The sequence below is a fragment of the Sinohyriopsis cumingii genome, chromosome 1, assembly GCF_028554795.1.
Source record: "Sinohyriopsis cumingii isolate HCF-2022 chromosome 1, ASM2855479v2, whole genome shotgun sequence".
In the NCBI taxonomy this organism is placed as follows: Eukaryota; Metazoa; Mollusca; class Bivalvia; order Unionida; family Unionidae; genus Sinohyriopsis; species Sinohyriopsis cumingii.
The window spans coordinates 122,891,156-123,015,694 of record NC_142961.1 but is presented as its reverse complement, the minus strand read 5'-3'; the positions used below and the strand labels follow the sequence as shown (position 1 = coordinate 123,015,694).

The 124,539-nt window shown below is 35.7% G+C and overlaps 3 protein-coding genes across 4 annotated transcripts; 2 read left to right on the top strand and 1 right to left on the bottom strand.

The window, feature by feature from the left end:
• Positions 1–21,646: 21,646 nt before the first annotated feature.
• Positions 21,647–65,809, top strand: LOC149807788 (histone H2A deubiquitinase MYSM1-like). The gene is made up of 16 exons (XM_089970612.1): positions 21,647–21,722; positions 26,515–26,608; positions 27,322–27,401; positions 28,862–29,072; positions 31,573–31,671; positions 32,192–33,185; positions 39,253–39,436; positions 40,308–40,438; positions 41,115–41,218; positions 43,256–43,333; positions 44,852–44,965; positions 46,743–46,929; positions 51,781–51,908; positions 58,454–58,586; positions 59,768–59,934; positions 64,764–65,809. Exons 1-16 carry the CDS (start codon positions 21,676–21,678, stop codon positions 64,896–64,898), a joined length of 2,886 nt encoding a protein of 961 aa, XP_089826738.1. The 5' UTR covers positions 21,647–21,675; the 3' UTR covers positions 64,899–65,809.
• A 12,587-nt stretch (positions 65,810–78,396) lies between these two features.
• LOC149807787 (serine/threonine-protein kinase mos-like) lies at positions 78,397–79,887 on the bottom strand. Its single transcript, XM_089945410.1, has one exon. It carries the CDS (start codon positions 79,885–79,887, stop codon positions 78,742–78,744), a length of 1,146 nt encoding a protein of 381 aa, XP_089801536.1. The 3' UTR covers positions 78,397–78,741.
• Positions 79,888–87,181: 7,294 nt separating this feature from the next.
• Positions 87,182–109,831, top strand: LOC149807786 (uncharacterized). Of its 2 annotated transcripts, none has more exons than XM_089970598.1 (6): positions 87,182–87,589; positions 89,988–90,257; positions 93,420–93,723; positions 94,897–94,976; positions 105,873–106,070; positions 108,777–109,831. In XM_089970598.1, exons 2-6 carry the CDS (start codon positions 90,128–90,130, stop codon positions 108,836–108,838), a joined length of 774 nt encoding a protein of 257 aa, XP_089826724.1. In that variant the 5' UTR covers positions 87,182–87,589; positions 89,988–90,127; the 3' UTR covers positions 108,839–109,831. The 2 variants fall into 2 exon arrangements, with proteins under 2 accessions (XP_089826724.1, XP_089826717.1); XM_089970591.1 differs by lacking the exon at positions 87,182–87,589 and adding an exon at positions 88,273–88,333.
• The last annotated feature ends 14,708 nt before the right edge of the window (positions 109,832–124,539 follow it).

Below are 124,539 nucleotides of genomic sequence, written 5' to 3'. Positions count from 1 at the left end.
ACTTACATGTAAGGAACAAAAAAGTACATAACTTAAACTTAATTGTTCAATGCAATTGAACTTCGAGCGCAATAAATGGTGTCAACTTGTTGAATAGTGTCTAGGATTGAGTACTTAGATTTCTCGTTTGCCAGAACACAAGATATGTATTATTGGGATACACTTTTAAGTAAAATATATTCTTCTCTGAAAGTCCACTTTCATTAAATATGCAAAAAAGATGATGGTTGGTATATATGTTTTATACAGCACTAACTAGAATAGTGTGGGTCTAGTCCTTTATTTAATAGTGTATGTTGTGCAGCAGTATTAAGCATGCATGCATACATCCTTACATGGAGAAGACATAAAATGTGTTTGGAACAAATCTGATTAACTGTTGTAGCTTACTTGTTCCTTGAGTCAGTGTTTAGAGAACCTTTTTATTTTCATCAATGTGAATGAATATCAGTTTTCATTGTTCATAATAATCTAGAGTCGAGCTCTTTGGATAAATGTTTCTGTGTATTTTATGCTAAAAGAAAATAACAACTTGGCAAACAGATACAAATGCCGTGAAGAAAGTTTAAATTTTTAAACAAAATGAAACAGTTAAAATGTAGTCTATACTGCACGTACCCATTTTAAATACAAAGCTGATCCAACAAATTCTTCCTGTTCTGGAGACATTCTGGTGTTCTGCATTTTTCAACATGTGTCAAAGCCAGGTTTTTTTAATCTGTGTCAAAATGCTAAAGATACAGTTGTTTCTGACAATCGCTGACAGTCCTTCTCATTCCTAATTTTATCAACACCAGGTCCAGTATCTTCATTTTCTGACTCTGACTCGGATTCTTCCATCTCCCCTGCCTCTAGCTCTATACCTAATGCTACTTCTTCGTAAGTCGTCTCGTCAACTGCATCATAAACCTCATCTGGTCTGGAATATGCCGATTGACAAATGTAATTATCTTTGGTAAAAAGAACATTCAACCATCATATTTTATATTAACCATATGTCCTTGGATGCCTGAATGTGATATAATATACATGGAACTTTATAAACCAGTTAACAAGACAGGAAAACTACACATTTTTTCTTTTTTCTTTTTTCTATCTTACTCTCACTAACAGCATGGCAATTAAAAAGGGCTGTAAAAAAACGTTATGATGCATCGTGTCACGTTTTCATTGAACTGTATTTTTCACCCATACAAAACTATGGTCACTTTCTGATACGCTGAAAACAATATACTTTGATGATGCAAATCCAGTAGTTATTTTTACTTTCTAACCATTACCAGTATCAAATTAGAAATGGGGGTTGTTCCAGGTCTGAAAGTAAAAAGGATGAAGTGAGTGTTAAAACAAAGTGGTTTATGATACCACCATTCAACAAACTTGAATTGGATGGCTCATTTACAATTAATTTAATTATTCAGAATTAACTTTACAGCTTTTACTAAAGAGAATAATTGTTTCACTTCTATTATAGTTACTTACAGGACCACTGTTATATTAAAACTGGGTTCATACTCTGGATCACTGTCATTACCATCTGCATCCGTTACCTGTGTCACATCAATTGTCAAGCTGTAAGATATATATATATATATATATATATATATATATATATATATATATATATATATATATATATATATATATATATATATTGGAAATGTACTATTAAAATTATGTTTTAATCTTACAACTATCTTAGTAAAATCCATCGATTGGATAATTTGCCTTTATACAAGGTTTTAATATGTGTGAGACACTTACCAACCTAGATAATTCTCCCTATTTTCATCAGAAAATATCTTCCAAGAGCTAACAAACATAGGAGACTATTTATGAAATAACTTACTACATGTAAGACTTACTTGAGGGGGTCAACAAAAGAGTCCGTTGTTTGTTTGCTACAGTTCTGCCTGTTCTGGTGATTCTTCTTTTGGTAAGTTCGCATTTCCTGAAGCAAATATATCACAGGATTAGATTTTTCCACTTGTAGAGGATAAACTTTTTATTTTGCCACCACAAGGTACCCAGTATTTTATTCCACTTTGAGCTAGTTTGGTACATATCATGCATGTCTCAATAATTATCTTAAGTCACATGAAACATGTTGTGTAGTGTATGTGACACAATTCAGACATGCGGGTCCCAATAATTAGCTGAAGTCACACCAAATATTTAGTTACTATACACCAGTGGTTCCCATACTTTTTTCAGGGCACCAGCTCCTTGGTTGTCCTCAGTGACACCCACCTTACCCCGTAAAAAGCATTATTGAGCATTAGCGCCATCTCAGTTATCCCACCACCAACCCATACTGCCCACTTTGGGAACCACTGCTATATACGATATAACATACTTGGAAAAATACATTTCAAATTAAATTTCACTGGCGAAATATGAATCTCTCTCTCTCTCTCTCTCACACACACACACACACACAAACATCCAAATGATTTAATATCACTGTGATAAAGACTAATTACTTCCAAAATTTTAGATGGAAAAATAATTCGCCACTGAAATAAAAATGTATAGTCTTTGACGTCCAGCTTAAGTAATATTTAGCTGATGACTTGCTCACTTTCAAGTATATCTGTTGAGGGCTAGGTGGTGTTTTTTTCAGTTGTTTGTCGAGGGTTTTCCTTTCGTACTTTTATAGAACTTTTAATGCTTTATTGGCTCTATGATTCTAAGGAAATCCAAGCTTAGTGCTCTTCCCAAGGAGACACCAGGGCAGCTGACACAGTCTCACCAGGGGTGGGGTGAGGTATTAAATCTGTATTCCAACTCAACATACAATACACACAATGCAGTCACCGAGTGAAATATTGATCAGGCGATCATATATATATATTTGGAATCTTACTAAGCAAATCAAGTCCTTACTCCTTGTACAAATATAGTGATAATAGAACAGTGTGCTTACAAATATACATTAGGAACAAGATATTGACAATTGGAGAACACTTACACATACATATTGACCTACCTGTTCAACAACAACTTCGCCATTCCAGTGTTTGATGCCAGTCCTAACTTCTCCATCAATAAGAATTTTTGTATCAAAAATTTTAGTTTCAATTTGTGATGGGGTATTTATTTTTCCGTAGTGTTATCTATAGGGTTGTTCGTCCGAGTCTGGTTTTAATTCACCTTGCTTGCTAGAGGAACCCTAAGTCTAAGTGTTTGCTATGTGTGTTAGTGCTATATTGTATGTATGCTTTAGTTTCTGTATGTTTGACACAGCAGTATAAATCAAGTTGTTTTTCCTTCCCAGTTGTCTTATTTAAATTATTTGGATTTATAATCCATTATAATATATTTTATATTATTTATCCGTTTTCAGTTTAGAATTTTGACGATCGGAACGGTGTACTATATTAGGTTATGAAAAAAGGTATATTGTTTTATTCGAGTGATAATCTGTATCGTTCCTCGCAATAGGTTCTATAAATAGGTATAGGTAGGCTGTGCTCGATTCAAGGTCCACGCTTCTTTATTCTCGTTGTATTTCTCCTGAATCGAATTAGGCCTCCTTTATTTTTTTAAACTATTTCTTTGGAAAATTTCAAAATTGTTTATATCCCTACAAAATTTTAGGTTAGTCAACCATACAGTACGGCAGCTATATGATTGGAGAAAAGGAGTAAGAATCAGTGGGGTTTGTACTATGTATTATCCTCTGTATGTATTTGTGTTTGTGTTTGGTCTGTTTATGTTCTGTATGGAGTATTTTTTCCAGGATTCTTTCATCGGTCTGTCCACTTCGCGTAGCGCCCTGTGGCGTAGCCGCATGATGTCATCGCCTTGTACTTTCCCCATATAAATTCCATATGGACTCTCTATAGTTCCTTATTTCAGATAAGAGTATTTTTAGAATTTTTCAAAGTATGACGTCATAGGAGTCTTTAGAATTTTCAAATGGTAATTAAAAGTTAGAGTAAGTTTGGGTTCCTATGTAAAATATGTCATTAATTAGGAATTTTTTAATTAAATTTAAAAAAATTTTTTTTTAAATTACAAAATATTTAAACTTTCTCCAGATATTTAAAATTGTGCAATTTAAATTGCATGTAATTTATATTAGATTGAGGTTCCTATTCAATTATTTAAATTTACAACTGAAAAACAAATTTGAGGTTTTAGAGCTTGTGGTTGGTTCCTACGATTTGGCGGGGCTCATGTCTGGGTCGGGGGATGAGTTGGAGGCTCTGTTCTGTGCACTGACAGTATCAAACCCCTAGTGGGTAGCCAACCAAAGCACTTTCTGACATCCCCCTCCCCATACCGACAAACTGGTCCCCAAAACGAATCCTTGATAAGTTCCCTTTGGTTTTCTCTGATAGTTTTTCGACGTTTCTTCTCGGAAAGCGACAAGCGCGGGCGACCTTTACGTTTTTAACTCTTTCGTGCGTCCGCTATTTTTGTTTATAGTAGATATTTAAATTACAACCACCTGACTAATAACCCGCCCACTTGACGAAGATGACGTATACGTTTTTGTGGTCACCTGAGGTTTCCGTAACAGTTCGTGACCTACAAGTTTCAATTCACGCAGGCCCCACAAAAATTCATTTTCTCTCCTTTATTTATCAATTATCTAATTCAATCTTCACAAACTCCAGGTTTTTGTGAATTATTTCAGTTTATAAGTCGACACATTTTATTAATTTCATGATCTGTAACATTCACAAAATTACACACACTCTGCACTATTGTGCCTTTAATTTCACATCAGATAAATGAACGGATCTTGTTAAATATTAACGCTGATGAAAAAGATATAAAATATAAAATGTTATTCCTGTATAGGACATACTAAAATTAAAAAAGGTTACTTTTTTATGTAAAAAGAAATGTGCTGACATGACGGGTAGCCATTGCCTAAGATGTAAAGTATGAAATTGCCGAATAAACATAACTGTGACAGAAATTACATTTCATTTGACATTAGATCATTGAATGGGTCTTCACAAGTATTAACGCTGTTGAGAATGATATAAAATGTTATTCCTGTATACAATTTATTTAATTGTTACTTTTATGTTAGTAAGGGATAGCATCATCTTTTTTATATTTCCATGTTGCTCTTTGATAAAATCCATTATGATTTATGGTTATATTGGAAATTTAATCTAGCACACTTGTTCATTCCGTATCACCTGTTTTTTTTTTTTTTTTGGGGGGGGGGGTTTGAAGGTCATGGTCATCTGACTAAATGGGTCTGACTAAAATTGAACAAGAATGTTGTAAATAAACCAAATGTGCTGAAACCACCGATAGCCCTTGCCTAAGATGTAAAGAATGAAGTTTCTGAATAAACGTAAATGTGACAGTAGTCGATATGTTCGCGTGTTTCTGTACAAGTTATGTATTATAAGCCTATCTGAAGCGGTCAAGGAAAGGAAAGTACGCGCTACTTAAATTGGAATGCATTCTTGATGGAATAAGTTGATTTGAAGAAATAAATGACGAAATTGAAATTATATATATATATATATATATATATATATATATATATATATATATAACAGGATCTAAAAGATACACGAGCCTCTTATGAAACCTGAATCAGTAAAATAAAATTATAAAATAGAGACAAACAGACATACATATAGTATATTGTTATGAAGTATATACAATATATCAATTTTTTTAAAATAAAAATTCTACTATTTTATAAATTGCATTGGTATTAAGGCCATTAGGATTCAAAGTATCTAACTTATGAATCCAGTAAGTTTATTGCATGAGTCTATTCATGTCACCATGCACAATATCGGCATAAAAGAAAAATCGAGTAGAGATTATTAGTGTTAAAGTGTGTTGAAATATTAGAGGAAAACTGAGGATCTCTATAAACTTTTTATATGAAACCGATGATTATTCATTCTCTTAGAAACATGTTTAAGTGTTTGTCCAACATATTGCATGATACATTTTTACAGGTTATTAAATAAATCACATCAGTTGATATGCAGTTAGTGTTATCACGTAGAGAAAATACCTCTTTTGTATTAGCGCTACTGAAAGAAGTACTTTCTCTTATTTTTGCACATTGAGAGGAACGGTGTCTGTTACATTTAGATGACGAAGACTGTCTTTTTTATTTTCTGTCTGTTTAGTTCTAATTAGAAAATCTTGCAAATTCTTGTGTTTTTTATATGCGGGAATTGGTTTATTTTTGTAAAGTGATTTTACGCTGGTTTTATTTGATAAATTTAGGAGACCTTAATATTTATTAATTATACGACCTATATTAGGTAATGAAGGGTCATATTGTATTATGAAAGGAATTATATTTTTCTCTAGTTTACATTCTGCTGTGTTTAAAGCCTACGGAAACCCATTAGTGTTGAGTAAGATTACGGGCTTTGTTCAGCGCAGAATCAATTATATCTGTAGGATAATTTCTATTTTGGAAATATGTTTGTAATTTATTCAAAGAATATTGTAATTGACAATCATCTGAAATAATGCGTCGGTATCTTTTGGCCTGGCTATATGGTATACCGTTTTTACATGACAGGGGATGACATGAAGAATATTCCACATATTGGTGGATATGTTTCCTCGATATGAATATTTGTAGAGATAGTGTTATCAATATTTTTATTACATTTTCATCTAAAAATGAAGCATGCGTACTAGATGAAGTATAAGGAAATTTAATCGTCGGGAGAAAATGATTTAGGCGCTCAATAAATTTTTTCATTTCTTCACTTGAATGGTTCCATATCATAAATATCTAAAAATCTGAACCAAACAAATGGATTAAACTTTTCGTTTGAAGAAAATCTTTTTCTAATTTACCCATGAAAAGGGAAGTGTATGAAGGAGCCATAGGACTATCCATTACCGTACCCATTATTTGGATGTAATTCGTATTATTACATTGAAAATAATTATTTTCCAAGACAAGTTTTATTATTTTACAAATATCTTCACTAGACAGTGTGCTATTATTAGGATTTTTATCAAGAAAATATGTACACGCAACAATACCATCTGCATGCGGAATGTTGGTATATAGTGATGTTACATCTAATGATACCAGGATTGAGTTATCAGATAGCTGTGGAATAGACTTCAACTTTTTAATGAAATCAGTAGTATCTTTAATATATGAGGGAAGTGATTTCATTAAAGGTTGTAAAACACTGTCAATAAATTTGGACAGGTTTTCAGTATATAAATTACAACCTGATATATTGGGTCATCCTGGATAATTTAAAGGTAAATTGTGGTCAGGATTTTTATGTGTTTTGGGTAATATGTAGAATTGAGGTGTACGTATGATAAGAGGGAAAGTATCAAGTTCCTCATATAAGAAATTATTATTTTTAGCGATCTCATTTATGCATGTTGAATTTTTTATTTCATTTTTTTGACGGGTCTTCGTTAATATGTTTGTAGTATTTTTCATCATCTAATTGACGTTCAACTTCTTAAACATAATCTTCTTGATTCATAATAATAATAGTCTTTGATTTATCAGCCTTTTTAATTACTATACTGTTGTCATTTATTAGATTATATAAAGACTTAATTTCGTCCTTAGAAATATCACTATGATATTGCTTTTGATGATACATCAGTTAATATCTCTTTTGTGATCGCGTCAATATAAAAATCTAAACATGAATCACGTCCACTAGGTGGTGTTAAAGATTATTTAACTGTGTTAAAATAACCCATTATTCAGAATGAAAAGAATTCGATTTACTATCTGAATTGTTGTATGATTTATCATAAAAAAGTCTTTTAATTTTAGGCGTTAAGGTTAGAAGTATATGTTGATAAAATTTCATTTAATTGTCACAGCGTTTCAAACATTTTCAGTCGACATAAAGTTTGAAAGGAAAATAACGTTAGTATTAAGGAATTTAAGTACTTTTATGTCCGAAATTTGTTTCTTATAATGTTAACAATGAGTGTAAATGTAGACTGTAGCATAGAAAATAAAGAATTAACCTAGTGAAGGCAAATGCCAGAGCTGAAGTATAAAATGATAATTGAAATGAGTAGTGGTCGTTCTTTTGATCTGATTATTTGAGTGAACGGGACTCTAAAAAGGCACCTGATTGGTCAGTTACGTTATGTTCCCACTTTGTTTTGATTGGATGGACTCACCTCGCACATGTTTATGTATAACCAACCAGTCTTAAAACTCCCGTTTTTAATGCATTTAGTTATGAGTGTTCACTCTGTAAGGGACTGTTTGTAAGTTTTCGCGAGGCTGCAATTTTCCCAGCATGTGTTTGTCACCCATAATTCTTTTAAGAAGTAAATGTGTCTAAGTTTATAGCGGAAATTCACTGATATTTTGATGGTCTTCACTTTGCAAGAAGGAAATATATTTTTTAGTGTTACAAATTTACAGCTCAAACCTGCCATAAAAGCCTACACAAAACATGCTAGTAGTTTGCTGCATGACTTACATGTGATTATAGTTGTTACTCTTAACTCGCAAAAAAGTGACATGAATGCTGATCAATCCTGATGAGAATTTTGGGTATCTGATGGGAAAGTCATATACTACTATGTTAAATACTGTCCAGGCATTTATCTGAGCTTTTATTTCTGTAGAAAGCAAACCATCCACTTATTTCAATAGTGGCGTAAATCGAACGACTACATGGTGATGTGCTGTTCGTTGTATTGCATTTACTATTTGTTTGCGGCCACACCTAACAATAATGTAGCTTCTCTTCAAGAAATGCAACTTCCCCTTACACCCCTCTCACAAGCTAGCGTCTCTACACATTATTATCATTGAAATAACGTGTAACGCTTTCAAAGAAATATTATTTCAAAATAAGGGTTCAGTTACACAGTAATGATTTTCACGATTTAAAATTATACCGTTATAATACATAAAATCTGAATAAAACTTAAGTTTCCATTAAGGCTGTTCTGCAGGCAGACAGCTTTCAACGTCAGTCACAGGGCAAGCTGAACGAGTTCACAAAAGGGATAGTTTACAATGACGTGCAGGCAAATATGCACTCAGTGGGGCACATTGTATCGGCACACAATTTGCACAGAAGTGACTCCTATTGTTTCGGGCTAAGATCGGAGACTCTCGCCACCAAAGACGCAAGAAGTTATACGAACCATATATTACAAAGTACTGAAGGACCTGCTTGTTTTTATATTGGATGAGCTAAACTACCACAAAAATGAAATATCATCGACTTCATTGCTCAATTTTGACTGATATGATCAGAAATAGGAAAGACACCGCAATTTCACAGAATATGACATTTAATTTGTTGTTGATATTGTTGTCTTCTTTCAATAACAGACCATAACCTATTTTGCACCTGTTTCTACTGTGTTAATTGGGAAGGTAGCAAGGTTTAACCGCAAAGCAATTAACGTAACTCACTAAGGGCGACCGCAGAAATTTCTCCGAGGTGGGATGGGAAGGGCAAACATTCAGTGGCCAGCTATTACGTTTACGGATGTAGGCCAAAAAATGTTTAGAGGTACAATCCGGGGAAAAGGCGGGGAGAGGAAGTGCTTCCCTTCCCTCTTGATCCAATTCCAACATCACTACTGCTTGAGTGCTTAGATCCAGTATTGCCTTCACTAACTGATGTTATTAATACCTCTACTTCATCCGGGGAATTCCCATCATTTTTAAAATTGCCATTGTAAAGCCTCTGCTGAAGAAACCAACACTAGACGATAACGATTTAAAGACCTGCCGCCCAGTTTCTAATCTCCCATTCATATCAATAATCTTAGAAAAGGTTGTTTTATTCCAGTTTGTATCTCATCTAATTCAAACGGTCTTTTTAGCAATGTACAATCTGCATATCACCCTTGCCACAGCACTGAAACTGCTCTTCCAAAAGTAGTTAACGACATTCTCTCTGCGTTGGATAGCAGAATGATTACCGTCCTCACCCTCCTTGATTTGTTTGCATCATTTGACACAATAGACCATGATATATTACTTCACCGTCTCCAGCATGTATTTGGCATTCATGATACAGCCTTACTGTGGTTCAAGTCCTACTTGGTCAACAGGACACAAATTGTATCTGCAAATGGAATACACTCCAGCCCAGTTGATCTATGTTGTGGTGTTCCACAGGACCTGTTCTCTTCATTCTATACACTCAGTCGCTTTCAAGTGTCATAGATCATCATCCAGTGTCTCACCAATTGTACGCTGATGACACCCAAATATACAAATCTAGCCACTCAACTGAAGTTTATACTACTATCCAAGGTGTAGAGAGGTGCATTTCTGATGTGAAATCATGGTTGACATGTAACAATCTGCATATGAATGATGATAAAACTGAGGCCATTCTGATCACAAAACAAAGACTTTCTCATTCACATCCTTTACCTCAAACAATAAATATCAGCAACACCAACATTAAATTCACACAATCAGTACGAAACCTAGATGTTACTCTGGACAGTACTCTCACATTGCACCAACATGTCATGAACATATGCAAGGCTGCATATCTTGAGATGAGACGCATCAGCTCCATTCGCAAATATCTTTCAGTTGATGCCACTAAAACACTTGTGTGTTCATTAGTACTTTCAAGACTGGACTATTGTAACTCAGTTATGTCTGGTTCATCTCAATATCTACTCCAGAAACTTCAAAACGTTCAAAACACAGCTGCTCGGATCATACTTAGAGTACCACGATCAGAGCACACCTACCCACTGCTCTGTACCCTACACTGGCTATCCATTCGATCCAGAATCAAACACAAAATTTGTTCTCTGTGCTACGTTTCACTGGCGGACTCTAGTCCAACATACCTATCCGACGTCACCTATGTGTACACACCAGCAAGATACCTACGCTCCTCTTCTGACAATCGTATGCTCATTATTCCATGTATGAAAACAAAGTAATATGGACAGCGTTCTTTTACATACCAGGGACCAGTAACGTGGAATGAATTGCCCACTGAACTTAGACACAAAGACACAGTGATCCAATTCATGAGTGCTCTCAAAACTCACTTATTTCGACTGCAAGAACAAACTTAAAGACCTAATAATGTTTCCTACCTTAAATATTCACAGCATGTTATTTTATGTTTTCTAATTTCATGGTGTTTGTTTTTAGAGCAGCTTAGGGGGGTAGAGTTTATTAGTGGCCCCCATGCTTTACAAATGAGAATAGTTACTATATCAGTTATACCCATCACCTTCCTAAATATAATTTTTTTGAAGAATTTATCTGTTACAGTAAGGTGACGGTGTAATACTATTATACTTACAGCTGCAATCAAAGAAAGAAAATACTAAGGTCCAGACTGCAACCCACTTCGCCCGGCGCTAAGGGGTACTTGCACCAACCCCAAACTGATTCCTTACTTCAAATCGAATTTAAAAATGCACAGTTAAAATAAAATATGAAAGACTGAGTATTCACGGGTCATATAACAAGGGATCAATACCTTTGAAAACAATTTTTAATAAACAACAATCACCACCATCCACCCCAAAGTAATAAATATTGCAAAGTAGAAGCATTTGTTCTTCACATCTTTTAAGTTTAGCAAACACAAAAAGAGAATGCGTATAAAGGTAAATCAATATACGAACAATATTCAAACAATAATTTCTTCTTGCAAATATCTCTTCTTAAGAGCATGTGCATTCTTATTGCACATCTTGTTAGCTACAGTATATGTAGGATGCATAATGTAGAGTGCCTGCACCAGTAGCCGCAATGAAGCAATTACAGCACGATCACGTTTTTTTATACAGCATTTTTGTTAGTTACAGGGAACAAATATGTGTTACATTACGTAATAATGTATCTTGTGACAGTTCAAAATGTACTACACAGATACATGAATAAGTGAAGATCGGACGGTAATCGATTCCTTTCAGAAGCAGCTCACATATATATATATATATATATATATATATATATATATATATATATATATATATATATATATAGACAAACAGAAACATCCTGGTTAGTCTCTACACTAATGCAATAAACTCTCACATAGAAATTTTAGTTTCGACAAGAAAAGATATAACTGTGTGCAAAAGAGACGCAGAACAACAGTTTGGTTTGTTTTGGACTAAGCTTGCTTTCATGCTTTTTGTCTAGACTTATTTTTAGCAACGAGACCGAAATGTTTTGCCAAGATACACAAATAAGGCAGCCAGTCCGGTCTGGCCTGAAAACAGAACCCTGTCCTCCAACGAGGGGTTAATCACGCTAACCACCGTGTGGGAATTTTTGCGGTGACAACTGAATTGCTGAGACACGAAGTCAGCTTTTAAAACCCAGACTGAAATATGTTGTTAACGTGTTGATTCGTACTGTTTTCCTCACAGGAACCTTTTGCGTATGTGTACAATAATCCATCCAGATCACACTGGCTCGGGTTGAAGGCCCAGTAAGGAGTTATATATCCAACAAACTGATAGGGTCATAAGCATATTAATAGATATACATATTCATATTCATGAATAAATACTAAGGAAACTTAATTCCAGTAAGTGTTCTATTCACTGCAATGAGTAGCGGAAATAAGTATCCTACAAAGGTTAATGGTAAACACGTACAAAATATTCACAGAAAATGACGATAAAATAAATGTAAAAGAATGTGTTTAAATTAAATAAACAAATACATTTATAATAAAAAGTTATATATATATATATATATATATATATATATATATATATATATATATATATATATATATATATATATATATATATATATATGGGGCTGGGCTAATTTTCCCATTGTAATACATACAAGGATAAGGTGTGGTTTACATTCCCTTTTCCTAATAATATTTTTTTCAAATACGCCTACCAGTAATATTTAGACAGTAGTAAATATTAGCATCCACATTTCCAATGAAATCACTGCTGAATGCATTAAACGTTGTATTGTGATATCTTATCTCGGCACTTTCAAATAAGCAAGGTTTTGTGGATCAATCCGTCCGTTTGCCAGTACGTACGAGATTTCCATGGTATGTGTTTAAGCGTGTAATGTCTTTATACTCCTTCTCCATCGGGGCGCCGGGGGGGGGGGGGGGGCGGGGCGAGTGGTCTAAAGTGCTACACCTTTACAGATCACTGATATTTCACCAATGAGTGTAGATTTTGTCAACAATTTGGGGTTATGAATGATTTGATAAAAAAATTTAAAAACTCTTGAGATGGTTCTCTAACTTGTCTGGAAATAGAAATACACGATTAAGTACCAATATATCAACATGCCAGTCTTAGGCCACTGTGTCACGCAATGGGTCTTTCCCTACCCATAAAGAACTTGGACCAGGAGTTATAGCACAGAAACTTGTGATATCCCCTCCAATAACCCCATAATTCACTTGCTGAGCATAAAGATACAAATGTATACATGCAACTGACATTGGTCCCTGTGTCAGTCCTTACACCTAAAATACTTAAACCTTGTGTCATAACTTGGAGACTATGTTACACCCACAGCATGCATTTACTGCACATGATCAGACAACTACACATAACCCAATCGACATTTTTCCCTTTGACAGTCTTTACCATCAGGTACCTTCCAAAGAGGCAGAGACTTCTGAGTGTAGGTCATATCATGGAATCCCGGGGTTACACTTTTTGCATACAATTAATTGTGCGTGGGCAGGCAGGGTCGTATTATATGGAGTCGGATAACAGCGGTTCAACGTTTATGAAAACTGAGTACCATCCATTATAGGTAGCTATATAAAATACAACAGGTCAGGACGTTCCTTGGCATGTAGATTAAATTTCGGAAGTATCGACCCTAAATATAGCCAGTTTCTATCTTTGTTTTAATTAGAGCATATCTGTATATTTACCTAATTTCATATCAATCATTAGTAGAGATTCGGTGGAATCCTTAATTAGCAACATATGTGGCTTGAGAGACACTAAGAATGTCGATCAAGAAAGGTAATGAGGTTTCTGATGAAATTAAGGCAATTCTTTCAGACAGTGCTATTAATACGGTTGCGAATAGGAAAATAGACAAATATATATAAAATAAAGTACATAGATCTTTACTGCTCTTCGTAGCAAAATAAATTTTTTTCTACAAGAAAACAATCTACTATCAGAGGTACAGACAGGTTTTCGAAAGAATGCTTCGCAACTGATAATAGTTTGTTTGTTTGCTTTGGTTTGTTTTGGTCTCTTGCTTTTTTTCTCTCTTTCTTACTTATATTCCTTTATGGAACTTTTAAATCGAAGACGTAAAACGTTATTTTGTACTTTTTGGATTTTTCTCATTCTCTCGAGAGTACGGAGAGTTGGCTTATGGAAAACATTGATTAACACTGGGATTGCGAAAAATTAGACAACGACGGATGGGTTCATTAATACTTTCTAAAAAATGTGCGATTTGTTTTGTTTTTTAAATCCACCCCAACATATACGGTTTTTTTGGTGAGCTTGGTAGAACTCCTATACATTTACAAATAACAAGGAGAATGGTTTGGCTATGGAGTAAATCTCATTAATCGTAAACAAACGAATCTCTCTTATATCCTGTATCTGAGTCTATTGCAGGATTATAATAATGGCCTTTGCTGAAAGAAATTAACAGAGTGAATTCATAACATCTTATCGGAAACTAGGTTTCATTTTATTTTGATTAATACAAATGTTCCCAACACATTCTATTAGATAAAATCTGTAAGGAAAGAAATCATGATCAATTTATTCAGACATGGGAATCATCCATTACTTACTCGACAAAGCTGACACATGTAGAACTTTTAAAACAGAACTAAAATTAGAACACTATTTGTTAAAAGATTTTTAAAATATCACGGAAATATAATACAATTTCCAGCATGCGATCATTGTTTACTTATAGAGTAGGGAAGATGGGAAAATTGGCCTAGACAAAAGATATTGTACAAGCGTTGCATGCAAAACAGTCTGGGTGATACATTTCAAACTCTTCTTGAATGTATCTATTTTAAAGAAATAAGAAAACAAATACTACCTAGTCACTTCTATATTAGACCAAATGTATAAAAGTTTTAAGAATTATTGAGTTCAGAAAAGGTGGAATTTGCTTTAAAAGAAAACTTTATAAAATGGTTGATATTATTTTATCACAATTTCGATAAATTCTAATAATCTTTAATCGATGTGTTTGCTGTTCTTTCTAAATTTCTTTCAAGAAGATGAAAGTAAAATAGGCTCATCGTTGTGAAGCAAAGAGTTTACTGAAGATTAATTTGTGTTCCATTGATCGTAATTTCTATCCTGAATTTCCAATTATGTCAACAACCACTTATTTAAGTTTGAACTTCTTCGTTTTCCAAGGACGTCCTGACTGTGCTCTCTCTCTCTCTCTCTCTCTCTCTCTCTCTCTCTCAATTACAATTTGAGAAAGAGGAGAGAAGGAGAGACAGGAAAGAGAAAAAGAAAAACAGATGCAAATGCAGTTAGAAAATACGAAATTTCGAGATGGCCAAGCGAGCATTGGACTCAATTATTGCAATGTGTAATCACTGGTAAAGCTAGTGATATTTACCGTTCACTGTCAGTTCAACACACTGGTGCCTATGATATGGTTCAGGGATGCATCTTAAGGGGTTATGAGTTAGTCCCTGAAGCTTATCGGCAAAAATTCAGAAACTATGGAAAAGAAGCTGGACAAACTCATGTCGAATTTGGTAGAGAAAAAGAGCAGTTATTTGATAGATGGTGCTTAGCCAAGAAAGTTGAACAAGATTATGAAAGTCTCAAACATCTTGTATTACTTGAAGATTTCAAGAACTGTGTCCATAGTGACATTAAGTCTTATCTTGACGAGCATCAGATTGAAACCTTGGAAAATGCTGCTTGTGCCGTTGACGAGTATGCTTTAGCTCATAAAAACCCTTTTGTAAATAAGACTTCTAGTCAACAGTCTTTTGGCAGAAATGTATTTCAGCTTCACACAAGCCCTTCTAAAACTCAAACTGGCACAACTTCTAAACATAAGCTTCTTATAAGCTTGATTCAAGATCCGTGTCTCTTCCTACGTGTACCTATCACAAGAAAAAATGACACGTTATTTTTGATTGCTACAAATTGAAAAATAGGCATCAGAATCAAGACAGACCTATTCCAAATGCTCTTATTTCTAAGAGGTCAAGGTCACGGTCATGTATTGAAAGCAATACATTTGTTGGGTCTAATAAACCACACTCTGAATTTATTATGGAGAAATATGAACCGTTCATAACGAAGGGTTCTATATCACTCTTGGGTGATTCGGCCAACCCTATCCCTCTTAAATTTTAAGGGACACAGGAGCTTCCCAGAGTCTTTTATTGTCAGGTACTTTGCCTTCTTCTAATGAGAGTGTTCTTATTCAGGGAGCGTTTTCTAATGAGAGTGTTCTTATTCAGGGAGTAGAGCGCGACTCTGTTAATGTTCCTCTCCACTGTGTAAATTTGTCATCAGGCTTAGTCTCAGGACTTGCGAGAGTCGGCATAGTGTCTGTTTTACCCGTTGAGGGCAATCATTTATTACTAGGCAACGACCTAGCTGGAAACAAGGTTGTGGTTAATCCACTTGTAACTGACAATCCTCGCTTGGATCAGAAAGTCGATCCAATTGAAAAAGAAATCCCTGATTTATTCCCAGTTTGTGCAGTTACCAGAGCTATGGCAAAGAAAGCTATTAAGAATGATGTTGATCAGGAAAGTATTCCTTTAGCTGACACATGTAGTGGTCACGCTTTTGATGAGGTCACTTTTACTCCTTGTTTGGATCAATCATAAGGTATTGATCACAGTGATCCTCTTTTAAAGACTCATTCTCTTTATTCTAATCAGGGTGATAACGAACAATCACTTGTCCTCAAACAGGAAAAAGATCCTGAGATCTCCTGTTTGTTTCAAAGGGCCATTAGTGAAACTGAAGCTAATGAAGTTCCTGTCTGACACATGTAGTGGTCACGCTTTTGATGAGGTCACTTTTACTCCTTGTTTGGATCAATCAGAAGGTATTGATCACAGTGATCCTCTTTTAAAGACTCATTCTCTTTATTCTAATCAGGGTGATAACGAACAATCACTTGTCCTCAAACAGGAAAAAGATCCTGAGATCTCCTGTTTGTTTCAAAGGGCCATTAGTGAAACTGAAGCCAATGAAGTTCCTGTCTGTTATTTCATTAAAAATGGAATTCTTATGAGAAAATGGAGACCTCCCGAGGTACATGCTGATGACGAATGGTCAGTGAACTATCAAATTGTAATTTCAAAATCTTACAGATAGGAATTGTTTTGTCTGGCCCATGAAACTCCATTGGCTGGTCATTTAGGGATTAATAAAACTTATCACACGATCTTGACTCACTCTTTATGGCCAAAATTCAAAAGTGATGTTGGTAAATACTGTAGATCTTGTCATACTTGTCAAATGGTAGGAAAACCCAATCAGAAAATACCTAAGGCTCATCTATAATCTATTCCTGCCTTTGACGAACCATTTAGTAGAATTATGGTAGACTGTGTTGGTCCCTTACCTACGACCAAGTCAGGTAACCAATACCTGTTGACCATTCTGTATGCGTCAACAAGTTTTCCAGAGGCAATTCCTTTGAAGAATATTAAAACTTTGATAAAGTGTTTTGCTCAATTTGGCTTTCTCAAATCTGTCCAATCAGGTCAAGTGTCAAATTTTAGGTCTGGAACTTTCCAGCCTATTATGCTTGAATTTGGCATTCAGCAATTCAAGTCAAAAATGAAATTACTATTTGACAGAACTTCAATGGAGAGAACTTCTGAGTTTGGTAATAATGGAGTTCTGTCTCTTTTGCTCATTCCTCAAAATTTTCTTCAGATTAGATATTACGTCCCTTACAAGGTTAAGAAGAAAATGAATTAGTTAAATTAAAGGATTAGTGCTCCTGGGATTTAAATAAATTATAGGAGTACCAGTATACTGAAAAAAGATAGCCAGCTTAAACATGCAATTAATTTAGTTGTACCTGTCTCACTCAGTGAAGATTTAAGTGAAGGAATATCATCGAATTCTACTGATATTAGAGTGACAAATCTTCGGAATTCAGAAATTATGAAAGATCTGGACCAGAAACTTTTACATTTGCAAGAGAAAGAAAGAAATGAACTTAAACAGTTATTATTTGAATATGAGTACTTATTTCCAGATTTCTTACAAGAACGAACAAAATTTTCCATGACTTTGAAATTGTAAGTTCCAAACCTGTGAAACAACCCCCGTACAGGATGAACCCTCTCAAACAGGAATACTTGAAAGAAGGAATTCAATATTTGCTGGAGAATGATTTTATGGATCCCAGTAAAAGTGACTGGAGTTCACCGTGCATACTTGTTCCAAAACCAGATAACACTTTCCGTGTGTGTACTGGTTATAGGAAGGTGAACAGTGTGTAAAAACAGATTCAGAACCATTACCAAGAATCGATGACTGTATTGATAAGATCGGGAATGCCAAGTAGTCAGCAAATTTGACCTTCCAAAGGATTTTGGAAAATTCCACTAACGGAAAGAGCAAAGGAAATTTCGGCATTCGAGACTCCAGATGGACTTTACCAACATAAAGTAATACCGTTTGGGATGAAAAGTTCGCCAAGTACATTTCAACGTCTTATGAATATGATTACCTCTGGTCGAGACAATTGTAATTGTGATGCTTACAGCGATGATGTATTCATCTACAACAACACCTGGAAAGAACATTTAACAACAACTCGGAAATTCTTTGACAGACTCACAGATGCATGTTTGACAATTAATTTATTGAAAAGTGGGTTTTGCCGTGCTAGTGTAACTTTTCTAGGACATATCGTTGGACATGGATAAGGTAAACCTATAGATGCTATGGTCAAGGCTACCTCTGAATTATCTCGTGCCTGTTAATAAAAAGCAGCGGATGCGACTATTAGGTATGGCCGGATACTATCGAAAATTTTGTTCCAATTTTTCTATAATTGCTGAACCCCTGACAAATTTACTGAGTAAGAAAAAACAAGTTCTTTTGACTGAAAAATGTCAGGAGGCTTTTGACAATTTTAAAGCCTTACTTAAAAGCGCGTCAGTTCTTTGAGCTCCAATTTTCAGCCAATCATTTAAATTGTCTGTTGATGCAAGTGATGTTGGGTTGGATCAGTTTTGATTCAAGAAGATGAAAATGGTATTGATCATCCAGTGTGCTATTTTTCTAAGAAATTAAATAAGCATCAAAGAAATGATTCAACAGTCGGGAAGGAATGTTTGGCTTTGATATTGGCATTACAATATTTTGAAGTTTACCTTAGTTCAGTTCCTTCTTTGATTATTTTGTTTAGTGACCACAACCCTCTTACTTTCATCAGCAAGATGAAAAATAAAAATCAGTGAGTACTAAGGTAGAGTTTGTTGTTACAGGAATACGACCTTGACATAAGGCACATCAAAGGAAAAGATAATGTAATAGCAGAAGCACTTTCCCGTGTATAACAATGTATTATTTCATGTACACTGTGTGTAATTTATATGAGTTCTTTTTAACTTCATGTATAATTAGTCTGTGGTACAAGGAAAGCTTTATCATAAAACTCTTTCTTTTTCGGGGGTTGGGGGGTTGGGTTTAATGTATATTTGAATTAATTTAAATCTGATTTAATTGTTTGTAAGTTGTAAAATCTTTCTATTTTCTAATTTCATTATATGTCAAAATAATGTAGTTCTGTTTACTAGGAACTCGTACTTTTTCCAGAAAATAGTTTGACCATGACTGTTCATTTCTCTAAACACATAAGGCTGACCTGGTTCCCATCCTTAATTCAAATTTAGTAACAGTCATGTCAACAATGTTTTGTATAATTTATTTTTATTGTGGGAATAATAAGGTTAAGATCGAGACTGTGCTGGATACGCGACCCTCGACTTGTAAATAGATTTTGGTGAAGTAAACAGCTTTTATTCTCGGAGTGAAATGACTGGTTCATATCAAAGGGGCTACGTAATTTGTTTTATATGTAAACATGATCACGTGACCCTTATCCGGACATCTGTTTTGCGTAAAATTCAAGCTTTAAGCCATCGTTTTAGAGAATATAATCTCAGTTTGAGCTTAGAACACTTGTGGTCAAGTCTTGTTCTTCTGCTGTAACCAGTTTTCGAGTTATATGTTAAATTTTCTCTAGATTATTTGGATTTTAAAAGATTAATTTGTTTCTCTGGAAATATTTGTGTGCTCATACAGAATTCTTGAACAAAGACATTTCTTAAAACTTTATTTCTTGTGTTTCTACAAGGAACTGTAGACAATAACATTGAACAGGATACAACATACGTCATCGTCTTCTATCTTGGATTCTTCGTCGGGGCTAGAACTTGAATTCATTAGAACATTTTATTATCAGGACTTCTAAAATTTTATTCGTGGATTATTCTATGATTATTTTTGGATTTGATTCTTGAAACCGTAAGTTCTTATTATTTTCATTTTTACAGCATTTTTCCGGGAAATAAATTATTTGTTAAATTCTTTCAAAGCTTATTATTTTCACTCTTTCTTGTGTTACTGTTTATTCTAGCCTAAACACTTAACATAAGACTAAAAGACACATAATGTCAGCACTAAATAACCTACCTGTGGCGCTGTGCTGTGAACACCGAACAATAAAAATCCAAAACTAACCGAACTAGCTTAATACTGTCCCCAGATATTGTAATTATTTCTCAAATGTTTTTATACCGACGTATTCGGATATCTAATTAGCTTCTTTTGTTGTCTCGCTTGAAACATTAGTTTTATTGGATTAGAATTGGTCAAGCAGTGGGAGCTAGGTCGATTGGAAAGACACTGTATTAAAGTCTATACTAATTAGAACTATTAACAAGTGTGCTGCCCAATGTTTGGATCGTTTTATATTTTTTAATACAATAAATACAATTTTAGATATACATTTTATTATGTCCCAATAATAAAATTCTCAGCATATGGTAAAAAGTCTTTTAGATATGCAGCTGTCATTTAATGGAACGAGTTACATAAAAGAGGAGTCAAATTTTAGTCATTAACCAGTAAGATCATAATACTCGCTTCTCTCCAACACAACCTTTTAGTTCTTCTGCCACGATGACAAGTAACATTTGTCATGGTTTTGATTTACTGTTTGTGACTTATGTATCATCATGCGCCCTTCTGTTATTTTCCTATTTTTGTTTTTAAAAAAATGGGCATAATTTGCAGCTAAGCATGTTTTAGTCAAAACTAGTGCTTCAGTTATGATTTAATTTAACGTAAAATTTAACTTATAATTTAAGTTACCTAGACTTTAATTTTTGTCATTTTAGCATCTTCAGGTTTTAAAATGTGATATTTTAGTTACATAAATACTAATTCAGTTTTAACAACAGTATTTTTTAAAACGATTTTCTGTTTGTTTAAGGTATTCCCATTGGTTTTATCCATTATGCTTTGTTGCATGTCTTGAAAATCATGTTGATTTATAGTCTTTATTATTTTTATGTCCAGTCCGTTAAAATTTTATTAGGGCTTACGTTGAATTATAGTTTTCAATCATGATGATCAGAACAAAATCTTATCTCTGATGCTATGTGTCGCTATTCATTGTTGTTCTTTTCCATTCTCTAGCGGTTCTCTTGCTTATTGGAGGGACAGCAACAATAACAGAAGACAACAAACATGGCGGATGATGGCGATATCGACATCGAAGGAGATTTTGATTTTGCGTTAGTTTTGATAAATAGTTGAATGTTGACTCTCTTGTAAAATATTTACTGTTAGCACAAAGATTGCATAGCTATGTGTTGCTAATAAATGATAGAAATGTGCATCGAGTTTTAGCCAGTGAATGATCGCACTACTGTAGTTATTGTCTTCTGTTGGAGTAGTCCTACAATGTAGGACATAGCACATGCTGGTTTTGTTTTAGTGCTGTGTCTTACTATCCAAATAACGGCATTGTATAGCGTGTTCCGATGTCGTTGACATAAGAAATAGTAATCAAAGTTTCAGGAACATCGCACACACTTGGCAGCCTATATCGACACTCTTTTCCACTAATTTATGTGTAATTAATATACTTACTGTGCTGTTTTTATCCTGGAGGAATGAAAATATGATCCTTGCAAATGGACGCATTTTGACGTTACGTTGACATACATTTGAATTTGTTGCAATGCGACTTTAGTCGAGGTATGCCGGAGTAAGTTCAAGTAGGTTCATGGGGATATGTTTCTTGAACGAACCAATGCTTACAGTTCCAATAGCATAATATACTTTTTTCGTTTTGTTAAAGAATAATATTTCAACTTAACCAGATTTCGGCATTTCCAACTTTCATCGGTTTCCAGCCAACTGATATGCAGGCCAGTGAAACTTGGAAACAGGTCCATTTCTTTTGGTAGGATAGCTACTTTTTGCAGGACAGTTTTAGCAAAGATTGTTTTATTATCATGCACATTCGGTCAAGATATTTACTTACAAAGTTAGGAATGAATTCATGTGCACATCAGTGAAATTGATGTAGATGAAGAGGGCAAGGAAAAGAAACACAACTAAAATAACTTGTAAATTGTAAATAAAATCCACATGGATGTCCAAGTTGCATGCTGATGGAGCTGCATGTAAAACCACAAAGCAACATGCATCCACTTGGATATTAGTCTTAACCCCATTGTAATATTGGGGAGGGAATGGGAAGGTGTAATTTGCCCATAATGATTTCATATGTCATCTTTCCCATACCTTTATTGTACTTGTTTCTTTAATTTGTTTGTAATCAAACACTTGTTACATAAAGAATATTGATTTTGTTGCATTTTAAGGCTACTATGATTAGCAGCAGTACAACACTCAAAAATATATACTTTGATGCTCTGCAGTGGATCTTGGTCCTGTCTGCATGTGCAAATTAGCTGAGCAATCCACTGGCATCATTAGTACTTCTGAAACATGATCCAAAACTTATATGCAAGCTCACAAATCTATCATGGTTTGATGTTATATGTAGCCTGTGTAATGATCAGCTTTGACTTGAAGCATTTCACACTTGTTTCCTCATTTTAGGGATTTGTAGTAAGACATTTTACTTATATAAGTTTGTTTTTCATTACAGTTTTAACTATAGGAAGATGGGTCTTAAATGTACATGTATGTCAGCATGATCATGTATGCATATTTACTGAAAAATAAATATTAATTGTTCTAAAATTTTATATTAAATATAGTTCTGCCAAAGTTTATTCAGTTGGATTATTCAATGGTATGCACCTTAAATGTCATCCAAAGACTTACAGATGAAAATTATGGATCACTGTGGAGTTTTACATTGGTGGTTAGATAATAAACTGGGTCAAGAAAAGATGACATTGTGTCTGTCATAACAAATAAATGGGTAGTAACATTTTTTCCTCAACATGCTTGGCTTTAATGGTGACATCACAGTATGGTACACAACATTCAATCTAGTTTGTACAGAATCATACCTTTATGTTGACCCTGTCTAAAGATGTCCATGTGCGGTAACTTTTTGACCAATATATTTCTTGGAGCATGTAAATAAAAACTTCCCCAAGGAATATGGAGCTATGTTGAAGAGAATCCCAAATGTTTGTATTTGTTAAAATTGAGATTTTGAGAAAATTCTGAATTTCAGTTATGCAGAAAAAAGCTTAGCTGTTATTCTAAAAATGTCTGCTTTGGAAGTTTTATATGGTTCTAATTTTTGCAAGTTTTACCACAAATGTTAAAATGGTGAGTAGTGGATGTACACATTATGTTCACCAGTTTCTGGGCTAAGTGTTTAAAACTCTTCACCTGACAGTGGATTTGGCAAGGGACACAACTTTTGTCTGAGGTACTTGCCCCATATATGTGTTTTAAAACTGGCATTCCAAACCAAATAAAAACATACGTTCAAAGACTGGGACAACATGGAATGTTGTTAAGTATAAATCCTCCAAACTGCAATTTTAACATTTATTTTTTTGGTATTTCTTTCAGTTAAATATTTTGAAACAAAAACACACCATTTGGTTGGTTTCTAGAGCTGTACTTCTCAAAGGCCAGTGCTTGTTGATTTGACTAATGCCTTCAAAACTGAAAATTGATTCCTTCATCCGATGTATAACTGAACTTTCGAAATAGTTTAAGTTCCAGCAAATAGCACTCAGTGCAAATGGGAGTTGATCAGAGTCAATGGAAATTGAAATTATCATAGTCAATACAAATTGGAATTATCATAGTTAATGCAAATTGGAATTATCATAGTCAGTGCAAATTGGAATTATCATAGTCAGTGCAAATTGGAATTATCATAGTCAGTGCAAATTGGAATAATCATAGTCAGTGAAAATGGGAATTATCATAGTCAATGAAGTTTTGAGTCTTTGTAGTCAGTGAAAATTGGAATTTTCATAGTCATTGCAAATTGGAATTATCGTAGTCAGTGCAAGTTGGATTTTTCGTTCAGTGTAGTTTGTGTGAACTGAAATTATTGCAGTCACTGTTGTGTCATTGAGGATGATTTACTTTAGATGTATTTACTAAAACTGAGATCTAATACTTGTACAGTAAATTTTGTCTATAAATGAGTGGTTACATATGTGCTGTCACTATGCCCTTTCAGACTTCACTACATCATCATTGCATCAGTTCATTTTAACTCATATCAACTGAGAAAGAGATATATATAAGGCTGTCTTTGCATCACATTTTTAAAAAAACAGATGAAACAGTTTTCTTTAAAAGAAAAAAAATACACACCTGTGGATACACTTTTGAATGCATGTGTGTCAGGGAAAAATAATATTTTTCTATCAACTTCTATTCTGCTTTATGTGAAATTGTAAATTTTGAGCTTCATAAAGTATTACTTAATGTAGATTATTACTGACATGTTATGTTATAAATTGGATGACCTTCTAGTTGAGGGTGTAGGTTTGTTTGCAAATATTTTCATAAAAGAAGCAGAAGTTGGTAATATGTTTAGAGTTGGTACATGTATCATACATGATGCTAAAGGAACAGCAGGTGTTTGGATGATTGAAGAAAGGTATGATGGACAGAATTAAAACAGCTAATTACAGTCTGAGTGTAGCCATCTTATAATGTGAAAGAAAAATTCTAAGTAATGTTTATAATATAAATGTCTTTTGGGCCCCTTCTTTAAAGTATGAGTAACATAGTTTGTACAACCTTGAAAAATTCAGAATTTATCTTAACAAATATGAAGTGTTAAAACAGTAAAATACATTTATATAATCTTTTAAAATCAAAAACTGTTTTTTTAATTATTTAAAAAAATAATGAATAAATAAACATAACTAAACATAAAAACAAAAGAATTCAAATAATGAAATGAAATTGGAAACATTTGTGTGGATCATTTAATGTGGGTAGTTAGAAACCATGAATAAGAACCTTGAATAACAATGCTGTGCTATACAAACCATGAATAACAATGCTGTGCTATACAAACCATGAATAACAATGCTGTGCTATACAAACCAAGAATAACAATGCTATACAAACAAGAATAACAATGCTGTGCTATACAAACCATGTTTTTTCTTCCACTTTTATATCACTATGTTATTCTAAAAGGTCAGAAATAAAGAAAGTTCATCTCTGTTGTAGACATTAAAATCTGTTAAAAGTCTTTAAAAATCCTTGATAAACAACTGTTGGGTACTTTGCAAATCATGAATAATAATGATGTGCTATACAACCATGAATAACAATAATGCACTGTTCAAACCATGAATAACAAATGCTGTGCTGTACAAACCATGAATAACAATGCTGTGCTATACAAACCATGAATAACAATGCTCTGCTATGCAAACCATGAATAACAGTGCTTTGCTATACAAACCGTGAATAACACAATTCTCTGCTATGCAAACCATGAATAACAATGATGTGCTATACAAACCATAAATAACAATGCTCTGCTATATAAACCTTGAATAACAATGCTGTGCAATACAGACCATGAATAGCAATGTTGTGCTATACAAACTATGAATAACAATGCTCTGCTATACAAACCATGAATAACAATGCTCTGCTGTACAAACCATGAATAACAGTGCTCTGCTATACAAACCATGAATAACAATTCTCTGCTATGCAAACCATGAATAACAATGATGTGCTATACAAACCATAAATAACAATGCTCTGCTATACAAACCTTGAATAACAATGCTGTGCTATACAAACCATGAATAGCAATGTTGTGCTATACAAACTATGAATAACAATGCTCTGCTATACAAACCATGAATAACAATGCTGTGCTATACAAACCATGAATAACAATGCTCTGCTATGCAAACCACGAATAACAATGCTGTGCTATGCAAAGCATGAATAACAATGGTCTGCTATGCAAACCATGAATAACAATGCTGTGTAATACAAACCATAACAATGATGTGCTATACAAATCATGAATAACAATGATGTGCTATACAAACCATGAATAACAATGCTGTGCTTAATATTTCATTTAAGGATTGAGAGTGACATCTATGACACCAATGAGTTGCCATCAAAGAGTGCCAACCTGTTGCCAGAATATGTTAATCCTCCATGGATGCTGGAGCAGGTATTTTGAAAACTATTGAAGACCTAGATTAGTCACATGCTTTTGTTAGTAGTTGCCAAAGTTACTCTAGAAAAAGTACCATAATGTTGGCTTACTATATCTGCCAGAAACAAGTGCATTCTGGAATGTTCTCAGCTGGCTTTCCTTACAGTTGCTTCTCCACTGGAGCATTTTCTCTCTAATTTCTGTTCTTTTCTTTGCAGATTTAAAAAAGAAATGAATATTTAATTTTTGGTTAGTTTGTGCATTTGTAAACTGATTCAAGAAAGAACACTTGAAGATGTCCAATAAACTAAATGAAGGATTTCTTATAAAAAATTATTTTTGCCTCTTGGCAACCAGTTGCTGTTGGTGATTCTCATGATTTCTTATGCAAATCACGCATTCCTACTAATTTGATTGAGTTACTTATCCAACATGGTGTGTCTAGCCAATGAGATTAATCATGTTCATTTAATTCACTAAGAAGAGCATATTTGATTCATAACAAAGAATTGGAAAGAAAAAACTAACAGTAATTTACAAACTTTGAAGAAGCAAACTCAAACAAAAAAATCCAGGTGATATTCAGATGCTGTGTGTTGATTATAATACTGTTATTATATGTATCATTATTTATGACGTGAAGCGCCTCTGTTGAAAATAAGATGCTGTCATTGTTTTTCAAATTTTAATATATTGTTTAATTCATTTCTGTTTTCCTTTGATTTCAGGATCTTGGCCATTGGACATTGGATAGTAGCATTGATGAGAAATCCAAGGCTACAATTGAAAAAATGTTATTAGAAGAACAATATCCATTCCATCAGTAGCAATTATAGATTATTGTGTGAACTGTTGGATATTGTTTCCAAGACTAAAATACAATGGGGCAAGCTTGCAAACGCAGTGTACTTTGCCTCAGACCACAATGCAGCAATGCAAAACTACAATTATTTTAACTGCTTTATTTAAAATTTAAAGTGTATGTAAATACATGTTTAAAAAAAATTCATGTCCTAATTATTTGTATGACTGAGTCATGCGTAAGTAAATAGTTTGTCATGATGTGATTTTATGTAACCTTATGATACGATATTGCTGCTGTGATGTTATATTACGTAAGAGCAAACATACTGACTTCTACATATGCTTGACAGTACCCAATAAGTGCTTGACAGCATCCAATAAGTGCTTGACAGCATCCAATAAGTGCTTGACAGCATCCAGTAAATGCTTGACAGGATCCAGTAAATGCTTGACAGCATCCAGTAAGTGTATGACAGTATCCAATAAGTGCTTGACAACATCCAGTAAGTGCTTGACAGCAGTCAGTAAGAGGAAGATCTACTGGATCAACCTCCACAATGCATTTGCATAGAAATTCTCATGCTGCATACAGGAAAAAACTATATTTTTTGAAAAGTAATTTAGCATGTTTCAATTTTTAATTTGTATTTCCTAAGATTTTTCTGTCTGAAAAATTATATGCATTGTTTATCCCATTCAAATCAGGAAACAAATCATGGAAGCAGGAAAAAATTGGAGTAACATGTGAAATTGCTATTGTTGTTGTTCATGTGGTATAACAACATCAGTGTAATCCCCAAACCACTGGTTTGGTACTTTGTGCTGGTTGCTTGTCAGATGAGGATGCTGGTTGCCTCCCTGGGCAGGGTGCTGGTTGCCTGTGAGGGCAATTTAAGCATAGTAAAATCTCTTTTGAGGTTACCCTTATTTGCAGAGAGGACATTTTGGTTCACAACACTAATGTATTTAAGCTAATTTTTACACTCCTCTGCAAGTCAAAATTAGTGATAAATAGTATCAAGTTGATGCCAAAAATGTACATGTATGTTATCATATACATTGTACTAAAGTTAAATTTTAAGACCTTTCACCCCAAAGGGGTATAGAGTGAACTTTAGAGTGGTTGGAGTGAACATCACAGTGGGTAGGGCCTACTTCAGCAGGCTAGAGACAAACACTGTTTTTGTTGCTTTTACATTGAGATTTTTCTTTTGACATTGTTGTTACATTTTGATTATTAATCAAATAAAGGATTGAAACTTGTCGATGAACCTGAAAAACATTTTTAACTTTAAAATTTTAATTTTGTGCTGTAGAAAACCGAACTGAACCAAATCAAAACATGAGCACTTTTATTTCTTATTTTTGTTTTTTTATGGTGTCATCCTGTGTGATATAAAGAATCAGTTTCTATCATAACTTTTTTACCTTTTCGTAACATATGTTCCTTGACCCATATGCCAGGCAATATATAAATGGAAGGAATATTGGTAGACTTTCCAGCAATCCATCAAGGAAAAAGGATTTCAACACATCAGGTGTCATCAAAAGCCCAGCCAAGAAGGATGAAAATGTACAATTACTGCAGGAAAAATCACAAAATGAGAAGGTGTCATCACCATCTCAAAAGAGGTTGTGGTCAGAGGAAGAAAAACAACTTTTCCTGAAAGGACTGGTAATATCTTATGTCTAAATCATTAATCATATAAATATATATTTTATTTTTTATTAGAAGTCCAATTCAGATCTATATATATATATATATATATATATATATATATATATATATATATATATATATATATATATATATATATATATATATTCATGTTTTATGAGCAGTAGTGATAGCATGATAAATTTTTGTTATACACATTTATATGTTATGACACTTAGTAAATTCACTATGCTCCTGTCAACAATATTGCTTATGGCTTTATTTGTGGTTTATCCATCCATCCTCTTTGTAACATACACAATACTTACATCCCACAATTCTTGTGTGCATCTACTCCTGCATCTTTCCATTCTCAGATGATCTTGAAACCTGTCAGATATTACTGACATAGGGTTAAGATGTGCATATCTTTGCTCTTATTTTTGTTCCTGTTGGTAAAGAAACCAGAAGAATTTATGGGATGAACTATTGTCTCTCCAGTCGCTAACACAAGTATATTCTTGCCACTCCTCCTAAACTACTTGGTGAGTTGCAAGGAAAGCAAGGAAACTTTACACACAAAATCAACCCATGGACTAGTTGGTCCTGAATGACAGCAGTGCGACTCGGACATACAGTATGGCTACCACAATGGCTATCTTGAAAATCTTGCTTTTCTTCCTGTCAATGGATGCTCATATCAGCACGGGACTTTTTCTGAAAGACTTCTTACAGTGTCTTGTTGGTATTAAATGAAAATGGTGCTAATCTGATATTATCCATTATGGCTGTCATGGCAGTTATTTTGAAAATTTGGTTATCACTTCTCCTAAACTACTTGGAGAATTGCAATGAAACTTTGCACACACACACATTTTCTCCGTGGTTTACCTGGTTCTATATCAAAATTGTGCCTCAATTCTTGTTATTGCTAGTTTTATGGTGTCTGGTTAGTCTAAAATGAAAAAGGTGCTGATCTTATGTCCAATACGTCTGCCATAGCAGATGACTTCTTATGAAGTCTGTTTGGGCCTAAATGAAAATAAAGCTGATTTGAAATTGTGGCCATCTTGAAAATCTCGTTATTCCTTCTGTCTACATGGTCATATTAATGTGTTTTTTAAATACTATTTTTCTTGAGTTATAGCTCTTTCTAGGTGTTAAAGGTACATACATGTACTAGTGAGATATATGATTATTCTTGTGTGCATCTGCTCTCACAGCTTTGCTGAATTGTCCCCAAGACATTTCTAAAATGAAGCCGACCTTCTCATATCACTTTGTTGTAGCTCTCTCGTGCAAATGTTTATTTAAATAACGGATATTGGTTTGAAATGAGTGAATAACATATTTCTTTGAGTTGCTGTGAAAATAATTCAGTTTTTTACTTATGAGATTCATTAATCTTTCATAGCAGTCGAATTTTATTTTATGCTCATGCTTATCCGCAAGCAAGTACTGTAAAACACATTGATGTAGCACATTTCTTACTGGATCCCACGCTATGTCAGCAGTTTACCAGTTATGTTCTGCTGGGTTTTGTGATCATTTGTACAGATATTAGAAACAGTTATTTAATTCTCCTTCCCAATTCAAAATAAAATAACATATTAAGTAGAAAAATAATGTGTGGCTTTTCGGATTTGAACTCGAGGCATCTTTAATGGGAGGCTGCCATATTTACCTCTTAGCTACATAAGTATCTTAGAATAACTTCATGGTCATAATGTTATCCAGTGAAATATCAAGAGTATTTCTCTCAGAAAATCCAGTAATTCATGGCCTGTACTGTACATCATTATTCCTGTTCGCATCAAGTCTCGCACATTTTGATGAATTGCCCAGAACTTGGCAGACATAGATAAACATCAGGTGAACATGTTTTGTTGTCACACTTTTATGATTCTCTTGAAATATGCCAATTTCGTTTTGTTCATTTTATGTATTCTTTTTCATGTTCATTCAGGCATGCATACATTCTGCCAGAGTTATTGCTAATTTCTACTTGCATGACAAGTTCAGGAAGGTGAAGAGTGTGCATCCATGTCCTGTTGACACATTTCTTTATTAGTTTCTTATTTTTAGTTGAATTTATGTCATTTACATTTCTGCAACACAATATTGGTGCAATTCATGTACCTGTACTCTAAAAATTGGTTTCCCAACCATTTACTTAGAGAAGCAGCAAGTTGAAAAAATACATTACTGTAAATTGCCTTTTCTAATGGCATTGACAGATATTTGCAGTGAAATTCAAGTTGTTTAAAGTTACTTGGACTATGTCATCCAGACTTTATTCACTGATAGATTCTTTTGGTATGGATATTTACCCATGAGGTTAATGTTCAGCACTTTTTGGCAGACATTTTGGCAGGTTAGAGACAGTTTTGTCAAAAAACCTGCCTCAGAATCTGCATAGTAGATTGGAAATGTTTTATCAGGAAAATCCATTTATTCTTCCCATCGCCATATGTGATAAAAGATATCCTTCACTGTACCTTGCTTATTTTTTCACCAGGAGCTGTATGGGAGAAGCTGGACTAAGATTGCCTCATTAATCCCATCCAGAACCAGTCTGCAGATTAAAAACTATGCACATCAATACTTCAGGCTGCAGGTAAAACAAAAACTATGCACATCAATACTTCAGGCTGCAAGTAAAACAAAAACTATGCACATTAATACTTCAGGCTGCAGGTAAAACAAAAACTATGCACATCATTACTAAAAGCTTGAGGTAAAAACAAAAACTATGCACATCAGTACTAATCTTCAAGCTTCAGGTAAAAGCAGAAAGTATGCATGTCAATACTTCAACATGCAGGTTTAAGAAAAGGACATTATTAAAGTTTTCATTTTAGTACTATAACAGATCTCAGGTAATATTTTGGTCATGGATTTACTTTTGTTTATGTTAAAAAGACATATAAATTCACATTTTTTCATGTATTTATCAATGTGGCTTTTTATATTTATTTTATTGAGGTGATGAAATATTTATGTAGAAAGCTGTTGTATTGTCCTATTAAATATTATTATCTATAAATATTGGTAAACGGTTTTCCTCTTCATCTTTGTTTCTACCTTGAATACTGTCTTGTGTTCCTTTTAGCTGAGCATATATTCTTTTCCTGCAGACAAAATTACAGAATGATTCACAACAAAATGAACAATCAGAAGGCAGTGATGACCTGAATAATCAAAGAGGCCCACCAAATGTGGACACTGGTCAGCCAACAGTCCTGGTGTCACCTTCGATTAGAAGAGGAGGAAAGCTGTCAAAACCATCAATACAAAAAAGCCCTAGAAAAAAGCAAAATACCACCAAATCATTATTTTATTCATCAAGTTACAAAGGCATCTCGGAAGGAAATGCGACATCAAACTGCAATGCAGCTGGCAACAGTGGTCAAAATAGTACCATTAATAGTGCGGATTTACACACAAGTTCAGATGCTGTAGGTTTGACTAGTTCTTTTAAAGGGGACAAGTTAGGGGCAGAGGGTTGCCCTGATTTACAATGGGGGAAAGATAATGATGATAGAGCTAATGAAGATAAAATTGAATCTGGTGCAAATGGTAGCGGTGCTGACAATTACAGTGATGAAGATGTTGATGTTGATGTTTTAAATGATGATGAAGCAGAGGCTAACCCAATATTAAACAGTAGATCAATATCCCCAAACTCAGTGTATGAACGTCTCCTACAGCAGGCAAATGTGTCAGTAGACGATATGGAAGAGACAGACTTATCAGGAAGTAGCAAAGAAAATGTTGTAGATGTATGCAATGGACATTTAGATGGAGGTAAAAATGCATCAAAGTTTGTTTCGAAAATTAGTAGAAAAACTATTAACTATGATGAAACAGTTGATGACAGTTTAAGCAATGAAAGTGTAGTTAAAATGTGTTCAGAGGGTGCGACTTCTCAATGTGGGGGAGATTTAATTTCAGGGGAGACAACTTTAAAAGACATAACCTCTCAAAGAGAAGGGGTAGAAAACGGAAGTTCGTCTGTGTGTTTTGGGTTGAATTATACTATACATAGATCTGAATCAGCTAGTGAATATAAAGAAGTTGAAGAGGAAAAGAATGAAGCTGTGTGTGTTCCAGCAGTGTCCAAACAGTACGGTATGTATCTTATCTGTTCATCATTAACATTTAAGGTAACAACCATGGTAAATTCATATTCATCTTATTATAGCCTTTCTGCATATTTGAGATGGCTTTCTTAAAAAAAAAAAATTTGTCTTGCTTGTGAATGATGGGACATATCACATTTCTAATACCATCAGTTTCAGCAGTGTTAAGGAGCTACATGAATGCTTTTGGAGTCACATATATTCTGTATTCATTTACTGTGTTTGACGGGGCCCCGAGTGGCCAAGTGGTCTAAAGTACTCACTGTCATGGATCACTGCCATCTCACCTCTGTCTGCGTGGGTTCAAGTCTCAGGCCCAGCCAATGTTGGTACCTGAGTAAGCTTGCCACCAGCTTCTAATGGGTCGGAGGTTCTTTCTGGGGTTTTCCCTGGTTCTTCCACCACCATTTATACTTGCCGCCATGTATAGCCTATCATGTGCTGAAAAGTTGTGTTAAACCCTATAATAACAGCAACTGTGTTTGTGTGATAATAATACGTCATTTTGAAAGTTTGTGTCTTCATATGCTGATATCATGGTACCAGTTGTTTTTCCATAGATCTCAATGCTAACATTTTGTGAAATACTATCCAACATCAGCATGTCACACACTGTCATAGAGAGAAATGTTAGATTGTCAATTTGACAAGAATAGAACAAGGTACTCTGATTGCATTAAGAGATCGTTCTGCTCTAAATTGTCAGGGATAAGAGTTATCTAGAAACAACAGATACATTGTTATTGATATGTACCACATTTGTAAAAAAATCATAAAAAGTACAAATATTGGTCTAGATTGTGATGTGATTTTGATTTTTAATGTAGCTTTAACAATTTTTCAGTCATATTGCTACAATGTCTGCAATGTGGCAGTTTATAGTGATGTCTAGCACTGGGCATCATGCCGCAGACACGTATCATGATGTCCCACCCAGTCACATTATCCTGACACCAGGCTGACCAGTCCTAACACTAACCTCTTAATGCTGAACGCCAAGTGAGGCAGCTGTTAGTACCATTTTTGTAAGTCTTTGGTATGACTCAGCCAGGGATTGAACCCACGACCTCCTGCATCCAAGGCGGACGCTCTAACCACTAGGCCAACAGAGCGGTCGGTCTAGATTTATCATAATCACACATGTTACCAAGAGACAACTTTTTTAAGCCTGACAGAAACTACAGCTCTTTCATGATGCACCAATCACAGCTAATTTTGTTGTTTATTTCCAAATACAATGTTCTCAACACATTAAGCTCTGCAGGGTTGTTCAAGTGGTACCATTATACCTTCTAGGAATTCCAATCTTGTTTCAGCAGAAATCTGGAGGCATCATTGTTTGCAATATCAAGATGTTGTTAGGGTTATTAAAAGTCATGTATCATCTGCTGTAACATTGATTCCTGTTTTCATTAAAAAAAAATTAATAATATTACTGTATGTCAAAATTTGATATGCTGGTAGTTTCTGTCTAGTCTTTGACAAGCAGAAAACTATACCATCATGTTGTTAGACTGTCCTGCAGAACCTCTTTCATTTTTAGGTACCATAAACAAACCATGGCTAATTCACAGTATTATAGGTATTTCAAGCAATGTTTTTAGCTCATCCAGCCACAAGGTCAAGTGAGTTCATGGTATGATCCATTGCCTTTCATGCATCATCTGTTTGCATTACCCATTCACATTTGCTGTGTACGACTTCATATAAAATGAACTGCTTTACCAATTTTCTCCTACCTTTGTAAGGAGCATTCTGGCATCATTGCTGTTAAGATTTGTTAAGTGGATGCTGATCAATCATCCAATATGGCCACCATTATTAAAAGTATAAAAACTTGAAATAACTTTGCTAACACAGCTAAGCAGAATCTGATCAAATTTGACAGAAAGCATCCAGGCATAAATATCCTTTAAATTTGACAGAAAGCATCCAGGCATAAATATTCTTTAAATTTGACAGAAAGCATCCAGGCATAAATATGCTTTAAATTTAACAGAAAGCATCCAGGCATAAATAGCCTTTAAATTTGTTCAGATGATACCTTTCTGTAATCATATATGCAGAGTTCTCTGTAAGGCTTTGACACATGGAACCCTTAACTTTCTCTTACCAGTTATCAGTCGTCCTGATAAGAAAACAAGGGAGTAGGGATCAGGTGACATTAAAGGCAAATTAATAAAGTGTGCTATAAAAAAAAATCTTACAGACTATAATTATTGCTACTGTTTGATTTCATTCATAATTTTATCTTCATTCACTTTTGTGATATGAGAATGTTTAATTTTAATTTCTTTTCTTTGTATTATTTCTCTTTCACAGTAGGGCTTTTGTTTCCTTTTAACATATTAGGGAAAATGTTTATCAGCTGGATCGAACATTTTCTGAATAGTGAGGGCTAATTATTGAATTGAGGGTCCATAGGATGCATAAGCTTAGAAAAGAGGAACAACAGAATGTCCATGATTTACCTGAATTTCTAGAGTTCTGATTATGACCATTCTTACTGAAAGCAGAAAAACCTTTATTGACTTGTCAAAAAGTGCCCAACAGAATTTGACCAAAATTTAACAGCATCCAGGCACTGATGGCTTTCAGTTTTATGCAAATGATGCAGATCCACTATCAAAAATGACAGCCATTACTGAAAATAGGCAACTCTTTAAGCAGCTTTTCAAAAACTGCTAAGCATAGTTTGACCAACTTTGACAGCAACCCGGCATGGATGGATTTCATTTCTGTACAAAATGACACCAATCCACCTTCATTTATTGGCCACCATTACTAAAACTTAAAAAAAACTTTGACTTCTCAAAAAATACATCAAAATTTGATGAGAGGAATCCTGGCATAGATAGCTTTCACTGTTCTACAAATGATGCCAATCCACAACTAAATTTGGCTGCCATTATTGAAAACAGAAACATTTTACTGACTTGTACTAAAATCCACATAATTTGACTGGATTAAGAAATAACATAAAACCTTTAATTTAACACCTCAATAAATGCTAAGCAGAATTTGACCAAATATGACTGATTGGTACAGAGAGCTTTTTTTCTTTTATACAAAAGACTTTTTCATCGTAAAATATTGCCACTATTACTAATCATAGAATATCTATGAATTTGCTTTTTTCAAAAACTTATTTATTGAATTTTACAAATTTGACAGAAAGCATCCTGGTAGAGAGGCCTTTATAGTTTTATATAATTGATGTCAGTCTGCATTTAAAATATTGCCACCATTTGAAAAATAAAAGACTCTTTATGTGACTTCTTTTTAGAAACTGCTCAGCAGCATTTGACAAAAGACATTCTACCATGAAGGGCTTTCGGATTTGTACAAATGATTCTGATTTACCATCAAATGTTGCCAGCATTTAAAAAAAAATATTTAAGTGTTTAATCAACTTCTTAATTAAATTACCACTCAACTGAATTTGACTAAATATGACATGCATCTTGGCATGAAGTGCCTTTACATTTATTCAGATGATACTAATCAGCCATCAGATGTGGCAGCTTAATAACTTCTTTTTAAAAGGTAGCTTTGACCATATTTGACAGAAAGTGTCCTATCTTAAAGGTCTTTCACATGTATACAAAATGATGCTGATTTGCCATCAAATATGGCCATCCTTACTAAACACAAAAAAGACATTTACTTTAACTCAGACTGCTCCTTTGGCCTAGTGGTTAGAGTGTATGCCTTGGATGCAGGAGGTTATGGGTTTGATCCCTGGCCGAGTCATACCAAAGACTTATAAAAAATGGTACTAACAGCTGTCTCGCTTGGCGCAGCATTAAGAGGTTAGTGTTAGGATTGGTCGGCCTGGTGTCAGGATAATGTGACTGGGTGGGACATCATGCTACATGACTGCGGCATGATGCCCCAGTACTAGACATCACTATAAACTGCCACACTGCAGACATTGTAGTGATATGACTGAAAAATTGTTAAAGCTACGTTAAAAATCCAAATCTCACACACACGCACACACACTTTGACTCAAGAAAGCTGCTTAACAGAATTTGACCAAGTCTAACAGAAAGTGTCCTGGCATGGAGGTCTTTCAGTATTGGATCAATGATACCGATGTACCATCAGGTGAGTGAAGAAGTAAAAACTAAAGAAGCCTTGAAACAATTGCTTTCATTACACATGCTATTAACAGCATGGGAAAAACTTTTTCTTCAGAAGGTATCCTGCTGCCTCAATTCTTGGCCAACAGCTCTTGCATTTAGCTGTTAGACAGATGTCATATAGGTAAGCATACTCATGCCTATTTGGATCTCTGGTTACATTAGAGGATTTATAGTGTTGTGAATCAGACAGTCTTTTCATAATTTAGGTGGTGCTCTATAGTTTGGTTTTTTGCTGTGGGTTAGATTTGTAAAGAAAATGAATTTCCCAGGTTTTCCAAACTGGTTATCCTGGCCATTTTCAAAAAGACCTTGCATATCTTATGCACTGTTAAAAGAAACTTTTTTTCCCTTTATTTTGGTGCATGATTGATGGGTGTACTATGGGTTATAGAGTATACAGCTTGAGAATACTTATGATGTGTAACTATAAAAAAAACTGCTAGCTCTGCTTGGTTATTTTCACCTAATTGGCTTCAAAGATAAATGGTTAAAAAAAGAGCTGTTAACTTTTTTTACTTTTTATATATTTTGTAATTCATTCATTGCACTTTCAGAAGTTATTATTGTCTAGTCTAGCCAACAAATTTCCCCTATTTTAATAACTGCTAAAGATAGTGTACTTCTAGACTAATTAGGCTGATTTTTCAAGCGCATGGGAACAGCAGTTTTGGTTAGCTCTGTGCTTAGATTATGTACAGTTTCCACAAGTACATTGTGTAAAGAAATTTTAGTCACAGTACATGGAAGTAACAGAGAGGTATGGCAGCATTTTCTTCATTGTGCATGTTGCAAATGCAAACAACTTCACCTGGTACATATCACTCTCTCAGAAGTATATAATATCTTTGGAGTTCAACTAAATCCTGGTTTCCAGTAGGTGAGATCATTTAGTTTACTCTGATCTTAATTACCTTTCTGCATAAAAATTCTCATATCTCTGATTTCAAATTTATCTCCAAAAAAGTGAAGAAAATGAAGAAAAATATAGTAAGACCTTTCATGACAAGAATTTCTCCAGAATAATTTTCTTTTAAATGTGCGTTACCATGATTATAATGCACATTGAAATTAGAAGGGCCATAGGAATAAATATCAAGTCAGTCATTGAAATTAGATGTGCCATAGAATTAAATACCAAGTCAGTCATTGAAATTAGATGGGCCATGGGAATAAATATCAAGTCAGTCATTGAAATTAGATGGGCCATAGGAATAAATACCAAGTCAGTCATTGAAATTAGATGGGCCATAGGAATAAATACCAAGTCAGTCATTGAAATTAGATGGGCCATAGGAATAAATACCAAGTCAGTCTTTGAAATTACATAGGCCATAGAATTAAATACCAAGTCAGTCATTGAAATTAGATGGGCCATAGAATTAAATACCAAGTCAGTCATTGAAATTAGATGGGCCATAGGAATAAATATCAAGTCAGTCATTGAAATTAGATGGGCCATTGGGATAAATACCAAGTCAGTCATTGAAATAAGATGGGCCATAGAAATAAATACCAAGTCATTGAAATTAGATGGGCCATAGAATTAAATACCAAGTCAGTCATTGAAATAAGATAGGTCATAGGAATAAATACCAAGTCATTGAAATTAGAGGGGCCATAGAAATAAATACCAAGTCAGTCTTTGAAATTAGATGGGCCATAAGAGTAAATATCAAGTCTGTCATTGAAATAAGATGGGCCATAGGAGTAAATATCAAGTCAATCATGGAAATTATATGGGACATAGTCACCTCTTCAGATTTGATATAAACTCCCATAGATTACATGGTTGAAAAAATCTATGGATTGACTTTCTTGCAGCTTGTCATTTTAATTTCTTCCTTGTTTCTTTAAAATCATCCTTTGCCATAGAATTGTCTTATTTAAAAACAACTAATTAATTTACAGTCAATGCTGTAGTCACATACTCCGGGGAGGTTGTTGAATTCCCCATCCCACAGGAGGAGAAATATCTGGATCATAACACTATCTCACCTGAGGAAAAAGAAGTGCACTCAGAATTTTTTGATGGCCGTCCTTCAAAGACCCCACAGAGATACCTCCGAATCCGAAATTATATTCTGGACTCATGGTACTGTATTTATTTATTATGAATATTTATAATGTATTACTGATTTTGAACAACATTGACTTATGTTTGCTGTCCTTGCATTTGTATACAGTAAAACCTGTCTGGAAAGACTACTGCTAACAAATCCCTCTTATCTTGAATGACCATATATTCAGTGCATTTGTTTTGCAAGGAAATGACCTCCAGTGAGACACCATCTTTCTTGAGAGACTATATTTCATTAGCAGAAGGGATAGTCTCCCCACATACATGGTAACCATGTACATGTGGTTTACTATTTCTGACTTCTTTCTGCAGGGATGGGGATGAGAAGGTAAAAATACACTAAATTTATTTACTGTAACAGTATGAGAAATTTTTTGGACAGTACTTTCTCAAAGCAGTCATAATGGAGAGACAGATACAGCAAATCTGGGGTTATGACTGTCTGGTCACGGTCGTGGGAAAGTTACTGGTTGTGGGTAAAGGGTCTTTGCTGATGTTTTAAAAAAATAGGAATATTCACAAGGCATGTAGTTTGAAATGGAAAGTCATTGTAGTTGCTTTAGTTTTAGTTTTGGTCACCATGAATTGTAACTGCACCATTTAATCATTACATGTACCTGGAACATATGCAAGGGTCATAACAGATAATAAAATTTCATGTTGTAGTGAGTTTAATTGACAAAGAAATTTGAGTGTGTAGCGTAGTTAATTAATTTTATAAACATACAAGTAAAGGGTAAATGTAATGTTAATTCAAACCTATATAGTAATCGATAGTTTACCGTTTTGAAATCAGAATTTAATGCATCACAGGAAAGAATTGACCCTTATTTGGTCCTGCTTAAAACAAACTTTGGCAAATTGATATGATTTTTCCATTTTACAGGAAGAAATGTCGTCCAAATTACCTTAATAAAACGTCCGTGCGACCAGGACTAAAGAACTGTGGTGATGTCAATTGTATAGGAAGAATACATGGGTACCTTGAAAGTACTGGAGTAATCAACTTTGGTTGTGGTAAGATTCTCAGGAATGGGAAACAAAATTTAAGCATTTTGTTCCCCTTATTTTCAGTCTTAATCAGCAATTATAAGTCGTAATACAATGGTCAGTTTCATTTAAAATCAGTGAATTGCCAAATTTCACCTGTCTGCAACCAACCATGACTCAGACTGTTGTTATTTGGATGCTGACCAATCTTATCATTATTTTATGTGTGAATCATTATGTAAACATACCTTAAGAATCAAGTATGTCTTGTTTTTGCCATTTGATGAGACACATTAAAAGCATATTTTGTGTGACATTTACAAACCATAAAAGCTCCCACAATCATTTATGTTATTTTCATATAATTATTACTTATATATGATATTTACTTTTCATCAGGGTAATATTTTTACAAGAAAATGATACAGAATCATCTGCTAATGAGTAGTCCTTGTTTTCTTGATAAATTCATATAGAGCAGTCAGTTTTGTATTCACACACTGGTCTCCTAGTGACTGATGACATTCTAAGATGGTTTTTGTAAAAGTCGTTGTACTTTCTGCGTTATACACAGTTTTCTTCTTACCTTTGAAACTCTTGACACACAGGATACCAACATCTGAAAGAAAACATTTTTTGCGTTTAGATGCACAGTCTAACTTAAATGTCCATTGAAGGTTCCATTTTCCATTACTCTCTACAGAACAAGCTGCTTACAACAATCCAGGTAGAGTTGTCTCTCCTGGGATCAAGGAAAGGGGTCCAAAAGCAGTTCCTGATTTCAAGATATTGAAGGCCGAAAATATGGTACAAGTATTCATGTTTTTTATGCTTTTTGTCTATATCTGGCTTTAACAGGGATCCATTCAGTTGGTGACTTGTATCATATAAATGTTGTACAGGGGTAGAACATTTTTTAAATTCTTGGTTGTCCCCAGGTTGAAAAGCCGTTTGCCCAGCAGACACCATTTATGTAGTATATAGACTATACAAAAACAATTTTTTTAATCTTTCGAGCAGGCCTGGTTTTGGGACAAAGCATCAATTTGATAAACTTAAAGTATTCAGGTAGCCATCTAGAGGGTAACAGGGAGGTAAGTACAGTAGTATCTCAGAAGAATTTCTTCCCATAGATATTTTTTTTATATAGGCTATATAACATAGAGATGGGAAAGACAAGGTTTTTTTGTATTTTGGGGAGGTCTGGATTTGGGATGTAATGGATGTAAAATTCCTAATGTAAATGTGGTTGGTTAAAATATTTTGAGAGAAACAATTTAAAATAAAAATTCCTTTCTCAAGCCATTATTATAGCTTTTGAAAGAATAATGATAAGGGTACCTTAACAATTAGAAAATATGCCACAGTTTATATAGATCATTAGTAATTTTTGTTTGGTTTCTATTTAAGAATGGTTGCCTTTGATGTAGGCAGTGTTTTTGGTAATATCAATACATGGTGGGAAAATGGCATCTGTTTATCTAAAGTTTCATATATCACAAGAATGTGCAAGAATTTTAAAATTTGTATACATGCAGTTTAGTTCAGCATTAATAAAGAATATGAAGGTTTTCTTAATTGAATCATTTTTTTATAATTAAACCTGTGCCACAAGAAAATGGCTTTTATCGCTTTGCCCACTTGACTGTGTGTTGATGCAGTATATTTTTTAGGAGGATGCATTTCTAAATAGAAATCTATTGGATTTGTACATAAAGCTGAGTGCTAAATTCCGCTTACCTGAAAGTGAGTTTTTGTTTGCCTCAGATTCTTGCCTTTGATCCAGTTCCATCCTTTCTGACTCTTTGATTAAGTGGGTTAGAGTGCTTTTGCATTAGTAATAAATGTTGTTACTCATGGCATGGGTTCATTTCTTGCTTAGAACAAATTATATTGTAAAATCTTATATATTGTTGTTGTTATTGGGTTTAACGCCATTTTTCAGCACAAGATAGGCTATATATGGCGGCCTTCATAAATGGTGGAGGAAAACCCTGGAAAGAACCACCAACCCACAAGAAGCTATTGGCAAGCTTTCTCACATACTCACATTATGTATATTTAATTTGTATTGTTTGTTGTCATTTTTCTCCATGATTATATGTTATGTATAATTGTATTTTGTAATTGACCTTAATCCAAAATCAAGTTTATGGTGTACCAGACTAGGGATGTTGATTTTGAAAACAACATAATACATAGTTAATATTTCTCTGTGAGTATGGATTAAATATTAAGATTATTACCAATGGAAGTAAACATGTTTATCTTAATCTGAGTCTAGGAATTCTTACTACCCTCATGGAAAAACCTAGTATGCTTGATGTTTGCCAAATTCTTTATTATAATTTTAGTAATAGACCTTATCTTGTTGACAGCTTAGATAGTTCTAAAATGAACATTTGACCCTCATCCTGGTTCTGTTATTGTGTATTTTTTAATATAGTTTTTTAGATAATGTTTTGTACTAGAATAATTACTCATTCCTGTCTTAACATCTTGAAGCCAAATGAGTCTTATTGTTGTGTTCAGATATTCATTTGGGTAAAATTATTTATTCAGATTATTATTCAATAGAAATACAAAGCGCTCATCAATAATATTCTTGGACAAGAACATTAATTTGGAATTATAGTGAATTCAGACAAGAACTTTTTTGGATTATATTGTGATACATCATAAGACTTTTAGCAGATAGCCACAATCCTGGACTTATTTGAAATACAACTGGAAGTCAGTTTGAACTTAATATATGGGGACTTCAGATAGAAACTTTTTTGTTACTTAGTTTTAGAACATAGAGACATAACAATTATTTATGTATGAATGTTAAATTCCATACAGAGACCAAGGAAAAGAAGAATAAAGAATGCTGATGGATTCTGGGTGGATGAAAAAGAACTGGAAGGACGGACAATACAGGTTTGAAAATTAATTTCTAAAACATCCTATTAACATTATAGGCTAATTGAATAATTGTTCCATTTTTATGTGGCTTTTGGAGATTTGTGGAAATAGACGTGGGACTTTTGTAAATCTGTAGCACTTTCTATGGCCAAGGTAAATAGCCTACACTTTTTACTTTTTGGAACTAAAATCTAATATGTGAATTTTGTTTCCTCCGATGGAGATGCTTTCTGATAATATTAATTTACAGCTATTTAAGCAAGAATTAGCTTTACTAGCCATAGACCAAAAGAGATTTTGTGATGGACAGTTGTCCGTCTGTCCACCTCTCTGACATCTATTCATCCACTGGCACAAGTTTATTATTGCTACTTCCTTTAAATGTCCTTGGGGCTTAAACTATGTAACAAGACATTGTAAAACCCAACTTGCATTTAATATTCCAAAATAAATTTATTTCCCTAAAATATAAAATCAAACAAAGTGAAAGAATTAAAAATAACTGACACAATTGTATGTATTCCTTTAATATTTCCTAAATGTACTGTTAGTTTCACTGTAATCCAGAAACATTCCAAAAGTATTCCGAATGAAAGTTTTTTTGTGCTAACACCACAGAAGAATAACTGTTCTGATATTAAAAAAAGATTTAACTTTGGGGTAAATCCAGTGAAAGTAGAATTATCCAGATCTTTGAATGTTTCACAATAATCCAGCAAGGTACTATCTGTTTTGAATAAATGTTTTACATTCTGAAGTTTCTACATTTAATAAATAAACCTAAATCCTCATGTAACTCTTACAAAACTGAACTAAACCTGAAGAATGAAATGCTCCGTAATTTAATTCCTTTATATAGCCACTATATATGCATGAAATCAACAATTCTGGATCACTAGAAAAGATTCCAGGTATTTAAATTATTCTGTATTATAAAATATCTTGGCAGTATCATTGTACAAATTCACCCACTTGGAGACCAATGATTCTCAAGTGCTCAAAACTTGTTTAAAATCATGCACATGAAAATGTACTCCGCATAGTATACAATTTTTATTCAGCCATTCACCCTTAAAATGCTTGTCACAACTAAAGTCACTTACTAGGTATTTGGATATTAGGCAGATGTTAGGTGAGTGATGTCAGTTTCACTTGGGTCTCTTGTTTATCACATATTCCACACCCCACCCTCTTTTTCTTGAAAGTCATTTTTTTCTATGAGTCTTCAATCTATGTTTGCATATTATAAAGTATTGTCAAAAGGATATTTGAAATTTCTAAGGGGAGGGAACCAAGTACCATACCCGGTTTGTTAATTGTTACCATATAAACAAGATGAATATAATTTTTTTAAAAATATTTCCACTAAATGGTATAGAAGATGTGGTAATGGAAGGTATCACATATTCAAGCATTTGATGCTAAATCGTAGGGATAATAAATGGTCATATGTCATTCTTTTTTGGGGGGTGGGTGGGTATGATGTATAATTGTGCTTCACATTGAAAAAGTATGCTTTTTTTTCCTCTTCAGCATCTTGATAAAACTGAAGCAGATGGAATGAAGCAAAAGATTACCAAGCAGATGAGAACTGTATACGATCCTTTTAAATTAGTGCCATGCCAGGCTTTCACAGCATATAGAGTGGTAATTATTATTATGTATATGCACCTATAGCAACTGGGGGCTAATTGATTTAGTCATGTCAATCGTGTTGTCCCAACGAACTGTTGGCAAGATTTAAGTAAAAGCTATTCAGTACTGATAAATAAAATCTAGCTTGTATATGTGTATTTGTGTCTTTATTTAGATAAGATTTTCACTACAACAATTTTTCAACATTTTAAAATATTTTGGGATGTAGATCTTTTTTTTTACAAGCACCTTGTTAGCACAGTTTAGCAAAAACAACTCAACAGAAATAAAATTTAGCTGATTTTTTTGTATTTATATACAGATGACCTTTATAGTAATTTTTCACTTATTATACATTTTTGGACTTGAGCTTTTATGACCTTATTCTTGTAAGAAATAACAACTTAATGTAGACTATTAAATTGAATTTGAAAATATTTTTTATATTTACATATGGGTTGTTTAGAATATTATACCATTACATCATAGTTTAAGTTTTTTGGACATATTTCTAAATGTTTTTCATTTGTTGGGGGAAAATAACCTTTTAACACACACGAACAAAATCCACAAAGAAGTAGATGAATGGTATTTGATATACATATTTGTATGTTTATGTGGATGACTGATTACATTTTCATGCCATTTATGCAATTTTCTTTCTTTTAATTTGGTAGTATTTGCGGCATACCTATTTTACAAAATACAAACTCAGGATCCTTGCCATCATCTGTACATGGATTACCACAAGTTTGTTATTGCTACTTCTCCTAAACTATTTGGAGAATTGCTATGAAACTTTACACATGCACATTCATTCCATGGACTAGTCGTTCCTAATTGAATATGTTGCTGTGATGGCATCCAGTATGGCCACCAATCTTGCTATCACTACTTATCCTGAATGCATAGTCATATCACTAAGATTTCTTGGGATGTCTAGTTGGGGTCCTAAATGAAAATGGGGTCGATCTAATGTCCAATAAAGCATCCACATTGGCCATCTTGAAAATCATATTACTACTACCTCCAGAATGGAAAGTCATATTGACATATAGCTAGTATGTCCACCACTGCAGCCATCTTGAAAACTTGTTATTGCTAATACTTTGGGTTTTCACTGCAAAACATATTTCAATGTCTAGTTGGTTTCAAGTGAAAATGATGCCAATTGGATGACCAATATGCTGCCACAATGACCATATTTAAAATCTTTTTGCTAATCCTTTGCTAATCCTCCTGGATATAAAGTAATCTTGCCTTATAATTTTCATCAGCAGACTTTTCTTGATGTGTATGTTCTGGATATGACCGCTCTGGTGGCCTAGTGGTTAGAGTGTCTGCCTCAGAAGGGGGAGGTCGTGGGTTTGAACCCAGGCCGAGTCACACCAAAGACTTGCAAAAATGGTACTAACAGCTGCTTCGCTTGGCGCTCAGCATTAAGAGGTTAGTGTTGGGACTGGTTGGCCTGGTGTCAGGATAATGTGACTGGGTGGGACATCATGCTGCATGTCTGTGGCATGATGCCCCAGTGCTATACATCACTATAAACTACCACACTGCAGACATCATAGCGTTATGACTGAATTTTTTATAAAGCTATGTTAAAAATCCAACTCACACACACACACATTAAAAAAAACAATTGATTCTTAATGTAAATGAGCAAGCTTCCTCCTTCTTTTAATTTGCCAATGTTACCATAGATATTACACTTTATACATGATTACTTACATAAATTGAATTATAATTTTGTGTTATGCTTAATTAATACTTATTTCTGAAACAGCCCCCATTTGCAGTGGGAATAGACAGAATAGCCCTAATGGTCATGGACATGCATGCCCATATCTCTAAGACTGAGGTAATTGGAATGTTAGGAGGCAGGTACTGTCAGGAACAGGGTACATTGAAGATCACTATGGCAACCCCATGCAACAGTCTTAGTACAGGCATGCAGTGTGAAATGGACCCAGGTGAGGGAATTATTTTGTTTTAGTGTTTAAAATTAGTTTTAGATGATAATGATGTTTTTAAAATCATATTCTGTTGACAGGAAAAGCAGCAATATAATGTAAGATTTAGTATGTTACCAACATTTAATAAGAATACCTTTATCTTTTTTTTTTCTTCAGGCATTTTTGGAATATTTGCCCAAATGCCATATATACAGTGTCTGAAGTTTTTGTGTGTGCTGATCTTAGCAACTAAAGTTAAACTTGGAACATGAAGTGACACATCTGTCATCTTTGTTCTTTTCATGTCTACTTAAGTGGAGTTTGGAAGCAATATGTTCTTCATGTTGGGGTGTCAAGAACCATCAGAACATTGTTCTTGAGTCAAGAACTGGCTTATGCAAAGACACCTGTGATGTTCAGTGGAAACCTTTAGTGTACATGGCTCAAACAAAATATTTTTAGGCACAGGCCCTGCGCTGGTGACAACTTAAATAAACTCACAAGCCCCAACTGAAATTCCACAAGCCTGGACAGTTCATATCTGTCAACTCTCAAGCCAGGAGAAACCTCCTGATTTTTTATTTATTTCCACACCTACCTCCTGATCTCATAATATCTCCTGATTATTACATTATGTCTGTCAATTTTCATTTATCAAAAAAACAAACAAACATACATAAATATATTATATGCAATCCACAGATGCCATATTCTATTATATCACTTCTGAATACTGCTGTGACAAAATAATTAATATCACACTACAAATTTTGTTTTCTTCAGCAAATAGAATGTTAAGATTACACATTATTCACGTAAATTTCAGATTTGTTAAACCCCTACAACGGTGCAATATTATTTTTAAAAAATTGTCACCAATTAGTTTCAATGCCATGAATGGTCACTGTGAATGCTATGTAATTGTCTCTGCAAAAAATCACCTTCTCCATTTCCGCCTAAGAAACTCAGCCAGTAAACACCTATCATTCCTCTACCCTATATGTAAACTTTAATTACCATGATTAAATTAAAAGTAGGAATACAACAAAATATATCATGCAGTATGTGTGCCCCCAAAGAACTAATTCAGAGTAAATATTTTATTTAGTAAACAGTGTTACATGCCTTAAGAGTTAAACCTAAGAATATAAGTTGGGATATAAAACATGGGAAAAACAGTTGGCACATCCTTTGAGAATTTCATCCTTATTGGATTTGGAAGATCGGTCAATATTTACTGAAACCGGCACTTAAAGAAATGCCATGTAAAAACCTCCCTATTTTATGTCCCAATCTCACTATTATATTTGTTGTTCTCTCTACTTGGCTTTTGAAAAGTTGACAGGTATGCCGGATTCCAATTTTCCCAGAATTTCCCCTTTTTTAATATTCTCACACAACGTTGCGATAATTTGAATATAAATTTAATAAAAATGAATTACGCTTGAACTCTATCCCCATAACTGAAATGATCGTGCTCTTCGTTCTATATATGCAGTAAAATCCAACTTCAAAGAAATATTGTCGCTATTCACAATTTAATACATAGGTTTAAACATTCTCGTTCAAAACAGTAATATGTAATAACTTTTGTTCTTTTACATGCATCTATCATTTCTTTTATTTACATATAATGTGTTTTTCCACTTCCTGATCCTACCGATGCAAATTAGCACAGTGGGTTCACCTACTGCAACTGTCAACACATCTCACAAGCTGTTATCAGCCAGTTAATGTGAAACTTTGATTTTACAGCTGAGCTCTTTTCCTTTAATTGCTGCAATTTAAACTGGCCAAGGGATAGCTTTATATCAGCTCCAATCATAACAGATTACCATTTATACATACTACATGTAACAGGCATAGACTGAAAGTTTTTTTATTGTTTTTTTTTAAATGACTGAAAATTCTGTTTTCTCAAAACACGAACGTGTCATGGGGTTTGGGAGTACAAAATCATATTTTTAGCAAAGCTTCCATTTGATTAAAATCAGATCTCATTTTCACGTAGGACATTAGTAATCTGATTTAGATCGTGCCACGTTATGGCATGTATGTCAACATCTTGAAAGTACATTTATGCATTTCACCAGAGCAATCAAAGTTTCATCAGGCAAACTAATTTTTTTTCAACAAGCCCGACAGGCATCTCACTTGGAATATATGACAAGCCTGAACTAAAATTTGAGGGGCCCCAAGCGTAACGATATCAGATTTTGTTTAGCACTGGTGTACACCAGTATTTCCCTACAAAACGTGCAATGGAAGTTTTACCAATCAAATGAAAATGGAATGCAAAATGAATGCAAAAACAAAATGTTGAATGAATGCAAGGAGATTATAATGAAATACAAGTGAAATGATAAATGCCATATGATAGAAATGGAAAATGCAAGTACAAAATGCATTTTGAAGAAGTCAGAGAGAGCAAATGAAAGATGTAGAATGCAGAACAATGTCTGATAAAAGAAAATGCAACAAAACAGGAATGATTTCATGAATGGTTTTTAATATCCTTAATTTTCAAGCTGGCAATAAATGTCCAAATGTCCATGGTTGGAAAGTCCTTTTGCATCATAATCATAGATAAGATCCATTGCACTGAGAGAAGACTTTTCATCCATTACAAGATATGATATTGTTCTTGTTATTAAGCACATTTAATGTGATGATGTCATTACCAATGGTTGTACTACAATTATATATTTACATCACTTTTTACTTTATCTTAATTTCAATGCTTTCTTTTATTAAAGCACACTTATTATGACATGATATGAAAGCTCTATTTTGGCCCTTTTACACTCTCAAAAACAGAAAATCCAACTTAAGTAAATTCATTTCCATTTTGCTCCAAATCAGTGAAAAAGGAAGGAAATGATGGATGGTAATGAAAGATCTGAATGAATTTTTGAGGCTGTAAACAATTAATATGATGGCTGGTAGATGCAATGCAAACTTTAATGAAATTTTTAAATTGTACAAATAAAGAGTGCAAATGACATAAAATTAAAAATTAGATTTTATAATTTTACCCATTTCAAGGTTTGCATGATGTCCTTTTCATGTTATTAGCTCACCTGGACAATGATCAAATGAACTTATTGTATGGCCCTGCATCCATCTTGTTTCATGCATCATTCATTATCCATCTACCCTTAAACACTTCGTTTATAAACACTGTAAAGGCTTAATTTCCGATCAGATTTCTGTTAGACTTCGTGAATATTATCCCTGCATATTAATGAGGAAATCTTGCATATTGTTAAATTAACACTTGAAATGCTGTATTTATTTTTACGATTTGATATGATTAGCTTATATTGTCAAGATCTAATGTAATTTAGTTCAGTATGAGTGATATTCACACACTGTATTGAAAGTGGTTGTGCATCTTTGGTGCAGCTACTGATTAACAATGTAACCTATGCTGAAACACTAAAAAATTTCTAATGAATACCATTTAAGGTTTGAAAATTTCTTTATATATTTAATAATTTGCAGGAAAATGGTTTTGCCTCAAGTAGAAAATATTTATTGGAAAATCTGTGTCCAAATGTATACATTTATTTACAGAGAATTATTGCTAGAAACTTGGCCACATTTAAACATTTGTGGCATACATACATTAAAATTCTCAAATATTTTGAAGTAACTTTGAATATGCCGAGCTTTACAGTTGTTGTTGGGGTCCTGGATTGCTAAGTTGTCTAAGGCATTAGATTATACAGATCACTGACATCTCACCTCTGTCTGCATGGATTCAAGTCTCAGGTTTGTCCAGTGAGGAAAGAAAATAAATCACACCAGCATTCAAGAACATTGTTACAGCTATGTGCTCCAAGCTTTTTTTTCTCCACTTCATTACATGCCTGGGTGAATCTGCACTCACAAATGGACATGTCAACTCGGGGGGGGGGGGGGGGCAACATCAGGCCCTTTTGCATCTTGTTATTTATGGATTTTAGTGTCACTTTAAAGGAAATAAAGGATAGTAAATTAATACAAGTAATATGCTGGCACTAAACAGTATTATGTGATTTGCCATAGGCTAAATTTTTATTGAAAATGCAGCCATTCTTTATTATCATATTTCTCCCTCATTATTTACAGTGGTGTCAAGATTGCATGGTCTCATATTGTAAGCACTAGGGGATCATTCAGGTACAAAAACACATTTGTGCTAATTGGGTTTGAGATTAAGTTTTACCTTACACTGTGCATCAGCTGCTGCATAGTTTCTCATAGTTCAGTTTTTATGTGTTTGAAAAAAATGTCATAGATATTGATGTCTCAGTCCATTCATTTTCCACTTCATTAAAGTAAGAACTGGGATGCACTTGCCTCTACCTTGTTTATAAAATATCTCTGATTTTGTTCAGTTTGCATTCTTCATGGCTGCTGAAGATGTTAGCTGTGGTAGAAACAGATACATGTCTACTATGTGAGGTTTGTCAGAACTGTTACAGTAACTGTAATATTGAACCAGCTGTCAGTTTTAGGATGACAAACTATGGGAAAGTGAAACAAATTATGGAAACACTGTCAAACGTCTGATTCATATGTCATGGTAAACAAGTTTCCCATTTTGCCCTAGGACTGTTTTTTATTTGTTTGCCAAAAGTTTCATAAAGTTTGATTTTGTGGGAAATCTAGTCCATTCATTGTTCACTTTCCTCTTCATTCAAGTCATATCTGGTACACAACTGTCACTGTTCAGTGATAATCATTACTTTTCAGGATTTCATATGATACTGGAAGGACTTGTTGTGCCTTTAAAAGGGTTATCATAGAAGGGTCAGCTTTGTTTAACATTTTCCAGATCTTTTAATGTTGTTAATGGACACTATTCTTTCTCTGTATATTCAGTGTCTCAGACTCAAGCCCAGGCAGAAATAGATGCTGCAGGCATGTCAGTGGTGGGATGGTACCACTCTCATCCCACATTTGCACCAAATCCATCCATTAGAGACATCGAAACACAGCTCAAATTTCAGGTATGCTACCCAGACAAATGTTGATACATAGATGACATTTTAAGCTGGCTACCACATTTTCTCATTTGTAACATACCCAACACCAAGAAGCATAGTCTCAGATCTGATGTTATGTAATGTATTAGGAGCACTGGTTCCACCATGATTGTTCTACTGATTTTTTCATGTGAATACTGAAGTTCCAGATCTGCCAGTACATTATATGATAGCAGATTTGGGTGTATTTTATTCTTAGAGGGCCATTGCTCAATAATTCTGATTTTTATTACCGTATTTGCCAGCCTATAAGTCAATGTGGAGTATGAGTCGAATGAGCAAATTTGTCAAATTTTCCATCCTTCATCCATATATAAGTTGATGCTAAGTATAAGACAATGCCAGACCAATACCTCTGCTTCATCTTTTTCACTTTGTTCCACACAGCATCACAAATTTTATTCTATCTGTAACTCGGTAACCTTTCCAGTCTGGATCAGTAAATATAACTAAAAGTATTTAATTTGTTTCACACAAAGTATTTCAAATATATTATATACTTTTACCTACATATAATGATGCTGACCTGAAAATTGATTGAGTTACAGATAGGATAAAATTTTAGATGCTGTGTGGAATTAAACTATAATAACTTCTGTTTTCACAAATATTAAAAGTATCACTGTATGCCATTTAGCATGCTGTCTAACTTTCATTGCAGTATAATTACCTCTCCATTCCCAACAAATAAGATTATTTTTTTAAAGTACTTGTACTCTTACTGTTCTTAGGTGGCAGTTGTTTTTTATCTATATGCTACATGTTACTTTAAATTGCCTTCATCCTGTCATCAAGTTCAAAAGATGTCACTGGTTGAGAAATTTACACTAGTAACCACCTGGCATTTCCTTTCATTATAATCTACCATATTCATAATACCTGGTAGCCTCACTAATCTCATCTGGTCTGCCAGGGTATTAGCTTTTGGAAAACCTGACTAAAGCTGTAGCATATTTAATTAGCATGTACATACCACTGCAAAGCCACATGATTCTTAAACACTGGAAGTGGTAACTGAAACTAGAAAATATGAGTATTTAAATATGTATCTTGAGAAATACATGTGCCATTACTTTGTAGTATTAATTGATAATGTAATACAGTACTGCACTTTTGTACATGAGTATACCCACAGTCATCTAGTAAAAGAACAATCGTCAATACATCTCTCTCTCTCTCTCTCTCTCAAAATGGGGCCTAATTTTTATTCGATCATGAGGTGCTGTAAGAAAATTGTAATGGAATATCTTTTTCATGGGTATTCATCTTTAAACTTGCCAATTCTAATGCACCTGTATCAAATTTAAACAACGTCTATTTCAAACAAGGTATATTACTAATGCATGCTGCTTTAGCACAATTACATCTGATGGAAGTTAATTTTTAATACTGACAATCTTGTAATTGTTTAAAATCCTACTCAATGTGGGGTCCTATACTTTTTCATACACGATCTCTGCCTCAAAATGAAATATGTTTTACACCTTATTTTTCATACTTTTTGAGAGAAAAAATTTATATATGAAAAATTATGTAACATAGAATAAAGCAACTTGGATGACAAAATCCATATATAATTCAATTCAGATTATAAGACAAAGGAATGATTTTCTGGTAAAAAAGTAAAAAAGTCTTGCAGGCCAGCAAATACGGTTATGAGACTTCTTTCTGCAATTTGATTAGCTGTAATTGGTCACTTAATACTGATAAGGATCTTTTTTACACTTTGGTAAATTCTGGTGGCTACTTTCAGTTTCTAATCCAGTATCCAATGAATACTAACATGGCTAGGTATGCTGGCACTATGTGAAGAAACTTATGAAAGAAAATGAAATACTACCGAAAATTAAACATGTTATTGATGGAATCAGCTGATTTGATGACAGACAATTATAAGAGTTAAATGAGAATTTTTGAAGTGCAAGTGATAATGTAAAATGAACTTTTCAGTAAATACCCAACAATTATTTAATCATAATCTAGTTAGTACGTCATACTCATGACCATAAGTGGTCATTACTGCAATCTTATCAGCCAAGGTGGACTGCTGTGCACGTGTCTGGGCAACACAGTTCATTGTCTTTGCACAGTATAACCTCCATGAATTTATGTACTTTAACAATTCGTTTCACAGTTAGAAGCACATTGGGGTAAAGTTTGTGAAAAAATTCATAATAAACCAGAAATTTATATCCAGAAAATATGAATATTTAAACCTGTATCTTGAGAAATACATATGCAGTCATCAAAACATATTCATGTTTTTGTCTTTTATGTCAGAATCATAATATTGTCAATTTTGAAAAAATTTGTTTCATGCATTATTTATATATATATATATATATATATATATATATATATATATATATATATATACACATACATTACAAATTACATGGCTTTTCAAGTGTTGGTATAAAGCAAGTTGATATACCAATACTATTGGTATATCCAATTGTGATCCTCCCATTGCGCAGTAATACACATAATTAAACATTCTTCCAATGGCACCCTTGCAACTGTGTGCTGTCCAGTCATTAATCATTAGTCATGTATGAAAAGTATTATTAATCCCCATTTTCTAAATGAATTTAATCTGGTACACAATTTATTCGCAATCATTTCTGCTTTCCATTCCCTCTCCTGCTTTCCATTCCCTCTCCTCTCTCATGCATAAGGGACAAAATATGCAGAAATATGGAGTGAGAGAGAAAAAGAATTTGGGCTGGATGAAAACCTTGAAATTGAACTTACACCAAGTAACCTACAAGAATATGGTTCATCATAATGGTTTCCTTGGGATTTATCTATGGTGTTTATATAATCAATGATACAAAGTTGCAAACCCTGTCATCATTATATGGTAAATTTCACAGTTACATGGTACACATACTATAATGTATTTAATGTTTTGCTGTTGTTTCTTAAACCTATCATAATGTTCTAAAGATCAATTATTATTAATTAAATATGAAAATGTCCAAAGGCCGCTCCCCCCATCTCTCTATCTCTCTCTCTGGACCATCGTAGCAAGATATGGGCAAAAATTAATGAAATACAGCGTAGAGGATTTTCGCTTATGTCATCCCATGATGTCTCTGGACTTATGAATGATGGTAAAAGTTAAGTCAAACCGACCAGAGGATGAGAGAGAGAGAGAGATTTTTAAAGTCAATCCAACCAAAGGAAGAGAGAGAGAAAGAGAGAGTTTTTTGGTTGGTAGTACTGTTATTAAAGCAGAATAATGACTTAGAAGAACTATAAATATAGTAAATTAATTTAATTATGTATTGTTGGTTCATCATTTCTCTTAGTTTCTATTCCATACTAATTTCCAAAGGTAATTGTAAATAGCAACAAAAGGCACAGAACTACATTTAGTAGCGGACACACTCGGAAGGGATGTAAGGAGTTCATTCACTCGGTCAATACTCAGTTGCCTGTAGTCAATTTTAGACTCTGTTCAAGGGCAGATATGTGTATTTCTATGTGATATAAATTAAATATATGTCAGTATTTATGCTGTATCAATGATATACCACTTGTATAATTTTTCATTACAAGTTCATTAGTTTCCACATAATGAAAAATTTATACATCTCATCTGTCATTGATACAGCAAACATACTATATATATATATATATATATATATATATATATATATATATATATATATATATATATATATATATACACACACACACACACATACACCTCTAATAACCTTTGAAGGTCAGTAAATACATAAAAGATTGTAAATTAATTCTCCAGTAGAACTTTCACCGATTCAGTTGTTTCACTCATTAGGTTATGGGATAGTTAAGGAAAAATCAGTGGTGTTTTCTATGCAAAACTTTATCAAGAAATTCTTAAACTAGTATGAAATAAACACAATAAGGATTTGGAAATAAAATTGTGTGAAAGGTTACTGCCTCAAAAATCATGAGTAATACAGAGTGATCAATATCTTGGATATGAATGGCACTATTTTGTCACCGCTCCAGTGGCCTAGTGATTAGAGTGTCCACCTCAGATGCAGGAGGTCATGGGTTTGTTCCCCGACTGACTCATACGAAAGACTTAAAAGAATCCTACTTACAGCTGCCTCACTAGGCACTCAACATTAAGAGGTTAGTGTTAGGACTGGTCGGCCTGGTGTCAGTATAATGTGACTGGGTGGGACATGATGCTGCATGTCTGCAGCATGATGCCCCAGTGTTAGACATCAGTATAAACTGCCACACTGCAGACATTGTAGCGATATGACTGAAAATTGTTAAAGCTACATTAAAATTAGTGCCTCAAGTATTTTTCTGATATTTTACTTTGTCCCTTGGAAATACATAATGTCTTCCAGATTTGGAGCTCCAGATTTGGAGGTCATAGGGTCACAGTGTCCCTTGCCCTTGGTGTCCAAGCTGTGACACTGAGTATAAAAGGTTATTCTAAAGTGGTTACATAAGGGAAAATTTATAAAAAAATAATATTCAGTCTGTTTATTTCTCAAAAAGCTTATGAGGGATTATGAAGTATTATGTAAAGCAAGAAAACTCCAGCAAAGCTGCGTGAAAATATTTATGCTCTTTCATATGCATTTAAATAATATTTAAGCTTGCATATATAACAGCAGTTTAAAATTACTTGCATTTTGGCTGTTTTGTTTAAAAAAGTCCCATAAACATTCCACATCTAGCTGAAAGTTAGTTCCTTAGAATCAATAGCAGAGGCAAAGTCCACAGATCACATCTGACTTGAATGGTGTCATGTGCATATAGTGTACTGACTGACCTAGTCTGACACCATGGAGATGTGTTGCAAAGAATACTTCATTCGCTAAGGTGACAAGAAATTTGTTCTTTATATATTTTTGAGTAACTCACTTCTCAAAACTAACATACTGTATTATTTCTGTTAATTTATATCACACATTTTAAGGGAGAATATCATTTGCACCTCATTTCATCATTTTCTTTTGAATACATATTTTGAAATCATTATTCATATATGGATCCTGTTTGTAATTACCTTGCTTTGCTTGGCAATTTTAAACTCATGTGTGTCAGTGTCATTAAAAAAATTCAGTAGAAATGGATTATTTCTTCACATTTTTGTCAAGCCTATGTTTGTGGGAAGCAAGACAAGAGATACAGCAGTCCATTTTGGGGATGGAGGCAGCATCATCTGCTTCTCAAGGTTGTGGTTAAAAAAATTCATATACATTTTCTAAATCCCTTGTTAAATTCCAATATTTAGCATGAATCATTATGAAGCAAGGATAATTCTTTCTATGACATGCATGCTTTCCCCTTTTACCTTGGGATCAAGGTTATTGTAATGCAAAATTTGCCTTGAATTCAGATTTTGGTTAAAGTTTTTTTTACATGCTTATATATCCTAAACCTCTGATGAATTTCTTCACACTTTGAAAGAATTATTGTAAAGCTAAGACAGTGCTGAACTTTTGACCATGGGTCAGCATCACATGTTTTATAGTATTGCTTTAACCACTGTTTGACCATGGGTCAGCATCACATGTTTTATAGTATTGCTTTAACCCCTGTTTGACATACAGGACCTTCTTGGTATACTTGACAAGTTAAAAGACCAAGTAAAATGCTTAATAATGCAAATTAATGTTAATAATATTATTTAATCCATACATCAATACTTTTTGTTTCAACTAGATTACTTTACTTGGAATTGTGGCACTTTAACCATATTTAGTAGCAGTTTTATGTTAATAAAAATCTACACAGTTCAATTTCGAGCATTCTCTGTCATCATTTAGAAGAGTCTTTGCCTCTGATTGCCGAACACTCTGACTTTCATTGACACAGCTTTACTTTCCCAAAGATTTTTGGACTTAAGTGAAATTTGGAATGCAGCTATTTACTGATGAGACTTTGAGTATTCCATGACTTCATTTATAGGAGTTATGCCCCATTTTTTGCCTGTTGTCTTGACTTTGGTTGCCATAGCATGACTTTACCAGGGCTTGTTTTGGTATAAACCAGCTTAGATATGGGGTTTTGTATTGGTAAAACCTTGGATGAGCTTTATTTCCTACATTCCATGACCGTATTGGCTGGAGTTATGGCACTTGGTTGCCCCCAGCTCATTTGGTTTCCACAGCACATTTTTAGTAAGGAATATTAGATTTCATTCATATTTTTCATGCCCCATTAGAATGATAAAATCAGTTGGATTTCCAGTACTACACACCATGATTTAGACAAGTTATGTCCCCTGATGGGTTTCACCATACAAGTTCCTCAGGGGACATAACTTGTCTAAATCATGGTGTGTAGTAGAAGTTCCTCTTTCTAAGTGCTTTACAAAGAGGAACTTGTATGGTGAAACCCATCAGGGGACATAACTTGTCTAAATCATGGTGTGTAGTACTGGAAATCCAACAGTAGGGCCTACTGAGCAGATATGTAGTAAGTGGGGCCATTTGGAGTGTGCTCATTACTAATAGTTCTAGTTTTTTTATGTCTATTTTTTCCAGGAGTGGTTTGCCAAAGGTGGTCATTATTTTGTGGGTATCATCATAAGTCCATATAATTTTCCAAAAATTGGTCCAAGATCTGATGTTTGCTGCCTTACAGTGGGGGAGGAAGTACATGACATTTACAAGTGCAGTGAGTTTCTCATTTACTCTTTCCATTCATTAATCATATTCTTGATATTGATATCTGTCATTTTGTGACTTGTCCAGATGTGACTTGTCCAGCTGTCTGATTAGGTAAGACCTAACTTTTCACACCCTAAGCTGTCACAGTGTGCACTTTTGACCGATTTTTATGTCCTTACTAAAAAATTTTGGAGGGGCATATAGTGTTAGCTATGTCCATTTATCCTGTCCCATCAGTCTTACATTTCATCCTGTCACATCCACTCATGTCAAGTCTTTCATGAATTTCATTTTAGTTTAGTAAGAGTTCATGGATTGAAAACATATTTGGTATAAAGCTTTGAATTAAAAACACCACAATTAAGTTATATCTTCAACATCTGATAATATTTGGTAGAGTTATTGCCCTAGTTCAAATGTTAAGATTGTTTTTGCACTCGGAACTAAGCTTTCTTCTGTTTCACCATATTGTGGGGGATCTGTGTTATATGTGCATTGGCAACAAAGTACTTTATATATTCATTTATAAGCTGAATAATTTAGAAGAAAATAAAAGCTTTGAAGAATAGAGGTTGACTTGTGTACAGGACAAGGTCTAAACTTAAAATTTTTGAAGTTTTGGTGTTGACTACTGGTATATACTGTTATTTTAAAACACCGAGGACAAGATCACATACCTAAGTTTAACCCCACAAGACCTCCTGTACAGAAACCCATGTGAATATCCATCCATTCATATGGAGTCGCAATAAGATTTTCAATTTGGCTGGACTTATGAGTCGGCTTATGTGCAAGTCATGCACTTTTTATTGTTTTACCTGATCATTATGGGTGTGGGCTTATATGTGAGAATAGTTGGCAGCCATGTTTTGTTTAAATTAAATTGATAACATGACTTTGTCTTAAATTTGCAAAGTGCATTATAGCCAGATAATGAAAATTCCAGTTTGTAGATCATCAGGTTTGGTAAAGTGCCATGGGATTGGAAGGAAGTTGTTGCAGTGCTAATTGTAGGAAAGATCATTCATTAAGATTTAGTCTTTAAAAAGTTTCCACAAAGTTAATATGTTCACATCAAATGATGTTTATAGTAAAAATATTATCAGGAATTGAAACATTAAAAGACACAATTGTGCATTCTCAGTTCCTTTCTGTTAGTTTGAATTATTTTCATGACATTTATTTCAGATATCCCATACAAATTTGAATACTCAGTTCAGGGAGAACATGAGGACCTAGAGATATCTCTGCTAACAAAAGCCAGGAGCCTGGTCTCCCAGTATGCCAGCTACAATAATCGTGTGGATCTGTCTGCAGTGCACAGAGCAACGCTGAGATTAACTCGCCTTGACAAGGTTAGATGAAGGAAGAAGTTAATATTTTATGCAACAGAGAAAATGCTTGCTTGCATCTGTTCCCATTATTTTATCTGGAAGCCCCTTCAGGAGTGTCTAAGAACATATAGAATGACTCTTGTCTGACTTTCCATTAAGCCATCTGTCATACCTTGGTTTAGTTATGCAATAAGGATATGGAATATATACACTGCAGTGAGGATTGGACATTTGTGTTCTGTGAACACATCTTGATTTTAATGCTAGGTTTAATTTCCCATTGAGAACATTATCTTTGCAAAATTCTGAAAATGACACAATGAACTTGGTACGATTGGTATTACATTTGGTCCCATTCTTAATAATGCTAATATTTCATCCTATAAAAAATTATGTGAAAGTTCATACAGTTGATGAATTAAAGTTGTTCAGAATTCAGAAAGGAGCTCACCAATGAGGCATCAGAATTGGATCATTCTTTAAAAATCTTGCAGGGCCATAAGATCAATCAAACTTGAGGTATGGCCTTGTGTCTGTCATCTGCATAGCTGCCAATCCTCACGAATTTGGTGTGAATTTCATGACCTTTTCAGAGATTCACGCATTCACGCCGCAAGTAAAAAACTCATGAATTCTCCAATTCTCAATTATTTTAAATCTTTAATAAAATAACCGATTTCCCGTTAAGCGCTAGTCGTGATATTCGCAGTTGCTGAAACGGTCCGACATTGCTGGTCGCGATATTAGTAGAACTACAGCTGATTAGTACAGTTGGCCCGGTAGCAAGCATTTTAGCCTATTATAATCTCTATGTATAAGAGCAGTTTTACAAATGCTTTTGAAAGAAACTGGGGCCTAACTGGAATTTTGTTTTGCGCATGCGTCACCAATACTGATTTGAGTTACCGTTCAGCATCGCATGTAAGATCTTGAAAATGTCTTCACCACCAAGGAAAAAGAAATGTATTGCTCAAAAAGTGAAGTTTAATTTAGAATATACATGATATGGGATCAGTTCGTAGCCTCAACCATAACTAATCAAGTTGAGGCTACGACATCGTAGCTAGGTCGCAGAGACGATGTGAGGAAGCAAATCGGTTGCACAAAACATGTAGAAGTTGGGAAAATTAAGAATTCACAGATTTCAGCTCTGGAATATTTTAAGCTATCGGTGGAAGACCTGCGAGCTACCAACGCTGAAGCAATATTTGTGAGTTTTCGTGTTGAACACAATCTACCTTTATCAGCTGGAGACCATGCTAAACATTTGTTCCGACCAATGTTCCCAGACTCGAACATCACTTCCAAATTTTCCTGTGGAGGAACCAAAAGTGCTGCAGCTCATATGCATTCCTCACAGCAACAGTGACAGCATAAGAGTATTTTTTCTAGTGAGGAAAAATAAGATAGACTTTTGGGCCTCCTTAGCTGCTGAAAATTTGTCAGCAATTTTAGTCACCAAGATCAACTAGCAGGCAAGAAGTCTGAACTGTTTAGAAAACAAATTTACGATCAAGCAGTTGAGGAAGTTCAAGTCTTCCACAGTATCATATCTTGATAAATAACCACAAGAACAAGTGAGGTTTATGAATACCATAATAAATAGAAATGCAGATATATTTCTGCATATTTGTTTTGTTTAGTTTTATATTGCGATCTTGATATAGTGTAGTATTGACAGTCAGAGTGGATGGAGTTATTGTCATGGTATTTTTCACCAATTCATGTCCAAATTCACGACTTTTTATCACTATTTTCACTAATTGTGAGCCTGGAAGGTTGGCAGCTATGCATCTGTTGTGCATCAGGCATCAGTCAACAACCACAGCTTTCAATTCCATCTAGAAAAAATCCTGCTTAACCAGTTACAAGAAATTTGGACTATCACCGACCCAGATTTAATATCTCTAGTTTTATAGGTGTACAAGGAGTTAAAGGACAAAACACTTATACAAACCATACATATCTATCGATGGATTATATCATAATATCCCCGTGTTTTTTAAAAAGTAATATTGATAATAATAATAATAATAATAATAATACATAGTTGGACAAATATAATACTCACATGCTGGATGAGTGGGAACTATTTGAATCCTCATTTTGTACATGAACAGTGAAATATGTATCGTCCCATGTCTATACAGATAGGACTGCTGATCAAAGTAAAAAAATAGAGACTTGCATGCCATTTATAACTGAGTCTTACCAAGGTCAGGACCACATCTTATGTCCTCTTCTGTAGAGGAAATGCAATGATGTAGTAATCAGTGCATGTGCAAATAGGACTGCTCTTCAAAGTAAGCAGAGAGAGACCCCATGCCATTCATACCTACCCAATTCTTAGCTAGGTCTGGATGACATCATTGTTACCCGTCATACTTTTCTATCCAGTACATGAGCAAAAAGGGCCACACTAATATAGATGAACAGCTAAATATTCAGTATCCAGTACATGAACAAAAAGGACCACTCTTCAAAGGAAACAAAGAGAGACCTCCCTCCTCCCTGCAATATTTGACCCAGTTTTTGTATCGTGTCATTGTGAACAGGGGATAATAAGAGGCCATGTTAGGGATGATGCATGCACTTGAAAGGAAATAGAGTTGAAATGCCAAGGCAGAATGGCTAATGGAAAACAAAAACAGAATGAAACACAAATGAATTTTATGAATGAATTAGCAGTTGATTATTTTCAAGCTGCTGCTACATTTTCATGGTCAAAAACCCTTTCACAAGATAATCCATTGTCAAAAACCCTTTCACAAGATAATCCGTTGTCAAAAACCCTTTCACAAGATAATCCATAGCCAAAACCCCTTCACATGATAATCCATAGTCAAAAACCTGTTCACATGATAATCCAGTCAAAAACCCTTTCACATGATAATCCAGTCAAAAACCCTTTCACAAGATAATCTGTTGTCAAAAACCCTTTCACATGATAATCCATAGTCAAAAACCCTTTCACCTGATAATCCATAGTCAAAAACCTTTTCACCTGATAATCCAGTCAAAATCCCTTTCACATGATAATCCATAGTCAAAAGCCCTTTCACATGATAATCCTTGGTCAAAACCTTTACACATGATAATGAATGATCAGATACCAGGACAGTAATTTTTACCCTTGCACGGTGTGATGTAGACATAAACAGTAACTCCCATTGATGTGATGTCATCACCACCAGTGGTTTTATCTGTAAATCAGTATTGAAGAAAATATAGTAAGGGCTGTTCTGTTTAAACATCCACAGTACCCAGAGAGGGCACTTTTTTAAAATACATGCCAGGGTACTTGGGTTACTCAGAGAGTTCATACGACAATGATGCAAAGTTATAAATTGCATTTTTGGGTGACTACTCCAGATTAAAAGTGCCTTCCCTCTCCATTGACGAGTCTGTATTGATTATAAAGGATGTTGAATAGTTATTAGATTTACCATTTGCTATGTGAAGATTTTGGATTCTCCAGTGCAGATTTTGGCCTTAGCATTTTCTACTGTCTTGAGATGATGCTGGTCCCGATTATGCAGCTCACCATGAGTAACAGAAAAATAAGTCTACCATTACATCTGTATGGGGGTCGTCCATTAATTATGTCAAAAAATGGGGGGGAGGGGGTTTGAAGAAGTTTGACAATTGTTGACATGGGGGAAGGGGGAGTTCAAGATAAATTGACGTCAACAATGTTTTTTTTTACATTAAATTTAATAAACCAAAAAATAGGAAATTAGTCGGTGCGTTGGTATGGCACACACTCGCTCGCCTGTCAACAGCCCACCAGTTTAATCCAAAACCGGTTGAGCTCTTGCCAAGGAAGTCATTGTCTTGAATCATCATATTTTGTTTTTATTCAATGTAGATTGTTGACTGTAGACAGATTTTTAAGGGAAGCTTTATTTGTAGACCTTTTAATTTCCATAATTCTATTTTAAGCATAAAAGCCAGCCGTATAAAATATTGTTAGTTTGGGTGGGGGGTAAAATTTTATTAGGGGGGTCACTGAAAGTTTGACAGTTGTTGACAAGGGGGGGAGGGGGGGTAAAAAATTGCCTAAAAATTGTTGACATAATTAATGGGCATCCCCATGTGAATTGCTTCCAATTTTTTCATTCAAGGTGGTTTTTGTTTTTAATCTTAAAGATCAAGTAAGTGTAATCAGTAGACACCTATTTCAAAATATGCAAGTAAATATACATTACTACTGCTGACTTGGTCCAGACTTGGGTACGATTCAGACCGTTATGACTGGAATGGGGGTCTCTCTTTGTTTACTTTGAAGAGTGGTTCTTTAAGCATATGCACTGAATACTGTATATTTAGCTGTTCATCTATAGAAGAGGATGATGGGTAATGATAATAATAATTTATTAAGAAGGTAACTCAGTAAAACACTATTCTCCCTTGGATCCCTTGACTAAAATGATGACCTTGATCATATTTTGTAGGTCATCATGGAACTTTGAAATTTATTTCCATAAAATATATTCCTAGCAGTGATCAATAGTTACTACTCAGAAGCTAGTATTTAGGCTTATGTCAGCAAGAGTTTAATGTGTATTGTATTGGACTAAATCCATCTATTGAGATATTTGAATAAACATCATTCAGTAGGTTTATATGGATGTTTATCATTAAAAAGAGATAATAATTGAAATACTGGTACACAGTCTTGTGTCATTAAAAGAGATAATAATTGAAATACTGGTACACAGTCTTGTGTCATTAAAAAGAGATGATAATTGAAATATTGGTACTCAGTCTTGCACAAGGGATAATGACTGAAATAATGGTACACAGTCTTATGTCATTAACAAGAGGCATGATTGTTTTTCTCTTTCCAGATGATGGATTCCCTTGAACAGTACTTAACCGATGAAGAAAAATTGAACAAATCTAAGACCCTTCAAGAGATCCGGACATTATTTTCTAAAGCATTTTCTGCTCATTCTGAAGAGAGCACTGATCTGGTCTCATGACCCTCTGTAATGACTGTAATACTGTTAACATTCATGCCATAGGAAAATATATTCCAAAGAACAAATGCCAGTGAACCAGCTGATAGAATTCTATCATGGTTTTTAAGATCAAAGGTTTTGAGGCAGGGTTAAGTTTTAGTATGATTACAGAACATGTATGTATGGATTTTTTTTAATCAAACTCAGTTTTCAGGTATATCAGAAAAACACATTAAATGATACTTAAGTAACCTGCCCCCCCCCCCCACTCACTTACTAAATATAGATATAACCAAATTTAGAATGTGGGTTTATTTTAAGACTGTCTAAGACAAATTCATTGATCTGGTGTTGATGATATCAGTTTCCAGATGAAAGACCATGACACAGAATTTGGTGCTGCACTTACAGATATCTTGTGAACATATTAGCTGAAACATGCAAGAAAGTATTATTGTTACCAGATTTGGAATGAAGAGAAGAAACAGACATATTATGGATTCCAGGAAACTTTTTTTGGCCAGTAGAGCATCAGTCCCTTCATGGTATTCATGTCATGTTTATAACCCTGTTTACAAGTTTTGTGAAAAATTCCTTATTTAATTCTGACTCAAAACTTGTGTTCTCTATATATTTTTTTTTCTTTTTATCTACTGTCATTGTGTATGTCAGAAAAACATAAAAATGAAGTGTGTTCAATTGATAGATATATTAAACAGTCGATGACTAAAATTGTGCATTCCTGGGTTTACAGGCTTTATTAAAGGCTGAGATCTCATACATTAAAAGAGGAACAAGAGACAGTAAGAAACACCAGTGTATTGCAATAGAGTAGACTTTAAAGACTATTGACATATCATAAACTTGTTCTAGTAATGTGCTTTACTACTATTACTATATTAAACAATAGAGGCCATAAATGGTCATTATTCCTGTGTTGTTTTGTCCTTATTTCTTTTTGAGTTTGTAAATGGGTTGATAAAATGGAAATTCTATCCTGATCATCAATAATTGTATTATACCAATTGAACCCATTATAAATATCTGTATTTATACATGTATGACTAATTGGCATCCTCCCTCACCCCATTACAGTTATCTGTCCCCTCCTTGAAGCTGCTAACCCCACCCCTCTCTCCCTTACAAAATATAGATATAACCAAATTTTGAATGTGGGTTTATTTTAAGATTGTCTGAGACAAATTCATTGATCTTATGTTATGTACATCTATGGTATAAAACCATTATTCTTGTGAAACTCGGTATCAGATGTGATCTGCCTACTAGAATCAGTGTAACAGGAATTCGTCATCACACAAGTTTATTATTTTTGAAAGTGTGACTTTTGATGCATACCCCCTTGGGCATCTACCAGAATATGAAACCAAAGCCACTAATGATTCTGTTATTGGTTACAGTGACCTAGTAAGGATACTTAATGAGAATAGTCCTATTACCCATTCATGACTTGCATTACCAGTAATAGAGTTCTTGTCTTTAACAAATTATCAAATCCGCATTGAACATTGAGAAAAATAAAAATAAGCAAAACTGAGGGTAGGGCTGCCTCAGTGAAACATACATGAGACCTAGGGAAGGCACATTTAATGTGGGGTACTCACCCGTAGATGCAGTTTAGAATTTTCATATCATTTTAATATGAACTCGGTGAAATCAAAGTACCTTGGCATATATTTATTAAAAAACTGCCTTTCCTGGGTACCATGTCTAAGTGGGACAGTCCTTAAGGAATAATAACACAAACGTTTAAGACAAAACTTCTGTGGAAAACATCTTACATGTGAATTTTACTTAGATGTGTTACTAGTGTCTAACCTGCAAAAACATGTACTTGGAAACAATGTTGATGATACTGTCATCACTACCAGACAAGTGATTATTTTTTGCAATATGCTGAAGACAGACATGAAGGGGCATATTTCATTTGTATTTTTTTCCTTCTATCTGGTTATATCAAAAGGTATCTGTAGGGATCAACATGCTGCTACAGTATTTTGTGACAAAAACAATAGAGATTGTTATTGTTATTGTTCTAGGGTTTAACGCCATTATTCAGCACAAGATAGGCTATACATGGTGGCCAGTATAACTGGTGGAGGAAGAACCCTGGAAAATCCAGGTAAGAACCACCAACCCACGAGAAGCTACTGGCAGGCTTTCTCACGTATCCACGCTAGCCAAGCCTTGGACTCGAACCCACGCAGACAGAGGTGCAAACAATAGAGATAATGCTGCGAACAAGTTGACTTTACAAAGAGGATCAGAACAAGAGTTACCTTCCTTTAGAACAGAGACATTATGTTAGGAGTAATCCTCGTTCAATATGGCAGCTCCTATAGAAAAGGTGAGATCCAAGATTTAACTAAGACCCTCTCTCTGAAGAATTATCTGCAAAGTAATTTTTGCAATTTCAAATGTCAGTTGCTCTTTTCTGTTGGATAAATTACTTCTATTTGTTTAATATTTTTTTATCTCAGAATTCATTACATCCGAATGTCTAATAAGAACAAAATTGCAATGATTGTTGAATCCCTCATCATAAAAGTTTAATTAACTCTGCTTAAAGTTTTCTTAACCTAATTTACCAGAAACCAGTTTTAGAGTTAACTAGGTTTCTTTGTTAATAATTTCTCAATCTATGCAAATCCAGCCCCTCCCATGCTAAGAAAGGCTTTAATCGGATCTTTTGACTTGTTTTAGCAGTAAGACACAGACTAGTGTTGGCACAGAACCGTGATTGGATGTGGTATTAATAAATTTCACAACTGCAATCCAGTAGAAATATAGTAACCTGCATCATTATGAACTGCTGTTTGACCTTGTAAGGTGGCCTGTTGCACTGCTAATGTAGGTCTCACCAGGTTAAATTAAGCTTTTGGGGATGAAATCTCGGACGGATTAGAAGCTAAGAATGTCATATAAGACCTTCATCCCATGGTCTCAGTGATGTCTGTCAGGAAAGAGGTTAACACATATGCTATATAGTGGGTGATTGCTCTAACCTCATGAGCCAGCATGCATAAGAAATTTATCTTAAGTTCATTCTTTGTAAGTGGAATGGATAACCCAATGGATGCAGTATGAAAGATCTTGAGCAGAACTATTGTTCCTTCCTACTTTGAGTGGTAGGAACAAGGATGATCTCCATCTTCCGATTGGGTCAGTATGTTTCAGATACCATTTCAGTGCCTTACTTGGATCCTGAAGGTGCTCTTAAGAAGAAGAGTCCAAGAGAAGACATTTGATTTTAAGACAAAAGGCTGATTTCCTAGAATGGCAGAGTGCTCTTAGCAATGAAGCCAGGAAACACGAGAGAATCCAGTACATTGAAACAGAACTCCATGTTGGGTTGGGTTAACTAAAGTAAAAATTTCACCAATTCCTAATGCTAGGAAGCAAATCTTCTATGAAAAGTGAATCAGGAAGAGTATGAAGTGGCTTGAAGGATGTTTTGTCCAGTGCTATCAGAACTGCCTATAGGTTTTGTTTTGGACAAAATGCCAAGGCAAATTAAAATTGACTAAATATGACATATCTATTCTGGACATATCCACCTTTTCATGATGGCAAAAACATGACTTTTCCTATTGGAGGGAGCAGTCAGGATTCCCTTTTTTTCAGAATGAGTTTGGGAATAAGTGGTGTTGGGGAAACGTCATGTATATTGATACCACCCCAGTTTATGGGAAGAAGGTTTGGGACTGGAAATATGAACATTGGGTTCTTGACATTCCACCTTGACACAAAGAAGCCCACATGGGATCCACTTTTTGAGAACAGATTCAACTGAAAACTACCAGTAAGAGGTGAATTTACCATTATGTGTGAAATGGTTGATTTTAACTTGATAGGTGAGTCCACTAGAACATTCAGTCTGCCTGGAATGTGGCAGACTTGAATATGGATTTACAAACAATGACATGAAAATCCCAAACAGGAAGACAAAGAGCTGGGGGAATGGTAATCCCTTCTCTGATAATTGACAAGTCAAAATATAAAGAATCAAGATGCCCTTTCCATCTCATATCTCTTGTTATGATCAAAAACATTAGTTATGGCTTTTATCTTCAGGAGGTTGATGTACATGGAGCATTATTGAAGGGCCCAAACTCTGTTCACTTTCAAAAAGAAATGAGGGCAGGAGATGGACACTTCAGGTAGTCAGTGCTGGCATGTTTGTGAATCACGAGTTTTAGCACTATATCCCAAAATGGGATGCCTACCATAGACCAAGACGGGTCCTCCGATTTGATATGATGGGACCTCATGTAGTCTAAAACTTCAGTCACTTTTTCTAGTGGGCAAAGTTTAAGCTGCCACTGGGATATAGGGGTTTCAGGAAGCAGTGGCTCAGAACAAATATACCAAGAGGGCAAGGAAATTCCTGGGCAGAAATTATTTTCAGTAAATGGATGGAAAAACCACTAAGACAATTTTCAAGACACATGCTCAAGAGAGTTTTTAACCTAGATGGATGATGTTCTAGGATGGAATATCGGGTTTGTCGCTATTGACACAGAATCAAAGGAGGAGCAAGACATTCCCAAAATTATCTTCCATGTTCAATTGTACATGGATTTTTCAGTTTGGTCAAGCAATCTTATTTTCATTTTCAATTTTATTTTGTTCACCTTCCATTTATTTGCAAGGAAATTTGGAAATTTGATATCAATCCTACTTGGAAAAATGGTTAATTCCAAGTCATCATGCCAATGGCAATGTGTACAATTCATAATTTTCAATGTTACTTTAAGTACTGTAAAAAAAATATGAAACGTAACTGCAGGAAAAAAATGAAACAATCAATATAAAGAATGTCCTGAATCACAAAATGTTAAATATGCTACCAATTTTTACAAGGAAAAAACCCCCACAAAAATGACATTGTAGTAAGATAGAGAAAAGAACAGTTTGCAGGTAAATATGGTAAAGAATATATACACAAGGTACCACAATGATGAAAACCACAAGTTACTACACTGAACATGAAACATGATTTTACTAGCCCAACACAAAATGTTAAATGTGATACAATGTTGAAACTATTCAGTGTATCAACAATTTTTCTGTGGAAACATTTTACAAAATGTGAAGGTTTTAGTCAATGACAATTGACATGGATTATTTCATCATTTCTAATAGGGAGAAACAATAACATGCTTTCATTGCATATAACATTGATCCCATCTTGAAAGATAAAAATCCAGTGAAGTATCCAATCCCATTTGATGTAATTATCTTTCATTTCATTTAGCAAAATCTTTAAGCTATTGATTTGAATAGTCTGCTAATGAATGTGGATACAGTATGGATTACTACACCAGGCAATGATTTCAAAATCTTGGCAGATTATGTACTCGTACAGATCGAATGTTTAATTGATTATAATTAAAAAGTTTCAAATTTTTTGTTATGCAAGACACGTGTCTTTGGGACAACTGCTTTCACCATTTTAGCTTGCTATTGATATTTCACTTATCAACCAGATAAAAGTTACACATTTGTTCTCTGTATCCGACTACCTTTGGCCGATTCATAGACATTGGTATAGCATCTCTCGTTATTTTCGATAATTCTTTGTATCTTATTTTTGATGATCCCCTTATTATGTTGCCTCCAATTTTTTTGTATATATTTGCTCTAATGTGTTGGTTTATTGTTTCTGTCACATAAATACTTAAATGTGTAGTAATTAAATTACTCTAGCATGTAAAAAAATACACTGTTTACCTTCAGTCAAGCTTCTTCCTGAACAAACAATACCAACAAACTTAGTATCTTGAATTTCTGATCTTTGAATACCCAAGTTATACCATTTTCCTAAAATTCTTGAGTACTGGAAGTGGAATTTATTGGTGTAGTGATTTGTTTTACAATGGATGGGTTTCTCCCATGCAAAATATGAATTATTTTAATTTCACTATGATCCAATACTTTTTCTGCTTACCTACTGTAAGGGTAAGGTGTAAATGTTGGGAGATAACATAAACATACTATCCAACACTCAATTTGTATTACTATTCAATACACACATACTTTTTAATTAGGTGGGCAGAAGTTGTTAAAATGTCACTGACTCTAATGCATGGTGACACTAATTCTATGTTCCATCGCTTGCTGGAGGCTCGGTAGCTCAGTGGTTAGGTTGAGGGATTCGTGAACGAAAGGCTCCATAGGTTTAACATGGGGATGGTATTATGGACACAAGGGCCGACATGGTTATGGGGACAAACAAGAATGGTTATGTTATAATTATTGAGGTTAAAGGGTCTAAAGTTTATGGAGACAGACGAGAATGGTAATGTTAAAAGGAACAAAGGGTTATGGGGACTGATAATGTAAAAATTTATAGTTTGATACAAATGAATCCAGCACATCACATGTACTTTTCAGCAACTGACGTTTGATTACTATCCACCCACTAACCATCTAATGAAAAGGGTTGGAGTGTTTATACTTATAAATACCAACATAATTTCACACTGGGCTAGGAAGTGTTTATAGACACTACTATATTATATCACACAAGCACTATCACACAAGAGAGGGTATGATGTAAATGAAGTGTATGTGTGTGAAATCACAAAAACATATTCAGCACACACCTATGGATATCATATCCAACAAACACTTTTTCATTACAATGCAACACACATCCCACCATCGATTACCCATTTTTAAATACTAACCAACATCAAGTTTTTGAGTACTATCCAACACCCTTTACATACCAACAAAAGTATCTTGTGTAGTATCCAAAAATCACACAACTACTATCCAACGTAAAAGGTAAGACGTAAATGTTGTGAGATAACACAAACAAACTATCCAACACTCAATTTGTATTACTATTCAACACTCACACCTACTTTTTAATTACATTAAAAACACACCCCCCATTATATCCAGTACCCACATTTTAAATGTTATTCAATAACCACTCTTTGAGTACTACACGACACTCCATACATACTTTCCAATATGCATAGTTTATGTCTAAATACCCACAGGCACTTTCCGACGAAAAGAGTATGATGCAAATCAAAAGGGGTGAAACTAGACAAATAAATATAATATCCAACACTCAATTTTTGATTACTATCCGACATCCATTTTTGAGTACTATCCAGTACCACATACATATAATCCAAAACGCCTTTAATTTCCAAAATCCGCACACTTACTATCCAACGAAAGGGATACGACGTAAAACATACTATCCAACAGACAAGTTTTTGAATACTATCACATGCTTTTTTATTAGAAGACCTACTTTTTGCGTAATATACAACTAAAAACTAAAACCAGGGCTTTAGTATGTGACTCCTATAATATTTTCGAATTTCTGTACAACTACATAGAAAAGGGATTTATTGTTGAGATAACATGGCTATTGAACTTCTGAACTCGGGGACATGTAGGTTGCGAGATTTGTGTGGTCATGTGACTAGCAATGCAGCTAGGTTGTACTAGATAAAATCTCATTAACACCGTAGCTTCGTCTCGTCTGTCAGCGGACTAAAGGTCTAGTGATTATGATACTCGTAATTTCTTAGAAAATAAATCAGTTCCCTATAAATTTCACGCAGGTATGACTAGATGTACTATCGTTTAAGTTTGCTTGGCCTGCGAGTAAGTGGCTACCCTAAGCACTGTGACGGCGAGTTCCAACTTTTCGAAAGGTAACTGACTCTGACGGCACATCCTAACATACATGTCTAAATATCACAACAGAAGTGGGAATGGCCAGACGACGATCGGATTAGGTCTTAGCATGGATTCTGGTTTTCCACGCCAAGTAAATTCTGTAAACCAGCTATTTTTAAAACATCGGTTTAGTTTGATATGTCTTTTTCCTTGCGAATGTTTCTTTTTCATTGGCTGCTGTTCTATTTCTAACCTCTGGTGGCTTTCAGGCATCCAATTAAATCCAGATGTTGACTTTGGAATTGAAAGTACCATGTGTCATCAGACATCACACAGACGCCGAGGAGATTTTAACCGGAGATACAAGCATCTATTGAACACAGACTACATGTTTGTTATTTATCTTATCAGCTCGTACCGATTCGCGAGTGCTCAACACAGATAATTCACCGTTATTTATTTTTCACTTGGTTCCTATCTTTCATATTGAATATCATGAAATATACAATTTGTAAATGAAATTTACTCTATATACTTACAAATCCAAATGGCCAAATAGACTGGCTACTTATTTTTCCCCAAGTCAGTCGCGAAATTGATGGCATCGGAACGGGGGCTGGTGGTAATTTCGCATGCTGCTGTTAACGTTATAGATTCAGATTTGACTTTCAAATATTTAATGGACTGTCATTTTTTCCATCGACGCACTCTACACTTGAGAACTAAAGAAAACGATAGCAACAATTTTCACAAAACTAACTCTATTTTGTAACACTTGCGATCAAAATAATTCATTAAATCTTCTAAAGAAAATCGAAGAAAACGCTGATGAAGAAAATGCACACAATATTGTCCATACACCATGGAATCTTATCCTTACTACCTCGCATTATTGATTTATACATATCATTTCTTTTCCTCAAGTCAATGATGTTGTCTTCCTAAGGAGGTAATCAATAGAAATCAAAATGTTCCACACTGTTATTCTTGTGAAAGTAGACGGCTACTCTGTGGGTTCCTGGTCGATGAGTGTCGTCTAATACTGTCGATGACAGGCTTGAACATCTGGCTTTCGATGGGTACGTTTATCTTCAGCACACGATCCACAGGAAAGAGTTAGACTGTAATGAAGTTCCCAGGTATCCATGTTTTCTGTTTTATATTTTCACATGTAATGATAAGTCATCAATTCACACCTGCTATTTTCCATGAAAAGTCTGTCAAGTAAGTCGATGAGTAACTGGTAGTCTCTGTAGGTGTCGATGCGTGTGGTTTCCAGAGAAATCAATGGTAATGTACGTCTTCCACTTTATCAAAATCTTCTCTTTGAGACGAGACGTCATGCCTCTTCCAGACACTCATCCAACTTTTCTTTGACTCATCATCAAACATTTGTCGTATTGTTTCTGACTAGGATGATCGATTTGACATCCATAACAATGTTCTCTCGGTATGCCTGCAATACATTCAGCCAAGTCAGTAGGAAAACAGGCGACCTTGACATGATATTTGCCGTTTTGTTTACTTATGTGACTGTGGTGGTGATTGTTCTGGATCAAATATACCCTCGTCGACTATCTCCATCTGTTCTTTATTTTCCATCCTTTTTCGTTTCTTCTTCTAATGGTCTAGGATCACTTCTTTCAAACTGTTGATTTCCAAAGTATTTTCAAATTCTGCATAAAAGACGATGTTTGCTGTATTTGTGAGTGCTACTGCAAACTGAAGTTCCACACAAAGTTAGCCCAATTTTATACGGTGGAAATGTTCTTCGTCGCTGCCATAGTCTGGAGTGAAATTAAATCAACAAGAACCATATCGTCATGCGTAATGGTCGTACGAAATGCCAAGGATGTTGTTGATACCTAACTTTCACGTGTCTTCAAACAGCCTGAAATAAAATCTCAAGTAATTTTTCTTGGCAAAGTTAGACTCGACATGTCTAGTAATTTTCTGGCTAATATTAGATTAAAATGGCCTGGTAAACAACGTCTGACCTTCTCAGCTGACTTCTATCTTGAACACGTCGAAAGGTTGTTAGCTCGAAAGGATATTTGGTTCAGGACCAAATTGCTGACTATGCTAGTGTTCAAATGTTTGGGTAGCTTTCCTTGGAAAAGGTGAAATTCGATCTTGCATCGGAATCCAGTGTCAATGGTGAAGATTTTCACTTCCACTTCCACTCGTTCCTTGAATATTTTGACGAGAAAAGTGATTAGGTCTCCAACCATATTCTTGACTTGAGTGGGATAATTAGTTATCGTTTTGCTCTGAATCTGACGGATGTAGTTTGCTAGGCTGATAAATCAACACCTCACCAATGATGATATTGATTTGCAGTTTAGGGGCTAATATCACCTATTCATTAAAATGTACACAATCTGCAGAAAATTTTGGCTGCACATGTCATTGTACATTTATACACTTACCGGTATTTCTCGCGGCTATGGAGCTACCTTCGGCTGAAGGGTTCTTTTGGTGGCATGTATATTATATTTCTGGAGCAAATCATGTGTTTGGTGACTTGTAAATCCATGTGGAATAGCACAGCCGTCTGTCATGTGTCTAGTTTGAATTTCGCGCTAAATACGGCTGTTACCAATTACCGGTACGTGTCTACACTGTATGCAGGTTTGTCCCGGAAAGCTTTGCATGCCGCAAAATTGCACATTAACATAAACAGGTGACATCAGACCAACATATCGTCCAGCGGTATCAACTCAGATTTGGAGGGTTAAATGGAGTAATGCAATACTCCAATTCAGTTTAAGGCGTACATCCACGCCATCAGATTCTGTCAACTATGTGTCGTTGAAGACGTCTTATGTGTCAGCTTTCCATACCATGGAAACATCCAGATGTGTTTTCCTCGTTGTTCCGTATATCAAGAGATTTTCCAGGTACGCTCGGTAAGGGTTAAGTATCCATGATGTTGATGACTAGTCTGTGATTCAAGTACAAATCCTTTTCGCTAAACAACGAATACATACCCGGGCATCTTCCCTTGATTCGGTGCTGTCCACTTTGACTTTCAAATAGAAGTGATTGCTACGCAGATCGATGTAATCTTCGGTTCGTCCTTTTATTACAGATTCCATTGGGGTTGATGAAGTCAAAGAAAGTCTTTTTTTTAATTAAAATCTTGCCTATATACAAATCAGTACTTAGCACCAAACTACTCTAACGATTTCGATAGTATACGTACCGTTCGAGGTTAACTCGAACAGTACAGCCCCATTTGAGGTCAGTCACTTTTAACAGTGTTACCATTTACTCCACAAATTAAACTTAAGACAATTTTAACACTTCATTTTCTATTTGTCGCCAGATGTAAACCTGTGGGCTAATACTGATTCCAGTATATCCCCAAGTGTCCCACACAACTGGTGTGGAAGTGAATCCAACCATTGGATCCGCGCGATACAGCTATTGTGGTGTATCCTTGGGCAAGTAACCGTACTCTAATTGCCCTGGCACTGAATAACCTACTTGGGTTTCTGTGCTGTAAAACACCAAATCAACGACCATTGTTGTCATTCTGATAACACAGTTTCGTTATCTGTGCAGATTATCTGTCGAGCCATTTTATTTACAACTTACTTAACATATCCAAACATGAACGGACGGGCAAGCTTTCAACTTCACTACTTTCTGGGAAAACAAAAATTGGAGAAACATGAGAATGCATACATACCTTTTACTTGTTCCGGAAACCTTTGCACCAGATTGATATGACGTGTTATACTAGCTTTTACCCATGTTCATTGGAAACAAAAAGGGAGAAAAATGTATTGTAAATTTTATTTCGTAAATAACTTGTAAAAAACGTTGAACATTCAAAAATATAAATTCAGTACATAGATAGGCACAAAACGATACCTATCTTCTTGTAGAAAAAAATTGCATCAAAAATGTATAAAATGTAAACGTGTATAAGAAAACAAAACCATATAAATATATGAAAAATGTAAATGTATATTGAAAAATTCTATACAAATCAACTGTACATAGAAAAAGTATTACTGTACAACATATAAACATACAAAACACCATGTATACATGTTAGAAAAAGACGATGCATATTGTACAATACTTGGTATAAAACTATACATCTATTTACACGAAGTAAAGGATGCAGTTAATGTAACTGCCTTGCACGTGCAGTGTTGTTAAACGATGACTATTCTCTTTAATTTGAAAACAAATTTAGTTCCTTGAAATAAATTACCTGAGCAGTATGACCGCCTATGAGTTGCAAACGTATATGGCTGAATGCCTGCAATTTCATACCCTCAGAGGGTCGTTGTGAACTCTTGGAACAACCAACCATAAAAGTTTAATCCAATGTTTAGTATGGTGCATGATTTTAGGATTGCTATCATGTGCGTAGCAAATCTGAAGAATGGATACTCATTAACCATACACCTTGGAAAAAATGAACGTTTTTGATTTTCACTATCGACGGCAGATACACAAATCACAGACTATTACGAGCATCTCCAACAAATATTATCTGCATAACATTGACACTTTAATATCTTTGCAAAGCAATAAACTCTACATATTTTCAATTAGATCTGTTGATTTTTATTAATTATGATTATATATATTTGGCTGACAATGCACAAGAGTAAAAGGTGCCCTTACCGTTTAGGTCTTACATTTCTTGTGTGTGTGTGTGTGTGAGAGAGAGAGAGAGAGAGAGAGAGAGAGAGAGAGAGAGATTATAAATAGTGTTAAAACTATTTGTAAAATAAAGAGCATTTGCCTTGCACTGAATCCAGCCAGTACTTGGAAATCAACATATATACAAACGAAGCCATTTTGGCAGTGTAAACACGTTGAGCAAGCTAACTTCGTCAAAACAAGAGTTCTGCGGAATAAGGTGTTTCGCCTGTGAATGGCTAATTCTGACGTGATTAGGCACACGACACAACAACTGCAAGAATATAGATGAAATGTAAGATGTATACTACTATTTGACTAAAGTTTCTGTTTGAAAATAAGGGTAACTATTTTGAGATTTTTCGGGTTACAATAGCATTGATGCTGTCCACATCAGAAAGGTTGAAATGCATGTCGCACAATTAACAGAAGAGAAGAAAATGTGTATCGTAACTATGCAAAATTAACTTAGTCGTACAGGTTTATAGGTGTTTTATAACAGGTACTGATTGCCACGTTGAGATCCACCGCTATTATTTCATATCCGACTCCTGGAGATCAAGACAGTGATTTATTTTGGGGATTATTCAGCATTGTTCTTGTCTAGATATATTTCAGAAAAAGTTTGGATTATATAAGATATGAGACCGGTGTGTGTATTTGACGTAATAAGGATATTTGATACACTCTCATTAAGCTGCAGCTTAAAAATAATAGTTACCTATTTCCGATACTCAAATCATTTGTTATATCTTTCATTCAGTACTGTTTTTAAAACAGTATCATTTAATTTAAAATATCGACACGCGTGTGCACATTGCTTAAGTTATCTAAAATATTATCATCTGACGAAGTAACAAATTACAAGTCAATGTGCATAATTGCCACTTGTTTTACGTTGATCTAATTAATAAGAAACAAAGAAACTTTACAAATACAAAGTTATGGTAATGCCGATATCTTATTGTTACAACTGTCACACTATGCTGCTACAATTACGACAGACAGACAGACAGACATATCGATAGACAGATAGATAGACAGACATACAGACAGACAGGGCCGGATTTAGACATGGTGAGGCTTTAAGCTATAAAAAGCTGTATAGATCCTATTCGGTAAGTGTTAAAAGAGAACTGGGCTTTAAAAAATATTCTTAAATTTTGATGCCCATTCAGACTGATGCTCTAAGCTGTAGCTTGTTTAGCTTATGCCTAAATCTGGCCCTGCGTTCAACTTCTGTATTTTGCAATGATTTTGGTAAGATTATTTCACTCTCTTCTACTTATCTGAGGTGTATTTGCTTGTAGCATTATTGAGTTATTTTAGTGCACAAGTAGAGATCTGGTCACTCTTGGAACAGACTTGAATTGGTTGTCGAAGAAAATTGGCTGCATTATAAATTGCTGAGCACTAAGACAGCCAAGGTTTCCTTACTTATATATTGTAGTAGATATGCACCCAAATGCATTCATACATAATGTCTTTTAACGTTTCAGTTACCGTAGGCAATACTTTCTATGTTCTGTCTCTACATGTATTCCTTCCATATATTAAGTAGTTGGTAAACTTCAATGGCCGAGGGTCTATCGCCGGCTCTTGCATTCCAACACTGGGAATACAAGTCCATGTAGCACAATTCAAAAGGGTTCGACTCGAGACCTTCTGGGTGCCTTGGCCTGGTCCCATACGCAACAACCCCGAAAATGACCACGTGCTGGTTTTCCCCACTGTATGGAGTTTTACGGCTAAGCATCTGCCATAACGTTATGCCATATGAAAATATATCGGCTCGTGATGTTGGCGCCTCGCCTCTTAGAAGTTCGGGGGCACGGTAGGCGTATGTACCTGTCAAAACCGATCTTTCAGTGGGACTCACAGTTCCAGTATCACATTCTAGTATATGAGAACATCCAAAGTCGCCAAGTTTGCAGTCGTCGTGAGGCGTTATAAGAATATTGGCAGGTTTAAGGTCCATATGAGCAATGCTGTTTTTGTGCGCGTACGCCAAAGCGTCAGCAATCTGTATGGCATACTTGAGCCTCCGATGTTCGTTCATACTGACTGTGTGGTCATCAATAAGCCCTTGTAAGCTCATGTTTCCAATATATTCCATGACAATCCATCCACCACTATCGAATTCTTCTACAGGTGTAACCGCTAGTATTTGAACGATATGAGGGTGATGAAAATGCATTACATGGAGTTCCGCTTTGAAACTTTCCAGCTGGGCCGCTGGATTTTTCGTAACTTTGTGCATCACTTTTACTGCTACTTGTTTGTCATTATACTGAGCCAAATATACGGAACCGAATCCGCCGGAGCCGATAATTTTGCCTAACTTGTAATCCTGCTTGTTAACGTTCTGAATTGTTTCTTTACACTCATTTACTGCGTTTCTGTAGTTAGCTTGTACTGTAAAGTGCTCACAGTTTCCATCACTGTTTTCATGCTTATGTCCTTGAATATTGCTTTGACTTTGAATCCTCTGTTTGTCCGATAGTTCGCGTCCACCAGCAATTACGCGCCAATTACTAGGTACAAATAAACTGCGAACCATACCCAACTTGCAATGTCTGGACAGAAATTCTTTCACTTTGCTAGATAGCTGTTTCCGGTGTGGAGTCCTAACAACGTGTTTACGCACATTGTTACTTAAAGCGTTTTTAGCAACCATATTATATTAGTTATAATTCCAGGTCACAAGAAATATCACATAAATTAAACGTTCAGAGCAAAAACACAGCCTACAAATTGTAATAGCAAATATCGTTTCGTAGTGTTGTCTCAGCAACGCACCATCTGAACTTCAACACGCTCTGTTCTAGTTTGATCGGATAGGCTCCGATTATTTAGAATATGAAAACAGTTTTACATTGTTACCGTAGTTACAGAAAAGCAAGTACATTTTGCACTGTACGATTATACATTGTCTAAAATCCAACCTCAATACCAAGGTCTTTTATTAGTAATATTCTTCAAGATTGACATGGTTACCAGTATATAAGTGTATACGGTGGCCAGGTGACCGTGTAATGCACGTGCACCGTGAGATCAACCTCACCCTATTAAAGTAATTAGTTCTAGGTGGTGGCATGTATCACTTTGACATTTAAGTTCTCATTGCTCAAGCCCAGATTACCATAATGCGAGCAGTACATACTGCTGGCGGTCGAATTGATGAAAGGGTCATGGGGGAAGGAGATGGCGAGGAAAAGGGAAGTAGATTAATTTCTTCATAATGATCGTAGATTTGCACTTTAAAGAAAATGCCATGCTTGTATCATGTGCGTGTGTTTTTAAAGAAAATGTCATGCTTGTATCATGTGCGTACGTTTTTAAAGAAAATGTCATGCTTGTATTATGTGCGTATGTTTATTCATAAAGTTCCAAGTTTAAGTTGCACTATTCATCCAAGTAAACTTCACGTGATCTGATTCCAGGACAGGAGTTCTGAAACGCCTGGCTGACCTAGTAAGTATAAAAGGCGGTTTAATGTGTGTATGATAATAAATATACTTATATGTATATATGTTTAACCGCATCTCTTTCGGTAATGTTTCCCTGGAAACATTGTCGGCGCGAGGGGAGGGTTGGGAGGGTATAGGGCGGCAGGCGAAATTCGGGATATTTGCTTTTTAATATATTTATTAGCTTTTACAGCTAAGTGTAGCGGAGGCAATCTTCACAAAACGTAAATTTAGTAGGTTTGTGTGTGCGTGTGTGTGACTTGCTTGACAACAGACATTAAAAATAATTGTTCTCCTTTAGCGCTGTAGAGGCGCCATTAAAGAACACTGTCCCCTGGCGCCTCCAACTCGTACCGCTACTGTCTAAAAATTAGATGGAAGTGTCTTCGATGTTTCAAAACACTGTAATTACGCGGTTTAGCACTTAGTGAAAAAGAAAACATTACCTTTAAAAGTATATAGTTCAGTCACAAAATGGGCACATTCTAGAATGAGTGCAGTCGTCGGACCTCCCCGTCAGAATTGAAGAGAACTGTGACCCCTATGTTTATTTGTTTTACACCTCTGTAGTTTGGTGTTCGTACGGATAAACTAAATAACTGAAATACCTAATCATGAGTTATTTCAAGTCCTTGGCATTACAAATGCTTATTTTTCATGCAGTCTCGTAAGTTTGCATCTTGAACATTATGAATAGTACCCGACCTCACGTCTTTGAGAGTGTTTAACTGGCACAATCACATTCCAACTGAGCTTTATTTATTTCCTTCAAACCGAACAAATTGCAATCCAAACATTGCTCCGATGGCGTAAAATTAAATCGTTAACGACGGATGCAATATTCAAACAATGCGATTTTTTTGTAGACGGAAAAGCCTAATGGACATCGTAAGGTGCATGATATAGACACGGATGGTGGCTCAGGTAAAAACAAAAGTTTTGTGTACAACGTGCAAGAGACCAAGTGCTATTAATAAGTTAAATTACAATAACCATACAAATCTACAGTGACAAAATTTTCTCAATAATAAAAATGTAAAGTAAGCAGAATATAGACTTTATATATTTCATTACCAAACAAAATAATAGTCTGAATAAAATAATGCTTTATTATATTTTTTTAAAATGCATAATTAAATATAATTTAAATTGTTAGAGCTTTGATTATATTAAAAGAGCAAGTAATTTAGACATTATTATTATTATTATTATTATTATTATAGACCACTCCGGTGGCCTAGTGGTTAGAGCGTCCGCCTCGGATGTGGGAGATCGTGGGTTCGATCCCTGGCCGAGTCATACCAAAGACTTACAAAAATGGTACTAACAGCTGCCTCGCTTGATTGTCAGTATTAAGAGGTTAGTGTTAGGACTGGTCGTCCTGGTGACAGGATAATGTGACTGGGTGGGACATCATGCTATATGTCTGCGGCATGATGCTCCGGTGCTAGACATCACTATAAACTGTCACATTGCAGACATCGTAGCAATATGACTGAAAAAATGTTAAAGCAAAGTTAAAACTCCACACACATATACACACATTATTATTATTATTATTATTATTATTAATTTTGGAGACGGAAAGAACCATATGCATGCAGACTCAAGGTACTAATTAAAATATTCAGATAACAATAATATAGATCTTAGCAGATCAATGATAAATACAAACAAAATTGTAAATAGTAGTGTAAAATAATGGTCAATATTCTGATCATAATTTTAAAATCAATAAATTGAATCAGATTTAGAAATAAAGGAAATATTTTAAGAATAACTTTTCTATTTATAAGATGTTCACACTTCAACTTAGGAATTTTTCGTTTTCGTTTTGCATTTTCAATAACGACAACACAACCATCACCGCCAATAATAATAATAATAATAATAATAATAATGACATCACATACTCAACTTTAATATTAATCAAAATGATGGCTAACTGCCATCTAAAGCTGAATTAAATATATTTCTATGGTTGGTAGACTTCTATTCATACTGAAATATTGTGGATCCTATGGAATGCTTATTACATAAGTTACAAAATGATACAACCTGTAAATTATATGACATAATGAGGATTTAGAGAACTTTGTGACCGGAGTTTAATATCCTTTCATTGTAGTTTTAGTCATTAAAGTTGCAGGTATCGATCATGGTGTATACAGTATATATAAGCGTCACAATGGCACGTTTTTAAAAAAAATAAAACTATTAGTCATTATTTTGACTATTATATCTGTTTTTATTTGTATTCATCATTCATTTTAGTACAAAGAATTATTGTTGTTTTTGTTGTAGGGTTTAACGCCATTTTTCAGCACACCATAGGCTGTACATGGCGGCCAGTATTAATGGTGGAGGAAGAACCCGGGAAAGAACCACCGACCCATGAGAAGCTACTGGCAAGCTTTCTCACATACCCACATTAACCGAATCTGAGACTCCAACCCACGCAGACAGAGGTGAGATGGTAGTGATCCATAACGGAGAGCGCTTTAGACCACTCGGCCACTCGGCCACTAGGGGCCCTAAAAATTATTGTCATCTGACTATTTTAATTATCACTTTAAATATAGTCAAATCACTAATATTTGTTAACGAAACTCTACCATATATTCACCCCCGCCCCCAAATGAAGTCCATAATCTGCTTGCATTAAATTTGTATCATTCAGATAATTTTTCATAGTAGTTTCGTCGTCTTTGATGTAATGTTAACAGCTATAGAGGATGGTATCTTGCACGTTGTCTTATGTTATGTGTTTAAGTTCGAATAAACAGTAACACACGAAAGAGTAAAAACAACAAGCTTTGGAAAATATAGTAATTTATTTCCCTGGGAAAATTCTGTAAAAATGAAAAAAAATATTCACTTACGGTTTTAAGAATCAAATAAAAAAATAATCAAAGACTAATCCACGAATACAATTTTAGAAGTCCTAATAATAAAATGTTCTAATAATTTCAAGTTCGAGTCCCGGTGAAGAATCCAAGATGGAAGACGATGACGTACCCTGACCAAAACCAATCATTTTACTCTAAGAAATTAAAAAAAATTGGTTATATCTTAAATCACGTAGTCCCATAGTGACTCGACAACAACCAATCATTTTAAAATAAAAAATAGAACTTATTTACGTGAGCGCTACTAATTTTGAATCAAAGTCAGGATATAGGTAAACATTTGGTGTTTATTAAAATGAACAGTCAAGGTCAAACTATTATTTATTGAACAAGTATGAATTCCTAGCAAACATTATTTTGACATTTAGTGAAATTTTAAAAGAATAAAACGATTTTAAAACTTACATACCATTAAATCAGATATAATTAAATCAAATATACATAACACTTCCCCCCCCCATAAAGAAAAAGAAAGACTTATATGCTAAAGCTTTCTTTTATTTACCACAGACTAATTATACAAGAGGTTAAAAAGAACTAAATAAAGCCCACACCTCAGTGATGAAGCCCTCTGCTTTTTCCAACGGTACATCGGACTTGAAATCTTTAAACTTCACCGTGTACATGTAAGCCGTCGTTCTAAATTTTCTAGAGAAGCGCTTTTCCGTCCTCGAATGTGGTAGTACTTTTCAGGGTTTACTAATGGTGGTGAACTTTGGCTAGGTCTAGATTCTCTGGGTCTGAATTCTGGCTCACTCATGTCATCTTCAAAATCACTGGCTTGAATTTGTGCCAAGACTTCAGCAACTGTACGAGGCAATAAATCATGTTTCTGTCTCTTACTTTCTTCTCCTTTCTTCACGAAATGATGCGATCGTTTCATCTTGACTGCGAAAAGTCAATTGACTAAATTTTAAACGTCATTGGTCACTTTATATCCATGTCAAACCAGGGTATATATAAAGGGTGTGTGTCTTCCCTTCCAATATTCATTTCACTCTCAAACTGAGCAGACGATGGAAGAGCCCACACAGTTCAAACTTCTGATCAGAGCTTTGCGAGGTGTTATAAGAAATTTTCTTGAGACAAGCCGACGGACTACTCCCCCTCCTTTCGAGATAAAAGTCAAGATACTTGCTATATCTGTAAGAAGAAAGGTCATTGGTCTTCAGAGTGTCCAGATCGTCAAAAAAGCAAGACAGGTGTCAGAACAGATAAAAGTCAAGATATCTGTTATCACTGTCAAGAAAAAAGACATTGGTATTCAGAATACCATAAGAAACAACATGAGCAAGAGGAAGAGGGGGGTTCCGAACAGAAAGAAGATGTACCATCCCTAAAGAAAGAACCCAAACACGTGTAGGAAGAGAAAAAAGAGAAGAAAAGAAGACGTGGAGAAAGTGAAGAGGAAGAGGAGGAAAAAAACTGTGAAAGTGAAGAAATTAAAACAACAGAGTTTACAAAGACACAGAAGAATTCTATGAACTGTTTAAAGTCTTGCGTTGTGTTGTGAATTGGATTGTAAAATTTGTACCAGAATAGACCAGGCATAAAACGTAAGTATCTCTTAGTTTTGATTCTTTAGAATATGGACGTACACTCACGCACTCGCGCACGTACATCATGGGTGAAAAAGGGTTTTTGAGTTTTAATTGATTTGGGCAACTGAAATACCGTTTGGCTTTCACTATTATCCTTCTCTCCTAGGCCTTGTTTCTTCTCTGATGATTCTTCCTGTCGTTTCCTTCTTGCCTCTTCTTCTTCTCGCTGTTGCTGTTGAAGGAGAAAAGCTTGTTCTACTTCTTTCTGCTGTTGTAAAAATTTATCCAATTCTTCTCTGTCTCTGTTTAAAATTCTCGACGTGTGGTAAAGAAGGAAAAGGTGGCGAAGGTACTGGTACCGGAACAAATTCTTGAGAAGAACAGACGCTAGCGCATCTATATAGGGAATGTGACGTCATAGTCCGCTCTCTTCGGATCGGAAGACTGTCCCTGTGTTGTGATTGAATTTTGTAAAGCTTGTTTGGATTGGTGAATAAACTCAATCCGTTTCGATCTGCACTTCCCTTATAAATAATTGCAGTTCACTGCATTCCCTTCACCTTTTCTCGTCACAAGATGTGGACAAACGTAGAATCATCTACTCTCGTATCGTCAATGTTGTTCCATACGGACTTCCCATGTATGTGAAATCATCATGGAAAATTATTAGGTTCACGGATACGAGCATTTGGAAAAGAATGATTTTTGTGGAGAGACAAGGCTGTTTGATGAGGGTCCTTATCTACGGACCATAATTCAGAAGAAGTTTGAGGACGAGAAGAAGACATATGTGTTGCTCTCTATGTTAACGTAATGATGTTAACAAAAAAAAAAACACTCATGTGCCTCGAAAAGAGTTGCTTTCTTGCTTAAATGTTTTTTAGTGTGTTGTGTAGTTGCTTGTATAATGTCTATTATCTGTGTTATCTCTGTTCTACCAGTCCCGTTTCCGCCAAGCGTTCTAGGTTTTTCTCCCGCGGTTTGGTCCTATTGAGGTCAACCCTTTGCTACATTGTTGCTAATCGACAGTACCATGACGTTACCTTTCCTGTTCCATTCCTATTGTCCCTATATAGTCCCAATACGTTTTTGTCCCTCTATAGTCCCACCCATGTTAAAATTCCCCATGTCATGTTAAATTCCCCTTGTCCCAAAACGTAACCACGACCTTTTTGACTGGGATTTCAATTGTCCCTAAATGGTCACCATTCACTACTGAAAGCATGTCAATTGCTTTCACAGTTTCGTTCAGCGTTGGATAGTCAGCAATTTCCACTTGGGGCAGGTGTTCAGCGAATTCCTTAGACAGAGACATCTGGTCACATATAATGATCTGAGCTAACACTGAAATCACAAGGAATGAGCTTTTCCGCTTTTGATACTTCTGAAATAAGAGACTCTTGGTCTTCATACAATTTGTTGTTGAGCTCATCTGGGTTGGTCATAGTGGGTACATAAGCGTTGATGAGTGTTGCGTGTCATTTCCAGGCAGTGGTAAATTCACTTGCACTGGTCTGTCATGAACGTCCTTTGGGAGATTTTTGAGCTTGCTAACTAGTTGTGATTTGATGGCCAAACTTACACCAGCTTCATGTCGCTCCTTTTTTATTTATTACTTCGATCACTCCAATCTAGATGTTGAGTTTTACAGATTTCCGAACCGAAGTAAGTGAGCTCAAAGAAAGTATGTAGTATAATTCGTCACGGCATGTACAGCTGCTGTACACGGAATTTACAGCTGTAGTGCTTGCCACTTCCTTGCCTACTAAATATCAGTTGATGATTGAAATGATTAAGTGTTGCACATTTTTTTATATCCTCGATGGTTTTCGCTTTCAATAATGGTAGGGGGTTTCAGACAAACGTAATTGTATATATATATATATATATATATATATATATATATATATATATATATATATATATATATATATATATATATATATATATATAAAGAGAGAGAGAGAGAGAGAGAGAGTGTGTTATTGGATATTCCACAGGGTGTTTGTGATGCGTTTAGTGCAGTAGTGTAGTTGTTGCTAATGCTTGCACTTTCTTCTTCCAGTTGCTGCCGCTGGGGCTATCCCTGAACATCCAGTGGGAAAAAGTGAGTCGAGTACGCAAGCGTACCTCTGCCATTACATAGCCTCTCAAATGCCAAGACTCCTGCAGTGCCTCCACGTGGCAACACACGATAATTGGGCATCATTCTATCCCAGGCTGAACTGAAGGTGATCTCGAAGCAGCAGTGGTCTCCAGATGTGTGGCATGCAGGCTCACCGGTGTGTGGGCACGCCCTGGCGTCACATCGACCACTGTCACATCAATGGATTAAATAGAGGGACCCATATGTGACTGTACTAATACTTTTTACCACAAGCCTGCATCTAGATGGCCCTTGGACAAGTGGTCGTTCTCCCCAGTAACCAGGGCAGCGGAGGAGCCCGGCCGCATCCACGGTGACTAAGCAGCTAAGCAGTCCTTTTTGAGACAACATTGCTCACCCTGTACGGGGGGGGGGGGGGGGGGGGGGGGGCGGGTAGGTGTCTGGAAAAGTGACTTAGTTTCTGTCAGCAATTCAGTCGAGTAATTTGATCAAGTTTATTGCTAGTTTTACAAATTTCAACGTAACAATGCCAATAAATGGCAAGAGATATTAAGCAACCTAAACCGATCTTGTAAAAATATTAGTAAAGTTATATATATATATATATATATATATATATATATATATATATATATATATATATATATATATATATATATATATATATATATATATATATAAGGCTATCAAAGTCTGATATTTACTGTGAAAAATAGAACCTACAGAATTTAATGACATAAATAACATACAGCTGAAACATTATGGAAGGTTAACAACCATAATTCGAACAAAATCTTACGTACTCGTACATAATGTTACATTGATGTTTTATTTTGATAACGACGATGATGACAAAGGCGACAACGATACTACCATTATTATCATTTTCTTCATCCGATTCCTTTAAATTTACTTCCATGTTTTCTTTGTTTCTTGCTCTTATTATTATTATTATTATTATTATTATTATTATTATTATTATTATTTGTCTTTTCCTTTATCTAAACCTTGCTTGCGAAATATTCCGTCACCGCATTTCATTCCGTACTTCGATGAGCGTACTAACTTTCGGTTTGAGGAATGGAGAAAAACGAGGGTATGTTAAAAAAAACAGTAGAGCTTTAGGGAGTGGATTGAAGTTCATCTTTGAAGTCTTTTACTATAAATGTAAAAGCAGAATATTTTCTTTTCATGCAAGATGGTATAGTAAGGTCAAATAATCAATATTTGCGTGTCTGAGTATCGTAATTGTCTAGGGGTGAGGGTGCTTGCTGTTTACAAGTTGTGGTCGATTAAGTATATCGTAATCTCTCAATGTGTAAGGCGTTTAAAAGTTGCTACGAGTTCCAGCGATAACAGTAAAGCTTAATTCTGTTAAATACACTTGATAGTATGGTTTCACAGTTGTAATTTTTGTAACGAAATTCGGAATGAAAACTGAATCAATTCATTTTCATTTTCATTTATGCAATATAACAGAATTTAGAAAGTCGTGTAAAAGATTTCCTGAGTATGTGTGGTATTTAACCGTAATGGTGGTAGTGGAGCACTAGCTCCATACATCTCTGGTAGAAGCAAATTGGGTACATTCTGAGCCAGGTGTGATGTTTGTGTGAGTGTGTGTGTGTGTGCGTACCAGGTCTTTATCACATATTAAAAACATAGTGCCTATATAGTGTTCGTAAGTTAGGTATATTAGTATCTAGTTATTTTACTTAGGTACATGATATAGAATTTACTTTGATCTGGTATATGTTTTCAACCCAGGACAGCACACCCCATATAATACTGTGGAGTAATCTCACAGGACCACCATCTGATTTTGATATATATTTGTCAGACTGCTGTTGCCCCATTATTATTATCACATGCAACCCCCTCCCTTCCACATCCCCGATAAAAATAATACATTTGGTCCCAAGTCTAGTACACTTGGTCAGTGGATGAGTTGACTCATTTTTGTACTTTTTTATTTGTGAATTGAGTCAAGTGAACTATAAATCTAGAGTGACTGACATGGCCAAAATTTGTAATATAAACATAAATCATTACTGTAGAGAGTATTATGCGGTCATTAGAGTTTAGTTTCGAAATACGAATAGTATATGTGTACCCGCCAATATATGGAACATCAATAAGCACAGCAATGGTGGAGAAACAAGTCAAAGAGCAGCATACTTCTTTCAAGCATTTGAGAAATGTTTTTTTTAGGGGATTAACAATTAATTCATTTTGGGACATGTATCCCAAGATTATGGGATTAATAGTTATTTATGGGATTAATAGTTAATTAATGTGGGAAAAGTTTCATTAGGGGATTAACAATTAATTTATTTGGGACATGTTTCATTATGGGATTAACAGTTAATTAATGTGGAAAATGCTTCATTAGGGGATTAACAATTAACTCACAAGACTCTTTGCGAAGCACTACTTGACCATCCAATGTTGTAATGGTCTTAAATTAATGTTTGTCACATTGAAGTCATTGTTTTATTTTCTGAAATTTATTACTGTAATTTAGGTGTTTCAAAGCTGTTTCATAACATTGTGACATATTTTTAATCACAAGTAAATTATTTCATAAAGATTAACATAGTTGGTGTATTAACTTAAAATCATTTATTTCAAAATATGGTAATCTATTCAAATTTTTAAAAAAAATATTCTTATGCAGCTGCATGTTTCTACACTATGAATGTTTTTCATTAATAATCAGGTGTGGTAATCAGTGTTCTTTTTCTTCGCAGTGTTCAAGAAAAATGTACTAAAGCGCTTATATGGAGATGATATAAATGTTACACCTGGTAATGACTTTGATGCCACAGATATACCAGAGAGCATCATCAAGCAGGGTCAGAGACTACTGACAGACAGTCAGCAGGGTGATATGTCTACTGCTGCTGTAAAAATGTACACAGTTTCTCTGCCACCTGCTGGCTATAGGTTGGAAGAGAGGGAAGTAACAGGGGAGACAACTAATGAGGGTGATTCACATACTGGAAGTGAAGATTCAGGAGGTAAATGTCAGAATTTGGGATATACATTTATATTGTAGAAGATAAAAAGCACCTTGAGAATTAATAGTATGCCAGTGCAGTTAGTGTAAAGTGCCTTTCTGAGCTGGGTTGATCTGATGGTAGGATTTGAACTGGCTCCTTTTCATTTCTGTGTGTTACATGCTAACCACTGATTAGGGTTTCATGTCATTGACAGCAGAGCTCTCAGAAAGATTTTGAATGTGAATGTCAAATAAACAAATGCAGATTTTTTCAACATTTGATCCAGCATAAAGCTTCTGCAGATCTAGTTGGAATACAATGAGTCCAGATCCAAATTGGAATACAGAGAGTTCAGGGTGTAAAACTGGTTATCCTGGAAGGAAAGACTGTCACAACAAAGAGCCTTTTGTAAAAGATGGAATACACCATGGAAATTCAACCCATATTTACAAAACATTATGAGAGTAAAGCAATATTTAGGTTAATAGACGTTTACTTCATACTAATTTTACTAAATTATTTCCTGATATAATGTCTTACTGAAGTGATAGATGCTAAATGCAGGCTTGGTTACTAGGGTAAGTAGATCAGATTTTTACAATGTTAGGATTGCATCTAGTAACATACGACTGCAGTTCGTACACAGTTTAAGGAAATCTGTTTCAAAATTGTCTCCTTGCACACAGTGGCACAAAAAAATAATCATTTTTTTAAATTATGCATGCAGTTCTATCTTTAAAAATTAATCTATTAATGATGTAATTGTCAGAGGATGAGTTCTTATTGGTTGATTACTTATGCATGCCTTTTGTCCTTGACTTGCCATGTGACAAAATGGAGAAACAGTCCAAACTTACATGCCTTTTGTCCTTGACTTGCCATGTGACAGAATGGAGAAACAGTCCAGACTTTCATGCTTTTGTAATTTGTACTGAAAGATAATAGCAAAGAAAAGTATGAATGTGTTTAATGGGGAGTTTACCTGGAAATTGAAGACACACTCACACTGATGATGATAGTTTTAGTGTCATCAGTGAGCACAATGACAATGGTGCAACAACAGCAAGTTAAAAAAGATTCCTTAAATGAGAACTGGAAAATATATCTCCATTGATATAATTTTAAAAAAAGGGTATGTTTCATAAATTATGTTTGAAAACTGGACAAAATCCTTTTACCTGTGAAAGGCTAATCTAAAAGTTCTACACTGTAAAGTTACCTTCTAGGGTCCACACTGGACTCCAGTCTTTTATTGGAAGAGATTTTTCTCTGTGATAAATGTATCTGAAGTAGTGGGAAATTACAGAGGTGAGTGTAGATAGATCAAAGTTCATAATCTTCAAAAAGGTCACTTAAAAGCAGTAGTTATGCCTAACAGTTGAGGCAGATATAAAATACAAGGACTATTCAATGCACATTATAAAGGTTTCATTTAAAAAAATTGTTGTATGGCTGTTTTTGCTAAAAATGGTAACCTAAAACATGGGTTACACACCTGGCAGATTGTCACACAATAATATTGATTGTGTACTCTCAGACCATATTAAACATAGTCATGTTTATAAACAACACTATCTTATGGAGAAAAATTGAGATGATGACCTATCTTGATACTGATATATGCAAGTGACCAGTTGCTTGACTGTATCAGCAGGTGTCATTCGCATAGTTTCATGCTTCTTGCCCATGGAAAACTATCATCATTGGGCAGTTCATAGTTAATTATTGTAGATGTGATTAAAAGGAAAAGGGGAGTCAGAAATAAACAACCACCATTCCATGGATTACTTCATTGACTGTGACAATAGCTGTAGTGATTTTGTGTTGAGTGTCATTTTATCATTTTTTGGGGAGAGCCCATTAGGCTAATTTGTGTAGGTAAAATATGCTTAAGTGGTACAACCCAGTTTTGTTTATAAACCCCCATACATACGTTGCACATATGCGCATTCCAGATATTCCCAATTGCATTTGCTGGACATTTATTTTTTAAAGAGAACAATGTAGAAAGATGTTTGTGGAATTTCATGTAGAGACAATTAAGTTTCTTTACTTTTGGTTTTGTGGGTTTAATGGCATTTTTCAGCAAATGATAGGCAGTGCATGGCAGCCATTTTATTTGGTGGAAAAACCCCCAGGAAGCCCCACCCCACCCCCCTGAAAAAATATTGACTTATAGGAAGCAAGCTTTCTCACGTAACCACATTGGTTGAGTCGAGACTTTTGAACCCATGTGGACAGAAGTGATGTTGTTGTAGGGTTTAACACCATTTTTCAGCACAAGATAGGCTATATATGGTGGCCAGTATCAATCGTGGAGGAAGAACCCAGGAAAACCCCAGAAAGAACCACTGGCAAGCTTTCTCTCATACCCATATTGGCCGAGCCTGAGACTTGAATCCACACAGACACTTGGGACCTATGGACATAGGTGAGATATGAGTGATCTGTACAGGTGAGAACCTTAGACCACTCATCCACCCAGGACCCTTAAAGATGCTCAGTGGCGTAATCAAAGTTGTGAAAAAGAAAATAACTATATACTTATACTTAATTATAAAACAGACTTGAATTGTATAATTTTTGGCACTATATTGGTTTATTCTTGAGTTTAGTGTTATCATTCCACAATTAGTTTTCTCTGAAACTATAATATTTTATAAAATGATTTTTTACTGTCAGAATTCTAAACAATAGAATTTCACCTAATATAGCATTTATTTTTTCTCTCTTTCTAACTAGAGTTTAGACTGCACATACTTTTTTCTTATATGTGATAAGTCCTGACACAATATCACAGAATATTATTTAAAAATCGTTTTGCGAGGAATTGATGTAATGTCAACTGTATAATAATGACAAGGGCAGTCATTCAATGATAGTGTTTTCTGATAATGCCAGGAAATAAGCTTCCATACCTCATTTATCTAGACTTTTCTAGCTGTAGAGTGTTTAATCAATTGGGAAAACATAATGACCCAACAAATTGATGGGATAATTATGATCATCCTATATTCAGTGTCAGTTTAGCAAACAGTCATTTGAGTTTATTTCTTAGTCATATCCAGAAGGTATAGTTTTTTTTGGATCTCTTTCACATGCATGTATTTTGAACATGGTCAGTTCATTTTTTCTGCCGTGAAGTATCAGTTGTTAAACCATTTTACTTGGTTTATTCAGGGGAGAGAAGAGGAAGGAAACACAGAAGGAGGGGAAAAGTATTCAGATCTAAGGAGGTTATATCCAGATTGGGAACTGAAGGTGAATCAGACAACCAGACCCAGACTGATGAAACAGAGAAGCAGCTTACAACAGGGAACCAATCAGACTCCTCTGGTTTGACAAAGAATCAAAAAAGAAAGCTGAAGAAAAAGAGAAGAAAAGAGAGGGAGAAAATGCAGAGTGCTTCACAGAGAAAGGAATTTGTTTACACTGAGGCAAATCAAAAAGAGGAAGAAGAAGATAATGAAGTGGAGAAGGAAAGGTACCAATATAATTATTACACTGCATCAGGGACAGAGCACATACCACATGTACAATATTCTGTCAAATAGTTGCACCTAGCAGTCAGTGAGAAGGGTGTACATGTGTGAGACCCCAACAGTTAAATGTGTCTTTTTCTCACTGAGTGCTGTTGTTGGTATTTTACAGTTCTCATATACTGATGTGGTCAACTCAAGAGAAAAATAGAAACATCACTCAGGGTCTGGGAATTTAACATTTTATGTGCTGATGTAATTTTCTGGACAAATTATAAATGTTTCGTTGTGTAGTTTGTGGATTTACAAAGGACCAAATGGGATGGAATTGCAAGGTCAAGTATTATTTTGAATGTGTCTATTTATAGAAATCTTTTTTGTATCATTGGGCAGTTAAAAGATGTGAATTTCACTATCTTGATTGAATTCCCTTGTTAGATCTTTGTTAATCAAACATAGACTCTTGCTTATATTTAATGGAGGTGCACATTTATTGAAACAGGTATATTTATTCGGTAGAAAATGGTACATTAGTTTCAGAATTACAAAACATGTATCCCCAAATATTTTTATGTTATTAAAGTTTACTTTGCAGTTTTAGACTTCTCTTTCTTTTCTTTAATTACTAAAAATATTCAACCAATTGGCCAAGTTCAATATAGGATTGTGTAATGGATGTTGATGGCTCATAAGTTTTGTAGCTGTCAGCATACAAGTGATGGACTAAATATGATGTGTTTAAAGCTGCAGACTGTAGATTTCAACTCCAAACCCAATACCACTGCTGTACATAGTATTTCAGCAGCTATAAAGGTGACTGGAGAAATATATATGTCAATATATGTCAGACTGCTGGGAGCCCCTGAGTCATGCCCCAGAGTCTCGTCCCTATACCTCGGGGAATTAGCTTCAGGATCCTAACATAGATACTAATGAGATTCCCACCCCATTACCATAAATACACCTCCAGGGATTGAAATAAAAAATGTATACATGACGCTTATATTTACACAGGGATTTATCTCTATCCCAGGAAATCACCTTTAGGCAAAAATGTTTTTATATATGACTTGTAACATTCATGATTGTGTCAATGTATAAGTCAAAAACAATTAATTAAAAACTTAATCAAAATTAATGTAATACTTTGTTTTAAAAAAACATTATTTTTTTTGCAGGACCCCTATTCTTAGAGCAGAAAAGTGTGAGGATGTTCTGAGGTTTCTGTTTGCAGTGTGGGAGGTATACAAAGCTGAATGTAAGTATGGATTGTCAAGGGTAAGATTTACTATATTTTACCATATTAAAGAAAAGCAAAAAATCATACAACAAATTCATAAAATTTATTGTGTCTTGATTATTTAGTTTTGTCTGTATTTCAAAGAAGACAGATATTTATTTATCTAGTGATAATTGGCACATCAGTATATTTTACTTATATTTACACCTACCCATACCAACACCCACCCCCTTTAGCTGGCTTCTGGTTTAGCATAATTAGGTAATTGTGAATAAATCTGTGCAAGACAAAAAGTATACTGTCTGTCAGATCAGGTGCTTTCTAATGCCAGCATTGTGCATTTGATTATTAAGAATAAGTTGGATATAATTTTGCTGTCATGACCAATAGAAAAATTTGGTTTATTGATATCCAGATCATTACATGTTAGAGTACTTGTCAGGTTTATAGATCCACATTTCTTTACATGTATGAAATCCTCCAGCTTTGTCAACCTATCAGTCTCCCAGTTTCAGATTGTATCCATCACTGCAGTTCTAACATTATTTCACTGAGAAGGATGCGAAGTATCATCTTGAAATATTATATAACCACAACGGGAATGCTATCGTGTTTATGTTTTATGTTATCAGTTTACATTCAAATGTGTAACTGAAAGAAGTTTTGGAACATTTATCATGTGTTGTGTCATGTTTACCCCGACCCAGAGTAGCCCAGTTTGAAACATGTATAATCAAGGTAATTCTGACGGGTCATTGTTGATGTCGAACATTGCCGAAGGCTAGCACTAATCCGTTATGTAAGATTGTTGTGGCTAGAATCGAAGGACCGGACATTGGAGTTGCACACAGCCAATTATCACCTAGGTGTCGAAATGTTTCCAAGATCAAAAGAAATTGCCTGAAGAAGTGGGAGTGTCCTAACGTCTTTCCCCTGCAAACAGACAGACAGGTTGAACTGGCCGCTAAGACGATTGGACAGGGGCACAGCGCCACCCAATCAGAATCGAGATGGGGGGAGACCTTGATTTGGGTAGAATGATATCCCTACGTTTTCCGGCAAAGTTAGTTCGCTGAGAGAAATTACCCAGAGAAGAGGTTAGCGTAACTCCGAATAGCCATTCGTTATTGGCGGGAAAATCTTAGAGCGGGAAGGTCTAAGTACAGAAAGCTTCAAAAGGTCAGTAGATATTTGTTCGGTCTTTGTGGAATGCGACTGCATTTTAATTGTAGGTCGTATGTATACTTTATTAGTACTAGAATCGTAGTACGAAGAATTACTTTGTTTTGTTAATATGTTTGCATATTTTGAAGAAATGAGTTGATATTTGTAAAGAATTATATAGCTTGCCAGCCGTCGTAAGAGTTAATATTGTAATTTACTATGTGGGTATTTTATAGTAGACTAACACATATGTTCATATGATTATAGATTTTGCCATTGTTGAATATTTGTAATGTACAGACATGCGTCTAATTTTGTCAGATTGTAGTACGATGAGATTAAATATATATGTGTATATACTGACGTGACGCAGTGTATTGATGTCTGTATAACAATTCGCTGATACTGTGTTATTACGACATTGTTTACCCAGCAAGAAGTGTGTGGGAATTTCGATGTGTATGCATGCGTGGCCGAAACAGTGACAGCTATCTGATGGTTAATTGTCGATATAGTGTGAGGTGAGGTTCGATTAAACATTTGTTAACGCCTTGTGGTTTTTCACAGGAAGCTTTGAGGGACAGACCAGTTAAAGTTTGGTCCCGTAGTCTCGGATAGAGAGACGGAGGAAAGGAGAAGAAAGGAGAGAAGAAAGGTGAAGTGAAGTCTGGAGCGAAGTTGGAGGAGATAATAGAGAGGGAAAGGAGAAGTTGAAGTCTGGAGCGAAGCTGGAGGAGATAGTAGAGAGGAAACAGAGACAAAGAAGGAGTTAGAGGAACGGAAAGAAGGAAGAATCAGCGGGAAGAAATAGATGAGTAGATGAAAGGACAGGGGGAAAATCAAACTCACACTGTAAATCACGGGATGAATTAGGCTGTCACTTGGTCGAGGGAAAGACGAGTGATTGGAAGTTATCGTTCTAAATTATCACATTTATTAAATTGTTATTGATTGAATTTCATCTTCGTGTTCTCTATAATTTAACCGTCGGCATTGCTGACTGGGGGCTCAGAGCTGTAAATCTACATCATCACTAATTTAACTTTCTAACCTAACGAGCCAGGGTGGAACTTTCAATTTAATTTAATTAAATTATATTGGGAGAACCCCACCCCAATACGACAGAACGTCACAGTGGGCGCTCCGTCCGGGATTTGAATTAGACGTAAATATTATTTTACGACCTAAAAGTTTATTTGTTAGGAAGTATTAGTGAACAGTGTGAGATATTTTCCATCCTATGTATTTTGAATTTTTATGATTTTCTCATCTTGTGTTTGTTATATTTGATATTTGCATGTTTGGTGGATCTTTAATTACTTGCAGTAATTGTGAAGCAAATATCGAGCAAATATCTTACCTGAACGAAATTAGTTGTTGTCGACAGGTAAGTATTTGGCTGGGAACTTGTAATATCTGTCCATTGTTAGTAAGGTCGAGACAAGGTATCACTTCCTATTAGTATAACAATATGGCTACAGAAAGGCAAATGATCAAGAAGTACCGTGCCATGGGTTCGGAAGATCTCGGATATGAGGGAGATCACCTGGCAGCATTTATTGAAGAAAGAATCAAGGAATGGAAGGCAGAAAAAGCAGCGGAGAAGGAGCTGGCCAAGATAGCAGCGGACCGAGAGCTGGCCAAGATAGCAGCGGACCGAGAGCTGGCCAAGATAGCAGTGGACAGAGAGCTGGAGCTGGCCAAGATATCCGCGGACAGAGAAACCCAGAAAGAGCTGGAGCTGGCCCGGATAGCCGCCGAAAGAGAAACACAGAAAGAGTTGGAGCTGGCCAGGATATCAGCGGCCACAAAAGAACGAGAGCTTGCTCACACTCTTGAAATGGAGAAGGTCAGGTTAGCCGCTAGGGACATAGATCGGGACGACGCTAGCACAAGTTCTGGAGGGACCGGACGACTTTTCATCAACCACCGAATGGTCCAGATAAGTATGCCGCGGTTCAGCGATAAGGAGGAATCTATCGACGATTTTCTTGTTCAGTTTGAGAAACTCGCTCACGCTCATAAAATTCCTGAACAACATTGGGCGATTAATGTCTCAGCCTTTTTGCAAGGTGCAGCTCGTGAAGTCTACCGCGGCTTAGCTGCAGACGATGCTGACGACTACAATGCGCTCAAAAAGGCCCTTCTCTGCCATTATCGGCTGACCGCCGAAACATATCGCAAACTTTTTCGGGACTCGGCGAAAAGGCAACGGAGACCCACTCTCAATTCCACACCCGTGTTCGAGGGTTATTTGAGAAGTGGATGAAGATGGCCGAAGTCGAACGATCGTACGACGGGCTACGCGAGGTTATACTCAAGGAACATGTCCTGAGTACTTACCGTCGCGAGTTGACAGTCTTTCTAGCAGAGAGAGAGCACCGGACGCTCGAAGAGATCGCTAATATGGCGGAGCGATACGAGCAGGCACACTCGAAAGGTGGAGGTTCCGGGGGTGCGGACCGACCCCGACCCACTGAGTCGCGCCGTGTGGTTGAGGTAGAGCCGGCTGTCCGTAACCGTCAGGGCGACGGGAGGGTCGGAGGGGGATCTACAGGTAAGGATGCCAACCATAGACCTGGACAGGCCTCACCCACGACAGGGGGACTTGCAGGTCGGCGAGGGCCGCCGACGTGTTACAACTGCAAGCGCCCGGGGCATATTGCCAGGGACTGTCCCAAGGGCAGGCAGACCCAGGTGAATGCCGTCGCTAGGAAGGAGCGCGAGCCGGAGGCAAGCTGTAACCCAGCCAACCTCGCGTCTGCTACTGTCAACGGAGAAGGTGCCACCATCTTGTATGACACTGGGTGTAGCGTCCCAGCCCTTGTCGACACGAAGTACGTTAAGCCCGAGGATTACACAGGGGAGGTAATCGAAGTTCAGCGCGCGTGACTCATTGCCAGTGGCTGTCATTGACCTCGATTCACCATACGTGAAGGGGAAAATTGAAGCTGCATGCTTGGATGGTTTGTCGCATGACGTCATACTGGGATGTCGTTATGTGTTGCCACAACCGAACCCCGAAACCTGCACACCGATGCCGGTGAGTGCTGTGGAAACCAGGTCCAAGAGTCGACAGACGGAAGCGAAGCCGATGGAAGTTACATCGACACCGGTGAGTAACGTTCTTCCGGCCGAGCTGAGGAAGCTGCAACAGGAAGACGCAACTCTGGCGCAGTTGCACCAACATGCTGCAGCAGGGACGGAAAGAGAAACTCCGAATGGCGGGGTGAAGTTCGCATACAAGAAGGGGATCTTGTATCGCTACGCCAGGAATGGTAACGAACACTTTAAGCAAGTCGTCGTACCAAAAGAGAAGCGAGGGGAAGTGTTGAAACTCGCGCACGAGAGTCTCATGGGTGGACACATGGGAATTGCCAAGACGCGTGACCGTCTTTCAAAGGATTCTACTGGCCAGGGGTCCAGGGAGACGTCAAACGGTTCTGTCTCTCCTGTGACAAGTGTCAGAGAATGGCACCGAAAACGGATCATCGACCCATCCCCTTGGGGAGTACACCCCTTATCGATGAACCGTTTAGACGCGTCGTGATGGACTTGATCGGACCGATAAAACCCGCGTCGTCGCACGGAAATCGGTATATCTTAACGGTCGTAGATTACGCTACACGCTATCCGGAGGCCGTTGCGCTGCGTAATATTGATTCGGAAACCGTCGCGGAAGCGCTGTTTGGGATTTGGTCAAGAGTTGGAGTGCCCGACGAGATCCTGACCGACCAAGGGACACAATTCATGAGTCGCGTGATGGCAGAGGTAAACCGACTGATGTCAGTTAAGCACCTCACGACTACACCGTATCACCCTCAATGTAACGGACTGGTCGAACGGTTTAACGGGATCCTAAAGAACATGCTCAAGAAGCTGTGCAAAGGCCGCCCCAAGGATTGGGATCGGTATATTCCTGCCATGCTTTTTGCCTACCGGGAAGTACCTCAAGCGAGTTTAGGGTTCTCTCCCTTTGAACTCCTGTACGGGAGGACCGTACGCGGCCCAATCGCCATACTGAGACAACTGTGGACGGACGATCACGCTGTGGAGGAGGTACGCACCACCTACCAATACGTTGCGGACTTGCGCAACAAACTGGAGGAAGTTTGTTCCCTCGCACAGGAGAACCTCAAGCGAGCGAAGGCGCGTCAGGCGAAGAATTACAACAAGCACGCAAAACCACGCCAGTTTGAAGTAGGGGACAAGGTGTTGTTACTGCTGCCCAAAGAACACAACAAGTTGCAAGTTTCCTGGAGGGGTCCATACGTTGTCACCGAGAAGGTCGGAGGTCAAACATATCGGATACGGCTACCAACGAAGGAGAAATTGTACCATGCCAATCTCCTTAAGAGATACCGGGAAAGAGAGACCGCCAGCGATTTTGTTATCACCACGATAGTCACTGAGGACGACGAAGGCGATACGGAAGGTGCCAACACTGTTCCGAGCTGTCCGTTAACGAGGGCTGAGACACCCTCGGACGTGGATTGCGACCCCATGTTGACTGCGGTACAGCGGGAAGAGATTGATACGTTGCTGGCCGGGTATTCCGATGTGCTTACGGAAATACCCGGGAGAACGTCGCTTGTCGAGTTCAGGTTAAAGCTGGTGGATAACCAGCCAGTCCAGCGGAAACCCTACCCCTTGCCCCACGCAAAACGACAAGTCGTAAGGGAGGAGATCGAGCAGATGATTGCTCTGGGAGTGATCGAACCCGCCGACTCTCCGTACAGCTCTCCGGTAGTCCTAGTGCAGAAGAAGGACGGCACCCATCGGTTTTGTGTCGACTACCGGAAGCTAAATCAGGTGACAGAATTTCAAGTAGAAATGCTACCTGACCCGGAACATATTTTCGCTTCTGTGTCGAAAGCAAAATATTTCTCCAAGCTGGATTTGTCCAAGGGCTATTGGCAAATTCCGGTAAGGGAGGAGGATAGGGCAAAGCTAGCTTTTGCTACTCCCGACGGGACCTACCAATGGTTGGTCATGCCGTTCGGGGTACAGAACGCGCCCAGCGTCTTTACTAGGATGATGCGGAAGTTGTTGGAACCCTTGCGTGATAGGGGTGTCCACAACTTCATGGATGACCTCTTGTTAGCCACAGCGACTTGGGGTGAACACCTCACTCTGTTAGCTGACGTTTTGGAGCGGCTGCGTCAGGCGGGATTGACAGCTCGCCCTTCCAAATGTCACCTAGGGTTCCGGACATTGGACTATTTGGGACATACCCTGAGCCAAGGTACGCTGTCCCCAGAGAAGTCGAAGGTGGAGCAGTTGAGAAACGCCGCACGGCCCACCACGAAAACTGAGGTGAGGTCATTTCTGGGATTAGCCGGGTATTACCGGAGGTATGTGGCCAATTTCAGCGCGATTGCGGGACCGTTGTCTGACCTAACCAAGAAACGTGCCCCGACTAAGGTTATTTGGACAGATGCGTGTGAGCATGCTTTCCAAACGCTGAAGGATAGACTGGCATCCGACGCAGTTGTCCGTCTACCGGATCTGACAAAAGACTTCGTTCTTCGCACCGACGCATGTGACACGGGACTGGGAGCAGTACTACTACAGGAATACGATGGGACGCTTTTTCCTGTCGCGTACGGCAGTCGGAAGTTGTCAGCTGCCGAGAAGAACTACTCCGTATCGGAGAGAGAATGCCTCGGAATCGTGTTCGGTATATCACGGTTCGAGCGGTACTTATACGGGCGGAAGTTCATATTGGAGACTGACCACCAACCACTCGCGTATCTCGCGCAGGCGAAATTGTCGAATGGACGATTGATGCGATGGTCGCTGTTCTTACAACAATACCAGATGCAGATCAGATACGTGAAAGGAACTGAGAACGTAGGCGCCGATTTCATGAGCAGGAGCGCTGGAATGGTATAGATCGCTGTATATATATATATAGTCATGTTCATACTCAGTGTGTAGTATCGCTATAATTTTGTTCTTTATTTTGTATATTAATGCCATTGCATTTGAAGTAATTTTGAGGGAATAAAATCCCGATTTTATTCTCAAGCGTGGGGGGGTGTCATGTTTACCCCGACCCAGAGTAGCCCAGTTTGAAACATGTATAATCAAGGTAATTCTGACGGGTCATTGTTGATGTCGAACATTGCCGAAGGCTAGCACTAATCCGTTACATAAGATTGTTGTGGCTAGAATCGAAGGACTGGACATTGGAGTTGCACACAGCCAATTATCACCTAGGTGTCGAAATGTTTCCAAGATCAAAAGAAATTGCCTGAAGAAGTGGGAGTGTCCTAACTTCTTTCCCTGCAAACAGACAGACAGGTTGAACTGGCCGCTAAGACGATTGGACAGGGGCACAGCGCCACCCAATCAGAATCGAGATGGGGGGAGACCTTGATTTGGGTAGAATGATATCCCTGCGTTTTCCGGCAAAGTTAGTTCGCTGAGAGAAATTACCCAGAGAAGAGGTTAGCGTAACTCCGAATAGCCATTCGTTATTGGCGGGAAAATCTTAGAGCGGGAAGGTCTAAGTACAGAAAGCTTCAAAAGGTCAGTAGATATTTGTTCGGTCTTTGTGGAATGCGACTGCATTTTAATTGTAGGTCGTATGTATACTTTATTAGTACTAGAATCGTAGTACGAAGAATTACTTTGTTTTGTTAATATGTTTGCATATTTTGAAGAAATGAGTTGATGTTTGTAAAGAATTATATAGCTTGCCAGCCGTCGTAAGAGTTAATATTGTAATTTACTATGTGGGTATTTTATAGTAGACTAACACATATGTTCATATGATTATAGATTTTGCCATTGTTGAATATTTGTAATGTACAGACATGCGTCTAATTTTGTCAGATTGTAGTACGATGAGATTAAATATATATGTGTATATACTGACGTGACGCAATGTATTGATGTCTGTATAACAATTCGCTGATACTGTGTTATTACGACATTGTTTACCCAGCAAGAAGTGTGTGGGAATTTCGATGTGTATGCATGCGTGGCCGAAACAGTGACAGCTATCTGATGGTTAATTGTCGATATAGTGTGAGGTGAGGTTCGATTAAACATTTGTTAACGCCTTGTGGTTTTTGAGGGACAGACCAGTTAAAGTTTGGTCCCATAGTCTCGGATAGAGAGACAGAGGAAAGGAGAAGAAAGGAGAGAAGAAAGGTGAAGTGAAGTCTGGAGCGAAGTTGGAGGAGATAATAGAGAGGGAAAGGAGAAGTTGAAGTCTGGAGCGAAGCTGGAGGAGATAGTAGAGAGGAAACAGAGACAAAGAAGGAGTTAGAGGAACGGAAAGAAGGAAGAATCAGCGGGAAGAAATAGATGAGTAGATGCAAGGACAGGGGGAAAATCGAACTCACACTGTAAATCACGGGATGAATTAGGCTGTCACTTGGTCGAGGGAAAGACGAGTGATTGGAAGTTATCATTCTAAATTATCACATTTATTAAATTGTTATTGATTGAATTTCATCTTCGTGTTCTCTATAATTTAACCGTCGGCATTGCTGACTGGGGGCTCAGAGCTGTAAATCTACATCATCACTAATTTAACTTTCTAACCTAACGAGCCAGGGTGGAACTTTCAATTTAATTTAATTAAATTATATTGGGAGAACCCCACCCCAATACGACAGAATGTCACATGTTGGTTTTGTATCGTATTTTGGCTTTGGCATGTATTAAGAGTTTGATCTAAATTCATCCATTTTAATATATATGTATTAGGGATGGACAGGTAGAGAAATTTTGCCAGCTACCGAGCTGTGTCTATTTTTACTGGATAGTACAGACCTTGGCAAGGTAGGGAAATTTTGCCAGGTCCAGGTACCCAGCCGATCCAGTCTTTACCAAGTAATGCAAAACCTGGCATGGTCTGGATGGCAGTGCTAGGTATCCATCCAACCCATCCCTGGTATGTATGTATGTATGCATGTGTGTGTGTGTGAGTATAAGGTTAGGATATTTAATGTAGCTTTAACAATTTTTCAGTCATATTGATATGATGTCTGCTGTGTGGCAGTTTATAGTGATGTCTAGCACTGGGGCATCACGCCACAGACATGTAGCATGATGTCCTACCCAGTCACATTATCCTGACACCAGGACAACCAGTCCTAACACTAACCTCTTAATGCTGAGCATCAAGTGAGGCAGCTGTTAATACCATTTTTAAAAGTCTTTGGTATGACTCTGCTGGTGATCGAACCCACGACTGACTGCATCCGAGGTGGATGCTCTAACCACTTGGCCACTGGATGTATATATGTATTTTATCAGTGGATATATGGATGGCTGGCTGGATGGAGGGTGGGATCTAAAAATTTGAAGGTGAAAACTGCTTAAACCTTTAGGAAGATAACATTCTTCCAAATAAATGTAAATATATAGTCTTAAAAGATGAAATTTCCAGATGTTAACAGCTCTTTAAACTGTAAATAAAAAGGTAAGATAAAGGAAAAATGTAAAATCTTTCAAATATTCTATCAAAATTTGTTCTTTAACCTGTACTCTTTTAAAAGGACCAAGATTTTCTCTGGTAGTATATAATCAGAAAGCTTATTAATTGGGTTCTTATCCAGAACCTTCTGTCTCATGAGATGGAAGTTGATATGCTGAACAAGATATTTTCCACTCTCTGTGGGCTCTGGCATCGGATGTAATCAAGTCAAGGTTCACCCTTTAGGAAGGATGTGTGAGTCATGTATGTGTATCCATGTGTCCTGGATGTGAATGGTATAACCACATCCAGTGTTGGCTTTGATATTCCAAAGATTGTTTGGAGAGCTTTTGTTAGACATATTTTGCCAAGAATATAGAAAATGACAATGTACCATATTAGTTGCATGTTTTTGAACACAATACATTATTTGCCAAATTAATGTTCTAATGCCTGATAATTTTTTTGACTTTTTTAAAATTTATTTTTATATGGAACTGGACACATTTTGAGGAGATCAGATGTTGTATTTTTGTTTGCTAGTAATCAAAGAGGCTTGTATTGTTGATTATTTACCATTTGACAGTGTGCAGGTGTAGAATTCATAAAATTGCGCAAGTTTCGAATGATATCCACTGCACCAGTACTACAGTTCCTGTCTCCATTAGTCACCTCTTATGCCTTATGGGAGGTTGCTTCATGCCTATACGAAATCCCTGAGTCTTCTAAGGATGGGTGGTTGTGTGTGTGTGTGTGCTATGAAATATAAATACATATCCCATGAGCCTGGCTTTAAGTGCTATTTTACTGATTCAAAAACACTGGACAAGCTGACTTCGGTAGGTGATACACTTATGGTACATCTCTGCAATCCTGGGTTTGATCTTGGGAGCTGAAACTTGCTTGGGCTGGTTGTTTTCCATCCACAGTTGGTGACTTACTTGATGGTTTCATGCACCTCATGTACCACACTCACACCACATGTTGCGCTGTCAAGAATATTTAATTCAAGTTGCAGATTTTCATACAGTTTTAAATAATCTGAAATCTTAAAAAATGCTAAGATAGGTTGCCATAGTTTCATTATTTCTCTACAAAACATGCAGTTTCTGTTTTAGGGTGGGTGATTATAGGATTCATTTGAATATTTCAAACATTGTGTCCTACCTTTATTTCTTATTAAATCCTTCCTGTATTTAGAAAATTCTCCCCATTTTTTAAATGTGGGGGAAATACCCCCACCCCTTCAAATATTCAGGTCAAGAATACACTCAGAAGACATAAAATTAATACAGTCAGCTACTTTATATTTTTAGATGAAGTGAAGAAAGACTTCATCAAGGTTCAGCAGGAAGAACCGTTGATGTTAGAAATTGAGGCTTTCATGAAAGAAGAGGAGAACACTAAGGAACTTGAGAATCTGTGTCGTATAAAGTCAGTCCTTTTACTTGGAGACCAAAATGCTGTTAGTCGAGAGCTTCAAGCTTGGAGGTCCTTATCAGATTTGCAGAATGGTACAGTAGATGATTCTCCAGCTTCAGGACTTTCAGGTCCTAAGAGGCATTATATCAAGAGTTATTTCCCTTTGGTAGGACAAACTTTACACCTACGAGTCATAAAAATGGAGAAGTATAATTTCACTCTAATCTGACGCTGGCAAAATTCAGAGACATTTTATTGCATTATCATTCAGATTGCTGTTAAAGTTGATGACTAATTTACATTGAAATCTCTACAACATTTGATTATTTGAAGACCAAATTTATTGTTTTTGCCCCATAAATGGAAAATTATCAGTTGTCATCCTGGCTTATAGCAAATGTCAATCAGCTATTACATAGCAAACTTTTTAGATGCCCACTGACCAATCTTATTAACAAGGCAGTAGTAAATGTTTATCTGATTGCATTTGTATAGGCATAATTTCATGACCATCTAGGTCTATGCACTTGCATTTGTGTAGGCATAATTTCATGACCATCTAGGTCTATGCATTTGCATTTGTATAGGCATAATTTCATGACCATCTAGGTCTATGCACTTGCATTTGTATAGGCATAATTTCATGACCATCTAGGTCTATGCACTTGCATTTGTATAGGCATAATTTCATGACCATCTAGGTCTATGTACTTGCATTTGTATAGGCATAATTTCATGACCATCTAGGTCTATGCACTTGCATTTGTATAGGCATAATTTCATGACCATCTAGGTCTATGTACTTGCATTTGTATAAGCATAATTTCATGACCATCTAGGTCTATGCACTTGCATTTGTATAGGCATAATTTCATGACCATCTAGTTCTATGCATTTGCATTTGTATAGGCATAATTTCATGACCATCTAGTTCTATGCACTTGCATTTGTATAGGCATAATTTCATGACCATCTAGGTCTATGCACTTGCATTTGTATAGGCATAATTTCATGACCATCTAGGTCTATGCATTTGCATTTGGATCTGATTTATAAACAGATATTTATGGAATAAAATGAATATTTAGAACTTAAAACAAATTTGGGGCATGAGTTTTATACCATTTTCAGTTTTTGAGGTAGCTGACAAGACAATGCTTCACACTAGAACAGAGTAACTCATTCAGGTATCATACTTGGCAAATTAAAATTTAAAGACATTTACTGTTGTCTGCAGATTTGTAAAATGAAGTCTCCAGTCAGTATTTGTGAAATGGTGTTTTAGACATTTATAAATGATGTATGGGACACACTATTTTAATAAAAGATGATCCGAAATGCATTATTCAGCAATACGTTAAACTTGTATTAGTTTAAAAAGAAATAGTCCTGAGAAAGAGAGGAATTATAACAGAAAATGCAAGTTAATATCTAAAGTTGATTTGGTCCTAAATGAAGAATTACATAGTTTAACCCTTTTCAGGCACTAAAAATAATTAAAAATATCAGTATGTTTTCAGGGCAGAATTTGATGGATACTTGGAAATATCTAGAGCCAATCAAAATGTAGCTTCTTAACAATGCAGACAAAACTTAATGTTTTTGTGCATGAAAGATAAAAGGTTATGATATCTTTAGTCATTTTGTTATTCCTTAATATCCTTTAGTATTGCCTATGTGATGTTCTTGGCCATTGATGAGAAGATGTAGTTATGTGACCTTAGTGTCATGTTGACAGTATTTGATTGGCTAGCTGAATACAAATATGCAACACTTGGTCTAATCAAATGCACCTTATGGAAGAAAAATTACAGTAGAAATTAACAAGAGAAACCAGTCTGAAAAGTAGTTCCTGAAAACGTGTTCTTTTGTTACATATAGGGACAAGGTTTGGAATGTATTTGAATATGGTAAATGTATGATGAAATAGGCAGATATGAGTGTCAGTGGGAACCATAGTCAAAGTCATCCAGAATTTATTGCTACACTTAATGAATTCAGTTTGAACCATTGTTCAGACTTTTACAGCCGCTGTCTTGGAACCATTTTGTTGACTCTGAATGAATGCATGCAGAAATCACTTGCTTTCAATGAGAGATATATTGTCATTGAGTTTTAAGTGGTGCACATTGGGATAAAAATGAGGAAAAGGAAGCAGTAAGGCTAAGAAAAAATGAGAGAAAAGAAAATTGGTGCAAAAGCAGCACAATTCTTTAAAATGAAAGACAAGCATTAAGGAGGTATGACTTCATCATTTTGATTGGCTGGCATATAAATGAAGAGGCCCATGTACACTTATTTGTCAAAATATCCAGGAATAGAAAAGCCTGAATGTACAGAACTTTTCAAATCACTGAGAAAACATTGCCTAGATCATGTTAGGTTTTCAGTCCTCAGAATGATACATAAGTGTAGGACAAGTGATATTTCTGTAGGACAAGTGATCTTTCTGTAGGACAAATGAAAAAGCAGGTGGTCAAAGGAAAGTTTGTTGAGACCTCTGTATGTGTGTGTGTGTGCGTGTTATGTGGTGGTCAAATTGATAATTGTGCAGTTACCAAATATTTTCTAATACTTGAGGCTAAACAAGCTCTTCATGGGGAAAAGAAACTATCTTCAATAAGAAAACACACACCCCAAAAATTTGAGACAAAACCAGAACTGTTTTCATATTTGAATGATAGGTGAAATCTATACAAAACATAATGGATAAATAATGGGAAAGAAAACCATTTCAAAGTGTCATATATATTCCATTAATGTATTTATCAGTTACATAATATTTCTTTTACTTTCAGATTGCCAAGAATTAATTGAAGGGTTAAGTAAATACTGGCTGAATGTAATGGTGAAAAGGTGAATGGCATCAACAAAATAGAACATTGGCTTCACATCAAACAAACGGCACTGTCAACAATGTACATCAAGGGAAATAAAGCAGATGAATGGGGCACATTTGTTTTCACCGGCAGAATGGTTGCCATTGGGAAAGGCTTCTACAGATGATGTCCGAATAGGAGGTTGAAAGTGAGATGGAAGGATTAGATCGACATCATTGATTCATTGCAAGAATAAAACCAATTGCCCATACCTGTGTAAACATGATATGGAGATCTGGCTTGACATAATGATGCATATAGCAGAGCAGATCAATTATTACAGCAATAGTCAGGGTACCAGCCCTAAAGTCAAATATGAACCTGAAATTGGACAGAAATCAGTCCACCTTTATACTGGCTTTTGAACAATTCCTCTGCACCCTATAAACATTTTAAGAGTCAGCAGATTTTACAGTTATTATCACTTTGTTTAGACTTAATGTTATTGTTGCCTTGTTTAGACTTTCATAAATAGACAGCTCTGCTGCAGGATACCATATGTGGTGCCAGGTGTACTATCACTGACCTAACCTCCATTTTTCCAGACACCATATTTGTAATAATTTTCAGTAGAAAAAAGCATGTCCAGACACCAAGTATATTTTTTTTTTAAACTGACAAAATGTAAGTGATACAGATTGGTACATAAATAAAGGAATCTTTTACCCCCACTGTGAAATGGGTGTCTGAATAGAAGGTCATCAGACTATGAAACAGCAATGATTATTCATATTATCATTTTGATTAATTAAAGGTGTTGGATAAAAAGCAGCAATAAAATCATGCAACTCATCATTATTCAGTTTGATATACCCAAAAGCCTGATGTAAACAATTCACATTGTTAGTAAGTCAATTAACATGTTGTGGTATAAAATGTTTTTAACTTTTATGCAGGTAATTATCTTCATGTTTCCTTTTCCAGGAAGCTAAACTGGTTGACATTTATTTGTAATAAAGCAGTAAACATCTCCAGCTCACGAGATTTAAGAGTAATTTTTGTCTCCATTTTTATTCACTGGCAGATTCTTCCTTTACACCTCACTTTGGATGTAGTAAGTAAAGTCTTTATACCAGAGTGTCATTACAGAAATTGGTATTCTGTAATCAAATTCCAGAATCAGTCTAAATGGTTTGTCTCAATTTACATATAGTAGGCTACCATTGCAATGTTAGGAGTTGTTGTGTCAGTATCGTTACAAGCAGTTCCAAAAGAAATTGGATTATTTTTTCATAATTTTGGCAGCAAAACAATGTGACTACATGTAGAGCTGTATATAATTTTGGCAATACTTTCTGTTAGAGACAATCTTCACATTATGAAACGATCTCAATATTAGAACTTTCTTCAATAAGCAGTTTGTGTACATTATTATAGTCTTGTTCATGAAATGGTTGATTGAGGTTTGCTGGGATTTAATTGTGAATTTGTAGATACTTTGTCCAGTCAGATTAAACAACGTGATGTTTCATACAGTTCACGAACATTCTGATAATTTACAGAAATTAAAGTGATTATATGATTTACAGCTGGTCACTTAGGACATATTTAGATGCTGTTTTCGCTTTTCACCAGTGGTAGTACATGTACACAATAAACAGTCTGACATGGTTTGGAAATAATAAGAAAACAAAAACCAACAATTTAACCAGAATTCTTCATTTGTAAAAGAAAACACTGAAACATCATGAAAATGTTTTTGATTTGACAAACAAGGATAATGTAACCTAGTTTACCAAGACCTGATCAGCAGTGAACATGTCAGGTACGTCAGTACATAATCCTGACAATATACTAGTATTTTATTTCAGACAAAATATTCTGGAAAAGTGATAATTTTTATTAGAACACGAATTATCTGGACAGAGATATAACACAAATTATCTAGACAGAAAGATAAGTAAACATATTTAAAAATACAAACTATCTGGACTGAGAGATAAGTAAACGTATTTCAAAATACAAATTATCTGGACCGAGAGATATGTAAACGTATTTCAAAATACAAATTATCTGGACCAAGAGATATGTAAACGTATTTCAAAATAAAAATTATCTGGACCGAGAGATAAGTAAACATATTTCAGTATCTGGATATATAAGTCAGTAATAAAGGCAGTATATTTATGTACATTTTATCACAATCGACTTCATGAAATTATGAGTTTATGTAGGTTTATCTGTAAAAGAATTTTAAAAGGTATTTTTGATATTTGATATTTTGTATTAACATACCCTAGAGTTAGCTGGTATTTTGTTTAACTTAAACTTGATGTTGTGGGCTTTGTAGTAAACTGCCCTAGAGTTGGACTTTGTGGTAAACTGTCCTAGAGTTGGGCTTATGCAACGTTAGTTTCAATTTTACAAAATTAGTATTTAATGAGGAACCCCATATACTTCAATTTTTGTTTCGTTATTTAATATTTTGTTTTGTTAAAGTGTTAGATGTTTGGTGGGCATTGTGGTGCCATCTAATGTCTTAGTTTTGGGTCACATGATTCTGCCTGGGTATATATCTGGACCAACTGTGGCTGCTACGGTGGTGTGTTAAGAAGCAGTATAATGTGAAGACGTCCCCTGCAAGTGTAGCAGTATAACCACCCCGCTAGAGCAAGCATATTTGGTCGTATTTCGTTGGACTGTAGAGAGCCAAGCCAGGGAATTAAAAAAGAGTAGGGACAAGGTCTTTTGTTGACCAAGAGCACAGCACTACAAGGCTAGTCCAAGAAACGAATAGGTCTTGTGGTAATACATTTTTTATTACTGAGGATAACTCTTCTTTCATCATTTCACACTGTTGTCTCTCTCTGTTGATCTCGATTGGATAATGATGCAACTCTGTGACACAGTTGGCAACCAGAGAAGACCATTCGGCAACCCTGTGACCCAGTCAGTGACTCTGTGATTAAGTCGGTGACAAGAGGAAGACCAATTGGCAACTTTGACCCTGCGACAAGTCTGTACCCCAGTTGGCTACTCTGCGACCAGTTGGCAACTCTGCATGAGTCAGTAACCCTGCAACAAAATCTTCAACCCAGCTGGTGACTGTTACAAGTCTGAGACCCAGTTGGTGACTGTGACCCTGCAACCCAGCCAGCAACTGTGACCAAGTATGTGACACAGTCGGCTACAAGAAGCCAGGAATAAGATGGTATCCCACTGAGGTAGAAATCTGTCGCACTCTGGAGTACAGTGCACAAATACTGTTGTATCTGGAATCATGAAACTTACTGAGTGGTTGCATCTTGATAAGTACTACAACTTAACACAAATGTGGGTCATTTTGACCTGTTTTCCACTTCACTGACTTTAATTAATTTTTTTATATAGTTATTTCTCAAGCTTTGTTCATGGCAGAATCATCCAACTGTATTATTTTATGTATCTTGATTAGTACAACATCCATTCCACATAGGAAGGTTGCTGTGACCTACATTTCACGTTTTACCATCTCAGGTTAAGTTTTGTGTTCATCTTATGACCAGATAGATTTTAGCACCCAGTATATAAACTGTCATACTTAGACCCATGAAAGTGTCAAAATAATACATTTTTATGATTACTACACTCTCATTAAAAAGTACAAAACTTGGACCTATCATGTTTTACTACCTTTTGTTAAATGTTGTGTTTTAAGTTTATTTCTCAAGATCTGTTCATTTTAGAACCTTCAAATTAGATAAGTGTGTGCATCTCTAGTTGAGTCAATTTTTCATTTACAAAGACTAATACTTTAAAGAAATAGATGTAATCAGATGAATAAAATCAAATGATCTGGATAGATAATAGTTACCTACTGTACCGCTCTGGTGGCCTAGTGGTTAGAGCATCTGCCTTGGATGCAGGAGATCGTGGGTTTGATCCCTGGCTGAGTCATACCAAAGACTTACAAAAATAGTACTAACAGCTGCCTCGCTTGATGCTCAGTATTAAGAGGTTAGTGTTAGGACTGGTCGGCCTGGTGTCAGGATAATGTGACTGGGTGGGACATTGTGCTACATGTCTGCGGCATGATGCCCCAGTGCTAGACATCACTATAAACTGTCACACTGCAGACATTGTAGCGATATGACAGAAAAATTGTTAAAGCTACATTAAAAATCCAAATCGCACACACATACTCAGTTAACTACCTTGAATTAACAAATAAGACCAGAGTCAAACTTGATTTGAAAGACCACTCTTTTAGAGGACTTCTTTCCATGAAAGACCAGGCATAACGTTTATAAAGCATCTCAACCTGACTTCCTACACAAGTCAGAATTTGTCGCTCTGTGAAATTTATACCAGTCAGGCTAAGATCAATTTAATTATTGTGCTTCATTATGACCAGCATGCTTTGAATCTTGCAATACTATAAACTGAATCTTGCAATGCTATAAACTGAATCTTGCAATACTATCAACTGAATCTTGCAATACTATCAACTGAATCTTGCAATACTATCAACTGAATCTTGCAATGCTATAAACTGAATCTTGCAATACTATAAACTGAATCTTGCAATGCTATAAACTGAATCTTGCAATGCTATAAACTGAATCTTGCAGTACTATAAACTGAATCTTGCAATACTATAAACTGAATCCTGCAGTACTATAAACTGAATCTTGCAATACTATAAACTGAATCTTGCAATGCTATAAACTGAATCTTGCAGTACTATAAACTGAATCTTGCAATACTATAAACTGAATCCTGCAGTACTATAAACTGAATCTTGCAATACTATAAACTGAATCTTGCAATGCTATAATATAAACTGAATCTTGCAGTACTATAATATAAACTGAATCTTGCAATGCTATAAACTGAATCTTGTAATGCTATAATATAAACTGAATCTTGCAATGCTATAAGCTGAATCTTGCAATACTATAAACTGAATCTTGCAGTACTATAATATAAACTGAATCTTGCAATACTATAAACTGAATCTTGCAATACTATAAACTGAATCTTGCAATGCTATAAACTGAATCTTTCAATACTATAAACTGAATCTTGCAATGCTATAAACTGGATCTTGCAATACTATAATATAAACTGAATCTTGCAATGCTATAAACTGAATCTTGCAATACTATAAACTGAATCTTGCAATACTATAAACTGAATCTTGCAATACTATAAACTGAATCTTGCAATGCTATAAACTGGATCTTGCAATACTACAAACTGAATCTTGCAATACTATTAGCTGAATCTTGCAATACTATAAACTGAATCTTGCAGTACTATAATATAAACTGAATCTTGCAATACTATAAACTGAATCTTGCAATACTATAAACTGAATCTTGCAATGCTATAAACTGAATCTTTCAATACTATAAACTGAATCTTGCAATGCTATAATATAAACTGAATCTTGCAATGCTATTAGCTGAATCTTGCAATACTATAAACTGAATCTTGCAATACTATTAGCTGAATCTTGCAATACTATAAACTGAATCTTGCAATGCTATAAACTGAATCTTTCAATACTATAAACTGAATCTTGCAATGCTATAATATAAACTGAATCTTGCAATACTATAAACTGAATCTTGCAATACTATAAACTGAATCTTGCAATGCTATAAACTGAATCTTTCAATACTATAAACTGAATCTTGCAATGCTATAATATAAACTGAATCTTGCAATGCTATAAACTGGATCTTGCAATACTATAATATAAACTGAATCTTGCAATGCTATAAACTGAATCTTTCAATACTATAAACTGAATCTTGTAATGCTATAATATAAACTGAATCTTGCAGTACTATAATATAAACTGAATCTTGCAATGCTATAAACTGAATCTTGTAATGCTATAATATAAACTGAATCTTGCAATGCTATAAGCTGAATCTTGCAATACTATAAACTGAATCTTGCAGTACTATAATATAAACTGAATCTTGCAATACTATAAACTGAATCTTGCAATACTATAAACTGAATCTTGCAATGCTATAAACTGAATCTTTCAATACTATAAACTGAATCTTGCAATGCTATAAACTGGATCTTGCAATACTATAATATAAACTGAATCTTGCAATGCTATAAACTGAATCTTGCAATACTATAAACTGAATCTTGCAATACTATAAACTGAATCTTGCAATGCTATAAACTGGATCTTGCAATACTATAATATAAACTGAATCTTGCAATGCTATAAACTGAATCTTGCAATACTACAAACTGAATCTTGCAATACTATAAACTGAATCCTGCAGTACTATAAACTGAATCTTGCAATACTATAAACTGAATCTTGCAATACTATAAACTGAATCTTGCAATGCTATAAACTGAATCTTGCAATACTATAAACTGAATCTTGCAATGCTATAAACTGAATCTTGTAATGCTATAATATAAACTGAATCTTGCAGTACTATAATATAAACTGAATCTTGCAATGCTATAAACTGAATCTTGTAATGCTATAATATAAACTGAATCTTGCAATGCTATAAACTGAATCTTGTAATGCTATAATATAAACTGAATCTTGCAATACTATAAACTGAATCTTGCAATGCTATAAACTGAATCTTTCAATACTATAAACTGAATCTTGCAATACTATAATATAAACTGAATCTTGCAATGCTATAAACTGAATCTTGCAATACTATAAACTGAATCTTGCAATACTATAAACTGAATCTTGCAATGCTATAAACTGGATCTTGCAATACTATAATATAAACTGAATCTTGCAATGCTATAAACTGAATCTTGCAATACTACAAACTGAATCTTGCAATACTATTAGCTGAATCTTGCAATACTATAAACTGAATCTTGCAGTACTATAATATAAACTGAATCTTGCAATACTATAAACTGAATCTTGCAATACTATAAACTGAATCTTGCAATGCTATAAACTGAATCTTTCAATACTATAAACTGAATCTTGCAATGCTATAATATAAACTGAATCTTGCAATGCTATTAGCTGAATCTTGCAATACTATAAACTGAATCTTGCAATGCTATAAACTGAATCTTTCAATACTATAAACTGAATCTTGCAATGCTATAATATAAACTGAATCTTGCAATGCTATTAGCTGAATCTTGCAATACTATAAACTGAATCTTGCAATGCTATAATATAAACTGAATCTTGCAGTACTATAATATAAACTGAATCTTGCAATGCTATAAACTGAATCTTGTAATGCTATAATATAAACTGAATCTTGCAATGCTATTAGCTGAATCTTGCAATACTATAAACTGAATCTTGCAATGCTATAATATAAACTGAATCTTGCAGTACTATAATATAAACTGAATCTTGCAATACTATAAACTGAATCTTGCAATGCTATAATATAAACTGAATCTTGCAGTACTATAATATAAACTGAATCTTGCAATACTATAAACTGAATCTTGCAATGCTATTAGCTGAATCTTGCAATACTATAAACTGAATCTTGCAATGCTATAATATAAACTGAATCTTGCAATGCTATAAACTGAATCTTGTAATGCTATAATATAAACTGAATCTTGCAATGCTATAAGCTGAATCTTGCAATACTATAAACTGAATCTTGCAGTACTATACTATAAACTGAATCTTGCAATACTATAAACTGAATCTTGCAATGCTATAAACTGAATCTTTCAATACTATAAACTGAATCTTGCAATGCTATAAACTGGATCTTGCAATACTATAATATAAACTGAATCTTGCAATGCTATAAACTGAATCTTGCAATACTATAAACTGAATCTTGCAATACTATAAACTGAATCTTGCAATGCTATAAACTGGATCTTGCAATACTATAATATAAACTGAATCTTGCAATGCTATAAACTGAATCTTGCAATACTATAAACTGAATCTTGCAATACTGAAGTTTCAATCTTGCAATACCACAAAGGTCATGTTGTAGTTTGCAAATATCAGTATGAAAGATCTGAGCTGAGAATATATACAAAGCTGAGATGTTTTTTCAAAGTGTGTCTGATTGTCATATATGGGTCAACTGTGTTATATATTGACACAGTAGCCTCTAAATAAACTTCATGTCTTTAGAGAACATGTACTTTTGTCAGAAGTGGTGGTCTCTCCTGATATTTTACACCTACAAATGGGTCTAAAGCAAGAGTTATGATTCACTGTACAAATGAGTCTAAAGCAAGAATTATGATTCACTGTACAAATGAGTCTAAAGCAAGAGTTATGACTCATGTACAGATACATCTAAAGCAAGAGTTATGATTTGCTGTGTAAATGAGCCTAAAGCAAGAGTTATAATTGACTGTACAAATGGGATTAAAGCAAGAGTTATGATTCACTGTAAAAATGTGCCTAAATCAAGAGTTTTTTCACTGCACAAATGAGCCTAAAGCAAGAGTTATTATTTACTGTACAAATTAGTCTAGAGCCAGAATTATGATTCACTGTACAAATGGGACTAAAGCAAGAGTTATGATTGACTGTACAAAAGGGACTAAAGCAAGAATTATGATTCACTGTAGAAATGAGCCTAAATCAAGAGTTATGATTCACTGTACAAATGGGACTAAACCAAGAGTTATGACTGACTATACAAATTGGACTAAAGCAAGAGTTTTGATTGACTGTACAAATGGGACTAAAGAAAGAGTTATGATTGACTATACAAATGAGCATAGAAAGCAAGAATTATGATTCACTGTAGAAATGAGCTTAAAGCAAGAATTCTGTTTCACTGTAGAAATGAGCCTAAATCAAGAGTTATGATTCACTGTACAAATGGGACTAAAAAGCAAGAGTTTTGATTCACTGTACAACTTGGACTAAAGCAAGAGTTATGATTCACTTTAAAAATGGTATTAAAGCAAGAGTTACGAGTGACTGTACAAATAAGCCTAAAAAGCAAAAGTTATGATTCACTGCACAGATGGGACTAAAGCAAGAGTTATGATTGGCTGTACAAATGGAACTAAAGCAAGAGTTATGATTCATTGTACAAATGAGCTCAAAGTAAGAATTATGATTCACTGTAGAAATGAGCCTAAAAGCAAGACTTGTGATTCACTGTAGAAATCAGCCTAAATCAAGAGTTATGATTCACTGTAGAAATGCGACTAAAGCAAGATTAAAGATTGACTGTATAAATGAGCCTAAAAAGCAAGAGTTATGATTCACTGTACAAATTAGACTAAAGCAAGAGTTATGATTGACTGTAAAAATGGGACCAAAGCAAGAGTTATGATTGACTGTACAAATGAGCCTAAAATGCAAAAGTTATGATTCACTGTACAGACAGGACTAAAGCAAGAGTTATGATTGGCTGTACAAATGGGATTAAAGCAAGAGTTATGATTCACTGTACAAATGAGCCTAAAAAGCCCGTATTTGACGAAATGCTCTTTTCTCAGTAGCAGAATTGTTCTCTGATGAGATTTTTGGTCACTTTTGTATACTTATGTTGCGTCACATACATATATTTGCAACTGTTCGGCGTGCCGCACATGCAGTTGCATATCTTTTTGAAGAACATTATTTTGCGTCAAGTTTATTGACAAGTTCAAACAAACAAAATTGTTATGACAGAAGATTTAGACATTTTCTAAAACCATCCTAGTAGCCATGTGGTAGAGTAGTTATTCATGGATGACAAAGACAAGTTATGAAAGTGATCTAATATTTTTATCGTATTTATCGACTTTTCGTCTGGATGGGTTATTTGCAATACAAACTGATTCGTGTACCAGATGTAAGTACGTGGTTTTAGGCTGAAGGTGGATGTTTCTGATTTAGCCCCATTTTTCAGCACGTGATATGGTGTACATGACGGTCAGTATATCTGGCTGAGGAAGAACCAGGAAAAGTCCGGAAAAAACACCTTCCTACTGGAATCTATTGGCAAGCTTCCTCACATACCCACACTGGCTGAGCCCGAGACCGACCTCACGCAGTCAGATGTGCGATGTCGCTGATCTGTAAAATCTTGCAAGATGAAATTATATTGTGCTTTTACTGATTTGAGTTGCGCTTTCGACCGTGTTTGGATGATAGGCCTGTGGACGAAACTATTGGACCAACAATGTCAGTGGAAAAATACTTAGAATAATATATCATATGTATAATAAAATCAAAGCTTGTTTCAGTTATGCTGGAGAACAATTGTTCTCGCAATTGCTGTTCAATTTTGTCTCTTTCAACGCTGTCACTTGTCCATTCAAAACACTGCTTTTTTCAGATTATCAGATACAAAAATGATCTACTTCATTATAATATCAATGTTGTTTTCAGATGCAAATTTTCATATTTCAAATCAGGAGCCAATCAGAAAGTTGTTCTTTGTCATATGAATAGCTAATTTAAGGAACTGATACTATTAATCCTATTATTAATCCATGAGATCCATTATGCGGATCAAGTGGCAGGACCGAATCACCAACCAGGTAGTCCTTGACAGAGCCAACACAACAAGCATCGAAGCCAAACTAATCCAGGCCCAGCTTCGTTGGACTGGCCATGTCATCCGCATGGATCAAAGCAGAATCCCAAAGCAGTTGTTCTATGGCGAGCTAGCCCAGGGAAACCGAAACCAAGGCCGCCCTCATAAGAGGTACAAAGACAACCTCAAGATGAACATCAAATGGACAGACCTCCAACCCCGCCAGCTCGAGCTCGCTGCCTTAGACAGAAGCCATTGGCGAGCGCTGACCAGAAAAGCCTGTTCCACCTTTGAGGATGACCGCCGCCAGCGTCTTGCTGCAACTCGGGAGAGACGTCACAGAACTGTATCACAAATACCACCAACCACCGGTGTCCCATGCCCCACCTGCAACCGCCTGTGTGCATCGGAATTTGGACTCAGGAGCCACATGTGCATCGACCGTTGAATGAGATCGCACAACTTGTCTTCCTCGACTCGAGAGATTACCTTTATTATATTATAATAGGTACTATTAATCCTATACATATAACCTGAAAATCATAATCTTAGTTTCCACAGGAGACTTCCTATCATATCACCTACATATAAGTTTACTTGGCATGAACGAGAAAGCTATGCGAAATGCGGCTCTTAAATTCATGTTTGAGATGCACGAACTTTGTGTACAATAAATAACAATCAAGCCATAATTCGTATGGTGATAAAATACATGGCTATAAATACTGTTTTTTTGTTTTGTTTTTAAGGTAATTATTTTTCCATCGGAATTATATATATATATATATATATATATATATATATATATATATATATATAACGTATTTCTACTTTAAAAAAATAGCATTTCCTCCTCACAAAACTATGTTTCATTTTCAAGAACTATGGTAACAAAGAACCACAAAACAGGTTCAATACAAGCACCGTTCACTAGTTGTCTGTAATAATTAATTCTTCAATTTTTTTAAATTTTTTTTTTAGATTTTCATAGAAGTCTGGGAAAACAATACATTTATGAAATCATTTGTTAGTTTAAACAATGGCGAAGCTCAGTAAGAAATGTAAACTTTGAATACTCCACCCTGTAAGTCAAAATTATATTACAATTATGTTCCGCTATGGACGGTACGTCGAGGATCACAATAGAGATGTGCGCGCATCTCATTTACATTTAAATTTTTAATTGTAAAGGCGAGTAGTTATTAACAGCTAATTCAAGCCAGATGTAAATGGACAGAAGAGAAAGTGCCTGTAATATGATCAGTACCATTGTATATTTTGACTTTCACTGACTGACTAAGTAACTCGGGTACCCCAGAAGATGTTCAAGGGTAGCGACGACGAAGCAGAAAACAGAAAAAATAATGTGAAAAAGTAATGAGACGCGAATATAAAAAAACACTCTGACATCAGACATTAACTCGCTGAATTACCATACAGAATCAGTCAAGAAAATGTAGCATGAAGATGAAAATTTGCCATACTAGTACCGCTGTCAATATGCAGTTGACTATAGTTTTCAACAAGCGTTACGCATCTAGATCCAGTTTTAGCCTTGCGGGTTTGATATAATATTGGGTAAAATCAGAGTCACTGCTCCAGGCGAGTGTCTTAAGAATGATACTTAAAGATACGTTATAAAGAAATGCTGCTGGGTTTGATGCGCTGCGCATTCTAAGACAGGTAAAAAAGGCAATGTCTATACCCGCTTTTGGTATGAATTTCCCTGTTCAAGGTGAAATGTTGATTTTGTTAATGGTTTGACGTAACACAATTAGTTCCAGTTGGTGATGCCCAGATGTAGCATGCTTAAAAGAGTCATCAGTACGCACAGGAATATTTTTATTGATGATCGGACTCGAACGTGGGTGATGCGCCATCAGCCGGTCATAGCAGCGTTGAATAATGAAATTCACGTACGATCAGGTTAAGACCAGCTGCTACGATCGGCAGAAAACATTAACTCAGAACCGCGAAGTGGTCGCACAATCTCCATGAAGCGGTTTCACGGCCATCCACGCTAGACAGTCGGAAACAACGTGCCCATTGATGCATTAATGATCTCGAACTGAATCGATTTTCTAGGACATCCAACAGTGCCGGCTGACGAACGAACGACGAAGCAGCAAAGTAGAGTATTTATGCAAAAGGTATTACAGCGCATTCACGCGGATGTGGAATTTCCGCCAAGGTCTGCTTTAGTTCGCTAGTGGTCCACAATCATGTAGTGCGTGTAACGCCTAAATGGTGATTTCTTCAGGAAATATCCACCACTTGGTATCCAGCGGGGACAAACTTACTCTGGTGAAACGATACACACCCATATCATATTATCACGACCTCATTATATTAGCTCATTGCTCGAGTTCACGTCCGTCGCCCTAAACACTCCACGTACATGTCTTGACTGAGGTTCTTTTGCACAACCACGCGTGAGACACCTTGGCTTCCTAGATCCTGTTGTAAGCAGTATTTATCCAGTGTATTTAGAGACGCAGTCCTATGAATTCATCCATGGACTTGCCCGCTGCACTCACTGAATTTCCCCACGACTTTATTGTTAAAGTTGCGGCACAGCGGATGATCCTTCGGGTACTTGCTGGTGTCAAACTTGCACGAGCGACAACGGGTACTTCTGTGAGGTTGACCTGGAGTACCCGGATGAGCTTATCTACGCCCTAGGTGATTATCCGCTGGCCCCGGAAGATATGTCAGTGGCATACGAATGGTTGTTTCCGTACCATTATTCGCTTGCAGACGATTCCGGGCTTAAGTTTACAGAATTTGGAAAGCTTGTTCAGAACTCTGTTATGTGGTCCATCTACGAAACCTGCGGTTGTATCTGTGGTTGATGTACGCTTATGTGTAAAGTCCAAGGGGTACTAAATATGGATCTGTAAATTGTCGCAACGAACGAAGTTGAAAAGGGTCTCTTGAAACTGATAAACAGTCTCGTGTTTGGAAAAGCCATGGGGAATTTGTGATAAAGAATCCGTGTCGATCTTGTCTCGGACATTGAACAGGACACACTTCATGGATGATGCCGACCCGACGTTTTAATCATGCAAGATATTCGATGGTGGACGTATTGTTGTGCACAACAGTATTTAGCAGCAGGGAAGTTCTACAGACCAGACGGTTCCAGCAAAATAAAGCCTCCTACGCGAACTTTCTCCGTAGAAGCCTCAGAATGCAGAAATAAACCTTCCCACGAAAAACAATTTGCGTAAATTCGACCCAGAGTGCAATTTTTGTGTGCAAAATATATCATTCTGGACAAGGAAAAAATACGATTTTTCGGGGGGGGGGGAAAGATCGGGTGTCTAGTGTGCACGCAAGGAAAAGGCTGCAGATCCTAATTTTACCTCGCATTAAAACAATATAGTTGAAAATAAGATGAGTCCGAAAACTAGTACAGTTGGAGAGCCTCATTCTGCTAGATTAGCGCGAGAACAATTAGCCGCATTAAGGAAGTTCATTCCGACAAAACAATTATTTAAGAGAAATGTTCGTGGTTACGAAGATGTACAACATGGAATTTCTGAAACTTCGGCAAAATGGTTAAAACCAGTTACCGGAACAATCGAACAAGTTGTATTTGGTGACGAAAAAGATCCAGATACCAGGAAAAAGGGAATCTTTCCTATGTTGAAAGGTATTGAGGAACAATCACGAACATTACCCGAGCGATTAGCAATAGCAGCAGCAGCGCAACAACTTGCAATTGATGATGGAGGAGGAAAACCTGGAGGAAGAAAACATGGAGGAGGAAAACCTTTAATGATAAAAGGGAAGTTTAATATCGAGAATTTAAGAGAAAATTTCACCGATGAGGGATGGGAGATGATATCACGACCACTCTCGGCACTGTATACTATAGAACAAATTGGTGAATTTGCGGAAAATTATTTTAGCGATCGAAATGAATATTTGACTCCAATAGGAAAAAAAAGATATGGAACTCGTGATAATTGGTATGGCATGGTATATAAAGTTTATACGGGAAAAACACATGTGAGTATAGTAACAGATCCGCGTTACAGAAGGTTTTTAGAAGCGGCAAGAGATACACAAAGATATAATAAGCAAATAGCGGAAGAAAGAAAACAACAGGAAAAGGAAGAAAAAAAGCGAGAGAAAGAAAGAATACAACAGGAGAAGAAAGAAAAACCTAAAAAACGAGGAAGAAAAGTAATACCACAGGAAGATATTCAACCACAGGAACCAATAATTCAACCAGAGGAATTAGGAGCTAGACCAAAAGAAAAAACTCCACCTCAGAAAAAGGAAAGAAAATCAAGAAAGAAAAAAGATCAGAGTGATGAACCGATAATTGTACCCGAATATAAATCATCACCGGCTAGTAGTTCGTTTAAAATTGATCCTAATATATCAGCGGATAATTATTTGAATACAAACTTGTTGTATTTAATCGATACCAATGAAAAACGAATTCAAATGGCTGCGGATGATTCTCCGGACAATAAAAGATTCTTTTTGCGAAAAAATATTAATGTTGATAAAGTTAAATTACTTGATTGGTATGCGATGATTTATTTTGGTAGTTTAGGAAAACCAGTAATATATGCTGATGAAGATTTTGGGAAATTTACATCGGATGTTGGTAATTACAGAATAGAGTTATCAAAGGGGAAGGCGAGAGCATCAATTTCAACAACACCTAAAAAGGATAGTCCTAAAAAGGATAGTCCTAAAAAGTATAGTCCTAAAAAGGATATTTCTATAAAGGATATTCCTGCATCAGCATACTTCCACGAATATTCATTGCCTGAAATTTCTGCTTTATTTCAACCTCTCCCTCCTCGCCCCACTTCCCTTTCATTACCTTTAGGTGAGAAAAGTTCGCCACCTAAAAGTAAAAGTTCGCCACCTAAAGGTAAGGGTTCGTCACCCAAAAGTGATAGTCCTGAATCATTCTCCTTTGATCTTCGCCATCCTCCTCTCTCTCCTACATTATATCCAAGTGGTCCTCCTACAGAGCGTCCCTCTTGGGCCCCCTCCCCACCTCCAGAACCAACATCGACAAACTGGAAACCACAGACCCCCCCCCGCCCATTAAGATGGGGAATCCACCCCGGGGAGGGGAGGACACTTAGGGGTTCCCCCCAAACTCCACAAACACATTCACCATGGGAGTCGTCAGAAGGGTCAGCAGAGGAGGAGGAGAAGAAGAAGAAGTCTTCAACGCCGTCAGACGAAGTATTCTACGTAACGCCATTACAATCTCCGGAACCAAA

Excerpts from the sequence above, each read along its gene's own strand:
- LOC149807786 (XM_089970591.1), top strand. Across the intron at positions 90,258-93,419 it reads TGGAAGTGAAGATTCAGGAG|GGGAGAGAAGAGGAAGGAAA; the intron begins GTAAATGTCAGA and ends TGGTTTATTCAG. Across the intron at positions 93,724-94,896 it reads AATGAAGTGGAGAAGGAAAG|GACCCCTATTCTTAGAGCAG; the intron begins GTACCAATATAA and ends TTTTTTTTGCAG.
- LOC149807787 (XM_089945410.1), bottom strand. The coding sequence starts at position 79,887 with ATGGTTGCTAAAAACGCTTTAAGTAACAATGTGCGTAAACACGTTGTT.
- LOC149807788 (XM_089970612.1), top strand. The coding sequence starts at position 21,676 with ATGGCGGATGATGGCGATATCGACATCGAAGGAGATTTTGATTTTGC. Across the intron at positions 29,073-31,572 it reads AACTTTTCCTGAAAGGACTG|GAGCTGTATGGGAGAAGCTG; the intron begins GTAATATCTTAT and ends TTTTTTCACCAG. Across the intron at positions 31,672-32,191 it reads ATCAATACTTCAGGCTGCAG|ACAAAATTACAGAATGATTC; the intron begins GTAAAACAAAAA and ends CTTTTCCTGCAG.